At 43.8% G+C, this 144179-nt stretch overlaps 1 protein-coding gene across 5 annotated transcripts; it reads right to left on the bottom strand.

Moving 5' to 3' along the window:
* PDGFRA (platelet derived growth factor receptor alpha) lies at positions 55838–104243 on the bottom strand. Of its 5 annotated transcripts, none has more exons than XM_013964633.2 (24): positions 104070–104243; positions 102901–103107; positions 94699–94759; positions 92918–93235; positions 89070–89330; positions 87605–87735; positions 84294–84465; positions 84012–84201; positions 81409–81524; positions 80343–80469; positions 78915–79108; positions 78122–78216; positions 77760–77892; positions 75465–75569; positions 74973–75083; positions 74565–74718; positions 73376–73542; positions 70401–70516; positions 69927–70049; positions 68882–68993; positions 67142–67241; positions 66926–67031; positions 65418–65659; positions 55838–58909 (listed from the first exon to the last, which is right to left on the bottom strand). In XM_013964633.2, exons 3-24 carry the CDS (start codon positions 94745–94747, stop codon positions 58762–58764), a joined length of 3270 nt encoding a protein of 1089 aa, XP_013820087.1. In that variant the 5' UTR covers positions 94748–94759; positions 102901–103107; positions 104070–104243; the 3' UTR covers positions 55838–58761. The 5 variants fall into 5 exon arrangements, with proteins under 5 accessions (XP_013820087.1, XP_017904949.1, XP_005681684.1 ...); XM_018049460.1 differs by having other exon boundaries at positions 102901–103072; XM_005681627.3 differs by lacking the exon at positions 102901–103107.

Raw genomic sequence — 144179 nt, 5'->3', positions numbered from 1 at the left:
ACTGAAACTGTGGGAGTAAGGATGTGCTGAAGCCTAGATAAGTGGAGGGCACTTGGAGGGCAGGGAGGGACACAGGCTGCAGGTTTTTGAGTGGGATGAGGGCCCCTTCTGGCCCTTATCCAGAACACACAGCTAACTGTCCAGCTGTCCTGTGCCAATAGGGGATAAAGGAGCTCCCAACTTACCACACTCCTGGTCTTAGCAGATCAGGACAGAGGTGGATACAGAATCCTCAGCTCTTCATGATAGTGGTGTAAGCACAGTCACAGTTATTTTCTTGGGGTAATATGATCAATTAATTATTGTCCACAAAGCCCCTTTTTAAACTGAAATACCAATAGCAGTAGTAAAACTAATAAGTAGAAGTTCTGACCTTTCTTATAATCTTCCCATCATGATGAGCCTGTCTCAAAGAAGCAGACTGACCCCAGGAGCAGGTGTTTTTAAATGGGAAACAAAGATTTCATGGTCTCTTCATCTCTCAATCCAGAGGCTGGGTATAGTGGATCCTACTGCTGGCCCACAGCCACTGCCTCCCAATTTCTGCCTGCTGACCGTTCCCCACCTCTCTGGTGCTCCATCTGAATGAGGGCTTTCTATACCACAGAGCTTGTTCTGATGCCAGGAACAACTGGGGTTCTATTTGTTCTGGACCCTGGCAATAAAAAGGTAAATAAACCCAGGTCCCCGCTCTTGAGAGGAAAAAGAGGCAGCCAGTAAACAGAAATACCAAGTTAAAGTTAAAGTTAAAATGCTGAGTCTCCCAGATGGTATAGATGTATTTACATTCGTTGTCGTTTAGTTGTTAAGTCATGTCTGACTCTTTTGCAACCCATAGACTTTAGCCCGCCAGGCTCCTTCTGTCCATGGGATTTCCCAGGCAAGAATACTCAAGTGGGTTTCCATTTCCTTCTCCAGGGGATCGTCCCAACCCAGAGATCGAACCTGTGTCTCCTGCATTGGCAGGCAGATTCTTTACCACTGAGCCACCAGCAAGCCCCTATATACATTATATATGTGCTAAGTCACTTCAGTTGTATCTGACTCTTTGCAACTCTACCACCAGTGCCAACTGGGAAGCTATGTGTATATGTATAGTATTCTTGCCTGGAAAATGCCATGGGCAGAGGGGCCTGGTGGGCTACAGTCCATGGGGTTGCAAAGAGTTGGACACAGCCAAGTGATTGAGCACACACACATACACACACATATGTAATATCAAGACAGACAGAAAGAGAAAGAATGATTTATTATGAGGAATTGGCCTACACAGTTATGGAGGCTGAGAAATCCCACAGTCTGCCATCTGCAAGCTGGAGACCCAGGAAAGCTGGTGGTGTAATTCAGTCTGAGCCAGAAGGCCTGAAACCATGGGAGCCAATGGTGCAAGTCCCAGTTCAAAAGCAGGAGAAGGCCAATCTGGCTTCTGAATGAATTTTCCCCAATGGGAAACAGGAGAGGCTGGAGGACAGGATGAGAGAGAGGCTGGGGTGCCTATTTACCTCTTCCCCTTGCCTACCCAGTCTGGCAGCTTCTGTTTTCTCTCTAAATAAAGCCAAAGCTCTGGCCAGACAGCACACTCTGGAACCACCTCTCTCTCCCCTTGCCCCTTTGGGACTGGGGTCATAGTGGCATCCTTCTGGTACTAGTCCCAGAATGCCCCTTAACTGGTCCATGTTGTTCTTTAGTTAGACCCTCTGAGACTGCCCCTGGCTCCTGTGAGTCCCTGACTGATATAGGAGGTGATGGTTTTGTCCAAACAAGGGCTGATGAAGACTGACACAAAGCAAAGGCAGTAGGAATAACAAAAAGCCAAGAAATTTAAGAGCTCTGATAGAAAGAAGCAAAAGAACTCAGTGTCATGAAGTGGATTAGTTATCAATTGCTGTGTAACAAACTACTACCAAGGTAGTAGCTTTAAAACAACACACACTTATTATCTTGTATTTTCTATCAGTCAGGAATCCAGGCATGGCTCAGTAGAAATCTCTGCTTCTAGACGTTTCATTAGGCTGCAGTCAGCTTATTAGCCAGGGTTGAGATCTAATCTGAAGGCTCAACTAGAGAAGGATCCAATTTCAAGTTCACATGGTTAATGGCAGAATTCAGTTGGGTTGAGGCCCTAAATTCCTTCCTAGCTATTGGTTGGAGTCTGCCCTCAGCTCCTTGCCATGTGGCTCTCCCTGATGTGACAGTTGGCTTTATCAGAGTCTGTGGGAGAAAGACTTCTAGCTAGACAGAAGTCATACTCTGATGTATCCTGACCACAACAAGGACACCCCATCACCTTTGCCATATTCTGCTTCTTAGGAGCAAATCACAGATCCTGCTCACATGCAAGGGAGGGGATTATACCAGAGTGTGAAAATCAGGAGGTGGGGATCCCTGGGAGCATTTTATAATCTGCCTGCCACAGGAGGAAGGGGAGGTGTCTCCTGGGGTTTTTACTTATAAATAATGCCATTTGTCAAGAGAGAAAATGGAAGAACAAGAGGATCAGATCTGAGGGGGAAAGTGGGTAGTGAATCTCAGGGTCAATGGGAATTGGAAATGGAGGTCTGATCAGAGGATCAAATTTACTTCAGCTCAACTGTGCAAAAGGGCTTCCCAGGTAGAGCAGTGGTAAAGAATCTGCCTGCCAATGCAGGAGATACAGGAGATATTTGTTCAATCACCGAGTCAGGAAGATCCCCTGGAGGAGGGAGTGGCAACCCACTCCAGTATTCTTGCCTGGAGAATCCCATGGACAGAGGAGCCTGGTGGGCAACAGTCCATGGGGTCACAAAGAGTTGGACATGACTGAGCGACTGAGCACGCATACACAACTGTGCAAAGAGAAAAAGGCTTGGATTTGAGGGACAAAGGACAAGGTCAGGCCTTGAGGACTCTAAAGGCAGTTTGTCTTGTTCTGTTCATTCTTCAGTAAAATCAAGTGATAAAATAGACCTATGACTAAATTCTTTGTAGCAAGAATATAGGAGAAGAAAGCCCACTTGTATTTTCAAGAGCAAGAACTGCATTTTTTTTTTAAAGGATACATTTCCACGTTTACTGAAAGGGAGCAAGAACCAGACCAATTGTCTCGAGTTCTGAATTTATTTCCTGAAGAAAAGACTGAGGCTTCTTCAGAGAGAAAAATTATACTTAGATGACCCTCTGAAGTGCCTGTAAGTGAGTGTTTTGGATTCAGAGAGAAGGTAGCTAACGGGCTGAGCAGTGCAAGAAACACAGGGATCAGAAACCCAGAAATTACTGTCCTAGAGCTATTTCTTAGCTCTGGAACATGCAGCCTGTCCCTCAGTAGCTCCACCCCATTCCTCGAGCTCAGTCTCCAGGCTTCTTCAACCGGGAGAGCATCCTGCTCACCCTTCTGAGCTGTCCTGACAACTAATGACAGCACTTATTCCATGGACATTCAGAAGGTGACCACAGAGGGAAATAAGATTCAGGCCCCATCCTTGGTGAGTTACAGGCCTGTTGATATGTGTGAGCCTGCTTTATCAACTACAGAGTGGCCAACAAATGTGACAGATGACCCACAGCACATTTATCTGCAGCACCAGTGCCGTTCCTAACCTAATGTACAAATTAGGAACAGGCAGAAAGTTCAGTCAACTACCCGCAAGAGTTTTCTATTACGACAGAGCCCAAAGTTTTCTGACATGACCACACTTATTACCAATGTTTACCCATTCATCCAACAAACATGTCCTGATTTAATATTTTAAGTCAATCTTACTTAATACTATGGGTATTACCACCTACCATCTACTCCTAATCTCTTTGCATTTCAGCTTATTTATCTGTAAAGTAGGAAGAAGAGCAATAACAAAATAATAATCTACCTCAAATGAGAGGACCAAGAGAGTGAATGGCTATAAAATGGTTCTTTCAGCTCCGTGATGATAGTACAAATGTGAACTAATTTTACTATCTGCTGTGTCTATTTCAGCTCAGACTGCAAGCCTGGAGGTAAATCTATCACCATGCAGCTGAAGTTGACAGTGGCAGGGATTCTATCCCCCAGATTCTGTGGCATGCTACTTCTTCTGGCCCCTAGTAATGGAAATAGAAACAGAAATATGGATGCTGGGGTAAGTGAAGTTGTAAGTGCTGTATCCTACCTGAGATGATGTGCCTGTGACCACAGACACCATCAAAGGAGCACATGGGCCACACCAGCTTTCCGTATCTGCACTGACCCTAAAGATCGTCAAGGGTCACAAAACCCTCATGAGCTGAGATAAAACCCTGGTTCTGAGTTTCAAAAACTTCAGATGAATTCTAAAGCAATGTGGACTGATCAGAATGGTATGAAACCCTTACAGGTACAGTATGGACATGCAGTGGTTTACCTTCAGTTGAACGACATTTTTTAATGGGAGGGGGAAAATTGTGTACTCACTGTTTACCTAAGACACACTGTCTGAAGGTTAAAAGGAGGTTCCAGCATCTGTAAGCAGTTGCCTTTTTCCAGTGGTCATGGCTTTGCTCGAACCTAGACAGCCACATTCTTACCTGGTTCCCTTCACAGCAGGAATGTTGAGACTGCTGCTGCTGCTGCTGCTAAGTCAGTTCAGTCGTGTCCAACTCTGTGTACCTTCTCAAAATTCATTCTTCTTTTATTCCTGTTAATAACAGATACCTAGTTAGCAAGTTTTAGCAGAATCCATAGCCATGGAGGTAGAAGTAAAATTTCCCAAGCACTCTTGCAGCTAGGTTTGGCCACATGACTGCATTTGTGCTAAACGAACTGGAGTGCAGTTTTCCTAAAAGAAGTGGACTCGCTGTGGACTTCCTCTCCCTCCTCCTTCTTTCTTACCAGAATGTGAATAGAGTGGTGTTGCTCTAGCTAGGAGAAGGAAATGGCAAACCACTCCAGTACTCTTGCCTGGAGAATCCCAGGGACGGGCGAGCCTGGTGGGCTGCCGTCTATGGGGTCGCACAGAGTCGGACACGACTGAGGTGACTTTGCAGCAGCAGCTCTAGCTTTGATCATGTGAACAAAAGCACCATGACAGAAACTCAGGGCAAAAAGAGAGAAGGGGCCTGGATGCCCTCCTAGCTCAGTGCCTCTAACCTAGACTCTCCATCTATTTCTAGATTATTACATAAGAAAGACACAAGCTCCTATTCTATTGAAAGCTACGGTATTTGCAGGTATTTTTGTTATAGCAGCTGAGCCCGACTGACACACCTATACTTTTGTGAAAAGATTGACCAGAACGTAATGTGATTCCAACAGCAACAACAGCAGAAAGCATTAATTTATCACCTCTTACAGATATTAGACCTGTGACCAGGACATTGAACATCCAAGGGCAAAATGAATAATGAATAATTCAAAGATTATGTACTGCATTTTCAAGTCCTCACAGCTTACAAGCAATATTGGACCACTAAGTATATGGAAAAGACCTTTCAGGGTGGGGGATGTGGAAGAAGGCTGAGGAAGGAAGGGCTGAATATAAATAATTTCAGTTCAGTTTAGTCGCTCAGTCATGTCCAACCCCATGAATTGCAGCACACCAGGCCTCCCTGTCCATCACCAACTCCCAGAGTTCACCCAAACTCATGTCCATCAAAGTCAGTGATGCCATCCAGCCATCTTATCCTATGTCGTCCCCTTTTCCTCCTGCCCCCAATCCCTCCCATCATCAAGGTCCTTTCCAACTCTTCGCATGAGGTGGCCAAAGTACTGGAGTTTCAGCTTTAGCATCAGTCCTTCCAAAGAACACTGAGGGCTGCTCTTTAGAATGGACTGGTTGGATCTCCTTGCAGTCCAAGGGACTCTCAAGAGTCTTCTCCAACACCACAGTTCAAAAGCATCAGTTCTTCAGTGCCCAGCTTTCTTCACAGTCCAACTCTCACATCCATACATGACCACTGGAAAACCCATAGCCTTGACTAGACGGACCTTTGTTGGCAAAGTAATGTCTCTGCTTTTGAATATGCAATCTCAAAAATGACAGAATGATCTCTGTTCATTTCCAAGGCAAACCATTCAATATCACAGTAATCCAAGTCTATGCCCCAACCAGTAACGCTGAAGAAGCTGAAGTTGAATGGTTCGATGAAGACCTACAAGACCTTTTAGAACTAACACCCTAAAAAGATGTCCTTTTCATTATAGGGGACTGGAATGCAAAAGTAGGAAGTCAAGAAACACCTGGAGTAAAGGGCAAATTTGGCCTTGGAGTACAGAATGAAGCAGGGCAAAGGCTAATAGTGTTTTGCCAAGAGAACGCACTGGTCATAGCAAACACCCTCTTCCAACAACAAGAGAAGACTCTACGCATGGACATCACCAGATGGTCAACACCGAAATCAGATTGATTATATTCTTTGCAGCCAAAGATGGAGAAGCTATATACAGACAGCAAAAACAAGACCAGGAGCTGACTGTGGCTCAGATCATGAACTCCTTATTGCCAAATTCAGACTTAAATTGAAGAAAGTAGGGAAAACCACTAGACCATTCAGGTATGACCTAAATCAAATCCCTTATGGTTATACAGTGGAAGTGAGAAATAGATTTAAGGGACTAGATCTGATAGAGTCCCTGATGAACTATGGATGGAGGTTCGTGACATTGTACAGGAGACAGGGATCAAGACCATCCCCATGGAAAGAAATGCAAAAAATAATCATTAACTATGTACCAAAGACCACACCCCACACTTTTCATCTGCCAACAGCAGGAGGTAGATATTATCCCTCATCCCTGCTCCCTCTCCCCAGCCCATCTTAGATGAGGAAACAGGCCCAGAAAGGCTTAATTTGCCCAATATCAGCAAATGCCAGAGCCAGAATTTGACCCCCAGTCTACAAGCATCAAAGCTGCTTCTCAAGAATGAACAGTCAGTAAAAACAAAAATAAACTGCCACCTCAAAAAATGATGACCCTTTAAATTATGAGCACTTCATGCTCCTCTTAAAGCTCTGCCAAGATCAAGGGAGGGGCCGAAATCTGGAACCAGACTCACTTACTGAGACAAGGACTAGGAGGCTAAACCACACACAGGTGCTGGGGTTCTAGACAAAGTCCTGACTGCCCCTGAGCTGTTATTCTAGCAGGGAGAGACTGATAACAAACATCCATTAATGTACTGAAAACATTCAGGCAAGTAAGAGTGTTGGGGGACAGGAGGCGCTCTGTCCCATCGGGAGGTGAGGAAAGGCTTCTCTGAAGAGGAGGGCCTTTGAGACTCATCTGAGAGAAATAGGAAGTGAGTCACACGGAGGGGGAGGAGTGACTGAGGATGAGGAATTCCAAGTTCAAGGGCATCTGAGGTAAAAATGTGCCATTTGAGAATCATCCGGAAGCCCAGCATAGCAGAAGGGTTAAAAAATTAGTTGCTAGACTCCCTGCTCCTGGCTGTCCTCCTCAGGTGCCCATAGTCCCTGTGGGGACTGAACTGGCTGTGCCTTCCAGCACAGACTGGAATTCAGGCTCCATTCCCTGACCTGAGAGAGACCAGGTCCCTGGACTGGTCACCAGGACAGGCATGAGGCCATGATACCAACACCAGCTGTGAGTGCAGGGCAGGGATGGGTCTCAGAAACCAGGCATCATCAGCTGATAGAAATGGGACAAACAGCTGAGGTCTGGGTGCCGAATCCTGAGGAAGGAGGGGGAAAGCGCTCCTGTCCACTGCACCCTCAGCCCCGCACAGGCTGCAGCTTACTCCTCCATCTTTGTTTCTTCCCTCCCTCTTGTTTACTCCATTCCAGGCACACCTCCCACCTGGCCCAGCATACACCTGCTTCCAATGCTTTGAACTGTTCCTTCCATCCTTCTGGAATTTCCTTCCCTGATACCCTCGGGACTCATTCCCTCATTAACTTCAAGCTTAGCACAAGTGTCACCTTCCAGTGAGGCCCACCGTGCCTACCCGTCTGCAAGTTGCAAACCAAGGCCAAGGACAGAAACCAAACATCACAGCCCTTTAGGTGTCAGTCTAGCTGCTATGGGTTCTAGATGTCAGCTGATCCTGGCTCCCAGTACTCTCTTCTTGGTGCCTTGAGAGATTTGGGGGCTCAAAATTAAAACTCTGGCACTTATGGATACACTGCTAATCCTTGGGTCTGCGTGCATGAATTTTTAAAAAGAAAAAAGAGTGTTTGGGAGGAGAATATAGGCAATAAATTTACAAGATTCAAAATTCAAAACATACAAAAGGGTATCGAGTGAAAAACTTTCCTGCTGCTCTTGCCATTCAACTCCCTGCTCCTTCCTCTGAAAGCCACAGATGTGATCAGTGTCTGGTCTCTTTCCAGAGATATTTTGTAGATATCTTATCAAGTATGTTGCTTCCCTGGTGGCTGAGCAGCAGAGAATATTCCTACCAATGCAGGAGACACAGGAGATGCAAGTTCAATCCCTGGGTCAGGAGATCCCTCGGAGTAGGAAATGGCAACCCACTCCAGTATTCTTTCCTGGAATATCCCATGGACAGAAGAGCCTGGTGGGCTACAGTCCATAATGGTCACAAAGAGTTGGCCACAACTAAGCGACTGAGCATGCACACTAAGTGTGTTTATAGACCCCGCCTTTTACCCAAATGGTAACCTACTATACATAAGCTCTTTGACTTTTTTTCAGTTAAATGTCTTAAAGATGTTTTCACTTTAGTTTCTTCAATTTACAGCTGCTTAATACTCTCTTTGGGTGCACTATCATGTTCCATTGAAGCAGTCCCGTTTGATGAACGTGGGGCTATTTCTAACAATTTGTTGTTGAAAACAGTACTGCAGAGAATACCCTTGTGCCCGGGTCACCTCACTACGGGCAAGTTCTAGTTGGGCTTGCAGTACTCAGGGTACAAGCATTCTCAGGTGTGATAGACAGTCCTGCCTGGGGGGGACCCTCTATCAGCACATGTATATCAGTTCATCTTAGCCCTCTCAGGCAGAGAAGGTAAGACTGCTAACATATGACTTCTTCATCACAAAATCCACTGCTCCAGTACTCAGGGCCTGTTACATAGTTGGAACTCAAAAAATGATTGTTAGGACTGTCCTGGTGGTCCAGTGGTAAAGAATCTGCCTGTCAATGGGAAGAGTTCACATGCTACAGGGCAGCTAAGCCCATGCACAACTACTGAAGCCCATGCTCTAGAGTCAATGCTCTGCAATGAGAGTAGCCACTGAAAAGAGAAGTCGATGCACCACAACTAGAGAGTAGCTCCCATTTTTCTGCAACCAGAGAAAGCCTGTGCACAGCAACAAAGACCCAGTACAGCCAAAACTTAACTAATTAATTTTAAAATGACTGTTTGAAGCCTACAGCAAACATTATTCTCAGTGGTAAAAAACTGAAGGCATTCCCCCTAAGATCAGGAACAGGATAAGGGTGTCCACTATCATCACTCTTATTCAACAGAGTTCTGAAAGTCCTAGCTACAGCAATCAGAGAAGAAAAAGAAATAAAAGGAATCCAGATTGGAAAAGAAGAAGTAAAGCTCTTCCTGTTTGGAGATGACATGATACTGTACATAGAAAACTCTGAAGATAGTATCAGAAAATTACTAGAGCTAATCAGTGAATTTAGCAAGGTTGCAGGATACAAAAGCAATACACAGAAATCACTTGCATTTCTATATACTAACTGAAAAATCAGAAAGAGAAATTAAGGAATCAATCCCATTCACCATTGCAATGAAAAGAATTAAATATCTAGAAATAAACTTACCTAAGGAGACAAAGTGTGTATGATTACTGGAGTGGGTAGCCTTTCCCTTCTCCAGGGGATCTTCCCAACCCAGGGATTGAATCCAGGTCTCCCACACTGCAGGCAGATTCTTTACCAGCTGAGCCACAAGAGAAGCCCAAAATGCAAGTGTGTGTATGAATACTGGAGTGGGAAGTGTTGGAGAAGACTCTTGAGAGTCCCTTGGAATGCAAGGAGATCCAACCAGTCCATCTTAAATGAAATTAGTCCTGAATATTCCCTGGAAGGACGGATGCTGAAGCTGAAATCCAATACTTTGGCCATGTGATGCGAAGAACCAACTCATTTGAGAAGACCCTGATCTGGGAAAGATTGAAGGCGGAGGAGAAGGGGACGACAGAGGATGAGATGATTGGATGGCATCACCAACACGACGGACATGAGTTTGAGTAGGCTCCAGGAGTTGGTAATGGACAGGGAAGCCTGGCATGCTGAAGTTCATGGGGTCGCAAACAGTCAAACATGACTGAACTGAACTGAAGGAGACAAAAGAACTGTACACAGAAAATTATAAGACACTGATGAAAGAAATCAAAGATGACATAAACAGATGGAGAGATCGTTCATGTTCCTGGGCAGGGAGATCAATATTGTGAAAATGACTATACTACCAAATGCAATCTACAGACTCAATGTGATCCCTATCAAATTGCCAAAGGCATTTTTTCACAGAACGAGAACAAAAAATTTCACAATTCATATGGAAACACACAAGACCCTGAATAGCCAAAGCAGTCTTGAGGAAGAAGAATGAAACTGGAGGAATCAACCTCCCTGATGTCAGATTATACTACAAAGCTACAGTCGTCAAAACAGTATGGTGATGGTGCAAAAACAGAACTATAGACCAATGGAACAAGATTGAAAGCCCAGGAATAAACCCATGCACCTATGGCTGCCTTATTTTTGACAAAGGAGGCAAGAATATACAATGGGGAAAAGACAGCCTCTTCAATAAATGGTGCTGGGAGAACTGAACAGCTACGTGTAAAAGAATGACATTAGAACACTTCTGAACACCATACACAAAGATAAACTCACAATGGATTAAAGACCTAAATGTAAGACCAGAAACTATAAAACTCTTAGAGGAAAACATAGGCAGAACACTTGATGAGATAAATCAGAGCAAGATCCTCTATGACCCACCTCCTAGAGTAATGGAAATAAAAACAGAAGTAAACAAGTGGGACCTGATTAAACTTGAAAGCTTTTGTGCCGCAAAGGAAAGTATAAGCAAGGTGAAAAGACAGCCCTCAGAATGGGAGAAAATAGTGGCAAATGAAACAACTGACAAAGGATTAGTTTCCAAAATATACAAGCAGCTCATACAACTCAATGCTAGAAAAACAAACCCAATCAAAAAGTGAGAAAAAGACCTAAACAGACATTTCTCCAAGACATACAGATGGCTAACAAACACATGAAAAGATGCTCAACATCACTCATGATTAGAGAAATACAAATCAAAACCACAATGAGATATCACCTCACACCTGTCAGAGTGGCCATCATCAACAAGTCTACAAACAATAAATGCTGGAGAGGGTGTGGAGCAAAGGGAACGCTCTTGAGCTGTAAATTGATGGAATGTAAATTGATACAGCCACCATGGAAGGCGGTGTGGAGATTCCTTAAAAACTAGGAATAAAACCACCATATGACCCAGCAATCCCACTCCTAGTCATATACCCTGAGGAAACCAAAACTGAAAAAGACACACGTGTACCATTGCTCATTGCAGCACTATTTACAACAGCTAGAACATAGACGCAACCTAGATGCCTATCGAGAGATGAATGGGTAAAGAAGGTGTGGTACATACACACAGTGGAGCATTATTCAGCCATAGAAAGGAATGCATTTGAGTCAGTTCTGATGGGGTAGATGAACCTAGAACCTATTATACAGAGTGACGTGAGTTAGAAAGAGAAAGATAAATATTGTATTCTAATGCACATATACGGAATATAGAAAAATGGTACTGAAGAATTTATTTACAGGGCAGCAATGGAGAAACAGATGTAGAGAATAGACTTATGCACATGGGGAGAAGGGAAGATAGGGTGAGATGTATGGAAAGAGTAACACGGAAACTTACATTCAGTTCAGTTCAGTTCAGTTCAGTCGCTCAGTCGTGTTCGACTCTTTGCGACCCCATGAATAGCAGCATGCCAGGCCTCCCTGTCCATCACCAACTCCCGGAGTTCACTCAAACTCGTGTCCATTGAGTTGGTGATGCCATCCAGCCATCTCATCCTCTGTCATCCCCTTCTCCTCCTGCTCCCAATCCCTCCCAGCATCAGGGTCTTTTCCAATGAGTCAACTCTTCGTATGAGGTGGCCATTACCATATGTAGAATAAATAGCCAATGGGAATTTGCTGTGTGGCTCAGGAAACTCAAACAGGGGCCCTGTATCAATGCAGAGGGGTGGGATGGGGTGGGAGATGGGAGAGAGCTTCAAAAGGGAGGGGATATATGTATACCTATGGCTGATTCATGTTGAGGTTTGGTAGAAAACAACAAAATTCTATAAAGCAATTATCCTTCAATTAAAAAATAAATTGAAAAAATGATTGTTCAATAAGTGTATGGGAGGATGGAGAGATGGGTATTTAAACAAACCAATGACGAAATTCAGGACAGATCTAGTACAGCCTCCTTCCAGAAATTCTCTTTGAAAACTCAAGTCTATACGTACTCCTCTCCCTTTTGCTGCCAGGACCAGAGTTTAAGATTTCATTATTCTTTGCTTCATAGGTGTTCCTTTTGAGTTCTCAAATAAAGGGTTAATTCCTAACAGGCTGAGAACACAAAGAATGGCAGAAAAGATCACGGCATAAAGTGAAAGGGAAAGTCACTCAGTCATGTCTGACTCTTTGTGACCCCATGGACTCTATAGTCCATGGAATTCTCCAGGCCAGAATACTGGAGTGCGTAGCCATTCCCTTCTCCAGGGGATCTTTCCAACCCAGGGATTGAACCCAGGTCTCCCACATTGCAGGTGGATTCTTTACCAGCTGAGCCAACAGGCAGCCCCAAGAATACTGGAGTGGGTAGCCTATCCCTTCTTCAGGGGATCTTCCCAACCCAGGAATGGGGTCTTCTGCATTGCAGGCGGATTCTTTACCAGCTGAGCTACCAGGGAATCCAAAAGAGCATAGCAGAAGGAATCCCAGCTCCACGTTTAACAGCCTAGGACTCTGGGCAAGTTACTAAATTGACCTGGTACCAGTTGCCTTGTACATCAAATGGAGATGATCACACTTGTACCTTACCCACCTACCTCGAAGGCAGTATTTAGAGAACTGAACATGCTAATGCTAGTAATGAACTTATAACATGCCTGGCCAATAGCAAATCTTCAGTAATGAACTTACAGCATGCCTGGCCAATCACAATCATCCTTACAACTGCACTTTTGTTGTATCGCCTCCATTGCCTTGAATAAGGGTGGGCACACAAGGAGCATTCCACTAATATATCACCACTGATTCCATATACTTTAAAAATAGAAGTTACCATTCCTATTGAACATGCTAGACTTTATCTGCCTGGCTCAGGTCAAGTAACCTTTGAGCAAGTCTACATTAACTTATTCCATGAATATTTAATTTTCATGTGCTATGAGCCCAGATTACAGCAGTGAACAGGACAGCAAATCCTTGCCTTCATAAAGGGTTTATTTTAGCTCACAGAGCTAAGTAAACGAGGCAGCCACTCTGGGGAGTTCATTGTATAACATCCCTCTGATTTGGAAGGTGCAGAGGCAAAATTATGCAAATTGCCAACACCTCCCCAACTTACCTGGCTATTTGTTCATTTATTTTAGCCATGAAGGTGTACCTAAATGCTCTGAATTTCTTCTTTCTTGAATATCCCTTTAATGAGATCCCTTCTTCTGCTCACCTCCTTGATCCTGCTTCTCAAATAGAGTTGCTAATGATGTGTGCATGTGCCAGACTTGCACAAATGTTGAACTGCAAAACTGCTCTGTGTCTGTTAATTTCATCCTCCACTTGGGCAGGGATCCTTGAGTTAGAGCAGATGCTGCTTCCCCGGGGCTTTCGCGCCCATCGATCAGCTTTGTTGATGAAGGAGGGAAGGAAAGTTTCCTCCATGACTGCCGTTTGAATATAATTTACTGTGTTCTGAAAGAAAAGAGGCAAAAAGAAAAGGTCCTCATAGGCGACAGCACAAATGAATGGTGATGGATGACACTCAGATTTCTGTTGCAGAGGAACATGCTTGAAAGCCTAGAAATGATTGCAATGGCGAGGTGAAATTCCCCACAGCTCTGCTAGACGGGCTTCTTCTAAATGGCTAAGGTGCCTGTGGGAGTCCCATGGGGAATCCAGACTGATAAATAAAGAAAACGATAAAATTATCACATATCATTTAAGAGCAAGGACACTATAAACAGATGGCATGGATTTGAAACCCAGCTCCACCCTTGAGGCAAGTTACTTAACATTTCCTCCTGTGTAAACAAGAATAATAGCAATTCCTTACTCAAGGGTTGGGAAGAGAACTAAATGAGTTACCGTATAGAAAGTCATTAAAATAATGCCTGGCACTTAGGAAGCTCCAAATCGATGTCTGCTCTGCTTGCTGTCATTTACGGTGAATTTTGCTTTCTGCCAGGTCCCAACCTAAGCTTGCCTGTCCACAGCTTCACTCTTGTTCTCACCACCACCACCCTCAGACACCATGATTGCCCTCAGTCTTTAGAGGAGGGAATGGCCACATACTTGCCTTCCAAATCCACTAGAATTTCTGACCTTGCTCCTCCCACTATTTAGGTTTCATATGAGTGTCTCCTGATTGTTCATTCATTCGCATTTCCAATTATGTCTAGAAAAATATGTATAAGACTGGAAATAAATTCTCCAAAAGGATTATAAGGGTCTACTTTTCTTCCTTCTATTTTTCAGCATTTTACAACTTAAAAAAAAATAAACAACCAAGGTCCTACTGTATAGCACAGGGAATTATATTCAATGTCCTATGATAAACCATAATGGAAAAGTAATCAATATGAAAAAGAATATATATATATGTATGTATGTGTATAACTGAATAAATTTGCTATACAGCAGAAATTAACACAACATTGTGAGTCAACTATGTGTAAATAATTAAAAACAATTTTTTTAGAATAATTGTGCTGCTCCTGCTGCACCTGCTGTGACCAACATGGAGGTTTTGTACCAAGTCCAGATCTTAGTGTTCAAGTGGCCCAACCTGAAGCTGAAGAAGCACAACCCTGTTTATACAAGCCATTGACCATGATGGTGTGCGTTCTGGTGATGGTGTCTCACTTCCTCACCTCTAGAGAAGCAGTTTATGATGTAACTGTCAAAGTTCAAGTGTTGGCTTTGTGGCTGATGAGCATGGGCAGCAGGCCCACAGCTTTCTTGGCCTATGAAATAAATGGACAATATATTGGAAGGACACACGTCCAGCTTCCTGTTTACAGTGGGAGGCTGGGGTTTCATAATCTTCGACTTATCCAAAGCACCAAACACTCCAAACTCAATTGGCTTTTTCTTGTATTCACTGGATTCGTCTGTGTCCTATGGAGTGTTTTCATGGCTAGAGTATTCATGAGAATAAAACTGCTGGACTAGCTGATGGGTGAGAGTGCCTTTTGAGAAGAAATCAGTGGATACTGCATTTGCTCCTATTAATAAATTTTTAAAGGCCGTACGAACCCTCTGATTTGGAATATGGAAAAGGATGGATGAAAAGCAGCAGAAAAGAAGCTCTAGTAACAAATATAGGAAGCATATTAAAAGTCTGGGCTAGATTTCTTGGTGTCAAGGTGACAAACTCACAACAGTATCTTTTCTGCTGCCATAAACACCATGTACCAATAATGTTACATGGCATTTTCTTCTTAGTTTTTCACTATGTAAAGAAAATGTACTCTGTTTCTACAGCTATCATATTGAATGAAGTAAGTATTTTTTACAACCCACATATAGCATTTTTCTGGAGATGATATTTTTGACTTTCAGAAATTAATGTAAAATCAGGAAGGGAGATCCCATGAGATGAGAGCCCCCTGGGCAGCTAAGCAGCTTTCCCTGTGGTGCTTTGCCTTTAAACAGAGTGTGTGATGGTACATTGTCTCGGATATGTATGTAAGACTGTTTCCTGAACAGTATGATGTGTGAAAGGAGCAGAAATAATTTTTCTGATTAACAATAAAGATAAAAATTGAATGCTCTGTTTTTACAATGAAACATAGACGATGAATGTTTAAAAAAACAGAGGAACAACAGCTTTAGTCCATTCACCCTTTTCCTCAAATAGGGTAAATCCTCCTCATCAGAGCAAATTAATAAGAAATCAGGAACTCAGTGCTGTACGGAGGACAAGACTGGTGGATGCTCTTCTTGCTGTTTGCTGAGGGGTGGTTACTGTCCGGGAACTTGCTGGACCTGTGAGATACCTGAGCCCACTGATGATATAATTCCACAGTAGGAATCTGTGCTGAGAAATACTGCATCTGAATCAAGGTACATCTATACCCTAAACCATTTAAAATCAGAATGAAAATAACAGCAGCAGCAGCACCTCCCCAACAAAAGGATGAATTGCTTAAATTTTAGGTGGTTTTGTTAGTTTCTTGTGAATTGGGCACTTCTATTTGCAGGGTCCTACCCTGATGCTAAGGTTAAGTAGATGGTACTTGGAGCTGTAGAGACCATTTCTCCTTTAACAATACCATTCCAACTTTCATGTATCTTTTCCTGTTTCCTGTTCACTTGAAAATCTGTAGAGAAGAGATTATAGGCTTGATAGATTTGATTAAAAAAAAGGAAAAAATTAAATAAAGGCAGTATTACCTCACATTCACCCCACTGAAGAAAGAAGCATGAAAACTCTAAGGTAGATTTTCCAAGTGCAAGCACTCAATGGGGCTTTGAAGTACTTCTCAGTCAGTCTGTAGTCTCCACCAATCCTTGGCCTCCATGAAAGATGAGTGATAGTAATGGAAGCAAAGCATATGTCATTTCCATACCCTCCCATACCGGTATTATTGTGGCAATAGAAACTCAGGAGGAAGAATTAGAATAGCGCAAAGTGTCAAAATGTGATAGAAATTTGTATCAGTTATATATCACCAAAATAATGCTGTGCAATAAATCACCCTACAGCTAGTGGCTTAAAATAGCAGTTGTGGTGTAGGGAAAGAGCAACTGGCCAGGATGGCAGTGGCCAGGCTCTCTCACCCCATGTACTCTCGCTCTCACCCTACATTTTTTTTGTAAATAATGATGTTTCAGCTGAGATCATTTATAGCACTGTGCATGCACCACCTGAAAAGCTCTTGCAATTGCCTTGCATTGTATTGCTTTGCATTGCAGCAACCATGAGAGAATAAAGCATGTCTGCCTTGCTGCTGCGAATGAAAAATGTCTGCAGTTCCTATGGCTCTTCGCATCTTCTTCCAGCTTCTTATCTGCTTCCTAGCTCATGCCTTTTCTACCCTGGGTTCAGCGATCAGCCAGACATATAGGGAATTCCTTGGTGGTCCAGTGGTTATTACTCCATGCTTCTACTTCAGGGATTACAGATTCGATCCCTGGTTCAGAAACTAAGATCCTGCATGCCTTGTGGCCGAATAAAGTAATAGTAATAATAAATGAAGTCTCAACTAATAAAAATAAATAAATAAAAACCTTAAATAACAATCATGTATGGGTTCTCAGCTGAGCAGTCCTGTTCACCTGGGCCTGCTCGGTTCATCTTGACTGGGCTCAGCTCTGCATCTGCGCTCATCTGGAGGCTGGCTGGGGGCTGGGCCTTTGCTGGGCTGACTTGGCCCTAATCCACACAGTCTCCCTCTCATCCTCGAGTAGGCTAGCACAGGCTATAGTAGATGTGCACACAATCTGAGCCCTAAGCTTGGTACTGACATACCCTCACATCTGCTTCATCCCATTAGCCAAAGCATAACACAAATCCTGCCCAGATTCCGGGGCTGGGGAAAGAGATCCTATCTCTTAATGGGAATGGCTTCAAAGTTCCACTGCAAAGGTTGTAGATACAGGGAGGGATAAAAAAATTGGGGTGACATTTGCTGTCAACCTACAAGCTTAAAATATGGTGGGGTGTGAAATAAGCAACAGCAATTGCGAAACACATTTCACTGTTGAAATTGTTTTGAGACAGTATAAATCACAGGATTTTCATCATAAGAAACAAAAATGTTCAAACTTTTAATCAAGGACCACCTGAGAAGACATCTACCACCACCACATCAGATCTTGCCTCTGAACACCCCCCAAATCCAGAGGATTTTCCTCCCCACAAGGTTTCCTGATCTCAGGGCTTTTCTAACACAATCAAGTTTTGACATAACTTGGGCAATTATTCTTTTAAATACAACTCAAAAAATTCATGTTTAAAATTGCACACATATTCTGGTTGCTGTCATGGAAAGCTGTGTATGTGAAAGGATAAAAATGGACCAAGAATACAAAAAAGGGAAAATGATTATATTCAGATGAGGAGATGGTTATATTTTTCTCATTTTTCAAAATAGTCTTTAATGCTGGGGTCACACTATCAACAATAAAAAAGGAAGAGATGTAAATAAGTTGAAAGCAAAGATGAACGAGTATGTATTTTCGACAGTCTACACATTGTACAGCAGCAAAAACTCAGTATTGTCTTTTCATTTTATCATCCTTGGGGCCGACAATGAAATATTCAAATGCCAAGAAACACAAAAGCAGTTAAGAATTATACTTGAGGAAGAGTTATGTGACTCTACTATCATTACTTAATTCATACAAAGTGCCTTAAATAAGTGGTTTTATCTTCATCTTCTGATTTTTTTTTTTTTTAGTAGACTTCTATGTTGGTGTCTAATGATGACAAGCCAGCAGGGCCCACATGCTGAAGCATATCTAACAGTGCAATCACAGTAATTTGAAAAAAAAAATAACAAAAGAATAATCATGGTTATATATTCTCTTGGTGGTTTTGAATACAAATGCAAAAATGTGAGTAAATGTCACAGTTAATGTATCTGAAGCCAAAAAGAAAGACCTGGCTCAGTAGGAAACATTTTAACTCAGAGCATCAAATAATCAAGTTAACTTAATATACTAGCAAAGGAAACATGTTCCATATTTTGTTTTCCAGAGTTTAGCATAAAGCTTTTAATCAGAAACTTGATAAAACAATGCAACATTATCTGAATCAGAAAAGTAGTTTTTGCTCTTAAAATTAATTTTGTAGCTTGTGAGAGGTGAATTAATGATTCCATCCTAGTCTTAGATCCCACCCTTGCCTAATACTTCCCTACCAAGACCAGAAATAACCACAAGAAAAACATTTTATATCCATGCCAGTGGATTAACTAGCACAGAAATTAACATCCCCATTTTACTAATGAAGACACCAAGACTCAAAGAAATGTAAATAACTCGTTCAAGGACATATAATGGGTAAGAGGCAGGACTGGTTAGGATCGCCTTTATGAGCAGCAGGAAAGGAGGGCACTGGGAGATGATGTCTACTACTAAGAAAAATATATAATACTGCACGCTTGTTAGAAATCAAAACTTCAAAAGCAAAAAGAAGATCTTTCAAAATGCCTGTAATTCCATGGAAGAGTGAAAAGGCTGGCTTAAAACTCAGTATTCAAAAAACTAAAATCATGGTATCCAGTCCCATCACTTCATGGCAAATAGATGGGGGAAAAATGGAAACAGTGACAGACTTTACTTTCCTGGGATCCAAAATCACTGTAGACACTGACTGCAGCCATGGAATAAAAAGACACTTGCTCCTTGGAAGGAAAACTATGACAATGGTATATGTGTGTCTTTTTCAGTTTTGGTTTCCTCAAGGTATATGCCTAGGAGTGGGATTACTGGGTCATATGGTGGTTTTATTCCTAGTTTTTTAAGGAATCTCCACACCGCCTTCCATGGTGGCTGTATCAATTTACATTCCTACCAACAGCTCAAGAGCGTTCCCCTTGCTCCACACCCTCTCCAACATTTATTGTTTGTAGACTTGTTGATGATGGCCACTCTGACGGGTATGAGGTGATATCTCATTGCAGTTTTGATTTGTATTTCTCTAATCATGAGCGATGTTGAGCATCTTTTCATGTGTTTGTTAGCCATCTGTATGTCTTCTTTGGAGAAATGTCTGTTTAGGTCTTTTTCTCACTTTTTGATTGGGTTTGTTTTTCTAGCATTGAGTTGTATGAGCTGCTTGTATATTTTGGAAACTAATCCTTTGTCAGTTGTTTCATTTGCCACTATTTTCTCCCATTCTGAGGGCTGTCTTCACCTTGCTTATACTTTCCTTTGCGGCACAAAAGCTTTCAAGTTTAATCAGGTCCCACTTGTTTACTTCTGTTTTTATTTTCATTACTCTAGGAGGTGGGTCATAGGGGATCTTGCTTTGATTTATCTCATCAAGTGTTCTGCCTATGTTTTCCTCCAAGAGTTTTATAGTGTCTGGTCTTACATTTAGGTCTTTAATCCATTGTGAGTTTATCTTTGTGTATGGTGTTCAGAAGTGTTCTAATGTCATTCTTTTACACATAGCTGTTCAGTTCTCCCAGCACCATTTATTGAAGAGGCTGTCTTTTCCCCATTGTATATTCTTGCCTCCTTTGTCAAAAATAAGGCACCCGTAGGTGCATGGGTTTATTCCTGGGCTTTCAATCTTGTTCCATTGGTCTATAGTTCTGTTTTTGCACCAGCACCATACTGTTTTGATGACTGTAGCTTTGTAGTATAATCTGACGTCAGGGAGGTTGATTCCTCCAGTTTCATTCTTCTTCCTCAAGACTGCTTTGGCTATTCAGGGTCTTGTGTGTTTCCATACGAATTGTGAAATTTTTTGTTCTAGTTCTGTGAAAAATGCCTTTGGTAATTTGATAGGGATCACATTGAGTCTGTAGATTGCATTTGGTAATATAGTCATTTTCACAATATTGATCTCCCTACCCAGGAACATGGACGATCTCTCCATCTGTTTATGTCATCTTTGATTTCTTTCATCAGTGTCTTATAATTTTCTGTGTACAGTTCTTTTGTCTCCTTCAGTTCAGTTCAGTCATGTTTGACTGTTTGCGACCCCATGAACTTCAGCATGCCAGGCTTCCCTGTCCATTACCAACTCCTGGAGCCTACTCAAACTCATGTCCATAGTGTTGGTGATGCCATCCAATCATCTCATCCTCTGTCGTCCCCTTCTCCTCCTGCCTTCAATCTTTCCCAGATCAGGGTCTTCTCAAATGAGTTGGTTCTTCGCATCACATGGCCAAAGTATTGGAATTTCAGCTTCAGCATCCATCCTTCCAGGGAATATTCAGGACTGATTTCCTTCAAGATGGACTGGTTGGATCTCCTTGCATTCCAAGGGACTCTCAAGAGTCTTCTCCAACACTTCCCACTCCAGTATTCATACACACACTTGCGTTTTGGGCTTCTCTTGTGGCTCAGCTGGTAAAGAATCTGCCTGCAGTGTGGGAGACCTGGATTCAACCCCTGGGTTGGGAAGATCCCCTGGAGAAGGGAAAGGCTACCCACTCCAGTAATCATACACACTTTGTCTCCTTAGGTAAGTTTATTTCTAGATATTTAATTCTTTTCATTGCAATGGTGAATGGGATTGATTCCTTAATTTCTCTTTCTGATTTTTCAGTTAGCATAAAGAAATGCAAGTGATTTCTGTGTATTGCTTTTGTATCCTGCAACCTTGCTAAATTCACTGATTAGCTCTAGTAATTTTCTGATACTATCTTTAGGGTTTTCTATGTACAGTATCATGTCACCTGCAAACAGGGAGAGCTTACTTCTTCTTTTCCAATCTAGATTCCTTTTATTTCTTTTTCTTCTCTGATTGCTGTAGCTAGGACTTCCAGAACTCTGTTGAATAAGAGTGGTGAAAGTGGACACCCTTGTCCTGTTCCTGATCTTAGGGGAAATGCTTTCAGTTTTTCACCACTGAGAATAATGTTTGCTGTAGGCTTCAATCAATCATTTTAAAAGTAATCAGTTAATTTTTGGCTGTACTGGGTCTTTGTTGTTGTGCACAGGCTTTCTCTGGTTGCAGAGGATGAACTGTCTGTTCCTAACACAACTGCCTCCATTCTGCACTCCAGCCAACTTCCTTTCACCTGCTGGAAGATTCACTCTGCAGTTTACTTCTTATCTATTGTTCCCCCCGTGCCAGATCGTGTCTGTCAGTAAGCAAACTACTGTAATCTCCCCCATCTGGAAAAAAGAAGCAAATGAAGGACAAACTTGTGTTTCCCCTACATCCTTCTTCCATTCTGGCCCCATCTCTCTGCTCCCCTCTATAGCACACCATCTCTAAAGTGTTACTTAGACTCTGGCTCCTACTATCTCTTAAACACATTTTATTTAAATTCATACTCCTTTACAACTTTATTTTTATTGAGATTTCATTGTATAGACTATTATTTATTTAACCAACCCAGCATTGTCAATTATTTAGATTTCCATTTTTTTCCATGCTTATAACTTCTAGGCTAGGTTTATTTAAAGGTCTAAGTCTGGTTTCAATATGTAGCCACCAGCTACATGCAACTATTGGGCATTTAACATGTGGTTAGTTAGACTGAGATATTCTGTAAAAGTAAGATACACATCAGATTGCTGAGGCTTAGAACCCAGAAAATAAATGTAAATATCTTATTAATAATTCATTCTATGTTAAAATGATAATATTTGGGATATATTGGGTTAAATAACATGTTAAAATTCGTTTTACATGTCTATTTTTTCTACTAGCATATTTAAAATTACATATGTGGCTCATATTTGCATCTCATTATATTCCTGTTGGACAGCGCTAGTCTAGACTTTTTAAAAAATTTTTCATAGGCAGATAATTGCTCTACAATAGGGTGGACACTGAAATTCCATTAATTATTCATTCTTTGAGCTAACCAGGCCTTCTTTCAGAAACCAACACAATCCAAGGCTCCCATCCTTTCATTTACAGTTTTAATTTGTTTGATTTGATGCTTCTTTTCAAATAATTTGCTGCTGCTGCTGCTGCTAAGTCGCTTCAGTCGTGTCCGACTCTGTGCAACCCCATAGACGGCAGCCCAGGAATACAAATTTTTATGTTGTTATATATAAATTAACTTTTGCATTTTATGTGCTTGTTCTGATATTGCTTGTTCTCTTGGCACCTCCAATCCACAGTCTTGTGGTCCTTTCTGAAAGAGGTAGGTCCTGATGTATTGATTATGCAAGAAGTGGGTGGGTAGGTGAAACTTAGAATGTGTGCCCTAGGCAGGCAAATGGGGTAACCCTTACATTCCTCATTCGTGAAAACACTCTGTTATCAGAGACTTATATGTGCCTCCTGCCCATGACCAATGTTAAAGAAATAGGTTTCTCTTTAAAGGAGACAGAGCTGAGTGAGAATAAGTTAAAATTTACAGGCTTACCTACACAGCTCGTATTATGTATTTACCCACTTTCAGTTTCCATTTCCTTGTCTCCTTATAGTATTAAAATAAAGTTGTAAAGATAAAATGATAGCTATAAATATATTGATACATATTCAAATATATATTGATGTATTTCCAGATATATATCTGAAATAAATATATATAGTTATATATCTGGCATATATAAAATGGTATTTATATTTATCTATAGATATAGATAGATAAATTGATATCTATTTATTAGATACAGGTATCAATAAATATCTGTTCATATGTCTCACAGATATATAAAGTTCTCAGTCCACAGCAGACTCTTCACAAATGCAAGCCAATCACACACACACGCACAGACTCCAAATCACTGGCCTTTTTTCACACTTAAAATAAGAACCGGCTGATTTAAATTATAATCCTCCGCCAGTGCTCACGTGTGAAGAATTGGTACTTTCAGACCCTGGGAAGCCTCCTCAGCCGGCTGGGAGACAGACTCAGTAGTGTGAGGCTTTCCCAGGCACTTGGTTTGCATCAGGCAGATGCCCACAAACCTCTCATTCATAGAGCGCCCAAGCCTGGGCTGGGGCAGCAGAGCAGATGGGAGATAACCGGGTCTTTCATGCACTTAGACACTGAATAGAATTTCTGGGGGGTTTCCCTCTCTCTGGGCAGGCTGCTCTTGACTTTGCACCAATAAACAAATTTTGTAAATGTGGACATCAATTTAGAAAATATATGCATGGTACCCAGGTTTAATCAATGAATACCAAAACTGGCCTCACTAACTCTCTAGTTTAGAAATGATACTACTCATGAGGCATCCAGACACAGCAGCTAGGACAGCTGATTATCTCCGGCTGGCACCCCCATTTCATATACACTATCTCAGATCAGAGTACTGGCTGCCAGAGAGGACGTGGTGGGCGATGGAGTGGAGGGCCATCTGACTAAAGGGGATCAGTATATGGTAACACATGGAAACTAAATTTTTGGTGGTCAGCATGCAGGGCATACAGAAATAGAAATACAATGTTGTACACATGAAACTCATATAATGTTATAAACCAATGTTACCTCAATAAAAAATAAATGTAAACACACATACACACAAACACTTGGTCCTGTCAGATCCCCTATTTCAAATATGCTGTGAGGCTGTGTGTGTGTCAGGCTGTGTCCTGGTTTGGGTCTTTGAAAATACGGTCACCAGTTAGAGACAGAGGAAAAAGTAGGACATCCTTTTCTTCTCAAACTTAAAAGAAAATTATTTATTACAAAACCAACATCCTAGCCAGCAACATGACCAGAAATTTTACTGAAAGAAAAACTCACCCCTAAACAAAACATAGCAAGAAATCAAAATGTTTTCTTTTCTGGATGTACCCTTTGCCATCCCTAATTTGTGAAATATTTGTGATCAAGCATTAAAAAAAAAAAACCACCAGGCAATGCCAAGGCTATGTGAGCTCTCAGGCCTGCCCTCTCCCACCCTCTCGGCTGGCTCTCCTACAGACACATAGATGCAAGCCACGGGACGCCATCCCCTCCTCCCCAGCCCACCTGCAGATGGCCCAAGTGAACACCCCTAACTCCCTATCAATCAATGTTTCAAAACATCACCTACTGCGTGTTCAGTGCTCTTCTAGATACAAAGGGGTAGGGGAGGAGGGCTGCAGGAAAGAAACAGAGGGCCTGGTCCTAACTCTCCAGGGGCATTTCCATGGCAACAGGAAGGGGGGTGGTGGAGGGGGTGGAAAAGGGCACAGCTTGAGTGAGAGGCCAGGGCCCAACTGGGGTTCGTGCCCTGTTTCGTGTGTTCAGGATGCAGCTGCCTTCTTTGTCCTTTGTGAATGAAGCCACCGATTGTAGTTTCTGGGGCAGTTTCCCAAAAGTGTGTCATGAGAAAGAGGCAAGATGTTAATGTGCTGAGCAGAAAAAAACAATTCCATAGCCAGATGAGTTGGGACATGAGGGTTAAGGAAAAACAAACAGGTCTCTTTCTGCAAGAGATCTTAAAGCATTTTTCTCTCCTGAGGAGCAGCATGCATCTCAACCAGGGCACTGAAGCTTGCTGCATTTCTCAAATGTGTATGGGCCCAGAGGAGAACATCTCCAGAAAGCAGCTTCAATAATTCACTTTGGGAAATGCAGCTGCAGAATATTCACTCGCATACCTGCTGAAAACCGTATACTAGATTCTCCCAGGTATTTCCAGCCAAGAGGAAGCCATTCTCTTGCCTTCTTTCCCATGCCTGGGAAATAGAGGAATTGGAGGGAAATTAGATGTTAGGCCAGAAGACACCTATGTAGAGAGGTGTCCCAGAGAGGACTGAGAAGGGAAAGGATCCAATAAAAGATACCATTTACAAAGCGCTTTCTCTTAGGAGTTACTTAGCACTTTTTCAAAGGACTTGCTGGGTCCCAGCTACTGCTATAACCAAAATTAACTGTAGTCCCCAAACAGAAGTTTCCATGGCTACCTTTCTGAGGTGCCATAGATACCTCAGCCTTTCCCCCCATTGCCTTCTCTTTCTGAATATCCTCTTCACAGTTTCAATGGGGACCTGCGGAATGAGGTCATGGAAGACTCTGTGGCTCACCCTTCTCAGATGACTTAGGCTGTTCCAGGTCCCTTCCCTTCCTTCCAAGTTTCCTCCTATGTCTCCTGAGGTCACTCCGTTCTTCTCTCTAGTCCAGTGGTTCCCAACCTTAGCTGCACATTAGAAATAGCTGAAGTTTTTAAAAGGTCCCAGTGGCCAAGTCTCAGCCCAGACAAATGAAGTCAGAATCTCTGGGGGGTGAAACTCAGGCATCAGTAATTTTAACAGCTCCTCGGGTGATTCCAATTTGCAACCAATGTTAAGAATTGCTGACAAAGTCCAAGAACAGAATTTTTAAGCAAGCCTATTTCTCAGGAAGCAGATTTGTTTTCGTCTGGAAGCCAGCCATCCTTTATTTGGAGCCCCAGATATTCTCTCCTGGGTACCCAAATCCTTATCTATTGGTATCTCTTAGTTATGACTGACGAATTTTCTGGAACCATCATGTTCTCTGCTCTGGGGCTCCAACTTCGCTTCTGTTCCTCTGACATCTCTATAGTTCAATCTGTATGTTAGGGGGCATCATTAGGCAGTCAGAGTGCAGTGTCTGCTTCTAAGAGCTTTGCTGCTTAATGATTCTTGCCAATTCCCAAGTTCTATTACTAACTCCAATTTCACCATCTTGATGCCATTAAGCCACTTTCTTGCTAGGAGTGACACCCCCAGACACTCATCTCCACCATTTCTCTTCTCAGAGAAGCCTAAGTGCAGAACATCAGCTCCCCTGTAAGATTTTAGTCTGTGATTAGAAGGGTGCAGTAGACTATGCCCTGAAATTGGGGGAAATGAATAGAAAATGTCACCTGACCTAAAATGGGAAGGAATGGAATCAATATAAAACAGATAGAGCAACCTTGCTGATCTCATCTAAATAACCTACTTTAAAAGATGGATTTATAAGGTCAGTACAAATGAGAATCAACTAGAATAAAAAATCATATGATTGAAGTGTAACGTGAGGTCTGGGGTGGATTTAATGCAAAAACAAAAAATTCTAAAACAGTACTCTTTAAATGGAGAAGTGAAGTGAAGTGAAAGTCACTCAGTCGTGTCCGACTCTTTGTGACCCCTTAGACTATACAGTCCATGGAATTCTCTAGGCCAGAATACTGGAGTGGGTAGTCTATCCCTTCTCCAGTGGATCTTCCCGCTAGGGAAGAACCAGGGATCGAACCAGGGTCTCCCACATTGCAGGCAGATTCTTTATCAACTGAGCTATCAAGGAAGCCCTTAAATGGAGAAGACAAGACAATATGGCTTATGCATGCATGCCCAGTCACTTCAGTCATTTCTGACTCTTTGAGGCCCCCCAGACTATAGCTTGCTAGGCTCCTCTATCCGTAGGGACCCTCCAGGCAAGAATACTGGAGTGAGTTACCATTTCCTTCTCCAGGGGACCTTCCCAACCTAGAGATCAAAACATGTCTCTTACGTCTCTTGCATTGGCAGGCAGATTCTTTACCACTAGTGCCACCTAGGAAAAAATTAATATTTCAATTTAGATTAAATTTAATTTAAGGTGGCTCAGAGGTTAAAGCATCTGCCTCCAACGCAGGAGACCCGGGTTCGATCCCTGGGTTGGGAAGATCCCCTGGAGAAGGAAATGGCAATCCACTCCAGTATTCTTGCCTGGAGAATCCCATGGACGGAGAAGCCTAGTAGGTTACAGTCCACGGGGTCGCAAAGAGTTGGACACGATTGATAGTAGTACATGTATATGTTTTATAAATAAATATATATAGGGTTTGCATTCAAAATGTTTTAATCATAGGGGTGCACAATAAAAAAATGTTTGGATATTACTGTTCTAAATAATTACATTACAAAATCTTAATATACATAGAAAGCCAGTGGTCAGCTTGGAATGAGAAGAAGATAGTGAAAATAGCAAAAGGTGGTCAGTATTTATCACACTGTTGAGAAACCATGCCCTGAATCAGACAGTTATCAAAGTTGCCCCGCTAGTATGGTTTACGCGTCAGTTCTTTAGAGCTATCCAGTCTCCTGTGATACTCACAAGGCAACCTTCTGGCAGCAATCTGACTTCTCATGTAGATTTTCCTACAGGAAGATCATGTATAAACCAGCCAACTTCTGATTCCAGCTCTGTTTGGAGACATTGTAAATTTATAAAATAGCTTCTTGACTTGTCAAGTGGTTTGGTGGTTTGAGTCAGGGTTTCTAGCAAGTTGGATAAGTGCAAGTCAAATCTCCTGAGCCTGATCACTTCTGATGGAACAAGAGGCCCTGGGCATTTCTGAAGTTCTGTCCTGAGCACCACCTTAACACACTGCTTAACATCTATGGAGCTTGATTTGTCTCAATCCCACACATACCAGGTTTTACTAGTCCACCTATGTTTTCAGGAAAGGGAAATAGGTCTTGTTGCTAGTAGTGGAAGCCCAGACACTCTAGGACACACGAACAGTACAGGTGGAAACAGTCCAAATGCCCATCATTCGACAAGTGGGTAAATTAGAAATGGCACATCAGCACAAGGGGTTATACACCACTACACACAGAATAGGCTTCCCTGGTGGCCCCGTGGCAAAGAACCTGCCCGCCAGTACAGGAGACTCAGGTTCGATCCCTGGATTGGGAAGATCCCCTGAAGAAGGAAAGAGCAACCCATTCTAGTGGTCCTACCCGGGAAATCTCATGGACAGAGGAGCCTGGCGGTCTACACTCCATGGGGTCACAAAAGAGTCAGACACAACTTAGCAACTAAAACACCACCACCACATATAAAATTGATAAACAGTAAAGATTTACTGTATAGCCTAGAGAACTTATTCAATATCTTGTAATTACCTATAATGAAAAAGAATCAGAAATATATATATGTATATATATAACTGAATCACTTTGTTGTACACCTGAAACTGATACAATATTGTAAATCAACTATACGCTGTGTGGTTAGTCGCTCAGTCGTGTCTGACTCTTTGCAACCCCTGGACTATAGCCCACCAGGCTCCTCTGTCCATGGGGATTCTCCAAGCAAGAATACTGGAGTGGGATCCTCCAGGGGACCTTCCCAACCCAGAGATTGAGTCCAGGTCTCCCGCATTGCAGGGGGGTTCTTCAACATACAACTGGGGAAGCCCAAATCAACTCTACTTCAGTTGAAAAATACAACATATTATTTGGTCATCAAAGGGAATAAAGTTCTGATATATGCTATAACATGGATTAACCTTAAAAACATCATACATGAAAGAAGCCAGTCACCAAAAAAAAAATATATATATATATATATAATTTACACAGTATATATCCAGAATGGAAACCTACAGAGATAGAAACAGCATCAGTGGTTGCCAGGACTGAGAGAGGAAGACTCTGGTGAGAAAGGGGGATGATAGCTAAGGCATATGGGTCTTTGTGTTGAGGTGACAAAAATGTTCTAAAATTGACTGTGGTGGTGGCTGCACATATTTATAAATATACTGACAGACATTGAGTTGTACACTTTAAATGGGTGAATGTGTATGGTACCTACACTGTACCTCAACTCTTTTAAAAAAAGAAGAACATGTTGATCAACAGTTCTTTTCTAGGTACTAGAAAGAAAACCCAAAGGAAGAGGTTCACAGATCTGACAACTCACAACTTAGTTCATGATGGAAAAAGGAGTTGTGAGCAGAGAAATTCTGATCCCTACCTCATACCTCTCTGCAGTTCCCATACCCCTGAGTGAGTGAAAGTCACTCAGTCGTGTCTGACTCTTTGCAACCCCATGGACTATACGGTCCATGGAATTCTCTAGGCCAGAATACTGAGTGGGTAGCCTTTCCCTTCTCCAGGGGATCTTCCCAACCCAGGGATCAAACCCAGGTGTCCTGCATTACAGGCAGATTCTTTACCAGCTGAGCCACAAGGAAGCCCATAACCCTAATGACAGATAATTCCCAATCAGAAGAGACTAAGAAAATTCCAGCAAAGCTGATAATCTGGATTTTTGGAATATCCACCCAGTGTACATAAAAAGATTTAGAATCATAGAATTTCAGACCTGGAAGTTCTCATAGAATTCAAGGTTTAATTCAACCCTTTCATCGTACAGGCAATTTGATAAACTCCCTCCCCACAGGATATGGAGTAGAAACTTCCTCTGTCTTCTCACCCCTAAAGCTGCCCACAGAATGTCTGTTGTCCACCTTCTCCCAGAGCCCTTTGCTTTGTCTTACCTCTTCTCTCCTCTCCCACTAAATGCCTCCTCCTAGTTTGTAACGTCTGAAATTGCCTTCCTATGTGGCAGGAAATTGAATTTGTCATAGCCTACATTCTCCTAGTTCTGTAGTTTATAGGAAAAAAAAAAAAACCTCTCGGTCCTCCAAGCTCTGGTACTGAATATTTAAAGAAAGGCCTTTGGAATTTGGGAAAATATGTTATTTTTTCTCTCAAGGGCCTGGCTCTTGCAATTCAGTGCCTCCTTGCCCAAGTACAATTGTTGCAACAAGCATTAAGAGTCTATTTTGGCCATCAAGTCCTCAACTTTGTCTCCTTATTTCTCTGTGCTTTCCAACTATAAAATCCTGACCCTCCCTAAGGGAATGTGCCTCTGATTGAATATCCGGAAATGTACCAGAGGTACCCAAAAAAAGTACCTAAAAATGTACCCCCCAAAGAAAGCATAGTATCATTTATACATCTAAAAACAACCCACAGAATATATATATATGTATGTATAAGTGAATCACTTTGCTATATAGCAGAAATTAACACAACACTGTAAATCAACTATACATTGTAAAAGACTCTGATGCTGGGAGGGATTGGGGGCAGAAGGAAAAGGGGACGACAGAGGATGAGATGGCTGGATGGCATCACCGACTCGATGGACATGAGTTTGAGTGAACTCCGGGAGTTGGTGATGGACAGGGAGGCCTGGCGTGCTGCGATTCATGGGGTCGCAAATAGTCGGACATGACTGAGCAACTGAACTGAATGGAACTGAACTGATACTTGAATAAGGTAAATATTTAAAAACAAATTAAAAGTAGCTCATAATTAATTTTTTGACTCAAACATTTTATGAGTCTCTGACTTTAACCCAGGCCTTGGTCTTCAGTGATCCTTCCATGGCAGCAGACTGACCTCACTACCATCAGTTTCTCAGTCTTCCCATAAATTCCTGGGTGGCACCTCCTCCTCCTCCCTCCCTCTCCTTTCTTTTTCTCCATATGGAAGGGTGATGGTCTTCTAAAACCATCTCTCATTGGGTTGTCAGAGGATGGTCACGTGGCCCCAGAGCCCCACATCATAGTCTAAAACAAGTCTATTTGAAAGTCGTTCAGTTATGTCTGACTCTTTGTGACCCCATGGCTAGTCCATGGAATTCTCCAGGCTAGAATAGTGGAATGGGTAGCCTTTCCCTTCTCCAGGGGATCTTCCCAACCCAGGGATCCAACCCAGGACTCCTGCACTGCTGGTAGATTCTTTACCAGCTGAGCCAACAGGGAAGCCCATACCCAAAAACAAGTCTATAAATGCTTTGAAATCACTTGTTTTTTGTCTTGAAGATTCATGCATATACTCCATTCTCCTCCAAAACTGATTACTACTTATTTTCATTATTACAAATAAATTTTAAATGACATATCAAAACACTTATCTTATCCTCTTAATCTTCAAATGACATTGACCCCCCAGTATAAAGCACTGCTTTGATTCTGTAACTTTCTGATCAACTCTAATACATTGCTGAGGGCCCCCAGTGATGGACACAAATTTTGAAAATGGGGAGATGATTTGTCAATACTAAATCTGTGGCGCCACCCTGTATTTCAAGCCACAGTAGCAACGAGTTTATCAGGGAGTTGAAACAACATCTGTGAAATGAATTAATTTAGAAGAGAAAATAAAGAACCAGCCACTCTGAGCAGGGCTGAACACCTATTCAGAAAATGGCAAGGAATAAAAATTGTTTTGCTGGTTGTTCGGGATCAACACTAGCTTTTCAGCATTGACTGCAGGCATATATAATATCTGCATCTTTGTAGCATATAATGGGACAATATTTGGGGGTTAGAATGGCAACCCACTCCAGTACTCTTGCCTGGAGAATCCCAAGGGCGGAAGAGCCTGGTAGGCTGCAGTCCATGGGGTCACGAAGAGTCAGACCCGACTGAGTGACTTCACTTTCTCTTTTCACATCCATACATTGGAAAAGGAAATGGCAACCCACTCCAGTGCTCTTGCCTGGAGAATTCCAGGGACGGCGAAGCCTGGTGGGCTGCCGTCTATGGAGTCGCACAGAGTCAGACATGACTGAAGCGACTTAGCAGCAGCAGCAAACCACCCTATTGGGCTTCCCAGGTGGCGCTAGTGCTATAGAAACTGCCTGCCAATGCAGGAGACTTAAAAGACATGGGTTCAATCCCTGGGTCAGGAAGATCCCCTGGAGGAGGGCATGGCAACCCATTACAGTATTCATGCCCAGAGAATCCCCATGGATGGAGCATCCTGGTATGCTACAATCCCTAGGGTTGCAAAGAGTTGCTGCTGCTAAGTCGCTTCAGTCATGTCCGACTCTGTGTGACCCCATAGATGGCAGCCCACCAGGCTCCCCCGTCCCTGGGATTCTCCAGGCAAGAACACTGGAGTGGGTTGCCATTTCCTTCTCCAATGCATGAAAGTGAAAAGTGAAAGGGAAGTCGCTCAGTCGTGTCCGACTCTTAGCGAGTTGGACAAGACTAATAAGCACACAGACACAAAGCGCCATATTAAACTTTGATTGTCTTCAGTTCCACATCATTCTAGAAGATCCAGAGCAGAAGTCATTCACATCTAGAGTTTTCAGATCATAGGGTTCCTTGGAATGGTACAGAAGAAAGTCCTTCCCGTGCGGTAGTAGGGCCACAGGGCTGGCTGTTCTTGGAGAGATACAGCCTATCCCTTCCTATTGGAAGAACTTTAGGGAGAAAAGGGGAGAGAGGGGTTGAGAAGGAAGACAAAAGGACGCTTCCACTCCCCATCTCCGAGCCCTCTCCCTAAGAGGGGAATTGTGTTTGTTTTCTGAGCTGGGTAACAAATTCCCACACACATAGTGGCATAAAACAACACAACTGATCATCTTAGTTTCCATGAGTCAGGAGTCCAGCATGTTTTAGCCTTATCCTCAGCACAGTGTCTCACAGGGCAGAAGTCAGGTGTTGGCTGGCTGTACTTCTACCTGGAAAATCAACTAGGGAACGATCTGCCTCAAAGCTCATTCTAGTGATTAACAGGATTCATTTCCTTGCAGTTGTAGAACTGAGGTCCTGTTGTCTTGCTAGCTGTCACCCAGGGATGATTCTCAGCAACTAAAGGCTGACCTTGGCTCCCTGCCACATATATCACGTTTCCAATCTCTCTGAGTCCTCCGTCTCTGACCACCAGAGCTGGTTAAAGGACTCATGTAGTTAAAGGATCTGGTTCACTTGGGTAATCTCCCTCTCTTAAGATCAACAGATCTGCAAAATCCCTCCTCAGCAGCACCTAGATTAGTGTTTTATTGAATACTAGCTGCAGATGTGACTACATCAGGGGTTGGGAACCGTGGGGTGATCTTAGAGTTCTGCCTACCCCAGGCAGTCATAAAGACCCAGATAGGAACTAGGAAAGAAAGATGAGCACCAAAGAATTGAGGCTTTGAACTGTGGTGTTGGAGAAGACTCTTGAGAGTCCCTTGGACTGTAAGGAGATCAAACCAGTCAATCCTAAAGGAAATCAGTCCTGAATATTCATTGGAAGGACTGATGCTGAAGATGAAACTCCAATACTTTGGCCACCTGATGCGAAGAACTGACTCATTAAAAAAGACCCTGATGCTGGGAAAGATTGAAGGCAGGAGGAGAAGGGGATGACAGAGGATGAGATGGTTGGATGGCATCACCAACTCGATGGACATGAGTTTGAGCAAGCTCTGGGAGGTGGTGAGGACAGGGAAGCCTGGCATGCTGCAGTCCATGGGGTCACAAAGAGTCGGACATGACTGAGCGACTGAACTGATTGAAGAATGAGGAACAGGAAGACTGAAAACATCAGGGCTGCTGAGCGAGTCCTCTGGCACTCTGTCACTTCTAATGTGATAAAGACAGTGAAGGACATTGTGGCAGAGGGCAATAATCAAATGAACCTGAGGCAGCACTTCTGGTTCTCCAAGTCCTTCCCCACAGCGAGAAGGAGACCGGAAGTACCCAAGTCTAGAGTGATGCCTGCTGGGTTATGGAGAGCTGGGGACCTGGCCTGAGGACAAAGCTTGGGGGAAGGAGTAGATGAAAAACTGAGGACCGAAGGGCCCAAAGAGAGCCATGGTGGGAACACAGTCTCTGAAGCTGCCCAGTCCGTCAAAACAGGATCCAGAGAATTCCACAGGGATCCAAAGACCCAGGCTTCTCTTAGCTGCTCTGAGTCAGGTGAACCGCTTCCCCATCATGCCAGAGCCTTCCTGGAGAAGAGAGGGGAGCAGGGAGATTGGAAAGCCTGAGCAGCAGTCCCAAAGAGGCTGAGTTCTGCTTTTCCTGAGACTGACGGGGAATCCCACGCAGAGGACTTTGAGTTTTAAAACTGGCAAAATCCTGGTGAACCAGAATGATTGGCACCCAAGTCTGAAGATGGTCTCAAAGATTAAATTGAGCTAAAGATTTCAATTTTGTTGCACTAACTTGTCACACACACACAAACACAAGTACTACTCACCTCATCAGTAGAAATAACCAGCTGCATTTTCTTTGCTTACCTAAAGTAAGCAAAGTAGTGCTAGCAGATTTCCAATCCTGCTTTACCATTTTTCTAAGTACTTTCACCCATGCTTTCTTGCTCCATCCTCATGTCAGCCCCATAATACAGACAGAAAGACGGACCGTATGAAAGATGAGATTGAGAGACGCGCCTGAAAGCACATGACCAGTGAGAGTACTAGGGGACCAGATTGTCTGATTGTTTTCAGCACATGATGAATCTTGGGAACCTATGAATTTGCCACCTATATTTATCTTTTTCAGTGATTTGCTTAATTTCATTAATAAATTAAATCCTGCATATTCACAGATGTGAATTGAATGTCCATTCACTGTATGGCCAAGATAAGACTCCAGGCGGGCATAGTCATGGCTCAACAGCAGCCACCTGCAGTGGTCCTCACCTGCCTTCCTTTTGTGGATGACAATAAGAAAGCCAGAACAAAGAGCAGGTCCAGCCTGAGTGCTAGCTCTATGTGATGCTTCCCCCTTGTGGCCAAGTCGTTGCTTTGGACAGGAGATAAAGAATTCTCCAAAGGTCTTCCATACCTGGGGATTGCTTACCACTCAGGTAAGAAGCCTGGGCTCTTTCTGAAGGTAAGTACCATGGGCTCCCTTGGACCCATGCCCAAAGATTTCACATGAAATTCTTACCCTGTGAATAAGGGAGGTGGAGTCTTGCACACGAGAAATATGGATGTCCAAAGATTAACATGCACAGAGTGAAGTCTCTGACCTTCAAACTGACCTACAAATTCCATCCAGAAATTTTATCCTTGTTCCTGAGCTGACTTCTAAGACACAGCAGCACTTGGCTGCCAACAAAGACACATCACATCTCAAGGATGCAGTAGATTATAAACAACAGCTGATGTCAAAGGATGGCTTGTGTAGAGAATTATTGTTCACTCGCTAAGTTGTGTCCAACTCTTTATGACCCCATGAATGGCAGCAGGCCAGGCTTCCCTGTCCTTGACTATCTCCTGGAGTTTACTCAAACTCATGTCCATTGAATCAGCGATGCCATCCAACCATCTCATCCTCTGCCACCCCCTTCTCCTCTTGCCCTCAATCTTTCCCAGCTTCAGGGTCATTTCCAATGAGTCAGTTCTTCGCATCATGTGGTCAAAGTATTGGAGCTTCAGCTTCAACATCAGTTTTTCCAATGAATACTCAAGATTGGTTTCCTTTAGGATTAACTGGTTTGATCTCCTTGCTCACCAAGGGACTCTCAAGAGTCTTCTCCAGTGTCATAATTCAAAGGCATCAATTCTCTGGCACTCAGTCTTCCTTATGGTCCAACTCTCACATCTGTACATGACTACTGGAAAAATCACAGCTTTGACTATATGGACCTTTAGGTAAACAATCTGCCTGCAAAGCAGAGGACCCAGGTTCAATCCCTGAGTCAGGAAGATCCCCTGGAGAAGGAAATGGCAATCTACTCCAGTGTTCTTGCTTAGAAAATTCATGGACCAAAGACTCTGGTGGGCTATAATCCATGGGGTTACAAAGAATCAGACACAACTGAGCGACTACACTTTTACTTTCATAAGGACCTTTTTGGCAAAGTGATGTCTCTGCTTTTTAGCATGCTGTCTAGGTTTATCATAGCTTTTCTTCCAAGGAGCAAGTGTCTTTTAATTTCGTGGCTGCAGTCACCGTCTGCAGTGATTTTGGAGCCCAAAAAAGAAAATCTGTCACTGTTTTCACTTTTTCTCCATCTATTTGCCATGAATTGATGGGACCAGATACCATGATCTTTGTTTTTTGAATGTTGTTTTAAGCCAGCTTTTTCACTTTCCTCTTTCACCCTCATCAAGAGGCTCTTTAGATCCTCTCTGCTTTTTGCATTAGAGTAGTATTATGCGCATATCTGAGATTGTTGATATTTCTCCCGGCAATCTTGATTCCAGCTTATGAGTCATCCAGCCTGGCATTTTGCATAATGTACTCTGAATATAAGTTAAATAAGCAAAGTGACAATATATAGCCTTAAGGAGAACTAGTTGGCAATTAACTATTCTATAACCTTCATCAGAGATGCCCTCAAACCCTCCTTGATATTCTTATTCTTTCATTATGTATATATTCCTCCAATTTTATATAAACTTCAATAAAAGTATCTTAGGAGACTCCTATTTTTATTTCTATAAAGACAGCTCTAAGGGCAGTTCCTTAGGACCCCCTGCCATCTCCCTTGCCATTTTTAAGACCCTCTTGTTCATCACCGATTCAATGGACATGAGGTAAGGTAAGGTGAAGTCGCTCAGTCATGTCCGACTCTTTGTGACCCCAGGGACTGTAACCTACTAGGCTTCTCCATCCATGGGATTCTCCAGGCAAGAATACTGGAGTGGATTGCCATTTCCTTCTCCAGGGGATCTCCCTTCGACCCAGGGATCGAACCCGGGTCTCCTGCATTGGAGGCAGACGCTTTAACTTCTGAGCCACCAGGGAGACCCTCAATGGACGTGAGTTTGAGTAAACTCTGGGAGTTGGTGATGGACAGGGAGGCCTGGCATGCTGCAGTCCATGGGGTTGCAAAGAGTCGGACATGACTGAGCGACTGAACTGAGGGACTGTTCATTATCTGGGGGCCACGATAGACTGAAAACTCTTAAGGGCCACCACAATCTCACTTATCCATGGTGACCTAGTCCAGGATCCTAGGGGATGATGAATACAGGGGCATGTTTAGCTTGGTATATAGAGCCTATCTCTACACAGTTTCCAACAAGAGTAGAGCTAGCCTAAGATGGCAGAGAGAGTCTGAGCATAGAAACATGGGCGGGAACATGGTGGAGGTAGAGGCAGAGAGACTAGCATCAAATTCCTGTGTTGTTTTTCTGAAATCAGAAGCTTTGAGAAGATAGCATTATGGTAACTGATGGGTTAAAAAAGTTTCAACTGAACTTGTCTCACTCTGGGTTTTCTTCCGTTGGTCCGATGTAAACCTAGGGATAAGAATGCAGAGGAGAGTTAAAGGTGAGACGGCAAAAACATTCCCATTAATGTGCTAGACAGAAAATTCACTTTTCCTTCTTCTCCTTGTCCCTCTAAGACGAGAGGCCCCTTTTATGTACCTTCATAATGCCCTATCTTTCTACTTACAGCGCTGATCAAAACTCTTATGAAGTAACTATTTGACTACTTATTTTACTAAGTGTTTCCCCACCACCAAAAACTGTAAATGAGGACAGGAAAGAACATTCCAGGCAGTGAGAACTTGTATGCCAAGGCCTGAGACAGGGACCTACAAGGCTGGGCCAGAGTGAAAGGAGGAAGACTTATGCAAAGCGTGATCACTCAGGGCCTTTTAGTCCTTGTTATTGACCTAGAGTTCTCCCTAAGGGCAACAAGAAGTCATTGATTTGCAGGAAGCTAAGGAGTGACATAATTAGGCTTGTGGGTTTTTTTTTAAAATAATAATTTATCTGGCTGAGTGGACTGAATGGAGGAAGTGCGGATTGAATGGAGGAAGAGTGGACAAAGCTAGACTAGTCAAGAGGCTGTGGAGGCTATGCAGGTGACAGGTGATGCAGGCTTGACCTTGGAGATGGAGATGGAGTAGGCAGAGGATTCACGAGTCACTTAGGAGGAGAACTAGGAGATTCAGAAGGAGTCCAGGTGACGTTCAGGTCTGGGGCTTGAGCAGTCAGTACTTGGAGGAGGAGCAGGGCTCCAGGCTCATTTGGGGACTTGAACTTGGAGGTCCTGTCTCCCAGGGTAATTTTCTATGAGCATCTGGAGCCCAGAAGAGATGGCAGCACTGGAAATAGAGAATAAACTGATGGCAAGGGAAGCTACACAAGTTCAAGGTAAGAAAGGTGGAGGGACTGACTCCATCCAGCAGCCACTGAGTAGAGGGACATTTGGCGGCAACTTTCCATTGTGTGGCTTCCTGGTAGCTCAGATGGTTAAAAAAAAAAAAAAATCTGCCTGCAATGCAGGAGACCCAAGTTCGAACCCTGGGTCAGGAAGATCCCCTGGAGTTGGGAATGGCTACCCATCCTAGTATTTTTGCCTGGAGAATTCCATGGACAGAGGAGCCTGGTGGGCTACAGTTTGGGATCACAAAGAGTCAGACATGACTGAACTACTAACACTTTCACTCTGGGGCTTCCCTGGTGGCTCAGAGGGTAAAGAATCAGCCCGCAATGCAGGAGACCTGGGTTCAATCCCTGGGTAGGGAAGATCCCCTAGAGAAGGAAATGGCTACCCACTCCAGTATTCTTGCCTAGAAAATTCCATGGACAGAGGACCCTGGTGGGCTACAATCCATGGAATCTCAAGAGTCAAGACACTTTAGTGGCTAACACTCCTTTGTGTAACTCTGCTTGCATCTTGCTTTCCAATCTCTGTATTCTCCTGGGCAACAGACAATTGAATTCTCATACATGGTAGAGGCTGCCTACCCTGTACCCATTTTCTCTATATAACAGACTCCTATTATTGTCAAGAATCTCAGTGTGCCCAGCTAGAAAACTACATTTCCCAGCATCCTTTGCAGACAGGAATGACATTGTTGTTGCTGTTGTTCAGTTGCTAAGTGCTGTCTGTCTCTTTGAGACCCCATGGACTACAGCACACCAGGCTTCCCTGTCCTTCACTATCTCCTGGAGCTTGCTTCAGTTCATGTCTGTTGTATTGGTGATGTTAATCTAACCATCCCATCCTCTGTCACCCACTTCTCCTGCCTTCAATCTTTCCCAGCATCAGGGTCTTTTCCAATGAGTTGGCTCTTTGCATCAGGTGGCCAAATACTGGAGCTTCAGCCGCAGGATCAGTCCCTCCAATGAATAGTTGAGGTTGATTTCATTTAAGATTGACTTATTTGATCTCCTTGCAGCAATGACTGCTGCTGCTGCTGCTAAGTTGCTTCAGTTGTGTCCAACTCTGTGCGACCCCATAGGTGGCAGCCCACTGGGCTCCCCCATCCCTGGGATTCTCTAGGCAAGAATACTGGAGTGGGTTGCCACTTCCTTCTCCAGTGCGTGAAATGACTAATGTGTTACAAATGAAAGTTGTGGAATAAGACTCCTAAGAGGGCTGGCTCAACAAAGAGGCTTATAACTTTTGCTCTTCTAACTTCTTTTATTTTCTCCCTGGAACTTGGGCCTGATGGTGAGGCTCCAGGGGCCGTCTTAGACCATGAGGTAACTTTAAAGATAAAAGCCACACACAAAAGGTGAAAGAATGGACAGAAAAATTGTTTCTGGGTCTCTGATGACTGTGAAGCTACTACACCAACCTGGGTGACTTCCAGGTTGCTCTGAACTGAAATTAAAAATGAACCCCCGATGCTGGGAAAGACTGAGGGCAGGAGGAGAAGGGGACGACAAAGGTTGAGATGGTTGGATGGCATCACCAACTCAATGGACGAGAGTTTGTACAAACTCCATGAGACAGTGAAGGACAGGGAAGCCTGGTGTTCTGCAGTCTATGAGGTCACAAAGAGTCAGACACAACTGAACGACTGAAAAACAAAAATGAATCTCCATACTGTATAAACTACTGGTATTTGGATTTTGTGATTTATGCAGTCAAGTGTAATTTAACTGATAGATCGTTCTTGTGATAATCAGACAAGAGAGTGAATTCAAGAAGGAGGCTGTGTAGGAAAGCACAGGAAAGAATAAATCAGGTTAGGCTGGTGCATGAAGGAATAAAATGCTCTTTCATATATCATCAGAGAAAATTTCCATGTTTCCTACAATGTCTTGAACTGGCAGCGAAACAGCCAAAGTAGCTCATCCTAAATTTCTCCCCTTGGGACTTTATTAGTTATTGAGCAACTTTGAATCATAAGGGAATGTTAATTCCATGTATGGGAAAGAAATACAGAAATAGTGTTCATCGTGATTAAGACCTAACTGAATAATTGCAATGTTTAGAATATTTCAGACAATTTGGCAAGTGCAGGGGGTGTATATTTATTCTGCACAAAATTTTTAAAAATACCTATATAAACCTTATGTTATTCTTGGTTCCCTCTGGTCCACTAACTCTTCTAGACTTCTGTTTCTAGTTGCCTGGCCAAAGGAGTCAGTGAGGGTTGAAATTCAGCCTGAACTTAACTCTCAAAATTCTATCATGGCATCATGCCTGGCCACCCTAGAAGCAGTCACGCTCTTCATAATTTGTTCATCCAGAGGAGGTATCTTTTAGCAATTGATACAAAGATGTTTGTTGCGCTAGTTGGTTCCCTGGTAGTTGCATGAGCCAACCTCATTCCTTTCCTTTCTTCTGAAAACCAGGTTGATTTAGATTGCATTCAAGAAGTTGAGGACTAGGAAAGCATATTAGGAGTCTCTCCACACAGCAGAGAAGACAAAAAATTCTTTTGAGGGATTGGTACAAAGAAACTCATTACATGCAGAAAAATATGGGTAATCCACAGAAGAGCTGTATCCACTGAATAAATGTAACCCCAAACAGAAGAAAATAGCTTAATTCCTACCAAGACAAAAGAAATGAGGATGTGACCAAAAGGAGAAATTTTGAATAAGTTTCTTTAGAACTTCTGTTGCTCTCTAGCAACCCCTTGTGGTACTCGAAACAATCTGCAGCCCACTGCCTCTATTCCACCTCTGGTTGTTAGCTGCAAGATATTTGAACTGTAAGAAACTGAGAGCTTGCACGCATTATACTCCTATCCTAGGCACAGGATCTTAAAGACCTCGTGAGAAAAAGTTAACAGTAACCAAAATAAAGTTAGCGATAAGTCCTTTCCTGTCGTTGTGCTGTTATTTAGTCACTAAATCCTGTCTGACTCTTTCATGACCCCATGGACTGTAGCCCACCAGGCTCCTCTGGGATTTCCTCATGGGATTTCCAAGGCAAGCATGCTGGAGTGGGTTGCCATTTCTTTCTCCAGGAAATCTTCCTGAACCAGGGATCGAACCTGCGTCTTTTGAATTGGCATACGGATTCTTAACCACTGAGCCACCTGTGAAGCCCGAGTCCATTTCTGTACACTAATCAAACTCAATTCTTTAAGAAAACCAATTTGGTTAAGAATTTCAACCTCTCTCTTTCTCTGTCTCCCTGTCTCTGTCATCTATCTATCTTCATTCTTCAAACATTTAAGATGGTCCCATTATACATCAGCCCTAGGATTGTGGCTCAGGTCAGTAGATGGACACAATATCATACTTTTGTAGGACAGATAAGTAGCAGATGAGTAAATCGTCGCTCTTTGTATTCTGCTGAGAAATTTGAAGGAGATAGGAATATATGTAGAATGTAAGCAAGGAAGAGATGCAATCAAATGTGTCATCTGCAAAAGGTCATTCTGGAAACAGGATGAAAGCTGAGTTGGGTGTGGGCATAGGATGATGAGACTGAGAGGTCAAGGCAGACTGACCCAAAAGGCAGAAAGAAAGAAGAGGACAAACTGAAGAGATATTGGGGAGTAGAACTGAAGGGTGTAGCAGAGGGGTTAGGTTTCTAACTAAAGCAACCAAGTGGCTGATGAACTAATATTGCAGACTGGGAGGTTTGAAGTGGAGCCTGATGCTGGGAAAAATTGAAGGCAGGAGAAGGAGACAATAGAGGATGAGATGGTTGGATGGCATCACCGACTCAATGGATATGAGTTCGAGCAAATTTCAGGAGATGGTGAAGGACAGGGAAGCCTGGAGAGCTGCAGTCCAGGGGGTTGCCAAGAGTCAGTCATGACTGAGCAACTGAACACCAACGAGAGATGCAGAGACTAGAAGGGGGAGAGTCTGATGAGTTTAGGTGGCTTTATGGGAAGAACTTTACGTCTGGAGTCAAGCTCCTGCTTTAATGCGTTTTGTTCTAATTGTATTTTCTTGGACTGTATTTGTCATTCATTCATCACAGGGCCAAACTAATGACCAAATTTGTTTACAACTCCCCTGCAATCCAGCTTTCTCAGATGCACCAAAATTACATTACAAACTCTCCAACAAATCTCAAGCCCAGACTCCAACCACCTCCTTTATCTCATTCACAGACATCAAGTCAGTACTTCCCCTGTCATAAATCAACCCAGGGTCAGACATCTCGAGACAGCCCCTAAGCCCCGCAACTTGCTGGAATTATTTAAACTAGCCAATCCCAGGGCTTCCCTGACGGCTCAGTGGTGAAGAATCTGCCTGCCAATGCAGGAGATCAGGTTTGATTCCTGGTCTGGGAAGATCCCACATGCCGCGGAGCAACTAAGCGTGTGGGTCACAACTACTGAGCCTGTGCTCTAGGGCCCAGGAGCTGCAACTGCTGAGTCCTGAGCCTGTGTGCTCTGCAACAAGCGAAGCCATCACAGTGAGAAGCCTGCGCACCACCCTAGGGAGTCACTTCCACCCATTGCAACTAGAGAAAAAGCTGTGCAGCAACGAAGACCCAGCACAACCAAACATTAAATATATAAACTAGCCAGTCCCAAAGTACTTACCCTGCTTGTCTTGTTCCAGCAGAAACCTCAATAAGACTGTACCTATGCATTTCCCTTTTCCTCCTGCCTATTGATCAACTCTGGTACTTCCCCATACGGTCCTACATGGCATGGTGTTTCTCTCCTCTCAGGAAAGGTAAGTAATAAAAATCTCTTTTCAATGGCATTAACTTCTCTGTCCCTTTTATAAAGTAAGGTGGTGGTTTAGTCGCAAAGTCATGTCCGACTCTTCGTGACCCCGTGGACTGCAGCCCACCAGGCTCCTCTGTCTCTGAGATTTTTCCAGGCAAGAATACTGGAGTGGATTGCCATTTCCTTCTCCAGGGGATCTTCCCCGTCCAGGGACTAAACCTGGGTCTCACCTGGCCACCTCTTCCTTTGTTATTCCAGACGTTACTACATTTTTAAAATTTTCTTTTACTCAACTAAAATAATATTGACCCTGGAACAACATGGGTTTGAACTTCAGGTGTCCACTTATGCGCAGACATTTCCCAATAGTAAATACCACAACACAACACAATCCAAAGTTGACTGAATCTGTGGATGTGGAACTGTGAATTTAGAGGAACCTCAGGTATAGATGATCAACTCGTGTCCAACTCTTTGAGACTCCATGGATTGTAGCCTGCCAGGCTCCTCTGTCCATGGAATTCTCCAGGCAAGAATACTAGAATGGGTTGCCATTTCCTTCTCCAGGGACCTTCCTTCTCCAGGGATCAAACCCGGGTCTCCAGCATTGTAGGCAGATTTTCTACTATCTGAGCCACCAGGGAAACCTCTCTCTCTCTCTCTCTCTCTCTCTCTATATATATATATATATATATATATACACACACACACACACACATATAAGTTATGTGCAGATTTTCAGCTGGGTGAAGGGTCCACACCCCAACCCTTGAATTGTTCGAAGGTCCAACTATATGAGAATAATACTAATGAGTTAGTTCATGGGATTGTAGTGAAGCTTATTTAAGATATGGGATAGCAGCCTTTCCACATTACATGCAAATAACTTATCATTAGCCTTCAAGACTCTGATCTGCTAGCAACTTTCCCCAGCAAAACTAACTTCTGAGTTTTTTCTGACAATAGAGTAGATCAATGAATCGTATTTGAAGAGCATCATCCCTGTGCAGATACAGAGTTTCTTATCATAACCTGAGTAATTTCATGTGATCTGACCAAAGCAACAGATATAGAGCTTCATGGGGCTGAATTGATTGGTCTTTCTTAATGCCATATCATATCAGAAGTCTGCATTTAAAAAGACAAAATCAGTAAATGACTCCCTTAATGTATATATTTTAAAAAACTGGATTTATCATCATTCTAGTTAGAACTTTTTCAGGAGTCCATCTTAACATAACTTGACCCTTAAGCCTTTGTCTAAACCCAATTGCTAGTTCATTTAAAAAAAAAAAACAAAAAAACAACTTTCCACCAGATTCTTATTTAGTGTTGTTGTAAACACAATTATTTGGCAACAGAAATGGAATAAATGATGTTTTGGGGGGATAGGAAAGACAATCTGTTTGAGGGGAAAAGAAGGGAAATAGGAGGAAAATGCCCTTTTCTAGCAGAAAATAGTATTACTATTATTCCAAGAAACAGCAGTTTCCACAGAGAGCTCTCCACAGTTTCAAGAAGCTAACAAGGAAACTCTTGTCTCAGATCAGAGACAATCAGAATCGAGAATGGTAAAACTATTTAAAGGAAATTTCCTCAGCTTGAGGAAATTCTAGATTTCCTAGAGCATTTGATTCTAATTTCAATAGCTTTGGAATAAGAATTGATTACAGTAGGATTCTGATGACAAGGGCAAGCAAATGAGATGCTTAGGGTGTACACTTTAAGGAGGCACTTGGAATTCTCGGCTCTGGGAGAGCCCCCTGGCCCTCACCCTTCAGGAAAAAGCATTTCCATTGTAGCATCATTCACTTAGAGGAGCTCAGTCCAGCAGCTAGCCCTCATAGCATAGTCATCATGTAGGCTATTGTGCGTCATACTCCACGCTGAAGCCTGCCTCTATGGATGGTCTGGGTTCTTTGCCAAGTAGCCCCCACTGAAACCTAATCAGAGTCCTGAACTTGAAGAGGAATTGAGAGCAAACAATGTTTGCTTGTTCATACCAGAAGTGGAACAAATTCTCAATCCTCGTGAGGTAAAAGTCAGTGTTTCTGAGAAACTCAACTCAAGTTCTACAAATACATGAGTGTATTTCTTATGAAAATAGCCACCACCCAAGACCTCCCACATACTTAATTCCTATAGAGCTTGGGATCAGAAATTCTTCTGTCTCTGGCTCTTCTTGCTTTTGCTTCACTCCAGGCTTGAACAGACTGTCAGCAAAACTCTGGGTTTTATTTAAAACACGAGTGTAATGCTTCCCCTTAGTGTAAATAGGACTACCATGGTGATAAATGGCTATCAATGGAGGGTTTACGTTTTCCAGAGTCAAGAGAAGCTCTATTGAAACACTTTTCCATGACCTTTCAGATACGTCCCTGCTAAAAAGCTCCCATACTTTCACTATCATGTTTGTTGTCCCTTTTTCACTAGAGAAGAACACAGTCCTTATGTCACAGGCATTTTGGAATGATGCACATAGGCAGGTCAGCAAAAGGCCATAACAAGGGTATATCACTGTTGTGTTCTTGAAACAACAATGAGGCCTGTGAGGTTGGAAGGGAGTAAGCAAATGAGAGAATGGGAGAACTTGGAGGGACAGCAGAGGCTAGATCTTAAAAGGCTTTGACAATTATTTTAAACGCTATGATTCTTCCAATAGTCATGTATGAATGTGAGAGTTGGACTATAAAGAAAGCTGAGCGCCAAAGAACTGATGCTTTTGAGCCGTGGTGTTGGAGAAGACTCTTGAGAGTCCCTTGGACAGCAAGGAGATCCTACCAGTCCATCTTAAAGGAAATCAGTCCTGACCATTCATTAGAAGGATTGATGCTGAAGCTGAAACTCCAATAGTTTGGCCACCTGATGTGAAGAACTGACTCACTGGAAAAGACCCGGATGCTGGGAAAGATTGATGGAGATGACAGAGGATAAGAAGTTTGGATGGCATCACCGACTCGATGGACATGAGTTTGAGTAAGCTTCAGGAGTTGGTGATGGACAGGGAAGCCTGGCGTGCTGCAGTCCATGCGGCCTTAAAGAGTCAGACATGACTGAGTGACTGAACTGAACTGAACTTAAATACTTTATGTTTTACTTCAAGTAAAACAGGAAGTCACTGCAGGATTTTGAGCAAAGCGGTGACCATGATCCTACTTCATTTCAAAGGTTCACTCTGGATGCTGTATTGAACAGTCTTGGACTTTCCAGTGGTTAAGAATCTGCCTGCCAGTCTGGTTGGTAGGGGAGTATGGGGGAGAAAGGGTACATGTATATGTATGGCTGAATCTCTTTGCTGTCCACCTGAAATTATCACAGCACTATTAATCAGCTATAAAGTGAAAAGTGAAGTTGCTCAGTTGTGTCCGAATCTTTGCGACCCCATGGGCTGTAGCCTTCCAGGCTCCTCCATCCATGGGATTTTCCAGGCAAGAATACTGGAGTGGATTGCCATTTCCTTCTCCAGGGGATCTTCCCAACCCAGGGATTGAACCCAGGTCTCCTGCACTGCAGGCAGACTCTTTACTGTCTGAGCTATCAGGGAAGCCCCATTAATCAGCTATACTCTAATATAAAATAAAAAGTTAAAAAAAAAGAAAATAAAAGAATCCTCCTGTCAATTCAAGGGGACATAGGTTCAATCCCTGGTCCAGGAAGATTCCATATGCCCTGGAGTAACTAAGCCTGTACAACAGAACTACTAAGCCCAGAAAGAGCCCGTGCTCCACAAGAAGAGAAACCACCACAATGAGAAGCCTGAACACCACAAATACAGCCACCCCTGCCACCCCCCACCTCCTACTCACCCCAACTAGAGAAAGCCCACACACAGCCACAAAGACCCAGAACAGCCAAAAATAAATAAGCAATTTTTTAGAAGACTTAAAAAAAAAAAAAAAAACTTAAAAAAAATGTCTGTGAGAGGAGAGAGCAAAGCAAGGTACACATTTTAGGAAGTTACTGCAGTAGTCTGGGTGAAAAGTGATGGTGGCTTGGTCCAGGGTGGTAGCCATGAAGGTAGTAAAAAGTGGTCAGATCCTAAATATATCTTGAATATTCTTAAGGTAGAACCAAAGTCTTGACAGATTAGAGGCAGAGTGTGAGAAAGAAAAAGAATTGTCAAGGATGACTCTGAGATTTAAGGGTATAAGCCACTGGGAGATTATCAAGTTGCCATCAGTGGAAATGAGGGAGCTTGCAGGTGGATCAGCTAGAGGGAAGAAGTAGGAGTCAAGCTCTGAAGTTCAGAGGTCAACTCTGATATACAAGATGTTGAGCAGGTAATTGGACATATGAATCCGTAGTTCAGAAGAGAGGACTCGATTGGAAACATACATTTAGGAGTTGCTAGCATATAGATCGGAGAAGGCAATGGCACCCCACTCCAGTACTCTTGCCTGAAAAATCCCATGGACGGAGGAGCCTGGTGGGCTGCTGTCCATGGGGTCGCTAAGAGTCGGACACGACTGAGCGAATTCACTTTCACTTTTCACTTTCATGCATTGGAGAAGGAAATGGCAAGCCACTCCAGTGTACTTGCCTGGAGAATCCCAGGGACGGCAAAGCCTGGTGGGCTGCCGTCTACGGGGTCGCACAGAGTTGAACATGACTGAAGCGATTTAGCAGCAGTAGGAGCAGCATATAGATCCTATTTGAAGCCATGAGGATAGATGGCAAAAAAAATGAACTCAAGGATTTAGCCTTAGGCCACTCCAACAGACTTAGGCCACTCCAACATAAACAGAGGCCAGGAGAAGAGAAGAGTCAGCAAAGAGACTGACAAAAAGCCACCAGTAGTACAGCAGGAAAACCAAGAGACACTGATGTCTTAGAAGCTCAGTGAAGAAAGTATATCAAAGATTGGAATTACAAACATGTCTATACAATATTTTCATTTCTTGCAAAAAGATTGCATGACTTAAGAAAGCGTTTGTTGCAAGTGATGGAAAACATGAAATTGGTCATTTAAAGATGTGTTTTTCTCATGCACAAAAGGAATCTGGAAATAAGTAGGTCAGAGTTAATGTACCCGAACAAGAATGTTATCGAGGAGCCTGGCTTTGTCTCCTGGACTGCCATTTTTTACTGTGTGGCTTTTAATTTCACGGTCCCAAAAATGGCTGCTGCAACTCCAGTCAGTGTCCTCAAGTTCCAGGCAGGAAGATATGGGAAGGACTAAATGAGAAAGATGAAAGGTTTCTTTTCTGAAGTCTTTCCTTTTTTAATGCAATATGGAAGACCTCCTCAGAAATGACACCTACATCTTATGGACCAGAATCATGTCACATGGCCAAATATTAGCTGCAAAAAGAATTTGAGTATTTTTGCTTTCCAATTTTGTAGTAGAAAAAAGTAACAAAAACAATGTATAGAAAAAAGATTGAGTGAACCAGTTTATACCTGCTGCACAGGGTAAGAAATTGTACAGAGATAAAGATCTCATAGCTGTAGAAGTTGGAGCTTCCAAAATAATGTCTCTCTGATAAATAAATGCATCTTAATGACTCTGTATTCATATCTAAAGTGTTACAAAGAGACCGCTCTATTGCTTCCCTTTGTATCTCTTTTTACCTTTATTCTCAGCACTGCCCAAGAATTTCACACATGACAGCCCTTTTCTTGACCTGTATTGGACCAATACCATTCTCATTTAAAATGGTATCAACTAAGATGACTGCAAGAGCCAAACATTCAGTCCCTTGATCACTTTTGGTTTATGGAAATGCCAGGATCTGTCCCTCCCTCAAAGACATGTTTTATTTGTAGGCTACAGTTATTAAATATTCATGAGCACACTTTATAAAGGAAAGGTCAGGACTTCCCTGGCAGTCCAGTGGTTAAGACTCCATGCTTCCAATGTAGGGGGCATAGACTTAACCCCTAATCAGGAAACTAAGATCCCTCATGCCAGTGAGGCCAAAAAAACAAAAAAAGGAAAGATCAATTCATGAATCCTGGTGGACTGTTATTTTGGCTTAGAATGCTCCTACCTTCCCTGCCTGGTGAAAAAAAAAAAAAATCTAGCTCAAATGCTTTCCTCTGCAGCATTCCCTAGTTTGATTAAAGGCTCTTTTCTCTGTACTCTGATAATACTTTGAATTATCATATTGCATTATATCAAAATCTGCAGACTGCATCTAAAATAATGATTACAGGGAAATATATAGCATTAAATTTCTTACATTAGTAAATACTAAGATCTCAAATAAATTCTACCTTAAGAAATGAGAAAAGAACAAATTCAACCTAAAGTTAGCAGAAGGAAAAAGCAATAAAGATGAGTGAAAATAAAATCAATGAAACAGAAATGTAGAAATAGGACAAACAGTAGAGAATAAACAAACAATGAAAACAAAAGTGAATTCTTTGAAAAAGTATATTACTCACTCAGTCATGTCCGACTCTTGTGACCCCCTGGACTGTAGCTCGCCAGACTCCTCTGTCCATGGAATTCTCCAGGCAAGAGTGCTAGAGTGGGTAGCCATTCCCTTCTTCAGGGAACCTTCCTGACCCAGAGATTAAACCCATGTCTCCTGCATTGTAGGCAGAGTCTTTGCAACCGTAACCACCAGGGAAGCTTTGAAACTATCACTAAAATGGATAGACCCCTAGTCAACATCATCAGTAAAAAGAGAACACACAGATCATCAGAATCATGAACGAATGAGGAGACTTTTAACCCAGAGATGCAACATTGTTGGGCTTTTGGTAATCAGTCAATACAACTCATGATATCAACAAATGTAAAAAGGATGATAATAAAAATATGATAATCTCAACAAATGCAGAAAAATGATCAGCTCTCACTATTTCCATTCAACTTCATACTAAGTCTCTTAATTATGAATAGTTATTAGTTATCCAAACCAGAAAGGAAGAGGTAAAATCATCTTGACTTACAGATAGCATCATTGTCTATGTTAAAAAAAAAAGTCCTTAGGACTCTACCGGGTTGCATAATATGAAGTCAATTATATTTCTACATAATAGCTATAGATAGCAATAGAAAAACTTCCATTTATCATAGCATCAAAAATGAAATATAGAAATAACTTAATAAAATATATATAGGTACACAAAACTACAAAATATAACTGAGATAAAATAAAGAAAGCCTAAGTAAATGCAGAGATAGAGCATGATAACAGATTGGAAGACTAATAGTGTTGAGATATCAAGAGCAAAGTCCCTCGACACAAGCAAACTTCAGGTATCTACTGTATGATGTCTGTTAACATCCTGTTAGTCTAAGAGGGTCTCAAGGCCAACATCAATGAAGTGAGAATATCTACTCCTATGAGGATGATGGGGAGGAATATGGTGCCAAAGTATAATTTGATTTACCACAGTGTTCACTGAACATTAGTGATATTAGTATCCCTAGGACTTTACATGGAAAATGGCTTTTGAATGATCACTAAATAATGTCCTTTTAGAAAAAGTATGCCAAAATGTTGCTTTATGTTTCAACTTGAAAGGCTCTGCTTTTCCAGAGTCATAAGTAGAGAGTCATAACCTCAGCAGACAGGGATGACACTACTTCATCCTCATCTCTTAAACATCACTATAGTCTCATGCTGGTTCCAAAAGGAGCTACTGGAGGAGCTGAGCGACAGCACTAGAATACGACTATTCTTGCTAGGAGTGGGAAATTGCCATTAGTTTCTTTCTGTTTTCTATAGAGTTGAGGTATGACGGTTGGGTTGAACATGTATAAGAATAGAAAATAAGCCTTATTTATTCATGTCCCATAACTCCCCCTAAATACCTATTCTGTAGAGTCCTTTCTTTCTGTCCCTTTAGATTTAGTCAACTCACTGATACTCCTTGTCATGTTTAGATAATAAAATATTCTCTACTTCCACCAGCACAGTAACCATAAACTCTGACCTTCATGTGCAGCTCTAATTTCTACCTCGCCAACTTCAACCTCCTGAAGAAGTAAAGGCTGTGATAGTAAAGCGATGAATATGATCACTTTCTTCTCTGTTTTCCTCAACTAAAGCTTTTATATTCCTCCTCTGCTCACTTTATTGCCTCTGGACTCTCCAGGGTTGGACGAAGGGTATTATCTGGGGAAGAAATAAAGAAGACGAGAGAAATCTTAACATGACTGGTACTATGTTGAGTTGGTGTCAAGACTATAAAGGGTCTGACAGTTTATCCTATTTGCAAGCTAACAAGTCAGCCCCTCCCAGTTTCATGGATGCTGCTGAAGACACAAGACTCTTGTGTCAGAAACAAAGGACCTTGTGGGAGTTTCCTGGTGGCCCAGTGGTTAGGATCCTGGGCTTTTATTTCCATGGCCTGAGTTTAATCCCTGGACAGGGAACTGAGATCCTGCAAGCTTCATGGTGCAGCCAAAAAAAAAAAAAAAGGCTTTCCTAGTCATAATACAGTAAAAAGCATGAACCTTATATTTATGTCAGCTCTCCCTGTCCCCCAAGCCCTATGGAGGCAATGCAAAGTGGCCTGGATGGGTGGTACATGGGCAACAGGTTTGTGTCACAGCTGAAGAAACCCAAGTTTAGGTAATACCAGTCTCTTATAATGGACTGCAAGCAAATCTGACCAACTGTTGTCTCAGAAAGAAACATAGTACTGGCCATCCAAAAATCTGCCCTCTTCTCTAGTGGAGTTATGGGATATTAATAAATTAGAGTTGTTTTCTATTCTTATACATGTTCAACCCAACGATTGCACCTTAACTGTACAGAAAACAGTAAGAAAATAATGGCAATTTCCTACTCCTAGCAAGAATGATTGTATTTTTACTAACACAACATTGTAAATCAACTATACTCTGTCTTCCATGATACAGAGATCTCATCACTTGTATCCATTTTTGGATCTCAGGGCTTAAAACAGAGTCTAGCTCAACAGCATCAAAGAATAGAAGGATGGAGTTTGGCAGGATGTGGAAGGTGGCCATGGTGTCTGGAATCAGGCAAAGACAAGAATTGCAGGAAGCAAGGCCCCCCGGGTCTGGCTAACCCTGCCCCAGCTCGCATTTTTAAATGTTCCAAAACATCTGTGTCCTCTGGTTGCAGAAAAGCTTTTGTTTTGTCAGAAGGCTCCATCCATATCCTACTCCTCCGGCTTTTGTTACTCCCAGGTAAGGACTGTGGCCTCCACCTACTAGTTTTCTTCTCTGTGCTTCTCTACCATCCCACAATGTCCCCCTTGGGTAAATTAGCTGGTTGGAATCAAGTCTGCCAGCTGCCTCATTTAGGTGTAAGCATTCTAGAGATCTCTTGGACAGCAAGAAGATCAAACCAGTCAATCCTAAAGGAGATTAGTCCTGAATATTCATTGGAAGGATTGATGCTGAAGCTGAAGCTCCAATACTTTGGCCACCTGATGAGAAGAACTGATTCATTGGAAAAGACTGATGCTGGGAAAGATTAAAGGCAGGAGGAGAAGGGGATAACAGAAGATGAGATGGTTGGATGGCATTACCAACTCAATGGACATGAGTTTGAGCAAGCTCTGGGAGTTGGTGATGGACAGGGAAGCCTGGTGTTCTATACTCCATGGGGTCACAAATAGTCAGACACAACTGAGTGAATGAAATAAACTGAACTGAACTGATTCTAGAGATCAACAAAACACAGAAAAGCCTGTCTTCTAATATATATTTGTTGAAGGAATTAATTTAAAAAATTACTTTCTGGAACCAGATCATTTGCATCATGTTCTCATGCATTTTCTCCACCTAGGAAACCAAACCCCAACCTTTCTGCAGAGAAAGGATGTCTAATTATCTCAGGCTAAATGAAAGACGCATCCACTCTGGCACTGTCTTCATGTACACCAGATATCACACACCATCCAGTAGGAGAGCAAGCTCAGCAAAAGAAGAAATGTAATGCAACATTCAGGACAGAGAAGGAAAAGGTTTTGCTTTATTTCAAAGAGTTATTTAATTCCTAATCAAATCTAAAACTTTGACCATCCGAACAATTGGCAGCTTAAGCGCCACACAGAAAATACTGGATCTGATTCTGTTTGGAGCAGTCAGCATGAAATGTAATGAAATTCAAAATAGACAGGATACACATGCTCCAGAGGGAAGTCATTAATACCCATGAATAATGATAAAGCAAAATACCATCTGCCAGGATAATGTGGCAAATCTTTTTAAAATTCCAATTAGCCTATAAACCAGAAACAGGGTACAAATATGCTCCCCTGGCCATGTGAGATCATGTGTCCTTGACGTCTCCATCGCTTTATATGTAGACAAGAATGTGAGTGATGGAAACATTACCCATATATGAATACATTTTGAAAGATATGTGCATTATTCTTTAGGGCGCGGATGCTATTTATGTAACTGGGTGGAACAGAATGTTGTAATCTGCTAATTAAAGCCACATACATATTTTCACATATATTTTAATGATGAGGGCAAAAAATTGTTATAAACACAGTACATTAATTTTGCTGTAACGGTGGTTGGACTTAATCCTTATATGTATTTGGAGTCAGAGATAATGAAGCATTTCTATTGCCTTGTTATCCCAGGGAAAATTGCCTAGTTTATGATGGCTTCAGATATTCTAAGCCATTTTCCTGAGCTGTATTTTATGAAGCACATAGCTATTAAAATCATAATGTCCATTATTATAACTGTAGTACAGCCTGAAAGAAACTTTTATATAAATGCACAGAAGAGTTTTATAGGCCAGCTTAGTTTACCACTTGTCTTTTGAAACATTTCAAGAAGCAAAGCAACCTACTTCTGAATACTGACATTTCTTGGTAACTGTTTCTTTTCCACGGTTCATTGCAAACAACACTGGAATTAGTATATTTGGAATTCTTAATCCCAGTGTTCTCATTACTGAGTTGTATGATTTTTAGAAATCACGTGGTTTCCTCGGCTACAAGCCTTTCCTGCCTCAAAGCACTACTGTAAGATTCAACATAAGTAGAGGTAACAAGGATCTCTGAAAAGTTTTAAAACTTTCCGACAGTAAAAGTCATTTTTATTATCATGACTGTATGAAGTAGACAGAACTGCCTGCATTAAATTGAGAGGTAGAATTATACATTGAAAAGGAGAACAAAAAGCTCTCTGGGCAGGCTTGGAGCACTGATTTGATGCTAGATTAGTCAGCTATTGTTTAATCAGCCGAATTATTGTTCCCGAAGATCTGTTTCCCTCCTGGGGCTGAAACCAGAGGCTGAGCCAACACCTAACCTGCAGCCAAGCTCCGTTCAGCTTTAACTCCAAGGAGGTGGGCTTTAGTCTGCAGGCTACCTGAATGTGGGCAATAAGGACTTATTTTGGAATAAGAAGTATATTACAATTATTAACAATATAATCAATTTCCATTATCCACGAGTTGAAAATACGGTGTGTTGTATCTTTTTTTAATCCCTGAAGTCTTTTGTTTCCATGTGGTTCAGAATACAAAACCCACATCTTCCCACACGTATCACATCACAGCGAGCCATGTGAGGCAGAGGAAACCCAAGCAAACTGCAGGTAACCAGTAAAGCAGGTGATTCACATGCAGACATTCAAGAATTTATTGTGACAATCATATGAAGCCTTGGGCTCAACATCAATTTATTTCTGCACTCTTTAGCACAGCCATTTGTTTTCAGGAATCTATTCTACAAAACATTACTACATGTCCACAAGGATGTATGTGCAAGGATGTCTGTGAAGTCATTTAAATAGCGAAGGATTAGAAACTATAAATCTATCTACAGAAAATGATTGCATAAATTGTGGTATATGTACGCCATGGGATACTATGCAGTTGATAAAGAATGAGGGAGGCCTATCTATATATACTTCTGATAGAGCTCTCTAAAAGATGGCACTTAAAGAAAAAACACTGGGACTTCCCTGGTGGTCCAGTGGGTAAGACTCTGAGCTCCCAATGGAGGGGGCCCCGGGTTTGATCCCTGGTCAAGGAACTAGATCCCATACTTGCAACTAAGAAGTTCACATGCCACAGCTAAGATCCAGTGTAGCCAAAATAAATAAATATTTTAAAAACGAATAAACACTATGGACTCTGGTGATAAAGATGAGTTAGTGTAGGTTCATCAATCGTAACAAAGGTGCCACTCTGTGGGGGAGGATAACGGTGGGGGAAGCTAAGTTAAGCATGTGTAGGGGGAGAGGGTATGAAGGAAATCTGTACTTCTGCTCAATTTTGCTGTGAATTTTAAAATACTGTTTTTAAAAATGAAATATATTAAAAAAAAGAAGAAAGAAAAAGAATAAAGAACATTACAAAGCATTATGTAAAGTACAAGCCCATTTAGGTAAAATATAAAGCAGATGGGCACATGTGTATGTATATAAGCAGATGCACAAAAAGGGAACTGAAAGGATAAAAGAAGACACACAAAAATATAATTCTGCCTCTGAGAAATGGGGAAGGGACAGGGAAGTAGATGTAGTCAAAAAAGACTTTAATCTTTTATTTTATGCACATCTACAGTGTTTGAATGGTGTCCAGGGTCAATGCAGTCCTGTATCCCATGTACAGGCAAAAATGCACAAAATGCTACTATAACAAACAAAAGACAAGGTCAAAGATGAGCCAGTGCCAGTCAACTTTAAGTTAAACACTGGGTCTGAGAGCTAACTCAAATAATGTTTACACTTTTCCACTAATTTCACTAAAACCATAATACAGAGTCCTACTGGGACGTCACTGAGAAAGTAAATTAAACAGGATTGCTTTCATTTATACTGTTAAACTAAAGACAAAAATGCTAAAACCTTAGCATAACTTTAAATTATATCATCTCATTTATTGAAATATAAAGATCTTCATTTACATGTTTTAAAACAAAAACAATGAACAGGGGCATCTGTAATACAATTGTATTGGTAGACCCTTCCTACCGAGTTAGTTCTTGAACATTCACCACACCACTGTTTTGGGAACGTTTAGGTATTTTTCTCTTTATTATTTCTAAAATATAAATTTTGGACATTCAAAAGTGCAACAGTTAATGTGCCTGTGGGGAATATCACAGTTAAAAAAATATAAACAAAGGCAGTGATACAGCTTGTCATAAATGTTTTGGCAGTATTCTCCAAGTCTATATAGAAATACATATATACATATTGATGTATAACATCACTTTATCTCACGTCCCTCTTCACAAAAATAGGACCATTTTGTACAGATTGGCAGACCACATTTTAAGGACATCATCAATCATTTTTTTAAAAAATCACAAATTGTGTTTCTCAGTCCAACTTTGATTGTCTTCATAAAAATAGAAAGCACAAAGGGTTGACAACTTTTCATCTGGGGTCTTTGCAGGAGGCCAAAAAGGAAACAAATCTGTGATACACTGAAAACATTACTTAAGAAAAAAAAATGCTGCCATATAAAAACTAAGGTGAGAGCATTCATTAGGACTAGAACCTGCTGGTCTGAGAATTTTCATCCAGCCCCATGGTATCATGCAAGATTCAAAGGACATCAAAATGCAAAGCACCAATAAAAGGAGGCTGTATGAGGAAGAGGGAAAGCGAGTGATCAGCAGAGTGCTTGAGCTGTGATTCTAGAAACACAAATGTATTTCAAGTCTAAGTGGCTCTACAGAACCTCATCAGGTTTTCTTTTAATCGGCCAATCTGGCTCAGTCTTCACGCTTACCATGAAAAAGGTGGGGCTTGCGTTGAGATTACACCAGTAGGTAGTCAAGTACCTTGTTATTGCTTCTACATCTCCCAAAGCATCACCTGCCAGGAGCACACACAGTGATTGCGGTAATCACAGTCCATGTTTCATTCATAGGGTGTCAGCAATTAAGTGGTATTGCAAAGAATGCCGATGAACCCACGATGACCAGTTTGACAGTTTGGATGGATGTGACAATTTGTCCTCCCATCTAACCCCGATATATCAGTAAAACTTAAAAAAAAAACAATTTTCACTAAAATATTGACTTGATCATACAGAGACTTGGTACACTGAATCGCATCATTTTTGTATATGCCTTTTGAGGGGAAGCTGGTGGGGAGAGAGCTCAGTTCCCCCTAAGCAGGGAGAAGATCTGCCAAACCAAGATTTGGCTTGCTCAGTCTCAGCAAGGATTGGAAAGTAAAATTAAGGGTAGCAATTACTAGATATAAGGCATTAAATGTCGCTGACCCAAAGCCACAGATTTAAATAGTAGGCTTCTTCTATGGTTGATCTCTAGCCCAGTTCCTAATTTCAAATTATTTCTTCCCATGGCAACTTCCTGTCATCTATGCTGGTGTTCCCCAGATCTGGCTGATCAGAACAGCCAGGATGTTTATAAAAACACAGGTCTCTGCTCCCCTAGAACTGATAATTCAGAATCTCTGGGATGGGGATGTAGAATCTGGTAATTCTGGTTGCCAGTTACATATGGTGACCAAGGGTCCGGGCTAAGGCACACAGCACCTTCACTGAACAATGCCTTTACTGTCTCAGACTTTCAAACTATTTCTCCTGAGGGTAAGAGACAAAGGAAGGGAGCTCCAGTTCAGGGCATCCTTCTGAATTTTTCCTGAAAAATTCACAAAATTAAAAATATATACATGTGTTGAGATGCACCAGAATTATCACAAGGCATGAACAAACCTCTGCAAATTCAGTCTTTTTGCTGATAAATACCTTTTCCACTGGGCAATAACATGAGAAGTCATGTTAGGCAAAGACTCCTGCCTTAATATTGAGGACCTTTAGGATCTAGGGGTTTTATTTATTTCAAATCTCATTACTTTAAAGGGCAGTTAATTGTTTTTAGTACAATGGATTAGGGAACCTACTCAGTACAGTTAAAAACTCTGACTTCCTGGAAGACACTACTTTTGTTTTCTATGTTCAACTAAATTTCATCCACTAAAGCTATAACCATATTTTACAGAGAAAACGTTATTTAATAGAATGTCAAAAACTGTCAGACTTGTCACCTATTTAGTAAGGATTTTTTAAAAATTGTGCTTTTTCTGTAGGGAAAACATGTTACATATCACACATTTAGAATTACTGATAACAGTAGTATTATTATAAACGTAGATTACAATATGAGTTGTTGGGCTTATAAATGACCCAAATCTAATAAACAAAGTCGGTTAATTATCCTTTATCTCCTCAACACTAAAAAAAAAAAAAAAAGCAAAATGCTATAGTACCAGTACCTTTTAAGGTTCAAAAGTGGTTTTGCATGTACTTCACAAGAAAGTTCAACAGCAGCTGATACCAGGTTTCAAGCAGGAAGTACATGGATGGACTGAGTGGTCTCTCCAGAAGTCCAGAGAAGTTAATACAAATCAAAACACATCCTTGGTTAGAGTTATTTACATAATTACAATGCTGGAGTTTTGTTGCAGTAAAAGTTGTGTCCGTTGGAATCTCACCAATGCCCTTGAAACACAAAGTCCATCTTCCCTGGCCCGTGATTTCCTTGTCCATCTACCTATAAAACTTCACACACCAATGAGATGCTACTGAAACACTGCCAGAGGCAACGCCAAAAAAGTTCATTCCAAAATATCCCAATCATTCATCTTTAGAAGGCTCCCAGAGGCCACTGGCTGGGAACTTCTCTTTATACACCATCCAAGTCCTTCTCTCAAACTTTGCATGGCAATAAAGTGGTTTTCTTAAAAGGATCCAAGGTGGGTCCAGGAGTGGAAGTCCTGCCCCCTCCCCGAATCTGCCAGTTACAGGAAGCTGTCCTCCACCAGATCCGAGGAGTCTATGCCAATGTCGTCCATCATGTCGATGTCCTCGATGGTCTCATCCTCTCTCTTGATGAAGGTAGAACTGCTGGAACCTGTCTCAATGGCACTCTCTTCAGAGGTCTGTGAGCTAGAAGAGGGAAAGAATAGGAAAAATCACGATCAGACCAACTAGAATACAGTGGTGTTTCCAAGGTGGCCTCCCAAAGGCAAAGGAGCTCTTCCTGTGACATCCTTTGGCTTTCAAATCCAGGCTGCTCAGCCAGGCATGATTCTTCCACCAAGCCAGAAGCAGCCCCCACCACTGCAGTGGGCCACATGGTCATTTCAACTTCCCTTCTCTTCTGCCAAATCTTCCAGAGTTGCTAACAAGCTGTGACCATTTCTACTCTCCCTACTCAGCTCCAGTGGAAGAGAAAACAAGCAGTGCCTGATCAAAAGGCCTGGGGAAGAAAAAGCAGAGGGATGAAATCTGGGGCAAAGTTCAGCTGAGTCAGTCACTTACTAGCCCTGCAACCTCCAGAATGTCCAAACTGTGATCTCAGGATCTCACCCCATGACCCAGGAATGTCCTCCTTATACATCCAATCCCCTTGAGTCTTGGAAGTCCAGGTGAAGGCTCTTTACTTACTAGAGGAGCATCTGAGAGGGGAGTTTTGGAGTCAGAAAGCATGAGTCGGACACGACTTAGCAACTGAATGCACACACACACACACATATGCAACCCAACGGACTGCAGCCCACCAGGCTCCTCTGTCCATGGGATCTCCCAGTCAAGAACACTGGAGCAGATTGCCATTTCTTTCTCCAGGAGATCTTCCCTGAACTCAAGAAACTGAACCTGGGGGCTTCCCTGGTGGTCCAGTGGTTGAGAAACTACCTTGCAAGGCAGGAGACACTGGTTTGATCCCTGGTCCAGGAGGATCCCATATGCCGTGGGGCAGCTGAGCCCGTGTACCTCAACTACCAAAGCCCGAGAACCCTAGAGCCTGTGCTCCACCACAAGGAGAGGCCACTGCAGTGAGAAGCCTGTGCACCGCAACTAGAGAGTGGCCCCCGCTCCCTGCAACTGGAGAAAGCCTGCACGCAGCAGTGAAGACTCAGCACAGCCGTAAAAAAATATTGAAAAACTGAACCCGCATTTTTTATGTCTCCTGCATTGCAGGTGGATTCTTTACCATTGAGCCACTGAGGAAGCCCACATATATGTATACATATCATATATATGTAAGGCAAATGTGATAAAATGTTAACAACAGCTAAATCTAAGTGATAGATGTAATCTTTCGATTTTTCTGGATATTTAAAATTTTTCACAAACACTTTTAGAAAATATTCTTTAGGGCCTCCAGATTGTCACTGTCACCTGGCGCCTTGCCTTCTCTGAACTCTTACTATCTTATCGGTATCCTGCCTTGTATTGCTAAATTTTTCTGTATCTCCTTTAGCTTCAAGTGGGCTTTCCTGGTGGCTCAGGAGGTAAAGAATCTGCCTGCAACTCAGGAGACCTGGGTTCAATCCCTGGGTCAGGAAGATAACTTAGAGAAAGGAATGGCAAGTCACTCCAGTATTCTTGCCTGGAAAATCCCATGAACAGAGGAACCTGGCAGGCTGCAGTCCATGGGGTCACAAAGAGTCGGACACAACTGAGCAACTAACACGTTCACTTAGCTCTAGCAGATTTTCATCTGCTAACAGGCAGGACTGCGGCTTCCCCTCCCCATGGTGGGGCTATACAGCACCGCACTCCACACATTACAAAAGCCCTACCACTGGCTGGGCAGCCACACCACAGGATGGAGTCTCCCACACGCACACCAAACTGGGGCGCTCGACCCTTTCCACTGTTTCCTGGCCGACAGGCCAGGCTGGACCCTCATTCTCTCTCCCCTCCTTTTCATATCAGTTTCCAACCTGAGGACTAAGACTGGCCACTAGAAGCCCACAGGAAATGGCCTGCTGCCCTCTACCCCCGGGCCCCTGTGGCCCAGAGAGTTCTTAGAACCGACAGCGCCACTGGACTGAGGATCCCTTCACAAACCCCCACACGGGCCCTTCCTCAAGACTGAGCTCTTTCTCAGTTCCCTGTCTGTACTTCATCCTCCCCACCCCCACTCCCACCTTGGTTCTAGAACCTCACTGTGAACCCCAGTCCACTTGGCTGGTCTTAATAACTATCCAGCCCTGGCAGGAATCCAGACCCAGTTCCTGGGACCTCAGCCAGTGGCTGGAGTGTGGGCACAGTCTTCTACTGAGACTGAGCACCACACCATCCTTGCTGCTCACCGGGCTTCAGGGTGGTCCTGATGCTGATGACTGCCTTTATTTCTGATTCCTGAGTCGCAGTATCCACCTTGTAGGGCCTGGCTCCTGATAGGCTCTGACCTAGCACCCCCAAGATCTCTGAAGCAAGGCCCTGTCTTCCTCAGGCTCACTCACCATCCATGGCCAAGCCTCCTGTGCCTGGGGAAGGACTTCCACAAGACCACCATGCTCACTCCTGCCTGCTTACACAGAGAGCATCTCAGCTTTTACGGGTTGAATTGTATCCTGCCAAATTCCTATGCTGAAGTCCCAATCCTCAAACGTGACCATATGTGGAGACAAAGCTTTTATGGAGATTCTTAAGTGAAGTCATAAGGATGGGACCCTAGCTCAGTAGGATTGGTGTCTTAAGAAGAGGAAGAAACGCCCGAGATGCACACACAGGAACAGCTCGTGTGAAGACAGTGATAAGGTGGCCATGTGCAAGCCGAGGAGAGAGGCTTCAGGAGAAACCAAACTTGCCAACACCTTCATTTTGAAATTCTAGCCTCCAAGAGTGGGAGAAATAAATTCCTGTTGTTCAAGCCCCTTCGTCTGTGGCACTGTGTTATGGCAGCCCAAGCTAAGACATTCCCCATCTCAGCCCACTTGTCAGGACTGGTCTCACTGACCTAGTACAGTCATTCGGGACATTGTGTGATTCAAAGACGACCAATAGGAATAGGTGCTAAATTCTGAAGTCCAGCTTTGTGCAACCCCCCAGGACAGTTCCTGGCATCTTTCTAATGTTATTTATTCCAACGCAATTTTCTAACTTTGTTTAGAAGCAGAACCCTTCTTTATAGTCCAACTATTCAGATTCCTCAAACTCAGTGTAACCAAACAGATGACAGAGCTGGGGTAAAGTGCTCCAAGACCCTCCTTTCTATCCCCATGAAATTCTACAAAAACTACCCAAAGTTTGGAGAAGCACTGCTTGCTAAAGGAATACAAACACATTTAAAAATTGTTCTACGCAGAGGATAAACAGAAAGGTAAGTCTGACAGGCGACTTTCCCCCCATCTCCAAATCTCATGTGTGAAAACAAAAATAATTTTATACTTTTAAAATTACCTGGTACATACAAATAAACAAGGTTGTCTATATCTTACATCTAAATTGGTTAAGAAACCACAATTATAAGCTTCCAAAATAATAATGCTATGTGCTTCTGCCTAAGTATTTATATGTAGTCAACTGAATGTGGAAGAGACACAAATATCCTGAATGAAGAAGGGAATAGAGAGAAAAAGAGATACTCATAAGCAACTTGGACCTTGATCCAAGGGCCACTATCACCACCTTCTCCTGCCTCTGTCCAAGGGTTATGGAAGGAGAGAAAGGAATCAGAGCGTGGCCCCTCCATGTGGACCATGTGAACCGATGGCTCTGGTTGTGGCTGTGTATTAGTATCACTTTGGTAATGAATTAATAGGTCTAGGTACAATCACCAATGGCTGCTATTGTCACAAAAGAGAGACAACCATACAGTATGTACCTCCTGTACACAGCATCACCTTTGCAGGAACTTGGCAAAAATCTACTCAGTCAGATCAAGCCTCTAGACTACTACCAAATTATAACAAATATAGGAGACAAAAGCATATGATAAACACACAGTAAAGCAAGCAGAAAAATTCTGAATGTGGGAGTGGGAACTCTACAGGCAAATGCTCTGGTTTTTACACAAACAATATTCCAGGGGGCAAAAAGAAGCAGGATGAATGTATAGCTCTATCAATCAATGGCAATGTGTTGTGCAACTCTTATCTGGGTCTTGAATAGGACAAACCAAATGTAAAACAGTATTTGTGAGAATCAAGGGAATTTGAACACAGACTGAATATCTGATGCTCTTCACTATTTACTGTCAATTGGGGGGCGGGGGTGAAATTATGGTACTGGAGCTATTTCTAATAACTATGCTACTGCTACTGCTAAGTCACTTCCGTCGTGTCCAACTCTGTGCGACCCCATAGACGGCAGCCCACCAGGCTCCCCCGTCCCTGGGATTCTCCAGGCAAGAACACTGGAGTGGGTTGCCATTTCCTTCTCCAATGCATGAGAGTGAAAAGTGAAAGGGAAGTCGCTCAGTCGTGTCTGACTCTTAGTGACCCCATGGACTGCAGCCTACCAGGCTCCTCCATCCATGGGATTTTTCAGGCAAGAGTACTGGAGTAGGGTGCCATTGCCTTCTCCATCTAATAACTATAGTTATTTTAAAAAACAGAGCCCTTAATTTTTTGAGATATATTCTGAAATATTACAGATGGAATGATATGATGTTTAGGATCTGCTTTAAAACAATCTAGAGGGAAGTGATGGAGTAGTTACGGCTATACAAGTTATACAAGCAGACTGGTCATGAGTTCAAAAATGTTGAAGTTGAGTGATGGGCACCTGACAGTTCACGATTTTACTTGAATCATGCATGTTAGAAATCTTCCATAATACAAAGTTAAACAGGAAAAAACACAAATCAGCCAGAGAGTACTTGGGCCTCACTGAGATTACAATATGTTGGTCCAGGTGAGGATTGTATAGCAGTACTTTTCAAATCTCCCCAGGTGGTCCCAGTATGCAACTAGGATTAAGAACCACCGACATAGCATCAGATAGCCCAGTACAACCAGTCTCTCAACTTGTTCCTCAGTTCCAGTGACTAAGAAACCAGCAAGAGAGGCTTATATTACTTCAATAATCACAGCTGCTGTGTCAATTTGATCAAATTAGAAGCATGTTCCTCCCTGTCCTACACCTCCACCAGCTTAAGGGGGCAAATATAAGCAGACATTGGTCTTAACAATATTTTTTTGGATCTGTCTCCTCAGCCAAGAGCAAGAAAAACGAAAATTAAAAAATGGGACTTGATCAAACTAAAAACCTTTTGCATAGCAAAGGAAACCATCAATAAAATAAAAAGGCAACCTACTGAGTGAAAGAAGATATTTGCAAAAAATATGTCTGATGAGGGATTAACAACCAAAATAAATAAAGAACTCATACAATTCAACATCAAAAACACAGTACAATTAAAAAATAGACACAGGACCTGAATAGGGATCTTTTCAAAGGCATACCCAACAAGCACATGAAAAGATGGTCCATGTCACTAATCATCAGAGAAACGCACATCCAAACCACGAGCTCTCGCCTCATGCCTCTCAGAATGGCTATCAGCAAAAAGACAAAAATTAATAAGTGTGGCAAGGATATGGGAAAAAGAGAACCCTAGTACATTGTTGGTAGGAACGTAAATTAATGCAGCCACTATGGAAAACATCATGGAGGTTCCTCAAAAAATTAAAAACAGAACTATCATGTGTGTGCTAAGTCACTCCAGTCATGTCTGACTCTGCAACCCTATGGACTGTAGCCCCCCAGGCTCCTCTGTCCATGGGACTCTCCAGGCAAGAATACTGGAGTGGGTTGCCAGGCCTTCAGGGAGTCTTCCTGACCCAGGGATGGAACCCATGTCTCTTATGTCTCCTGCATTGGCAGGTGGACTCTTTACCACTAGCGCCACCAGGGAAGCCCCCCATAACTACCATATAGTCCAGCAATTCCACTTCTGGGTATTTATCCAAAGAAAATGAAAACACTAATTCAGAAAGACATGCACATCAATGTTCCTAAGAGCTTTACTTATGACAGTCATGATATGAAAGTAAGCTAAGTGCCCATCAACAGATGAACGGATGAAGAAGATACAGTACATTTATATACACACAATGAAACATGACTCAGCCATAAGAGTGAAATCTTGCCATATGCAGAAAAACAAATAGACCTGGAAGGTACTTTGCTTAGTGAAATAAATCAGACAGAGACAAATACCATGTATTTTCACTTGTATACAGAATCTGAAAAACAGAACAAATTTAACAGAAGTAGACTCACCGATACAGGGAACAAACTGGAGGTTACCAGAGGGGAGAGGGGTGGAGGGAGGGACAAAGCAGGTGAAAAGGATTAGGAGGTACGAACTACCAGTTATAAAATAAATAAGTCACAGGGAAAAAATGTACAGCACAGGGAATATAGTCAATATTTATAGTAACTGCATATAGCATATAATCTATAAAAATATTGAATCACTATGTTGTATACCTGGCGTGAATAAATACTGTAAGTCAACTACACTTGAGTAAATTTAAAAGAACAAAAACTTTTTCAAGAATCATCTGGGAAGCATTTTCAAAACTCACAGACTCCTTGGGGTTCTGCCCCTGGCTTCCCCAAAACAGACTGACCGGACCACTGGGAGGGCCTCACAGGGGCAACGGCTCCTTCCCTTCGGGTGTCGGTGGAAGCCGGCATTGGGAGCTCCTACCTGTGTCTGTTCCTCTTGCCCAGGTCCTCCTCCTCAGGAACAGGGTCGATGTCGGGCAGAGGGATGATGTAGCCACTATCTGCACTCAGCCTCTGCTCGTCGAGGCCACCCTCCCAGTCCTTCAGCTTGTCTTCTTCATTTTTGTAGGTGACGCCAATGTAGGCGTTGTCGGAGTCCACGCGCATGCGTGCCACAGCGGGGTGGTCACTCTTCAGAAAGTCCAGGTGGATCTTTTCATAGCTCTGCAAACATTGATTGCACACAGTTACTCGAAGGTTATTGACAGAACTGCAAAAAAGAATGCAGACGCTCAGAACTTACTATTGTTTAACTGTCTGTGTTTCCAAACAACCTCACAGATGTGGGGTTTGGACCACTGAAGGAGAATCAGATGTCAACTGTCTCCAGAGATGTGGAACGTGAAGAAAGGGCCACCATCGGCAGAGATCTCCTGCGGGTAGGTCTTGAGATACCAAGAACCCATTCTGCAAGTCAGTAGCTACTACTGTGTCCCCATACACATTCCCTTCTCTGGAATTAGCATCGAGCCTTCTGGTCCCCATCAGATAGTCTCTCTGGGGCTTTGATGGATTCCTATAAGAGGTGACTAGGGCTTCCCCTGGGAGCAACATACCTGAAACTTTCTTGATCCCTATACACTGGAGAAATCTAATTAAAAACCTAGGGACCATTGGTCTAAAAAGGCTCCATAAACAAGAGCTCCAGTCTGTTCCCATCAACGCATCTTCACCAACCAGAGTGTCTTTGACTTTCCTATGGTTAATCTCCTTCCTTCCTTCTGTCTTCCTGCTGCCTCACTTATGGCAACTGTAATGGGCAGTGAGATAATCAATAAACAAAAGTATTTAACTTCCCATTCAGTTAACACTGCTCTTCCTTGAGAAGAAGGAAGAGAAGCAGTAAGTATGGAAAGTCTACATGGCAACTAATCTGAATCTAAGAAATTGTGCCTGGGTTTCCTTCTGAGCATCTCAGCAGAAAGTTGCTTCATTCATTACCATATCCTGCTTGGTTCCATGAAATTTCATTTGTTCCTTTGAACAATGCTTCCTATTCCACAAAAAACCAGCTGGAACCACAGATAACAGCTGAGATTGTTCCTTCCAGTCAGCTGGCAAAAGCCAATTTTGCATGGATTTAAGTGCATTCCAATTAGCGATTTAATGGCTGTGGATGCCCTGAGACTTCTAACTGCACAGTAGCTTCAGATACTCAAACATCTGGAGAATAAAGTGCTTACAGGTGTTGCACACTTAGGATGAATGGGAGCTGGGCAGGAAGGGGAGGGTTTTCATTCATCACTGCTACCAAGGGCCTGGGGAGCACTGCATGAGGCCCCAGCCACTGCATCACACAATCTTTTTCCTCCTTTGAAAGTGTTCCATTAGAATAGCGTTGAACAGTACTGCTCGCTCACATAACCAGCTGCTGTCTCCTCCCCTTACCCATCCCTTGCCACCCACCCATCTTAAGAGGCCCAGACAAACCTTTTTATATTGTCCAGGCAGCAGATTCTCCACAATCTCACTCAGGTGGTAAAAGGACGGTCTCTTCTCCGGCTCACTGTTCCAGCACTTCACCATGATCTCGTAGCTGAAGAAGTACAGGACGCAGAGTGGGCACGGAGAGGATGATCAGGGCACCCCCACCCCCACAGACCCATCAGGCATGAACACAGGCCCACAGGATGGGGAGGGGCTCACACTTCACTGGTGGCATGGTCAGGCTTGGCCATCCGGTATCCACTCTTGATCTTATTGTAGAATGTAGAATCCACCATCATGCCAGGGTAGGGTGTGCCACCTGAGAGGCCAAGAAGAAAACAACCAGGGTTGACAAGTATGCGGTACACTGTTGAAACACCTGGGGTGATACAGCACCTTTAGAAAACGTTTGGGGATCCCCACTTTGAAGTATCGGTTCTTCCAAGGAAATCAAGTGTTACCATCTGCTTGATTTCACAGCCCTACCCAAATCTTAAATTTAACCAAAAGGGAAAGTCCAAACAAACACAGAGCGACACACCAAAGCCTTGCTTGCATCACACCACTTAATAGTCCACCCTCCAAAACAAACCACAGGGTTGAGCTACTTTAAGGAAACGTTGTAAGCAATTCAGGTCTATCTAGTGGAGCCAAAATGAACTGCTGTGACTCAAAGGAATTCTATGCAAAATGTTTTTAAAAGTTAGCAGGAACTGAAAGAGAAGGCCTACTTTCATCTTTGCTGTGATTAGAGATAAGCATTCATGTATTCATGGATTCATTTAACAACTCTTTTAAGTTACTGCTTATGTATTTCATTTATAACCCTATTTCTAAATTAAATGTAACCTATAATTCATTAAAAAAAATCTAACCAAGACTTCTAGGTTGATCAAGTCCAGAACCCTAGCAAAAATTCTACACATCTAGAAAAAGCACAGAAGTGTTCTTCACTGTTTCTGAGTACTGGATCTATGAATACAAAGCAAAATAGAAAATCCAGAGAAATTCTGAATCACTGAGGGCAAAAAAGTCATTTTCATTAGAAATGTCCAAATAATTAAGGCAGAAGTCTTGGAATATTTAGCTAATTCTCTGCTTTTAACAGAATATGAGACTCTCCATTAAGCCACACACTGGGATGATCCACAGTGACATCCATGGAAGGATGAACCAAAAGAGAAAAAGGCAACAAGCAGGAAAAGTCCTTTCCTATCACCATCAGGACAACAGTGGGTTCATGAAACAATTTCACACTTCACCGGCCAAGACCAGGTCAGGTTTAATCTCCTTCTAAAACTACTCCAGGACTCCTTTCTCTTTTCCCTGGGCTTCTATTTCAACTTAAAATCAGGACCACATAGATTATCACTAAATGTGTAAGTTTTATCTCCCCAGCTGAACTGTCCAAGGTCAGGGTCAGCAGTCATCCCCTTAGAAGGCCCTTAACTGGTAGCATGGGACACCTGTGTTGTTCAGTACCTGGTGCCTGACTGACTGGGAGGTTTCTCCCCTCCAGAATGATGGCCAGGAAGGGAGTCCCCATCCCCTTTCCTTCACTGCACTACTTTTCTGCATACCCATCACCAAGAGTGATGGGAGTCAGGGAGAGGACTCTCCCCTGGTGAACCCACTTAACCCACAGTCCAAGGTGAAGAAGCGGCTGGTGAGTGGACGTCATCAGGTGCCTCTCCAGTAGGAGAAAGTGCCTCTGATGTAGCCCAAAGGAGAGAGGGAGGCAAAGGCCAGGGGCGGGGGCTCAGCCTCCCAAGACCCCTTCTCAGACCACTTGGACACACACTAGCCATCGTAAGTGCACAACGTGTTAATCAGCTACCTTCCACTTGACTAACACCAGGTATTTTAACATTATTTACAACCCAAAGCTTGAAAAACACAGCATCTTCCTTCTAGTGTTGTTCCAGAACAACCCAAACAAGCGAGCTATTAGGCCCATACCAAGGGAAAAGATCTCCCAGAGCAGGATGCCATAGGACCAGACGTCACTCAGCGTGGTGTAGAGGTTGTCAAAGATGCTCTCAGGAGCCATCCACTTCACGGGGAGAAAGGTCTGCAGGGAAGGGGAGGGGCGTTAAACCCAGCATGTGCAGCAATGATCTACAGCGGCAAAATAGAAAGGGCTTCTCATGGAGCGAATAATAACCTGCACCAGGAACTTCACTCTGCATGAGCATCTGTACTCCCAGCACTGGAAGAGTGCCTGGCACCCTCTAGAGCACTGGGTGCTCTATGTACATATCTTATGAATGATGGGTGCTCACTCTTGTCTCTGTGCCCACCCAAGGAGTAACATCCAAAGATATTTAATCCTGAATTTTCATCCCAAAGGTATGAGCCTTAAGTGGACCTGTCCCCTATTTTCAGGTGTTCATAGGAACAAAATTAAGAACAGACCCAGTGAACTGAGAGCCAATACATTTTTGAACTGTAAGAAACAATGGGAAGAAGGTTCAAATGTGGAACAGAAGGACTATCTTTAAGGAAATTGTGCCTCTAAGACGTATTAACTCAAATGGCTTTAACATTTCAGGGTCACAGACACTATCAGAAAATCTGATAATCTCCAAAGGTGCGCTCCTTGGAAATGAATGCACAATTTACATATTAATAGCTAATACTTAGCTGCTTTGTAAGTGCCAGGCACTGTCCTCAGCCTTTTACACAAATCCACTGATCTAATGCCCCACGGCAACTCAGAAGATAGGTACTGATAACACTTCCCCAATACAGTTAGGGAAACCAAGGTACAGAATGGCCAAGTCACTTGCCCCAAGTCCCTACACTAGTAGGTGCTAAGCCAGTGCTCACACCAAGGCAGTCTGTCTGTAGAGCTTGTGGTTTGCCTACTGACCCCTGGAGCCCATTCATGAATGTCATGGACTCCATGTTAAAAGTCCGGGCTGTGAATGGCTAGAAGCAACATCTGCTTTCAGAGATTCAAGAAAGGGAGGGCAAGCATGCCAAATGAGGTAGGGGCACGTACACTGCCTTTGGACACGTAGTTCGAGTCATGCATGATGTCTCGGGCCAGGCCAAAGTCACAGATCTTCACGATTTTCCCTTGAGCCAGGAGGACGTTGCGAGCCGCCAGGTCCCGATGGACACACTGCACAGAAAGGGAAGAAGGGATGGGGGTCAATCCATCTGCCACTGGATAGCACGCCCCCTGCAAGACTGGCCACTTAACGGGGACACTTGGAGGTGCCTGGACACCTCAGGAAGACTGTCCTGGCCCACAGAGCTCACCTCGCCCAGGCTTTCAACCCAGTGCCTCCCAAGAGGGAGAAAGCTCTGGAGAAAAGTGGACACCTGATCCTGCCGGAGGGCCCACTCACCTTCCGGGAAGGGGTATCGAGAAACAAAGTAGCAACTGGCTCCTCCACAACTCTCCTTCCAAGCTCACCTCCCCCAGAACAAGGCCTGGGTCTAAAGAGGTCTCTGATGTATGAACACTTACATTTTTTGAAGCCAAAAACTCCATTCCTCGGGCAACTTGATAGGTAAAGCTCAACAAATCCAACAAAGTCAGGCCTTCTGAGTTATCATCTGAAAGGAGGTTTTTGACTTCTGAGTCTGCAGGAAAAAAATGAAATGTGTTGGTGCTAGTGGACAGCATGAAACATCAGCCACCGTGACACTCTCTCAAGGCTGGGCCACTCATTAGGCTGCAGAGGCTTGTTCAGAGAACATTACCTATGATCATGTTCTCATAGTGTCTAGACCTCACAGGTGAGTGTAAACTATGCAGAAATGTCCTCTTTAAAAAGAAATACGGACTTCCCTGGTGGCTCAGTGGTAAAGAATCCACCTGCCAACGCAGGAGACACAGGTTCCATCTCTGGTCCAGAAAGATTCCACGTGCCAGGGAACAACTAAGCCCGTGAGCCCCAGGTACTGAATTCTTGCTCTAGAGCCCTAGATCCACAACCACTGAAGCTCCTGTGCTCTACAGCCCCTGCTCCACAGCAAGAGAGAAGCCACCGCAGTGAGAAGCCCGAGCACCACGAAGAAGAGCAGCCCCACTCGCTGCAAGCTGAGAAAGCCAGTGCAGCCACAGATAAACAATTTAATTTCAAAAGAAAATGAATAAAAAGAAATACATCCATAAATACATACACTTGGTTTAAATATATATCTCCATAATGACTAGTCTAATAGGTTCTCACACATATTTTTGTTCTTGTTTGGCTCCCAAATTTTCCTTTAGCCAATCACCTCAGCCACCTTTAAAACCCACACCCACCATACCCACACCCACCCACACCCACAATCACACCCACACATCTTCTATGATGAATGTACATGAAGCCTCTAGGAAAAAGCAGCTTCTAGGAATTGCTTTTTTTTTTTCTTTTTAAAGCCATCTTCATAGTACTTGGCTTACTTTATGAATGAAATTAGCCACCAATCAGGCTAGAGTAGCAATCTTAAAGCTCAGTGCCAAAGACTTTGCGTGTAGTTCCTTTCTCTGTCACTTGCCCACTTTCCCCAGTTGGTCCCGCCTGGAAGGGTCCCAGGGTTTTCGAGGAAGGAGGCAATCTAGGCCAGCAGCTCTCAGCAGTTTTTGAAAAAGCTCAGGCAAGTACAGAGTAGCTGCAGCCATTCACATTTTTCCAGCCAGAAAGCAATGGTCTGCCTGCCAACCGGGCTTGGGCTGAGCATGAATCAGGTTCTCCTGACATCTGGAGCCAGGTCCGGCCTGGGAAGCAATGGAAACTATTTTTAACAATACAGGAGGGGAGCGGAAGTGTTGGTTCCGACAAGTCTTGTTGGCCAACCTTTTAAAAGGGCTTGGAAGTTTACCCAGTTGGCACTGAAAGGTGAATGGAACTTGGAGCTGCAGCAGTGGAAAATATTATTATGTACTACACTTTGCAAAACAAGCACATTCTTTTTTTTTTTTTAATGATTGTACCTTTCATTCAAGAACCCTGAAAGCATCCAGAGTGCATCAGTGATTTTCAAAACAATTTCCATGGCAGCATAACACCTTTTAGGCGGGACCTAGGGGAGGTCTCAGACCCAGTAATACAAAATTATGCAACAAAGCATGGTCAGATCTCTCCCGAAGCCTCCTCCCAGCTCCAAGCCTGTGATTAGACTAGAACCCTGCAGGGGCCTCCCCCCACCAGATGTGGGGTGGTCCATCTGGTATGGGCATCAGCTAGGCTCCCTGGAGTTTATAAATCAATCAACCCTGCCACATGCTCATCTGCTTTGAAAACAAACGGATCTTCCTTCAAACAACATTCAGTAGAAACACCCAACACCCTTGTCAGATAATATAACCTCAAACTGTCCACTTCACAGTTTCTATCACAAATTGGGCATTAGCAAAGCTAACAGCTAGGGCTATTAAACACAGATATCAGAGATTTATATAATAGAATTTTAAAAAATAATACTAGGAATCAATAAAAGATTGCCAGATTTTAATGTTATCAAGTAAGGGCACTGAGAAAAAATAATTACCACCATACCTTCATTTAAAGCAAAAAAGGTATGTTAAACCAAAAAATGAATACTATTATGTCAGAATAAATAATTCTTCAAAATGATTACGTTTTAAAATGTACAATTCAAGGACGCAACGTACATTATTAATATAATAAATCCTGCTACATTTTATATATGAAATTTAAGAGGCTAAATCCTAAAAGTTCTCATCACAAGGGAAAAAATTTTTCTTTTTTTTTTTATTTTGTATCTGTGTGAAAAAATGGATGTTCACTAAATTTATTGTGGTAATCATTCACGATGTTTGTAAGTCGAATCACTCCACTGTACACCTCAAATGTATACAGCCCTATATGTCAATCATATCTCAATAGCTCAATAAAGTCAGACAAAATAAAATTAATAAAATAAAATCACACTTAAAATCTGAAAAATTCATTATATAAGTTCTGTCTTTACGCTTTTCCTTTTTTCAATTCACATGCCAGGACTTCCCCGGTATTACAGTGATTAAGAATCTGCCTGCAAATGCAGAGGACATAGATCTGGGAAAATTCCACATGCCTCAGAGCAACTAAGCCCAGGTGCTGCAACTACAGAACCCTGTGCATCTAGAGACTGCACTCTGTAACAAGAGAAGCCACCACAATGAGAAACCCACACACCACAGCAGAGTAGCCCTTGGTCGCCATAACTAGAGAAAGCCCACACACAGCAACGAAGACCCAGCACAGCCAGACACAGATAAATAAATAAATAAAAAGAGGTTAAATAGTATGCGTTCTAGTTAAAAAAATTACAGGCCAGACCTGCAAAAACGTGTCACAGACCCAGTTGTGCAGATCTGCAGTTAGGGACCATGTGGCCTGACAGTCCTGCTCACCAGGCCTGCTCACCACCTTCTGAGTATTCTAAGTATCATATTAAACCACTGGGAGATCTCAGCACCCCAAGCACAAGCAAAGACACCTTTACCTAACATGGATTTCTTCTTATACGAGGCTGGGCGATCATACAGTGCTCTCTGGATGTCCGAGTATTTAGAAACCTCTTTTCTCTCCAGCATGGGGACATACTGTGTAGTGTCAGCTTGCTTCATGTCCATGTAGTCACCATTGTTTTCAAAAGATAAGATAACATAACTGTAAAAACAGAAAAAGAAACCTTATCCAGGGTGTCCCTCTGGAGTGATCACCCATAGCTCAGTAGATGAGGACCAGGTACCCACCATGTGCGAGACAGTGGTGGGCACAGGGGTGGCAGGGGAAGGTCATGATGGAGGTCATGTCCACCAGGGCATCCTTCACGTGGGTGGTCTAGTCAGGCAGATGAGCATTAATCAAGGATCACACAAACACACAGACCACCTCAGTTCAACTCTGTCTTTATTCTCTTTTTCAGTTCACAGGCCAGAAAGCTTCACCACGTGGCCAAGTGGCTCGGACAGACGATGCCTTCTACTCAATAAATTTAACACAAATTTGGTATCTATCAAGTAATTTAATATGAAGTGAATTCACATACATTCTGATCTTGCAGAACGTCATATCTTCAGCGATCTCTTCAGTCACTTTAGATATAGTGGCAATCATCACTTCATTGGCCTGACTGGTATGCCCGGGTTCAGCAAGGACCAGTGTCTCAAACTTGTAAATCCTTAGACAGTTTCTCACAAGATATGAGCACTGAGGCTTCCCTGGCCAGAGATACATCTGGAAGTCTGAAGTGGACCACACATAAAGAGCAACTGGCTCCCAGGATGATTTCGACTCTTCCTCTCATTCAAACCTATCAGCAAGGCTTTCCCCAACATGACATCCTGTCTGAAACACCTACAGACATGGGGTATCTCTCAGCACCATGTCATGGAGTGACAGAGCAGGGTAGTTGACTTCAAGTCTTGCTACCTCCTGGCCCTGACTCTGCAGACATGACCTCCATCAGGACATGGGTTGTCTCCATTGGTGAGGCTCATAAGACATTTCCTCCCTGGAGGAGGAAATGGCAACCCACTCCAGTATCTTTGCCTGGAAAACCCCATGAACAGAGGAGCCTGGTGGACTACAGTCCATGGGGTCCACAAGAGTCAGACACAGTTGAAGCGACTGAGCATGCCCACATGCCTAAGACAGTGACTCACAGCAGCATCTGTCTCTGCACGTACCTTCTTGTGCTTTCGTCAGCCGGGTTCAATCCAAAAATGTCCAGCTCTTTCTTTGGCTTCTCTGGATGGTGGCTCAGGAAGCTGTCTCTATTCTTATGCAAATAGTTGACCAAATCCCCATAGAAGCAGTACTCAGTGATGATGTAAATGGGGCCTGTGGGGTCCAAAACCAGTTGGAGATGAGCATGAAGAACAGAGAAGCTATGAACTTACTGTATCTAGAGTGGTCAAAGACACTGCTCAAGAACAGGGTGCTTCCCTCGGTGGAACTCAGTCCACAACCCCACTCAACAGACTGACATTTGCTGGCATGTCTGGAGGTACAGCGTGGGGGATTAAAAAGCCTGGACAGTCTTCGCAATGGTAGGTATTCTAGGAAAGTCCTCACTCTCAAGTGAGCAAGCCTACCTGACTTGGTGCAGGCACCCAGCAAGTTCACGATGTTTAAATGCGGCCCCAGGTGGGTCATTATCTTCAGTTCAGACATGAGAGCTTGTTTTTCACTGGATCTGGCTGTGGCTGTTGAGGAAATAAATCATACATCAGTTCAACTGAATTATTTATTTCCCAGAAAAAGCCAAAAGCACGGCTAACCCTACAACTAGCTATCATTTTATTTACCAACAGTCTCAAAGGGAAATGCTAGTAACTCAGTCTACACATTAATAACTTATCCCAAGTCTGCAGGGTAAAAAGAAGCTACTAAAAATAACTCTTGATTTTCCAACATATAAGTGACAAGAATGCTCTAAATAAACCTCACTGACAAGAGTCTAAATACGCAAAAAACCTCAAGTTGAAAGAACTAAGATCTAGTCCTAAATCTGACATTTACTGGCTGTGTGATTTTTGAGTTTAATATCTCCACGTTCAAGAAATCTCCAGAAAAGGAGCACTCACGTTTTAGCATCTTCACTGCTACTTTCATGACAGGTTGAGACCGACTTAATCCATAGGCAGTTCCTTCAACCACTTTCCCAAACGCACCAGACCCCAGGATCCGACCTGTGGGCAACCAGAACCATCAACACACACAGAATCAGGCATCTCATCCGATTCATATACCACGGCCAGCGATCATGGGTGCACAGCTGGGTGGTGTTTTTCTCATATGGAGAAAGCATATTAACTCCTCCAAGTCATCATGTCAAAACCAGAATTGAGCCCACAGGGAAGGAAATTAGTATAATTGCTTTTGTCACATAACATTTGCAAAGGAAAGGAAAAACACAGACCGGAAGAAAGGAGGTGCAGCCCTCCCTAGTGTGAGCACTCATCTAGAAAGGAGGTGCAGCCCTCCCTAGTGTGAGCACTCACCTACCGGCCAGAGAGCTGAGCCAAAGCCTGGGCTCGATGGCACGTGTTCTCTGTGGCTCTGGCCCAAGCCTCCTGGCTCTCTACCCTTCTGTTTTCCCCATGTAAACAGGGGCATCTTTTGCATCAAAAAGCCTTTCTCCACTGGAAGTGAAAGTGAAAGTGAACGTGAAGTTGCTCAGTCTTGTCTGACCCTTTGTGGCCCCATGGACTACAGCCTACCAGGCTCCTCTGTCCATGGGATTTTCCAGGCAAGGGTACTGGAGTGGGTTGCCATTTCCTTCTCCAAGGGATTTTCCCGACCCAGGAATCGAACCCAGGTCTCCCACATTGCAGGCAGATGCTTTACCATCTGAGCCACCAAGGAAGCTTCTCCACTGGAAATACTTCCCTATTCAGGACATTATTGATTCCAAGCAGTGACAAAGCAAACTTCAGGCTGGCCCTCTTGTTGTCTGTCTGTTAGGAAGACCAGGAAGGGAGAAGGCTAAACATGCCCAGGAGCACAACACGTTGCCACGTGTTGGGAGATACAAAAGAAAATGGAGGCTCTCGTGCCCACTATTTTTTTTTTAACTTTTTATTTTGTATTGGGGTATAGCCAATTAACAATGTTGTGAAAGTTTCAGGAGAACAGAGAAGGGACTGACTGGGGCATACCTATACACGTATCCGTTTTCCCGCAAACTCTCCTCCCACCCAGGCTGCCACATAACACTGAGCAGGGCTCCCTGTGCCCTACAGTAGGTCCTGTCAGTTATCCATTTTAAAATATTAGTGTGCACATGTCCATCCCAAACTCCCTAAGTATTCCTTCCCGTGCTGTGCCCACTCTTAAAGAGTCTGCAGTCTAAAACAGACGTTTCCGTCAAACCAGGGGAAGACCTGGCTCCTAACGGGCACTGAGAGCCCATAGTGCCGCTGACTGCACGTCTGCCTGACTGGAACTTATTCCTGCAGAGGTACCACTTCCCCAGCAGCTCGACAATACACAGAAGCAGAGAGACACAGGAACTCCTCTTAGCAACGAATGTTGCCCCTTTTTCTCCGTATTTTATTACTTTTTAACTTCCCTAAGCTCCTCACCTTTTGTAAAACAAGGGAGAAAATATAATAAAGCAAGCTTAGTTCTCAGACATAGGTATTTGAATGAGAGAAGCTAGGGTGTCTTGTTTGATCTCAGTTTAAGTAACTTTCTAGGAAGACCTAATTTGGCTGCTTTCTGGAATGAGACAAGTAGATAATTTAAAAATGCCTTCGGCGTCCTCCAAAGTGCTGTTAGAATATTCATGATGACACAACCTCAGGCTCTCACCTTCATTTGTCTTTGTCCTGTTTTCATTCATTTAGAATGTAATTTTTTAAAAAAATCTCTTCACTAAAGTTTCCTGTACTTGGTCTCAACCCAAGACTGAAATATTTGAGAAGTTTTGCTTTAAAATGTAAAAACTTGTACTTTCGCATTCTATTTTTAAAGAAGTATCTACTACATCCTCAGAAGGTACTGGGTCAAAACATATTTTTGGATTGTCTTCATCTATTTTTCATCTGTTCCTTTTTCATCACAGAAATTCATCTCATTTCCAATGGGTATCATTTCCAAAACAATGGGTGTCTCCCTATAGTCGCTTCTTCCTTTGTAAAATTTTCTTAACCTGTAATTTGCTATGGAAGGAGGTTTAAAAAAAAAAAATCATCACAGTGATCCGATTGACTCACTTTCAAAGGCAGAAAAATATTTCCAAAAAAGCCAATTTCTAACGCCTCACTCTTACTAAGCACAGGTTCAGATCCTTTCTTCCTCCACAGGCCTGTAAAGAGTAAAGTTGTGGACGAAGCAAAAGGAATCCTGGGAGACCACCCAGCAGGGCAGGAGCTTACCAAGCACGAGTCCATCTCTTGGAAACTCCCATCTCGAGTCATAAGGCAGCTGCATCGGGTCCACATAAATGTATTCATGTCCATCAGGGCTGATTGATTCAATGACCCTCCAACGGATTTCATACCTTGGTTTCTATAAATGACGAGGACAGGTCACTGGTGAATTACCAATGTCCGAAGATACCAAAGCTTAACCACAGCAGCAAAGTGACTGACAATATTCACAACATTCAACATTCAACATTCAACAACATTCACTCATCATCTAGTTACTGAGCTCCTTCTCTGTGCCAAGCACTGAGCTAGGTTGCTCTTCTGGTTCGTATCAGTAAGGATTTTTAGTTCTTTAAAAAAATATCTACCTGTTTCCAAATGACGACCAGGACAATGAGCGAGATGATTACAATCACCAACAACACCAGGACTGCAGCTGCCACAGTGAGCTCAGAGCGCAGAGCTAAAGGACAAGAGATGGGGCACGGTGGAGAATTCGCACAAATTCACAGGAGGGCAGGAAGGCAGGGTGGCCATTTCTGGGCTGGAAATCTCTCTCTCCTGGTGGAGAAGCGTAAGGGCTGCCTGGCTCATTTGGGGAATGGACAAGGTCATCTCTCAATTATCTACATGCATGAAACTACTCCAACTCTTCCCTTGGATGGGCAAGGGACAAAATTTGGTTGGGCACACAATTCTTTCTCCAAAGGTGTGAACTGGAATATAAAGACTGATAAATGAGGCTGAGCGATGCCATTAGTTCAGAAGCAAGCGCAGTGTATTTTGAAAGGTTACTGTATACTTATATTGCTTTTGGCTTCACTAATTTTTTTTCTTTTTTAAGAAGTCAACCTGTCTCAACGGTTACAAGGAGCAACAAGGCAGAAAATCCTCCTTTCCCATCCTCCAACACCACGCCAGACCAAAGAGACTAGCTCTAGCTATACGCTTATAGACAAACAAAATACCAAGGGGCCTCAGAAAGATGCAGTTTGAGATTTGAAACCAAAAGACAAGGCTCCTACACAGATGCCCAGAGAAGGCCCTTTAAGAGCATCTGGACCTTCAGTCCTATAGGATCCCATCTGGGATTCAAAGTCCCACCAAAGGAAGGAAGGGCTCAGCTGAAGACTTAGTTGTCCTGACCCATGAGCTACTCACTGGGAGCCACCAGCTTCAGCTCTCGGCTTTCCACCCCGAGGAGGTTCTTGGCCAGACACCGGACTGCAATGGTCTCCTCCACTTTGGCAAACGTCACCTGGCCTTCCACTGTGCTCCTGTCTCGGGGGTGGACCTCTGTGATGATGTTTGAAACGTTGTTGGCCAAAACCGTCCATGAAGTTTCGTTGTTACATCTGGAGAGAGTAAAAGGCATAGATATAGAGCCCATCGTCGGGAGTCATGGGGGTGGAGCAGTGAGAATCATTTAAGAAGGCAAGCAGGGCCGCCCTGTGTGCATTGGCAAGGCTACAGATTGATATTTTAGGTGCAGATTAACCTTAGAACTTGTTCTCCTTGAAAGAATAACCTACATGTGGGTAATTAAAAGTTAACTGTTGGGACTTGCTTGCGGGTCCAGTGGCTAAGACTCTGAGTTCCCAATGCAGGAGGCCTGGGTTTGATCCCTGGTTAGGGAACTAGATCCCACATGCCCCAGCTAAGAGTTGGCATCTAAAGATCCTGCATGCCGCATGCACATGACCCAGCACAGCCAAATAAATTTTAAAGAAGTATTTTAAGTTAACTGTTTATGAAGGCAAGGCAGAGATAAACAAGTTCAATCCAACAGAACTACCTGTCACAAGCCTTGAACCCCTGAGCAAACTGGACTTCAAGAATGTTTTAAGTATCCCAAAGTCCCACCCCTCCAAAAGAGGCCTGGTGCCCTCGCTTTTCTCCACCCACGCTGTGGGGACTCCCTCAAGTGTAACTAGGATTGGACCTAGAATCCAGCCTCAGTCTAGATCCAAGTCCAGTGCCTTCTGGCCTGGGGTGCTGGGGGGGAGGAGTCTCAGCCTCCAAGAAAAGCTCAGAGGCTTCGGAGCACAGCAGGCACCCCGGGAAGGAGTGCAAGCACACTGCACTCTGGAGATCCCCACTGGAGAAGGTCGAGGAATGAGTAGTGAAGGAGGAACTGGCGAGTTACCTCCCACCCCACAGCAGGTAGAGAGAAGCCCCCGGGGCAGTATCTTCATGCACGTTCACATTCCAGTCTAGCCACCAAATAAAGTTCATCAAAGACAAAACGTGAGATGAAAATGTGGGCCAGGGTGGGAAAGATCCTCTTAGAGCAGGTCTTTAAATTCATGCTCTTTTCAGATTAGAGACCCTTTGAGAATATGCTGAAGGCTGTAGACCTTCTTCTTACAGCTATTCATGAACACAAAAGCACATGCATATACCTACACACGCACACACACATACAAGGTCCACGTTTAGAACCCTATCTTGTAGTTTATGAGACCTAGGCCAAATAAGAATCCCAAATTCCAGAAACAGAGCCAGCCAAAGAAATAAAATGCATTTGAGGGTCTTTGTGCTAAGGCAGAAACATCCTGACCACAAAAGAGAAAAGAATGTGTTCCATACTTCTTAATATCCTTGCAAACCATCCACTCGATATCAGGAAGAGGGGTCCCTTCGGCTGTGCATCTCACAGTCTGGCCCCCGTTAGAGCCATGGTGGTCGTCAACCAAGTCCAGTATGGAGGACGGAACTGCAGGAGGTGAAAAGAAATCAGAACTGCATGGCTGGCATACCAGAACTTTGGGGAACTACCAAGTGGAATACGAGTTCAAAACTTGTCCACATAACATTTGAACCTATAAATCAACCAACCGCCCAGCAGGGAGCTGAGACCAGTCATGTGCATAATAACACTCCAGTTTGCACAGATCCAACTGGTTAAGAGCATGCTTAAGGCATTTGTGCCCTGTGGTGTTTTAAATCTGGTGTAAAGAAAGCAAAAAGCCCCTGTGTTGATTTGACTTGAAAGACAAAAAGGCTCTTAGAATTATATTATAGCTTAGAAATCAGCTTATAGATTCATCTAAATGGTAGGGCTTAAAGCAGCATTTACCAAAGTGCCATATTATTACATTTTAAAGATTCTTTTTTGTAACCAGTGATCAAATGTTAGAAATATGCTAATACTTGTATCACAGATTGACTGTGAGGGTCAAATGAGCCTACCTAGGACAGTACATGGCCCATGGTAGGTACTCAGTGAATAGGCGCTTAACTGGACTATAAACAGACTTGGGCACTCCGTTCTGGGAGGGGTGTCTATAGAGGTCTATAAAGAAAGCTAGGCACAAAAAGCCAAAACAATCTGGAACAACCTAATGTCATCTGGGCCAAAATATATCATTTCACTCTTTCCAGAACTGGAGGTACCTAACTGAGAAACAGGTGGTAAGGAAGCGACTGAAGCCTAGGAATTCCAAGTCAGACAGTTTCAGACTGGCCTGGAACCTTCCAGAATTATGTAAATTCATAAGTCCAACAGAGCTACACCTGACACCCACACCCCCTGCTTCTCCCTGAAAGGGTTGCTTTTCCCTCCATGACCTATGGGGACAGGGTTAGGCTCTCCTCAGGAGACTCAGTCACCCACCCACCAAGCTGGAGTTATCTTTATCTGGCTCTTACAAACCTTGAGTCAAGAGTTCAAAAGTATAGCTCTTCACATCATCTTCATTTTGAACTACAACAGTATAATGGCCACTGTCTTCTTCCTTTGCTCGGATCAGCTTTAATTTGCTTCGATAACTTAAAAGAAAAGGACTGTGTTTCAGCAAGGAGTAGTCCAATAAATTCCAATCGTTAAGCAATTACCATTTTCAATTCAAGTGTTGTTAAAAAATATCTTGTCCATATGATCACTTTCCTGGGATTTTCCTTATACTGTCTATGCACTGAAGGTCTGAGTTGTAGACATTTCAAACAGAAGACCAGAGATGAGCAATGGCTTATGTGACTACAAGAGCAGTCAGCTCTGCTAAGGCCTGACTTCTAAATGGGAAAGAACAAATCCTACCAGCTTTCCTTTCATTTGAATCCTGGATTTTTATGTTTAAGAAAAAAATACTTGCCAACACTGTTAAACAACTATACTCCAATACAAAATAAAAATAAATACTTGATTCCTCTTAACATCCATCTAATACTGAAACAACCTTGGAAGAAATAATAAAGACACTGTCTCCGTATTAATACAGAGAGGTCACTGGGGTATAAAACTCCTGCTTGCTTATATTTGCTTAAAAAACACTGGAAGGTTTCATAAGAAACCTTCCTAACAAAACTAATAAAAGTACTCCTTGTGGGTGGGGAAGCAGGGGTACCAATGCATACCAGGACAGGAGAGGAGTGAGGCTTCTTACAATGCACTGTCTTTAGGTGTGAATGTTTTTAAAGTGCAAGATGCATCTTAAAAAAAAAAAAAAGAGAAACATATGCTCTCATACCTCATTAAAGAGAAGTTTCTCCAAAAGATTGCTTACATGTATAATAAATGACATTTCGTCGTGTGCATGTGTGTGTGTGTGCATCAATAAAGTATTTGCCCATCTGACTGTCCTTTACAACAGTGTGGAAGAGCAAGCGGAGTGAGAGGAAGAGCGCTGTCATGGAAGGAGACCTGGGGCATTACTGAAACTCTCCAAGCCTCAGGTCCCTTATGCGTACACCATGGGATAACTGTATGCAAGGCGTAGTGTCATTTTGAGAATTAATTACATGACATAATCTATATGAAAGCACTTCAGAGGCTCCAAAATAGCCTGCAAACGTCGAGTCTTCTAGCCAAGACGCCAGACGCTGGGAGATGTGATGAGCACACTGAGCTGGCCTTCCCTCTGCCGCACCAAACCGCACACCTCTGGAATGGATTTCTTTAGAGCCCCCTGAGCACCCCTGGCTGCCAGTGACCAGACAGTCTGCCGTCATTCACTTTTTGCACTTGTCCAGCCAAGGAAGCTGTGAATCCACGAGTCTTAGGGAAACCAGACCCCCCTCTACTGTGTGCATCCTTACATTCCCTGGCTTGTCATGGGGACCAGAAGAAGATGTGCTGGAGGAAATCAAAAAACACCTTAAGAGACAGCTCTCCTGGACTGCTCCGCAGACAACCACCATCGCTACTGATGGTAGCTTGCAGACAACCCTGGGTGTCTCAAGTGTTGGCTACGCTGGGATCACCCTATTTCTCTCTGGCCTCACAACCTAGTAGAAAGTCAGACACTGTCCACTTTGTGTTCCTACATTTCGTGTCTTTAGAAAGCCTTCCAGATTCAGTATCCCACTTCTATCTCTATCACTATTCCACAGAGGTAGTCACATTCCATTTTCCCAGATGTTGCTTCTCAGTTACACACGGAATTCAGTTCAGAAAGAAGGAAGCAAATCCTGAAATTAAGTGAACTAATGGCAGAGGTTCTATCTTCTCCTCTTTCCTGAAGGCTTGAAATAGAGGATTTTGTCTCCTGCAGAAGGTTTCTAACAAAGATGCAGGGCTGGATTAGCTGGGCCCTTCAAGAGGGATCTTCTGCTCTTGGATTCTAATCAGGTCTTAAAGCTGCAAGAGACCTCAAAATATCATCCAGTTCCTCATCTTGAAGGACATACAGTATTATTAACCCTGCATTATAGATGAAGAAACTGAGGCTGAATGGTGACTTACACAAAACTCCACCACTAGTTAAGAGATGACAACAGTCTACAGCTCCTCAGAGAGCAAGGATCCAAACTATCCATTGTACGTTCTCTCCTAACCAAATGTACTCAGATGCTACTCTTATTTCCCATCAAAGCCTCACTGGGGCAAATGTGTTTCAAATTAAGCCAATGATGTTGTGTTTCATGTAGGCATATGTGATAACTGCCCTGGAAATGGAATCACCATACATGTCTACTTGCAATATGGGTGATGGATATCAAGGAATATATATGAAACCCACGTGGGTCCAATTTTACTTTCTTTCCTCCACCCCTTTCTGAATCCAGGAACATGTCTCTCACTGGGAGCAGAGATTTTTCAGTTCTTTCTTCTCATTTCATTGTTACATACTTACCAATATACTATTATTGCATTGCAACATTATCATGAAATGTACCTAATTTCCAGTATCTCTTATTTCTCATTGCTAAATTTTCTATATTGACTCTTATTTGGGGTCATAAGACACACACAAACCTCAGTCTATCTAAGAATATACAATACAAAGAAAGGCAAACTTGAGAAGGGTGTTTCTTTACCTTATTTCCTGAATCTTCTCTATGTCAGTGGTGATCTCCGTGAGATTCTCAATCAGAGTCAGGTTGTCCTTTAGCCAGGTTATCTTGGGAGGGGGATAGGCCTGCACATCCACCACAAAATGCTTGACTTCATGCAGGTTGACAGCTTCCAACAGGTTAAAGTTGGGTTTGATTTCAATAAATCCTTTCTCTGTACAGGGAAGAGTTTCCATTAAACAATGATCACCTCATGGTGGATCCCGAGCAGCATGGCCAATGGGCATTTTAGGAAGCAGAGTGTACCGTGAACAGAAATGGTGACGTTCCTCATCTTTTTGACCTCCTTGGTGGCCTGGTGGGCAGCACATTGGTAATCTCCACTGTCTTTCACTGTGGCCTCAGGAACCCTCAGAGTGTACACCAACTTGATGGACGGGAACTTGGTTTCCTCCAGCCTCGTGATGCCTTTGCCCTTCTACAGCAGAAGGGGAGGAAAACTGACTTTAACAAGCTGTTTCCTAAGAGGGAACCCCTGCATAAGTTATGGACCCAGTGATAAGGATGCACCAATGTGGGTTCCTGGATTGTAACAAGTGTACCGCATTGTGGGGATATAGATGGGGGAGGCTGCTCCTGTGTTGAGCCCAAGGGGCAATACAGGAAATCTTTGTACTTTTTACTCAGTTTTGCTATGAATTTAAAGCTGCTCTAAAGGGACTTCCCGGGGGTCCAGTGGCTAAGACTCCATGCTTCCAATGTAGGGGCCTGGGTTCAATCCTTGGTCAGGGAACTAGATCCCACATGCTGCAACTTAAAATTCCACATGCCGCAACAAAGATCAAAAATCCCATGTGCCACAACTAAGACCCAGCGCAGCCAAATGAATATTTTTTTAAACTGGTCTAAAAAATAAAGTCTAGTAAAAAATATTTTTAGACGTGTTCCTTTGAAAATCTGGTTTTGAAAGGATACTTAATAACATAGTAAGGTGTTTGTGCTATACTGCCACAAGAAAAAATATATATGAAAGCACTATTTAAAGTATATCTATTAATTATTACATTTATTAAGTATTTAAAGGACTTATCTCCTTTAAATTATAATGGGGATGGTTCTGGAAGTGGCTTTTCATCTGTTTTTCTAAATTTTAAAGTTATAATAAGCCTGCATTTTTTTAAAAAAATATCAAACAAAAACTATGATTTATAAACCAATACGTTGATTATATATTTGGGGGCCAAACAGCACATAGTTTGGTTTTGAGGGGAAAAATTATCTCCAATAAATGAAAGGAAGCATTTATGTTTTATGGATTAAAGGCATCAGATATGGGCTTCCTTGGTGGCCCAGCGGTTAGGAATCCACCTGCCAGACTTGCCTGGTGATACAGTTGATGAGAGTCCACCTGGCAATTCAGGGGACACAGGTTTGGTCCAGGGCCCAGGGTCCCAGGGTCCAGGAAGATTCCACGTGCCATGGAGCAACTAAGCCCACGTGCCACACCACTGAGCCCAGGCTCTACAGCCCAGGCGCTGCAGCTACTGAAGCCCTCGAGCCTTAGAGCCTGTGCTCGGAAACAAAAGCCACCACAATGAAAGGCCCGTACACTGCAACAAAGAGTAGCCCCTACTTGCAGCAACTAGAGAAAGCCTGCGCAAAGTAATGAGGATCCAGCATGGGCATAAATATAAACATAATTAGAAAAAAAAAAAAAAGAATCCACCTGCAATGCAGGGGACATAGGTTTGATCCCTGGTCTGGGAAGATCCCACATGCCATAGGGCAACTAAGACCACAAGCTGCAACTACTGCAGCCCTTGAGCCTGGAGCCCATGCTCTGACACAGGAGAAGCCACTGCAATGAGAAGCTCTCACAATGCAACTAAGAGAAGCCCCTGCTCTCCCCAATTAGAGAAAGCTGGAGTGCAGCAACTAAGAGTCAAAGCAGCCATAAACAAACAAATAAATGAAACTTTAAAAAAAAGTTTCTATAAAAAATAAAAATAAAGGCAATCAAGTATGAACAGAAATATCAGATAGATTTACATTTTGGGGAAGATGTATACCTATTGGTCTACAAATGTCTCTTCAGTACATGAGGTTATAGGGCAATATGTGAAAATGTTCAAGTTTCAGTCAGACGCCCCAGGGAGAAAGGAAAGGGGCAGCAAAGCACGGGGGAGAGAAATGGAAAAAAGGAGAGATACTATCAGATGCCAAAAAAAGAGCAAGGAGCAGACATTTGCAAACTAGGAGTGAAGGGGAAAAGACCATATATATATATACACATATATGTTTATACGTGTGTGTGTGTGTGTATATGTATTTATACACAGATGGTTTTTGCTCTCCATAAGGGCACTGCATTAAACACTGTTAAATGGTTTCTACGTGGGACCATCACAGCCTTTTACACACAGTTCATACACACTTACCATGATATGTTAGAATGAATGAGAACTGGACTTAACATACACACACCAATACATATAAAATAGGGAAACAAGAAGGACCTACTATATAGCACAGGCAACTATACTCAGTATTTTGTGATAATCTATAATAAAAAAGAATCTGAGAAAGAATATATATATTTATATAACTGAATTACTTTGCTGTACACCTGAAACTAACACAACTTTGTAAATTAAATATACATCAATAAAATTAAAAAAAAAGAATGAATGATACCCTATGTGAAAATTCCCAGGGACCAGAGATGACACGGTGGCTCCCCTTCCCCATCTCCACTCCTCCCTTCTTCTTTCTGTGGATGGGCCAGCTTCCACCAGAGTGCTTGGGATTCAGCCAACATCACTAAATCTTTACTGAATGATTCAAGTTATGCCTGTTCACTGAAGGAAAGTTATGCATAGAAAAACCAGGCAGGAATTCCCAGGCAGTCCAGTGGTTAGGAATCTGTGCTTCCTCTGCTAGGGGCCTGGGTTCGATCCTTAGTGCGGCTGCGAGGTACAGTCAAAATAAACAAACAAATGAAATTTTTATAGAGGAATTTCCCTGGTGGTCCAGTGGCTAAGACTCTGTGCTCCCGATGCAGGGGGCCCAGGCTGGATCCTGGTCAGGGAACTAGATCCCACATGCTGCAACTAAGAGTTTGCATGCCACAACTAAAAGATTAAGACCTGGCTCGTATTAAAACAAAGGCAAGACCAGGCAGGCAAGAAGCAGAGTATCGTGGGTGTCCCGAGGCAGGGAAGCAGGCAAACAACATTATCCAATACCTCAAAACTCAAAGGCATGGGAGCCAAGAAAAGGAGAATTCATGACTTTCATCAATCAGAAAGTTTTAAAATTCATTTGTGTTTTGTTTTGCTAATTTTTTGGTCATTATCTTGTAGCCATATAACCTGCCTATCTGATGAAAAAAGAGCACTCAGTGTGAAATTTCTATGCATTCTGAAGGACCTGGTTCAGCTATCATCATCTCAGACTCCCCCATTGCTCTAAGAGCCACAGCGTCCTCTTGTCAGAGTGTGTATCAGAGATGGAAAGCTAAGGTCAAGAGGAGGTCAGTGTCTTGCCCCATGAGCGATAGGTCTTTGAAGCCCTACTGTGATCCACTCCCTGCCACCAGGGGCCTTAAGGGTACTTACCATTTGTCCAGGGTAAGTCCATTGAAAGTCAACCACCTCGTTGTTAAAGACGGTGCAGGTGACCACAATCGATTCGCCTGCCTTATATACAGTCTTAGGAGATTCCATTTCCAGATCAAGTTTTGATGTTGCTATTTAAAAAAAGAACAAACACAAGAACCTAAATATCCAAAGTATAGTCAGGATCTTACAAGGTTTGAATTTTTAAAGAAGATTCTGAAAAATAATTTGCAAACAACTTTGATCAAGACAAAATTTTGAAAATCTCAGAAGCCTTGATCGGCATTAACATACATAATTTGTTATAAAGTACTCCATCCTGAAGGAGATCACTCCTGGCTGCTTATTGGAAGGACTGATGTTGAAGCTGAAACTCCAGTACTTTGGCCACCTCATGCGAAGAGTTGACTCACTGGAAAAGACCCTGATGCTGGGAAGGATTGGGGGCAGGAGGAGAAGGGGACGACAGAGGATGAGATGGCTGGATGGCATCACCAACTCGATGGATATGAGTTTGGGTAAACTCCAGGAGTTGGTGATAGACAGGGAGGCCTGGCGTGCTGCAGTTCATGGGGTGGCAAAGAGTCGGACAGGACTGAGCGAATGAACTGAACTGAAAACACATACACATATATACATATACACACATGCAAAACAATAACAATAGTAATAATAAATTCCATTCGCCAGAAGACCACATTCGCATCTTCAAGCATTTGGGTGCATTATGACTGCAATCACTTTTATTGACAGATCAAGGCTTTACTGACTTCCTTTTCCTAGCCACTAGCTCCTATCCCATCATTTATTTATTCTCCTCTTCTCTCCCATTCTGCTTCCCAGTTATTCTCAACATTTCTAGAACCTAGCATGGAGTCTGGCATAAAATAAGCCCTTCACAAGAGTTAAATGGCATACTCTCGCTAACACCATACCTGCATGTAAGTGCTCTACAAATGTGTTGGCCCAAGCGTGGTTTATACATTCCCATTTGCATTAACCACTCACATCACAGGGATGAAGTCGACAGCTACCAGCTTTTCTCAAAATCGCTTTTCTGAAGTTATTAAAATTAACCTAGGAGTCCAACCCCCCCAGGTGTGTGTTTGTAGTTACGGCCTTTGTAGTCAGGAATGTGACTAAAACAGTAAGAGGCTTATGCAAGAAAAAAAAAATTCCTTACAGTATACTGAAGTTAACTGATGAAACACGAGATCGTACATGGATAGGAAAGATTTTGCCTTGGGTAATGCCAAGCTTCATATTATCACAGCCACAGAGATCAGCTTAACATTGTAGGTTCAAGGTGGGGTTAACCTACCTTTAGGAGGCTAATGCCAAGTCCCCATATCAGAATTCGGGGGCTCCATCACTAGGGACTAGAATTTTAAAAGAAAATTCTACATGCATCTGATGACTTTGCCTGTACCTCTTATTTATAGAAGGTAAGAGAGGGCACAAGTACCTGTGTACGCATAAACATTGAATGGGATGGTCTGGAACTTCTTCCCTCTGACCGTGGCCTCACAGATATAGAGCCCGACACTGAAGGTTCCTTTAAAGCCTTGTCTGCTGTCATAGGAGGCATGCACTACCCCCTCACTGCTGAGTAAGGTCACCGGAGTCTCAGGATCCGTTGTGCGGCATGGGATGATGACTGAATCTTCGTCCTCCACGATGACCAAGGAATCTGTCATTCCTAGAGGTACGAAGGCTACATCTGGGTCTGACATTTGGGGGAAAAAAATGAAAAACACAGTAAGGATTAATTTCACCTTCACACATATGCAGAAAAATTACTTCTTTGGCGTCTGTCATATTAGGTATGAGTTCTACCTTTCCTCATAAATCCAGAAGCGTCACCCCACTGACATTTGTCATCCTAACAGCTAGAAGGTGACTTTTTAAAGTATGCACAATACCAAATTGCCCGTGCCTTCTCAAAAAATACTGAAAACAAATATAAATATTGTCAGAAATGGAGGTCAAAATTTAAACTACAAAACACAAAACAAAATGGATATTAAAATAATCAAGTCTGAAAACAATCATTAAGTCTGCTCAAAACATGAGAAAATACTCATAATTTTTGAATTATGAAATGCTTTTTACAACGCCTATGACTATAGCTGTATTACTTGAAAAGTAGTACAGAAGTCTACTAAAAAAATAACCTCTCAAATAATAAATAAAATGTATAATTCCATAGCCTGAGAATTTTCTTTTCAAAAGAAAACCAGCTATTTAAACTACTTGGTAATAAGTACTGAGAGTTTCCAACATCAGTTTCACAAAGGATACACAACTCTAGATAATTACAAACAAAATCTCTAGCAATGCAGAGCTTGGCCGGATGATGTTTGTGCTAGGGCAAGGGAAGAATAGGAAAAATCTCTGGACAGTCTTAGACAGATCAAGACTCAGTTTAACAAACCCGCCTTCCTACCACTGTCTTCAAAGCAGGGGGGCATTTATGTGAGCATGACAATGGGTGACATACTAAATATCTACCCCTTTTGAAGCAGCTTTTTTTCAAGTGTTAGGAAAGAAAGTTGATACAGACGAGAATGGCAGAATAGAAGTGAAGAGGGTTCGATCCATAGTTACAGAAGACAGAGAAAGGTGCCAACTTTAAACTTTTTTTTTTGGCTGTTCCATGCAGATAAGGGATGTAGTTCCCTGACCAAGGCTCAAACCCAGGCCCCCAGAAGTGGAAGCTCTCAGTATTAACCAATAGACCTCCAGGAAAGTCCCAAGGAGCCAATCTTAAAAACTTGAAAAAGCAGAAAGGTAGGAAGATATACTTCTGAAACTCCCTTACTCAATGTCTGCTAAAAGAACACAGATGGCAAGAGCTATAAATGGTTTATATGCTTGTTTATTGAAGCCAAGTACTCTAGTTTGGGGGCTTCCCATGTGACTCAGTGGTAAAGAATCCGCCTGCCAATGCAGGAGATGTGGGATCGATCCCTGGGTCGGGAAGATCCCCTAGAGAGGGACATGGCAATGCACTCCAGTATTCCAGCCTGGGAAATCCCATGGACAGAGCCTGGCGGGTTACCGTCCATAGGGCCACAAAAGAGACACAACTTGGCGATTAAATAAGACAAGACCAAAATTCTAATTGTATTCCCCTTTAATTCAACCATCTATATACTAAAATTGCCATGACTTGAATTTGTTTTTAGAGTTCCAAATTCCTGAACTCTATTAGCAAAGATTCCAAGAAACAAAGCCACAAAATAACTTCAGGTTAAAATATACAGTTTGATCTATAACACATCAGCCAGAGGTTCCTTTAAAGTTCAAGTCTTCCCTACCATCAAGTACTACTTATGCAATGCAAGATCCAGGTTCTGTCCCTGGGTTGGGAAGATCCTGTGGAGAAGGGAAGGGCAACCCACTCCAGTATTCTTGCCTGGAGAATTCCATGGACAGAGGAGCCTGGCGGGCTACAGTCCATGGGGTCACAAAGAGTCGGATACGACTGAGCGACTTTCACTTTTCACAGATATAGACACAGGTACAGAGATAAACATAGATCATTACAAAGGAATGTCCAGAGAATGCTAGGAGGGTGGTAAAGCAAATGAGATGCATGAGCTTGCATCTCAAGCTCATGGCTAAGCCTAGCTGCTTAGGATGGCTGCTGCCAGAAAGGACCACATACTCTGCCTGACTCTGAAATCCATCCCAACCTTAAGCCGTGCCCTCCAGAGATGTTTCCAGACAAAGACTGTGTGGAACTGGGTCTCCCGAGACTGGAGGACTCCCAGACCTTCTTTACACAGAGGTCTAGGACTCATCTACCCCACCTTCCTTCCCTCTCTCCTTCATTCAGGGTCACACTTGCACTTCAGGCAGACAACTCTCCCAGCCTCTGCAGGATCCCTCCACATTTTCTCTCATAACCAGTGAACCAGTGAAGTTGTTCAGTCGTGTCCAGCTCTTTGCAACCCCATGGACTGTAGCCTACCAGGCTCCTCCATCCATGGAATTTTCCAGGCCAGAGTATTAGAGTGGGTTGCCATTTCCTTCTCCAGGGGATCTTCCTGACTCAGGGATCAAACCTAGGTCTCCCACGCTTTACCATTTGAGCCACCAGGGAAGACTTTCTCTTATAAGCCTCCTCTTTAATATAACCCTTGCATATTTAACCCCACCTTACTCCTATGCTGGCATTTGCTTCTTGGAGGAAAAAACACAACATCGACCAAAATTTTTATTAGAAAGAAAAACATCCATTCCAACTCATCAAGGTTAAATACAGGCACACCTTGGTTTACCGCACTCTGCTATATTGGGCTTCACAGATACTTGATTTTTCACAAATTGAAATTTTGTGAACATTTCATCAAGAAAATCTATTGGTGCCATTTTCCCAACAGCATTTGCTCACTCTGTGTCAAATATGGGTAAATCTTTTAATACTGCAAATGTTTTCATTATCATTACATTTGCGTCAGTGATCTGTGATTGGTGATCTCTGATGCTACTACTGTAAAAAGATTACAACTCACTGAAGGCTCAGATGACAGTTAGTATTTTAAGCAATAAAATATTTTGAAATTAAGGTATGTACATTGCTTTTTAAGACATAATGCTATTGTACACTTAACAGGCTACAATGTGAGACTTCTCTGGTGGCCCAGTGGTAAAGTCTCTATGCTCCCAATCCAAGAGGCACAGGTTTGATCCCTTGGTCAGGGAACTAAGATCCTGCATGCCACATGACATGGCCAAAAAAAAAAAAAAAAACCCTACAGAAGTGTAAACATCCAATGCACTAGAAAACCAAAAATAAAAATTTGTATGACTCAATTTATTGCAATATTCACTTTATGTTGGGAGTCAGGAACCAAATCCACAATCTCTCCGAGGCATGCCTGTATACGTTTTCTTGAATTTGAAAAATATCATGGTTATTTGGAAGCCATTATAATGAACTATAAGCTACTCCAAGATAAGGCTTATCTAACTAATTTTTGTGTCCCCAACACTTAGCAGTGCCTGATATCCAGTACATACAAGTATTTGCTGAACTTGATCAAAATGAATAGAAATGAGTACATTTCAGATTTTCCTCACAATACCAATAAAAGATGCCACAATGAAATGGTTTTGAAAACTTTCTAAAATCTTAACAATGAATACTTCTGAATGATGACAGGACAAATGATCTTGATTTAAGCTTGTGTGTTTGTAGTTTTCAAATTTTCTCTGATAAATATTTACTATTTTTATACTTCTAAAAACTTTATGCAATTAACAGGCAAGACAGGACAAGCCTGTGGGGGGACCCAGGCAACTCACCTGGCACATAGATGTAAATATGTCTGCCCTCGATCTCGTTCTCGTCCATCTGCGTGTGGTTGTAATAGCAAGTGTACAGCCCAGTGTGGGCCGCCGAGGCGCTGACCACTTCCAGCACCGTCACAAAAAGGCCACTGTTGTTCTCCTCGTTTCTGATTTCCACGTCGGGGTACTCTTCTTCAGACATGGGGTACTGCCAGCTCACTTCACTCTCCCCAAAGCATCTCAGAGAAAAGGATGAATTCAGCTGCACAACCCTCTCATTTTCATTGGGCAGGATGGAGGGTAATGAAAGCTGGCAGAGGATTAGGCTCGGCCCTGTAAAAGGAAACACGCTCTGAACAGGATGCAGCCCGAAAGGACGGTCTCACCCAGAGCAGCTTCTGTGAACAATGACCATTTCTACGCAAAAATTCGTTAGCCTGGATGCCCATGAAAGGCCCCCCATTATGAACAGCACCGCATCTGCTGAGAGCAGCAAACGCTCCAAAGGCCTCAATAGCCCTGTCCAGCCCCTGCTGGGCTCACCCCTCCAAACACTCCAATGGACAGAGGACTTCTTACTCCAGTTCCATATCTTAGACTCGTATGTGTGACCACGAAATAGTGCAAGATGGCATAAGCTCAAGCTCATATGGGCTCTTTACTGTCTGCGTTCCCTATGGACAGAGAAACAGGCTGATCAAACCACAAGGCAGATTTGTGCTCAAGAAGCACACATCTTCCATTTCTCACAATACTCTGGCGTGCCTCCTCTCTAATGACTTCCAGAAACCAAAGTAGGAGGATGTGGATTTCAATTCAAAAAGAATAAGTCAAGCCCAAGAGTGAAAACTCTTAAGTTCATCTTAGAACCTAAATGTCAGTTCAGCTTCCCCTGTCTATAAACCTGGAAGAGATATTATGACTAAATTATGCACCCAAGATCATTAATCCCCTTCTAAGCCTGGTGTGGGAATTCACCCAACTTCAGTATGTGTCCACTCTGACTGTCAGCTTGTTAAGAGGGATGTGGAAAGTGCACCTGAGTCCCTACTGTCCTGCAGGTGAGGAATACAGAGTGGACTTCAGAACTCCTAAATCACTGATCATGCTCAGTGTTGCCATATCCACCCAGGTGAGACCTAAAGAGACTAATAGGCTTAAGTTAACTCCTCAGACTAGAAAAACACTGGTGTCATGGTGAACATCTGCAATTCATGATTATCTGGATGAAAACTAAGAAAGTCCAATAAATATTTCAACACATGGCCCCGCTGGCATCCTCCTGGTGGAAAAGTTAGAAAGCTTCCCCAAGCGTGAGATAGTCAGTAATTCAGTTTCAAGGCCAAAGGTGACTCATAGATTTTGCAGCAATTAAAGCATCTTCCATTTAAGACAGGTATAACTTAAGACAGGTATGATTTCCTGGGTGAAAATTTCCTCTATTTGTTTCCTTTGAGCATTCTTGAATTTATTTCTCTGACCCACCTCTCCTGGAAACCCATGACCCAGGAGATGGAAGAGAGTGGCAGGCAAGTTTAAACTATGATTCCTAACAGTGTGTCAGTGCCATGGTGGCAGACTAAAACTGCCACCAGAGAGCATCCTTTTTGGCATTAGCGCAGTACAGCAAGGAGAACTGAATGTGTGTAGTCAATTCGAGATAACATCTTGTTTCTCTTTACTCTCTTGGACTGTTTGCAGGAATATTTACAACCCCAGAGCACAGAACTAAGGGAAAAAAAAAAAAAACAGATTTCCCCTACAACAACAAACTCAGAGAGGCTTGAGATCCATACCTGTGAAGAGACAGCCTAAGACCAGGAGTGCCCAATGGGAAATCCCCATAGTTCTGGAAAACTGAAAAAGTCAAACAGAAACAATGTTAGTCAATAAAACAACTAGTCATGAGCCTAGTTCTCTTTGTGCTTTGAACTACGGAAAATGTTAACGACATCATTTCAGTCAACAACATCCTGGGTTAAGTAAGATTCACAGTTAAAACAGTAAAACGCCTAAGAAGCAGGAATTAGATAGCCTTGTGTGGCCCCAAGACCATGAGAGGAGCCAGCTGAAGTCGAAACCCTTTTTGATTGCCTGCAGCTTTCAAATTCTAAAACGTCTCACTTTATTGTCTTGGAATATGTCCAAAAGTACAGAAGAACGGTTCCTCGTAAACCATTTAAATTGATTGCGAAAAACAAATAAACATGTGCATTTACTCAACTTCCAAACTTGAGCTGTTTTCACTCAAAATGGGTTGTCATTTGCTTTGTGCTTTGCTAACAGAAAGTACGGGGTCACATCCTCAGCAACCTTTAGAAAAGATGCTTGGACTGCCAACGAATGTCTTAATACTTGAGAACCATTCTGTATGGAGGGTACCAGAAGCTGCCCTCACCCAGTGTCACTTAGAGGATATCATACACAGATCTGTAGGCTCAGGCCTGGGGCCCCAGTCCAAGCTCTCCCAGGACCTGCTACACTTGGAGTCAGGCTAAACGAGGCAGAGAAAGCCCAGGGCACAGGCGTGGAAGGCGAAACAGTAAAGGAAGTGAAGAAGTGAGAGGAAATGAGAGAGAAAATGTGGCTACATTCCTGTTTCAGGGATACAGTAAAGCACAGGATAAAATTCGATGGACAATTCATCTTCACACAGGTCCCTGTACCTTCAGAAAGCAAGTTCTCCACTCTGATCTCCTGCAGCGAATTCTGGGGAACAGAAGAACAGTGGAGAGAGAGATCGAAACCGGATGTCCCTAAGACACAAACAGGGAAAAGCAGTGGGCAAGAAAGAGAGGATAAGGAAAAGGAAGGGAGGGGAAAATGAAGAGGCACTCGTGCTGCCCTGAAGTAAAACCATGAAGAGCCTATTCTGGTCCACCTTCTGAAAAGGCCCCTTTATCCTTTTCTTTCCATGTACACCTCACACATTTTATCATCTCCCCCTTCACTTCCCACACAAAGTAACTCAGAAAATGATCTTCCTGAGGTCGACCCAAAGGAGCTTGCAGGGGCTGGGGCCATTGAGCACCCAAGTTTCAAATAAGGAAGCTCCACTGAGAGTCGTGGGCAGTGGCACAAGCTACAAGATGATCCTTAAAAAATCACCCAAGCCTGGGCTTGGGATACACTGGGTCCCTGAGTTGCTCAAAACCCCAGTTCACACAACGGAACCCCAGTTCACGGCACTTAATTTGTTCCATAACTGACTTTGGAAACTAAGATGTGTTTGCATGATTCCTGAGTAAACTGTATAAAAAACAGAAGAATACAGTCAATGTATGCCTGTGTTTAGCCCTTGTTTCCTCCTCCTTTTTTTTGGTTGCAGAGGATCCAGTAGATAATAGCCTAGTAGTTTTTGGTAGAGCCTGATCATTGATTTTCACTTGAAACTGGAAACTGGCCTACCTGCAGACATCAGATTTCTGCCTCATTAAAGTCTACCAGACAAATGCAGGAGGAAGAAAGATGGAATGCTGATAATGGGGAGGGAGGAGTTAGACAGGAAAAAAAATGATGATAATTCTGATTTCTCCAAAGCAGAACAAGAAACCAGTATTTGCTCAAAGTGGCCATGTGTATGCCATGCTTGTTAACAATAACCCTTTGAAATATCTGATGTTTTAAAGTGCCACTTGAGGCTCAGAGAGGCTTAGCAAATGACCCAATATCACACAGCTGGTAGTAAAGCCAGGATTCTAACACCAAGTCTGTGTAATGCAAAAACCACCCTCTCTCCAAGCCACCATATGGTCTCTCTCAAGGGAAGGTCTGTGTTTCAGCCTTGTAGGCTTCCCCCACCCTCAACTATTTCCTCATGCAAACTGGGGCCCTGCTTTCCTCCTCCACTCACTGCCACAGCGAGAGAAGCACAAGGCGCTCTGAACCCGAGAGCAATCTGCACAGTGCTGGCTGGATGACGGCCTCCAAGGATCCTGGCATGTGCCAGGGGTTCAGGGTTTCCTCACTGCTGCAATGATGGGCACAGGGTCCCCAGAGCCAGGCTGGCCAACCTGATTTACCACATGGCCTGTGTGTTTGTACATATAAATATCAGCCTCCCACTGATAATCCACTTAGCGAACTTCAAAGGAGCCCTCCACAGCCAGCTTGATGTCTTGGGTTTTATCACATTTATATCCTGCATTTCTCTAGTGGGGCTTGCCAATGATGCACTTTTAAAGCATTCCCAAGCTTGACAGAGGGGCTCACTGCTTTTACAGGGCAGGCTCTGAAGGGCATTTTGCCCTGGCCAGGCCCCACCAGACTTCCTTCTGTGCATCCAGATACGGGGGACCCAATGCCAGAGAGGATTACTTACTGACATACAAAGTGGGCAATGAAAACAGGACCTCCGAGCAAGCGATAATGGTGCAAATACTGAAAATCAACATGTGTTTGCTCACCATTTCAAACTCCCATCTCTGATAAGAGTGGTTCCCTGGCTAGAAACCCAGGCGTAGTTGTGAAGTTTCGTGTCATTACTCATCTGTGACTCAGACAATTTACTCGTGAATAATTGCAGACTGTTAGCCCTACAGGGAGGTGATGGAAAACAACTGGAAAGAACAGAGCTTTCCCTGCCTCTTGGCTCTGGAGTAAGAATCTCTAGGAGTGGTATTGCTATTTCCACTGTTTTTCTACTCTGGGAATAAATGCTCCTTCTGAATCAATAATCCCTATCCCAGCGCTCATCCAAAAGTCAGATGTGCAAATATAATTGAGGTTGCAGATTCAGAGAAACATGGCATGCTATGAGTCAGCAAGAATACATCACTTTGCAAGGTGGAATGATGGATTTCATCCAAAAAAATTTAATCATAATCATTTCTCTCATGCCAACTGTATGTTGAACTTCTGTCACAATCCTCTATAATCACAGCCCATTGCCACTGGTTAGAGAAACAATCGGAGAAAAAAAGACCTCTGCTGTGTTCACTCTCAGGCAAGTAAGTGTGGCCTCCCCTTCCACCGGTCATTCTCATTCGTTTCTTCTCTCAATAGACGCTGATATGATAGAAATGGCACTGGACTAGGCACTGATCCCACATCTGACACCCAGTCCACCTCTCTGAACCTCAGTCTCTCTCTGTACATCAGCACTAAGAATACCTGACTTGCTGGCTTGCTTTAATGCATTATTATAAAGACTAAATTCCACACAGTTTAATTAAAAGGGCTTCAGAAACTGCAGCTGTTGGTTTTCATGCTGCCTCTTTTTCTGTAGGCTCCAAAGATGTCTTAGCCAAGCGGGACATCAGAGTGGCTACTTCAACGTCTATTTACTGAGAGAGTCAGGCCCCAGAGGCCACTGGACTGGCCCTGCACCACCAGTGTTAGTGGAGAATTGGGTCTGAACTCTGATACGGGGAAGCCTGATGTAGCTCTCAAGACTGTTCCTAGCTGAACCAATATATATACAGTCATGTAAACAGAGAAAAAAATCTGTTTGCAGCCACTATTCTTTCTCTTTAACACACTGCCATGCCCATCCCTGCAAACAGAAGTGAAGAGCCACTAACTATGACTCTACAGTCAAAACCAGCATGCCAAGCCAGAGAGTAGAGAGACAGCAAGCAATGCAAGGGCACTATTTCCAGAAGACAGAGCATGGCATTCTTCTCACAAAGCCAGAGAGCTGGCTTCCGGATCACCAACTGCTCAACGCAGCCTGCTCCAGAGCCGCTGAATATTGAATTTCACCCCACCCTGGCATGATTAGAGGCCACTGAAGACTCTCTCACAGTCCCAAAAGCCACTGACGACTTCAAGATTCAGATTTCCGAGGTTCAGTTAATTTCAGCTCTCCTTACTTAATTCTAACTGTCAAAATTACATGTGCTGTTTTTCTTCCCTGTGACAAACAGTCCTGTGATTTCAGTCCAGGCGGTCCAAATGCTGGTTCACCCTGGTGGCAACTTGAGCGAGGGACTGTTTACTGGGCTCTGCACCTCACCAGAACCTGTTTTGTTGTTTTTATCTTCTTGAGTTCCATTAGACATTCCAGTGCTGGGTGGGAGCTGCAGTATTTTTACATGGGAACATTTTACGGGACAATCTGAGCTCATAAACTTTTCTGCTCCTCTGTACCAGATATTTAACCAGGGGAGACTAAAATGTCAACGTCCTGTTGACTGTCACCAAATTGGTGTGACACCCAATGGGGCAACCTTAGGTGCAGCAGCTTGTAGTCCACTTGAGGCTCACCAAATCCCCGACACTAGGGCTGCACTGTAAAAGGAAACGCAAAAACTGGCCTATCTTCTTCGCAGGTCTGCTATGATAACCCGATGTGGTGGGCCAACACTTGGCTCATTAGGTAAATACAAAGGATTAACCACTATGGCGAAAGACTGCCCCCAAAGTCCATAAAGTAAGAGTTGTCAGTCCAGTGATTCTTGTAGCTTCACAGAAAAAGAAAACTTGGTCCTACCGGACCGAAAAATGCGTCTTGCTGATGCCACGACTTGCTTAAAATCTCCGCGAAGCCGATGCCAGCAAAGGATCGTTGAGGTTCTCATATAAAACCAGCAGGTGGCAGTATTGGTCCAAGAGACAGGCAGTCCTCGGGTTTCGCGGGGACGTAGATGCTGCTAACAAGTTCTGTGTTAACATGTCTCAAATCTTCCAATCTCCTACTTTATTAGGTTGCACGTTTAGGTTTCGTGCTGCCCTCTGTTCAAAGCCCGTAGAATAGAAGCAGGGCAATTGCCGGTGAAAAGGCTTAACGTTCCGCTGGGCCCCAAGAGAATTCGCCAGACATCATCACCAGCACCGTCAGCATCATCCCTGCCCCGCGGGTCGGCTGGGGAGACTGAGCTTCGGGAGCCAGGAAAATGGCGCTGCCATTCCAGGTCTCAAAAGTTTGGAAGGTTCAGCAGGAAAAGCCACTCGGGAGTAGCTCGAGTGGTTCAGGGTTTTGTTTAGGCAATGTTCTCCCCATCTCGCAGTCTCCACCCGTTGAGGGGAGACAGACCACCTGGGCCGCGCTAGGTGGGGTCCCCGACGCCGCGGCTGGGCGCGAGCTGGGAATTGCGGGCTGATTGGAAACCCCGCAGGCGGGGGCCGCGACGGCCACGCAGCCTGGGAACTGCGGGCTGATTGGAAACGACTGTTCCCGTTGCACAATAACGCGGGGTCATAAAACAACAGCAACAGGCCGCCTGCGCGGCAGGACTTTCGAAGGGCCAGAAAACAAAAGTCGCCCCATCCCTCCAAAGGAGTGCCCAAGACCCTATATCCTCCTCTTCGCCCATATTTCACTATTATGACACCCCGACCCTTATCACCAAACCCAGGAACCTCCGCCCCTCTCGCACACCCAGAGTCTCCAGGGCAGACAAAGTGCCTGCAAGGCGTCACTTTGAGGCTCCAGCAGGGGGTAGGGTGACCGAGATTAGTCGAGTCCTGGGTCCCAGCGCTGCGCTCCGACCCCGCAGCGGCGCCGACCTCCCGAGGCTGGCGGGGAGCCGGACGGCGCGCCGGACACCCGCTAGAGGGCGCGGCAGCAGCGCGAATCTTACCCGGCTCGCTCCTCGCTCCCGCCGGTGCTCCGGCTCCGGGTCCGGGTCCCCGACAGCGTAGCGGAGACCGCGGCTCGCCCACCTTCGCAGGGGAGGATCTGCGCTGGCACGGTATGGCCCCGCCACGCCCCCACAAACCCGGAGCTGGCTGCGGTCCACGCCCTCGGCCGCTCAGTCACCCTGTGGTTGGGGACAACGACCGCCAGCTCCCGGGTTTAGCGTCCGCATCCGCCGCACTCCTAGCTTAGAGCTGCGGCGGCCGCTGCGCCCTAGACTCGATGCTCGGCGTTTGCATTGTTTTCGACTGAGACCTGAGACGGGGGCCGGACGGGGTGGAGGGAGAAGGATCGAGGGGTTTAGGGTTACAGTCGCACGCCAGCGCCTCCTGTGGGCCTGAAAGCGCCACGGCCGCGGACAGCTGCGCGGAGAAGGCTGCTTGGAGCTGAGGCTGCGCTCCCTCCGCTTTAGAGAACCCAGCCACCCCCACTGCGTCCCCCTCGCCCGACTCTCGCTTTGCCCGGGTTGCCCTGTACACACACGCTCCGTCTGCGCCTCTCGCTCCCCTTTCGCAGGGAAGGGGTAGACTGCAATAGGTGGGGAATTCCGAGGTCCTCTATCCCTTGCAATCTATATTTCCAACGGATCCCTGATTCACTGTTCAGCTGAAAACAAAAGGAAAATGCCATCGATCCATTTCAGCAAAATACAAGCACCAGCAGAGCCCTAGAGCACTGTGGGGAAAAGCAATCTGCCCCAGCTCTGCATCCCGCGCAGAAGGCAAGATCGCAAGACCTTTCCCCTCTCCCCTCGTACCCCGACGGCTGATGCTGCGCGCGCGGACCCCATTAGATTAGAGGCCAGAGAGATTGAGAGCCGCACCTTTCGGCCACTAAGCAGGCTTTCAGCTTTCCTCCTAGAACTGCCACTTCTCCACCAACAACATGTAACAGTCGCAGCTCCCTGGAGGCCAGAGGGAGTCCCACCCACCGGGGTCTGCAGGAAGGCGCCGGCCACCACGTCCCCAGGACGCGTCCCGGCACTGCGCGCCGCCCACGGCCGGTCCCCAGGAGGCACAAAACCGGCCCGCCTCGGCGCCAGACGCGTTTGCAGCTGGAAAGCCTGGCCCCGATGCCCCTCCCCCTACACCCCTCCCCAGTCCGCGCCCCGGGAGGAAAGCGGACCTGGGGCTGGCAGCCGGGGCTCTGCTTTGAGCCCCTCTCTGTCTAAAGACTGGCGCTTCCGGGTGCCTTCTCCCACCTCGTCTTTCTGTCTCCCACCCGCCACCACCCGTCGCTTTGGAGTCCAGCTACACTTGGGTCAAACCCAAAGCAAGGCTGTCCAAGAGCCCGCAGCAGGGACTCACAAGGGTGTCAGTGAGCCTGTTGGGGAGTGGAGTAAGGGCCCCCTTTACTGAGAGGATTGCGAAGAGGAGAAAACCAAGAGAGAAGGAAAAGAGGGAAGGAAAAAAAGACGAGAGAGAAGGAAAAGAGCAAAGCAGCAGCACCAGGGCCCGGGTGGGTCAGATGGAGGTGGGGCTTGAGGGTGGGAGGGAATGTTAGAACCAGAGCCAGCGCGTCACCGAATGAGATGTGCACGTCTGGGGAGCCCCTTCCTCCCCTCCAGGGGTCCCCAGGCTCGCCGGTCTCTGGGGTGTTAGTCCGGTGAGCTGGGCGTCTGATTGTCGCGCCCCGTTTGCCCCGGATGTCTCTCCCCGCTCTAAAAAGCTGCCTAGTTATGTTCGAGAGCGACAGTGCGGAGGCGAGTCGGTCCAAAACGTTGAGCAATTCGATTGAAGAGCCAAAAAGCCATTTCCCACACAGCGCAGTCCGGGGCTTTTCTAGGCGGCCGGGCCGGGCGCGGGGCAGTCCGGACCTGGTAAGGGTCATTCGCGCTCCCTCTCCAGCCTCCGTTTGTCTCTCACCCTTGGAGATGGAGTAAGTGGCAAGTTCTTCTAAGCACTCTTTCTGCACGTCCTGGGGTCCTAGCAGGGCTGGGGGGAACAAAGTGTGGAGAGGGCACTCTGGCTGCGGGAGAGACAAGGCTGAGACGCTTGGCCAGGCTACTTTACACCTGGCCAGGAGGCCGAGATACCTGGTCCCTTTAGGCAGCGGTCGAGCCACACTCCCTCTCGCTCTGAACTGACAGAGACCCTTTCCGAACTGAACCGCTGATCCCAGTTGTTTCCGAGCCAAGGGGAAGCTGCCCGCTCCCTTTGCGCTGTCTGGAGAAGTTAATCTCATGTATAAAAGCCTATTTCCATGGGGATAGACGATGGAAGAAGGTGGGGCGCAAGGAGACCGCTCCGGAGCGAACAGAGGCTGGCACAGGGAGTGAAATAGATACAGGGACACTGGAGAGGGTGAAGCAGCGCTGGGCCAGTGCAGGGGCGAGTGCCCCGCACCCCCGTGCGGAAAGGGGCACGGGTACCCCGAGGCAAGCAGTGAGGGCGGTTCGCCTCCCATATATCTGTCTTACCTGGGAACCAAGTTTCTCCGTTCCGAGTTGTCCCTAACTTCCCCCACAAGAAGTTCTCCACTTTTTTTTTTTTGGCGACCTTTCTTTCCTTCCTGCGGCTGGGACTGGGTAGCAGCAGAGCTCCGGGCTTGGCAAAAACGGTTCCACCGAGGAATGGGGTGCGCAGAGATTGCTGGGGGTGGAGACCACCGCGCACAATGAGGGCCCCTAGAAGCGCAGTTCGAAATTCCTCAAATCCCAGTTGCTGGAATGCGAGGCGACGACGACTTCTTCACTCGGGGCCAAATGTGTTTGTCATTACTCCACAGACCGCCTGCCTGCCCGCCAGCCCGCGCCGCCGTCGCCCCCGCGCTACAGCGCGCGACCCGAGCGCGCTGCGGGGCTGGCGCCCTCTCTCCCTCGCAGTTCACTGATTGCCGCAAACCACTGATCCCCAAACCCTCGCCCAAATCGGCGCCCCCTCCGCTCGTCTCGCAGCCGCCACGGTTGTACTGAGTCTGGCCCTTACCGGGCGCAGCACCCTCCAGTAACTATGCGCCCTGGGTCGGCGCCATGTGCACCCGGTGGGCACCCCAGGTCCGGCCCTCTCCAGCCGAGCCCTTCACGCCTCCCCTCCCCTCAACCCCTTCCGCTCCCCACTCGGCGTTCGTCTCTCCCCACCTCCCTCGGTCCACCAGTCGCGCTCCACACCGCCGGCTACAGCGCTGTCCCGCCAAACCGCGGGCGAGGAATGAAAATACTCATTAAAAACCTGTAGCCTTCCAGGACTCCATACCAAGAAGAGGGCAAACACCTCTGCCCCCACTCCCAGCACTGCTTGGTGCTCGTCCCAGGATACAGGAATATCACCCCCAACCCCCAAAAGAAACCTCAAAAATTTAAGCCTCAACAATTTCTTTGGGAGGCCATAGAGTTGTTAGAAAAATACTGCTTTTAAAAATAGGTCTGGAAAATGTGTTTTTTTAAACCCCTAGACTTTCGAACTCTATGGTTATCTTCCCTCCAAGTGAAGTTTATTCAGAATAAATTACTCTCTGGACATACAACTAGAATTCGACTCCAATTTTTTTTTTTTCATCGCCCAAAGTTTGAAGTTACTTCACTTCTAGCCCAAAGAGCCTGATTAGGGATTTCTTTTAGAAACAAAAATACTTTTTCTCCTCCCTTACCTTCTCCTCCAGTGTCAATTCGCAATGAAAATCCTACATGAGGAGGAAAAAGTGTGTCCACGGCCTGCAGCCCTCTCCTGCAGTCCCCTCCTCTGTTTCTCTCCCTCTAGCTCCAACTGTAATGGGCTCAAAAACCGCGTTTTGTAATTGATTCAATGTTATAGTCCATCCTTCTAAAACTAATCATTTGCTCTAAGTAAATAGCTGTCAGGAAATGAAGCCCCCCCCTCCCCTTGGCCTCTTCAAAATAAGAGTTTCCCTCGAACTCCGTGCGCTCTGAATCTTCCAGCCTCCAGATTGCGCCTTCGCTTTTCGCTCTTACGCAATCAGGGGGTCCAGCCTCAACCCCCAGACTTCGACAACAACTGGGGGGCGGAGAGAAGCCGACCAGATGGGGTGGGGGGGAGGGGGAGGTGTTGATGCTCTGCCGGGAAAGAGGTTCGTGAAAATACAAACTGCCCATCTTTTCCAAAATGAGTTTGCCTCTTGATTTCGGGGGACAATTTCCTACACTGCTACGTTGCTTTGTATTTTCTTTGAAAGGAAGAAAAGGAACACGTAAAATTGCAGTTAGTGCCCAGAGAGAATATAAATCTGGAGTCGAGAAGTGTCCCTTCTGTAAAAACCCCTAACCCACCCAGAATCCCGGCCGTCGGGAGAGGTCTCCGAGCCGTTGCGTCGACTTGAACCTGGGGTCTTTTAGGGAAAGTGCCGTATAGTTGCTAATCCTTTAATGGGATTAGGCAAGCTGTTGAGTCTAATATGAAGATGATGGGTGGTTTTTTTTCTTGGGCGGGCAGGGGGTTTGCTTTGGTTTGATTTTGTCCAAAGACAGATTTGAAGTAGGGTACAAAGAGTCGAGGGTCTGCCGTAGGTTTGGAACTTTCTCCGACAGAACGACCTTTACTCTCTTAAAGCACTTATCTTGTCTTGCCTTTGTTTTCATGGTTATCTGGGCGAGGTTGTCCTGGCTTCTATCACGCACACAAAAAGGCTCAGGCTTGATCGTCTGGGGAATCTTCTACAACCAGCCTGCTACCTCCGCGTTCAGGGGGAGGGCACAATTTGACCCTCCCCACACCCTCTCCCGCCGCGCGGATCGGGCCGTACGGGTACACTAGGGATAAGAAGGGAGCCCCCAACCCTAGCCCTGGGGCGCCAGGCAGGGGACTAAGCCGGGAGAGGGCGATCCTGCTCGCGAAGGAAAGGGGGCGCTGACGCTCCAGGAACCAGACCTGGGCAGAGTGGGGCTTCCCAGCGAGGGCGGGGGAGGGGAGCGTGTTTGCCTTCCCCACCTTCTCTAATTTCGAATTCTCTTGTTGGGTGGAGGGCTCAACCTTACCACCACCCCCGACTCTGCCCCCACCCCCACCCCCCACACACACACTTGACAGTGGCCAGGGCGGCCTGGTTTAGGCTGGCATGTGGGACAGCCATCACCTTCTCCCTTACTTAGAGAGTGGACACGGAGCAGCCTGCAGGGGATGTTCACAGAGAAGTACTCGAAGGGGTGCTGTATGGAACTGCGACCAGCTCCTGGGGTGTCAGGTTCGTGAAGACGCCTGAGGCTGGGCTAGGGGCCTCATTCCTCCAGTCCTTCGGCGCAACCGCCTCCCGTGCATCTTCAGTTCGGATGACTGCACTGCTCACTATTACTTCCACATGTTCCTTCAGGAAATCATTGAAGGCAAATATATGAACAGCCCCTTGTTCGGAATGCTAACAGGATACCGTAATGTTTGTAGATAACGAACGGGGACTAAAGAACCCCCCAAAATCGGAGTGCGGAATAATAGGGGGAAAGCGGGTGCTGGCTTTCATGCTAATAATAAAATCCAGCTGAGATGCAAATTTTTATACCAAGGACTCGAGAGGGTAGGAGGCGAGGCAGGGCGCAGGGCCTACCCAGTAAGGCCTGCTTTGCTGCTACGACATTGCCAGCCTGGTCAAGCCGGGATCTCCGGGACGCAGGCCTCTGCTCTCCCCGCCCACAAATGGTAACTTCACAGTTCCTTTCAGAGACGCTTAAAGGGACCCGAAAAGTGGACTGGGCGGGGGTGTCTTTGGGCCATAACTCCTCGCGAGTTTAAAACAGAGAAAACGGATGAGCAAGGAAGCACTCAGTCGTCCTTCTGGTAGTAATTACCTGCCTAATTTGAATGATGCCTTTGTTATGATCATTAACAAACATTTGCTAAAGGTTTCCATGTGTGACATTCCAGAAGGTTTAAAGGCCTGGGGAGCTGACTCCGGGGATGGAACACCGGTGGGGGGTGGCGCAAGGGAAGCAAATGGTTGGGAGATTTCCCCGAGCCTGGGCCGAGCAGATAGAGGGAGGTCAACATCTGCCTCCCCAGCAAAAGCAAAATAAACCCACTAGTCGGGAGCAACCTCGGGGCTGGAGGCCCACGAAAAGAGGCGGTTAGCTCCTTAAAATGAGTTCTGCCCACCCGCCCCTCCCACTGCTCATAGGCGGGTTTGAATCTTGCCGTCCGCCCTCCGCCGAGGTTCAGCGGATTGACTGCGCGCGTCTGTCAACAGGGGCGTCGCGGGGAGGTGGGGCGAGCCGAGTTTCCTTCTCCCAGTGTTGTTCTAAGATCCTTTCAGATTGCTCCCTCGATGCCCGGGGTCCTGGGTGGTCCACGAGCCGCAGCGGGCAAGAAATGCCTCCTGGCCGAGGCGAACTGAGAGGTCTCTTCTCTGTCTGCTTCTGCCCGGGGCGTTGCGGGGGACCCGCCACCCTGAGCTCCCGGAGGAGTGACCCTCGCCGGCTTGGGTACTTGAGCGAATGTCCCAGCCTCAACCCGGATTTTGATTTTCACCTCTTGTGTTTTTCCCTTGAGAGATCATCATGAAGTTAGGAATGAGGGTTTTTCCCTCAAACCCGCAGTCGGGGCGGCTGCGACCCTCTGGGAAGGAGGCCCAACTCGAGAGATGAGCCACGTGGGGAAGTTAGGGGAGAGTGTTGTTCTGGCGTGGCCTTGCGCATCTAGGCCCTCAAGCGACAATGAAATTGGAAGGAAGAGATGGAGCAGAGCCAGCCATCAAAAAGAGCCCCCCACCCGAAGTTTTTAAAACCAAATCCAAATGATCCCTGAAAACAAAACCAAAATCTCTCCCTGCTCTGCCTCCCCGGCTCGCCTACCCAACTCCCGGGCGACCGCGGCGGGCAGCAGCGCCGGGTCACACCTTTGAGTTTCGTGGGCGTTTCCCCGCTGAGTTGGCTTTCTGTTTCTCTTCTCCTCCTTCCCGGCTCCAGCTCCACCCCCCAGTTCTACTTTCCTCGGAGAATTCAGAAGGTACTTGGGCTTTGGAAGACCTCTGATTATAGCAGTTATCAAAGACGATAGTAGCGAAAATCACCTTTAAGCCAAGTCGCAGTTGGTCCTTTCAAATGAAGTTGGGGGTTTGTGGTGAGGGAGGGACGCACTTCTAGCTTTTTTTTTTTTTCCCTAGCTTTCTGAATTGAAAATAAAGGGCCATTTGGTGGCTGGGGGGCGGAGGGAGGCGCTAACTGTCCCATTTCCCACCCTCTTTCAATTCTTGTCTGAGCCTGCAAGAGACACCTCCCTGGGCCGGCAAGGGACCTTAGTGAGGAAGGCTCCAAGGAAGCTTGCGGATGGTGGGGTCCCCGCCCTTGCCTCGCGTCTGCCCCAGCTGAGGTTTGGAAGCTTGCTCTAGTCTCTGCAGCTCAGAATACAGAGGCCCAAGTCTTATTAAAAGAGGAGAAAGAGGGTCCAGACAGGCTCGTGTAACTTGGGGCGACAGTTCTCTCTGGGACTCCCTACACACCTCGTCTTCTTGCTGGTGGCTGACTAAGGGCGCAGCGTCTCTTCTGGGTTCTTAGAGGCTTTCTCTTCAAAGCTTTGTCTCCAAAGAGAAGTCCAAAGCCATTCCCCGTGGCTGGAGACCAGCCGCGCCTCTGCCAGGGCTAGGGTTCCAAACACTTCAGCCTGCTTGGTGACCCGAGGACCATAGACTGTGAGCTCCGTTTCCCACCCTGACGAGCCCAGGGAAGGACTAAGCTCCCCAGAGCTGAGAAAGACATGGTGGGACTAGACCCCCCCCCCCCATACCCTCTTCCTGGGGAGAGAGCACGGCTTTCTTAATATGGAGAGGGTTTTGTACCACCTACTCCCCTCTCCTTCTGTTAGACCTTTAGCTTTTAGTTACTTTTAATTTGAAAGCCATGTGAGGGGAGAGGGAGGGATCGAGGAGATTGGGAGGTCTGCTCTTTATTAGGGGCCTCAGCATCCAGCTTTCCAACTCACAGCTGTGGCTTGGGAGGGGCAGGAGGGCTGGCTCTGTTTAGGTCAGCTTGACTGAAGAAAGGGCCTTGTCCTCAGGAAGTCCCAGGAGTAAGGCAAGGGCTAATGATGTTTAAAAAAAAAAAGGTGAAAGGCTTCCAGCAGAAACTATGTGGTGCAAAGCCAGTGGAACCTGGGATCTGCAACTACATTAATTATAGTACAGAAGTTTGAGTGTGAGCCACATTATTTAATCAGGGTATTATTTTATTTAATCCCCCGAACAACCCTGTGGGTTGTGCATGATTACCCCCAATTAACAGATGAGCAAACAAAGTCAGAGGGGTTAAGCAGTTAGTGCACAGCAGTGCCAGTTTCTGCCTAACCATGTCCTGGGTTCCAGTTCCAGTGTGATCTAGTCAAGACGAGTCACATCTCTGAGCCTCAGTCTCCTCGTCTGTATGAATTGGCATGTCTGCACTTTGTCCCCAGATTGTTGAGAAGGTTAAACAATATGAGGCAGGAGAAGCCCAGGAAGGCACTGGATAAAGTTTCTCTTTCTCAGGCACAGTCACTGACATACTCCTCTCCAGGTCCCTGCTTCCCCTGGATTGGCCTCAAGAATTGGGTGAATGCCAGTCTAGTTTTCTAGTTCATGGTCTCAATTAAAGGTGGGGCAGGGGCATCTTGATTCCTAGCTATTACCCATCAATGTCTCAGGCCCTCTCAAAAACTGGGTCCTAGGCCAGAAGACAGCAGGGAGCCAGGAAGGATCAGAACAAGCAGTCAGAATGAGAAGACAGGCCTGACACCTCCAAGAGAGGATCTGTAAGAAAGTCAGGAAGAAGGGATGCTGAGGCCTCAGTTTCCGGGAACCTGTGGTGAGGATCCGTGGGGGAGCTTCTGGGGTGTCTTGTAAGCTTGTGCACCAGGCACCTGGACTTTGAGAGGATGCACTTGGTAGGTCAACGTGTGCCATGCCTGCATCTGACACACAGTCACCTTCCTCCACCAGACATCCTCCAACCTTGATTTTGGAAGTTTCTCTTCCAGTTTTTCATCTCATTAAAGCTTATGGCACATCTAAAACTAACACAACATTGTAAATAAACTATAATGTATATATTTTTAATTTAAGTTAAAAAAACGATGGCATGTGCCAGTCAGAGTTTGCTCTCCACTTTAGAGAATTGATTCATGGAATTCCCTGGTTTGTCTTCCTAGGTGGCACTAGTGGTAAGAACCCATCTGCCATTGCAGGAGACATAAGAGACATAGGTTTGATCCCTGGATCGGGACAATCCCCTGGAGGAGGGCAGGGGAACCACTCCAGTATTCTTGCCTGGAGAATCCCCATGGACAGATAAGCCTGGCTGGCTGCAGTCCATAGGGTCACAAAGAGTCAGAAACGACTGAGCAACTTGACAGGCGTGCTGGTGGTCCAGTGGTTAGGACTCAGCACTTCCACTTCTGTGGGACCAGTTTTAATTCTTGGTCAGGGAACTAAGATCCAAGCCATGTAAACGCCCCCTCCCCGACCGCCCCTGCAAAAAAAAAAAAAAAAAGTGAGAGAGAAACAGCTGATTCATTGATTGAAAAAACATTTAATGAGCATATGCTTTGTGTCTGGCTCTCTATTAGGCATTAGGGTTACAGTAGCAAACAGAATGGATATGGTCTTTGCCATGAAGGAATTTGCTACAGTACTCTTGTCTAGCTACCAGTGCTCCCCACCCCAACCGCTGCAGCCTCACTGCTGGGTATTGAGAGGGGCCCCATTAGAATAACACTCTTTATTTTCATGAGACTATTATGAAGAAGGTTAAAGAAGGCAGACCTCTTGAGTCGTGGGTCACAGAACCCCACCCCACCCCACCCCCGAACTCTCCAGAATGTGTACAACTGGGATCTCCAGCCTGGCCTGAGAGGAGCTTGTGTGTGTGTGATAGTCGCTTAGTTGTCATGTCCCACTCTTTGAGACCCCACGGACTGTAGCCCACCAGGCTCCTCTATCCATGGGATTCTCCAGGCAAGAATACTGGAGTGCGGTTGTTGTTTCTTTCTCCAGGGGATCTTCCTGACCCGGGGCTGGAACACAGGTCTCCTGCATTGCAGGCAGATTCTTTACCATTACACCTACCAGGGAAGAGAGGAACTTATCTTTATCCAATTCAAGACAATAAATATGTACTGAGCCAAAAATGCCCAAGACTCTATATCAAGGCTTGAGGATACAGCCCTGCCTACATAGAGTTTATAGAATAGTTGAACAAGCAATTAAACAAAGTTGGAATATAGTGCTGTCAGTGAATGTTAGGGTGCACAGTGATGTCAAAACACATAGGAGGAGCCTAATCCCAGCTCAGAGTTCAGAGAAGACTTCTTAGAGGGAAGAAATATCTCCTTTGTGAACCTAAGAATAATCTAGTTCTGGAAGACTCATGGACATGAGCTTAGAGATGAGAGACAGCATGAAGTCATCAGCAGTAAAAAAAAAGTTTGGAGTGACTAGAACTTGTATGGCTAGGAGCAAAAAGGAGCCAGATCCTGGAGGCCTTCCAGGCTGTGTTGTTGTTCAGTTGCTCAGTTGTGTCTGACTGTTTGTGACCCTGTGACCTGCAGCACGCCAGGCTTCCCTGTCCTTCACCAACTTCTGGAGCTTGTTCAAACTCATGTCCATTGAGTTGGTGATGCCATCCAACCATCTCATCCTCTGACATCCCCTTCTCCTGCCTTCAATCTTTCCCAGCATCAGGGTCTTTTCTAATGAGTAGGCTCTTCATATTAGGTGGCCAAAGTTTATCGGAGCTTCAGCTTCAGCATCAGTCCTTCCAATGAATATTCAGGACTGATTTCCTTTAGGATGAACTGGTTGGATCTCCTTGCAGTCCAAGGGACTCTCAAGGGTCTTCTCCAGCACCACAATTCAAAAACATCAATTCTTCAGTGCTCAGACTTCTTTATGGTCCAACTCTCACATTCATACATAGCTACTGGAAAAACCATAGCTTTGACTATACAGGCCTTTGTCAGCAAACTGATGTCTCTACTTTTTAATACACTGTCTATGTTTGTCATAGCTTTCCTTCCACGGAGCAAGTGTCTTTGGATTTCATGAAATAAATGAAATTAAAAGGCCATGTTTGAGTCTGAACTTAATGCTACAGCGGTTTTAGAATTGATTTAAGGACAAATGGGACAGGAATGTAGTTGAATTTTAAGCAAGATTAGTCTGCAGGATGCCTGGAGGCAGGGAGGCTACCAGGTAATCTAGCAAGTGCGGATGCTTCCTTGGCCTGAGGGCAAGGAGTTTGGGGAAGTGAATCAGAGAGAAAGGAAAGTGAAGTCGGTCAGTCATGTCCGACTCTTTGCGACCCCATGGACTGTGGCCCACCAGGCTCCTCTGTCCATGGGATTCTCCAGGCAAGAGTACTGGAGTGGGTGTCAGAATGTGAGCCGTGAGGGAGAGTGGAGTCCTTGGCTTGGGCTCTTGCTATTGATTCAGTTGGGGGACAAAAGGAACACAAATTTTGGAAGGAGAATTATGAGTTCACTCCTCAACATGACACATTTGAAAAAAAATCAGGCAGGGAAGTATTAAAATGAGGAGAAAATCCAGGATAGAACCTTGATAACTCTGATGTGCAGAGAAGATGCTGAGAAACCGTTAGGAATCTTAAAGAGCTATCTATGCTTACCATCTAAGTTCATCATTATAAATTGTGGTCATACATATCAGGTTATTTTATAGTTATGAGTGATTATAAGTATTCTCCTATTTCAAATCCTAAAAGATGATGCTGTGGAAGTGCGGCAGTCAATATGCCAGCAAATTTGGAAAACTCAGCTGTGGCCACAGAATTAGAAGAAGTCAGCTTTCATTCCAGTCCTAAAGAAGGGCAATGTCAAAGAATGTTTAAACTACCACACAATTGCACTCATTTCATGTGCTAGCAAAGCAATGCTCAAAATTCTCCAAATTAGGCTTTAGCAGTATAAGAACCTAGAACTTCCAGATGTACAAGCTGGATTTTAAAAAGGCAGAAAAACAAGAGATCAAATTGTGAACATCTGTTGGATCATAGAAAAAGCAAGAGGATTCCAGAAAAACATCTACTTCTGCTTTATTGAATACGCTAACGCCTTTCATTGTATAGATCACAACACACTGTGGGAAATTCTGAGAGAGATGGGAATACAAGATCGCCTTGTCTGCCTCCTGAGAAACCAAATGCAGGTCAGGAAGCAACAGTTAGAACCAGACATGGAACAACAGACTGGTTCCAAATGGGAAAGGAGTACATCAAAGCTGTATATTGTCACCCTGTTTATTTAACTTATATGCAGAATACATCATGCAAAATGCTGGGCTGGATGAAGCACATGAAATCAAGATTGCCGGGAGAAATATCAATAACCTCAGATGGGCAGATGACACCACCCTTATGGCGGAAAGTGAAGAAGAACTAAAGAGCCTCTTGATGAAAGTGAAAGAGAAGAGTGAAAAAGTTGGCTTAAAACTCAACAGTCAGAAAACTAAGATCATGGCATCTGGTCCCATCACTTCACGGCAAATAGATGGGGAAACAATGGAAACAGTGACAGACTTTATTTTCTTGGGCTCCAAAATCACTGCAGATGGTGATTGCAGTCATGAAATTAAAAGACACTTACTCCTTGGAAGAAAAGCTATGACAAACTTAGACAGTGTATTAAAAAACAGACATTGCTTTCCCAACAAAGGTCCATCTAGTCAAAGCTATGGTTTTTCCAGTGGTCATGTATGGATGTGAGAGTTGGACCATTAGGAAGGCTGAGCACTGAAGAACTGATGCTTTTGAACTGTGGTGTTGAAGAAGACCCTTGAGAGTCCCTTGGATTGCAAGGAGATCCAACCAGTCCATCCTAAAGGAAATCAGTCCTGAATATTCATTGGAAAGACTGATGGCTAAAGCTGAAGCTCCAATAAACTTTGGCCACCTAATATGAAGAGCCTACTCATTAGAAAAGACCCTGATGCTGGGAAAGATTGAAGGCGGGAAGAGAAGGGGATGACAGAGGATGAGATGGTTGGATGGCATCACTGACTCAATGGACATGAGTTTGAGCAAGCTCTGGGAGATGGCGAAGGACAGGGAAGCCTGGAGTGCTACAGTTCATGGAGTCACAAAGAGTTGGACACAACTGAGTGACTGAACAATGACAACATAAATATTCTCCAATACTTTGGCCACGTGATGCAAAGAGCCAACACGTTGGAAAAGACCCTGATTCTGAGAAAGACTGAGGGCAGGAGAAGGGAGCAACAGAGGGTGAGATAGTTGAATGACATCAGTGATTTAATTGATATAAATCTGAATCAACTCCAGAAGATAGGACAGGGAAGCCTGGCATGCTGCAGTCCATGGGGTCATAAAGAATCTGACACAACTTAGCAACTACACAACAATAACATAAAGATTCTGGGCTTCCAGGGTGGTGCAGAGGTAAAGAATCTGCCTGCCAGAGCAGAAGACTCCAGAGACACGGATTTGTTCTCTGTTGGGAAGATACCCTAAAGTAGGAAATGGCAACCCACTCCAGTATTCTTGCCTAGAAAATTCTATGGACAGAGGAGCCTGCAAAGAGTTGGACATAAATGAACAACTAAACACACACATACACATAAACATTCTATGAAAGCAGGAGAGCTTAATGCCAGATAAAATGTTCTCTCATTCATACTCTTAAATGTATATTTGTATGCAGATTTGGCTTTCAGATCACCCAAAGACCTGAGGAAGGTTGAAGCCAGATCCTTTTTCTAAGGATCTCCTCACCCCAACTTGTAGTCCTTGGCAGGCACTGGAGAAATTAAGGCAGGGTTCACTTTCAGAGACAAAAAAAATGTGTATGATTCCAATGTTCTTTAGTAACCATTCTTCCTTCCTACTCAGTAATTGAGCTTTGGGGTTGCTCTTGTTTTGTCTTTTGTTTTGTTTTACTTCCTGGAACAAAATCTTCTTTTCATAGCCTTTCTTGCAGTTACATGTGGTCATGAAGAAAAGTTCTGGCCAATAGGATGTAAGCAGAATTGTGGGTGCAACTGCCATGAAGTGTCTTTAATAATAAAGGGCATATCCTTCTTAATCTGATCTTTTTGCTGGATAGAAAGCAGGTGATGACTGGAGCTTCAGCAGCCATCTTAGACCATGAGGCAACTTGAAAATGCAATACACACTGTACTGCAATAAAACAGCACGTGCCTGACCCGTGAAGCTCCAAACAGCCCCTTATAAACTACCAAGTGTCTTCTGGAAAATGTCGGAGAAATAAAATTCTATCTTGTTGAGTCTCTTATTTTGAATTTTTCTGTGACTTGCAGCCAAACTTGCTTTTAGCTGATGAAGTCAGAAACAGTTTGCTCATTCTAACTACAAATACAACTACCCTCGCTCAAAAATGAAAGCTGTCTGGAACGAGACAGGCTGAAAACACATACACAGCTGTGGGACATCCCATTAAGCCTACCGAGACTGGATGTTTCCCTGCCGAACTGCTCACATTTACGATGTTCCTGTGAGATTCTAAGTGTGTGTCTTTTAAAACACTCATTCAGACATGCTTCTTGTTCAGCTTAAATTTGTCTTTGGATAGTTGGTGACATGAAAGGAAATGTGAAGAGACAAAAGGAGGTACACATTAGCCCTTTTTTCATCTCCTTTCTGCTGGTTTCATACTTCATTTTCACTATATCCTGCTTCTTACCCTGCATTATATTCTTACAGGTTGCACACTTCTGGCCTTCTCTTCTTACTGCTTTCAGATTCTCAACATATTCGCAACCTCATTTGATTTTTAGTGTTTTAAAAACACGCTTTTAGAAAGGTAAACTTCATGCCCACAATTTGGGGGTCATACAACAATCCTGTAGGTAAACAATCCACAGAGTTTAGGCCAACTTCGACGAGGCTCTTGGCAGAGCAATCCAGTCTCATCAGGCAAGGAAATGTTGAGCCTGATTGACTCAGGAATTGAATGAGACAATTGAATTTCTCCTCTCTCCATAATGTAGCTATACATCCGCCTCTGGGTGCTCACTCAAGCCTCCAACCCAATTATTACTGTCTTGAATCACATACTTTTTTGTTCATAATTTGAGTGAAGGGATCCTTCACCGACTTAAGAATCAAAATCAGCTTTCCTTTATGGCCTGTCTCCTCAGCATTTACCCCACTGGATGGTATCAGTCAGCTGATAAATGTTTATTCAGCCCTGCCTGTGCCAGGCATTGTGCTGGACTGTGGGGGGCCACAAGCAAGACCTCTGCATGGCAAGGCTTAGCTTCTGGTGGGGGGCAGACAGACCGAGTAGAAACCAGGCCCTGATTAAAGTGCTCTGAAGTCATCTGAGGCTGTGAGAGGTCATCCTAGTAAGCCTCCGCTGGGCAGCGCCTCAAAGTTCACTCCCTGAGAAGCTGCCATTTAAAGCTGCATGCAATGCTTTTTTTTTTTTTCCTTTTAAAGCTTTTTATTTTGCATTGGGTTTGGCAACCCACTCCAGTACCCTTGCCTGGAAAATCCCATGGACGGAGGAGTGTGGTAGACTACAGTCCATGGGGTCGCAAAGAGTTGGACACGACCGAGCGACTTCACTTACACTTCTCTATAGCTGATTAACAGCATTGTGATAATTTCAGGTGAACAGCAAAGGGACTCGGAAAGCTGCGTGCACTTCTAGGGAAAGTAGCTATATTCTGCTATTATTTTAAAGTCACTCAGAAAATCAGTTCCCACAAGAAGTATACGTTTTGGGCAGTTAAGAAGACAGCAAAGCACACTCTCTTGTTTCTAGAAATGACACTTTTTACTGCCCCCAAAGGAGCTGTAATTTTCTGAAACTGAATCACAGTACGATTGAACACACTCAACTAAAGAACTGTCCTTGTTCAAAAGAGACAATCTGGGGACTTCCCTAGCAGTCCAGTGGTTAGGGGTCCACGCTCCCACTACAGGGGCACAGGTTTCACTCATAGTCAGAAACTAAGATCCCACATTCTGTGTTCAGTTCAGTTCAGTTCACTCAGTCTTATCCGGCTCTTTGTAACCCTATGGACTGCAGCACGCCAGGCTTCCCTGTCCATCACCAACTCCTGGAGCTTACTCAAACTCATGTCCCTCAAGTTGGTGATGCCATCCAATCATCTCATCCTGTGCTGTCCCCTTCTCCTCCCATCTCAATCTTTCCCAGCATCAGCATCCAAAGAGTCAGTTCTTCGCAGCAGGTGGCCAAAGTATTGGCGTTTCAGCTTCAACATCAGTCCTTCCAATGAATATTCAGGACTGATTTCCTTTAAGATTGACTGGTTGGATATCCTTGCAGTCCAAGGGACTCTCAAGAGTCTTCTCCAACACCACAGTTCAAAAGCATCAATTCTTCGGTGCTCAGCTTTCTTTATAGTCCAACTCTCACATCCATACATGACTACTGGAAAAACCATAGCTTTGAATAGATGGACGTTTGTTGGCAAAGTAATGTCTCTACTTTTTTAACATGCTGTGTGGTGTGGCCATAAAAAGAGATAGAGGAAGACAATTTGGTCCCCTTGGAATTGGTTATCCTGGTTATCCAGACATTTGAATGTAATCGAAACCCTCATGACAGTCCCAAAGCTGGTTTTGCAGTCATCCTTTGGGTGGAGTTATCTTAGGGAGATAGAGACACATATACTGTCACCAACCCCCCTGAGCTAATGTTTCACAGACTGACAATGAAAGAACGATTGCCTTTGATTAAGGCACATTTTCGATTATCCATTGGGTACATACAGCCTGTTAGAGTTTGTGTTACAAAATAAAAAACCTAAGGCCCTTCAAGGATCCTACAGGAGGTTCCAAGTTCCGATTGTATGTGCATTTGGTTAATTATTTTATTGCTCCCTAAGTGTATTTATGAAAAGACTTCACTTGATTGGTAGATGTCTCCATGGTTAATGTTGATTACTCCTTGGAGAAAACCCAATCAAGCCGTTGAATTCTAGCTCTGCTCATGTATGATTTGAAACCACCAGAGGGCGCAAGAGGCCAGCTCAGAATCTCAGTCCATTCTGGGTAAATTCTTAATTAGTGCCTGAAACTAAGCCAAGTGTTCTCAAATGTTCTGGAAAGAAACCAGTCAGGACCTCTCTCTTCCCCAAGACTTCCCAGTCACCTCGAGAAAGTGGTTCAGTTTCAGTCCAGCCCTCAACGAGCTGAGGTTCCACTGGAAGATCTGGCCCTGTCTGGAGCCATCCTGGGAACACTAAGGTTTGTGTGTCAGTACAAGGGGAAGGGGTTGTTGTTAGTTGCTCAGTCCTGCCTGACTCTTTGTGACCCCGTGGACTGTAGCCTGCCAGGCCCCTCTGTCCATGGAATTCTCCGGGCAAGAATACTGAACTGGTGAGCCATTCCTTTCTCCAGGGATCTTTCCAACCCAGGAATCGAACCTGTCTCCCACATTGCCGGCAGACTCTTTACTGTCTAAGCCACCAGGGGAAGGAGGAGAGGAGGATGATACAATTAAAACTACAGCCAGTTTCCATCCCCAACCAGGTGTCAGGCTCCATGCTAGGTAGACAGGTAATTTCTATAAAAAGGTCATGATAACATAGAGGTACAAATATAAACCCATGAAAGCACAAAATTGGGGCACTTTATCAAACCTCAGAGGATGCAGAAGGCTTCCTGGGGTTGAGCTAAGACTTGCCGAGTGAGTAGAAATAGCCAGGGAAGAAAGGTGAGAGAAGTGTTTCTTGCAGAGGGAACGGCTGAAGCACAGGCAGAGAGGTGGGAGAGAGGGGAGGCCGTGCACCCCATCAGAGGCAAGGACTAGCACCTTCCTATGTGAGCAACTCTAGCAGACCTGAACTCCCACAGGCCCCAGAGACTTCAAAGAGCCAACTTAGGACCTGAACTTCAGTTCACCTCAAATGAAAATGTCCCTTTAACAAATGGGCTCCTTTAACAAATATCACAGCCTCAATAAGGTTGAGTCTGCAGGGACTGCCGGAGTTCTCAAACACTGAAACAAACCCTTAGCTGCTGGCAAGGAAAGTTGTAATAACTTCTGCATTTATCACCACAAAAACAGTATTTGGACAGAATTTTCTGCATCGTGGAGCTAGAAGATTTGACTTTGAGACTCCTCTAGAGATGTGACGTGAAGTGAAGTTGCTCAGTCGTGTCCGACCCTTTGCGACCCCATGGACTGTAGCCTACCAGGCTCCTCCATCCATGGGATTCTCCAGGCAAGAGTACTGGAGTGGGTTGCCATTGCCTTCTCGATAGTACTCTAAAATCAGCCAGCATCACAGGAAATGTTTATCAAATAAATTTCCCTGGCAGCCTGGTGAAAAACCTGATATTATTACTGTGGGTTAGCCGAATTTTGTAACTTGGGAGCATAAAGGTCAACTGAACCACAGTGATATATCCAGCTAAGAGACTCATATTTTTATGGTAAGTCATGTTACCAGAGACACAACACTTGACTAACACATGCACACATCTTTAGGAAGAATCCTAATGATTCAGATCCAATACCTATTTCCATTCTCAGTTCAGTTCAGTGCAGTCACTCAGTCGTGTCCGACTCTTTGTGACCCCATGAACCGCAGCACACCAGGCCTCCCTGTCCATCACCAACTCCCAGAGTCCACCCAAACCCATGTCCATTGTGTCAGTGATACCATCCAACCATCTCATCCTCTGTTGTCCCCTTCTCCTCCTGCCTTCAATCTTTCCCAGCATCAGTGTCTAATCAAATGAATCAGCCCTTCGCCTCAGGTGGTCAAAGTACTGGAGTTTCAGCTTCAACATCAGTCCTTCCAATGAACACCCAGGACTGATCTCCTTTAGGATGGACTGGTTGGATCTCCTTGCAGTCCAAGGGACTCTCAAGAGTCTTCTCCAACACCACAGTTCAAAAGCATCAATTCTTCAGTGTTCAGCTTTCTTCACAGTCCAACTCTCACATCCATACATGACCACTGGGAAAACCATAGCCTTGACTAGATGGACCTTTGTTGATAAAGTAATGTGTCTGCTTTTTAATATACTGTCTAGGTTGGTCATAACTTTCCTTCCAAGGAGTAAGCATCTTTTAATTTCATGGCTGCAGTCACCATCTGCAGTGATTTTGGAGCCCAGAAAAATAAAGTCAGCCACTGTTTCCACTGTTTCCCCATCTATTTGCCATGAAGTGGTGGGACCGGATGCCATGATCTTAGTTTTCTGAATGTTGAGCTTTAAGCCAACTTTTTCACTCTCCTCTTTCACTTTCATCAAGAGGCTATTTAGTTCCTCTTCACTTTCTGCCATAAGGGTGGTGTCATCTGCACATCTGAGGTTATTGATATTTCTCCCGGCAGTCTTGATTTCAGCTTGTGCTTCATCCAGCCCAGTGTTTCTCATGATGTACTCTGCATATAAGTTAAATAAGCAAGGTGACAATATACAGCCTTGACGTACTCCTTTTCCTATTTGGAACCAGTCTGTTGTTCCATGTCCAATTCTAACTGTTGCTTCCTGACCTGCATACAGGTTTCTCAAGAGGCAAGTCAGGTAGTCTGGTATTCCCATCTCTTTCAGAATTTTCCACAGTTTATTGTGACCCACACACTCAAAGGCTTTGGCATAGTCAATAAAGCAGAAATAGATGTTTTTCTGGAACTCTCTTGCTTTTTCCATGATCCAGCAGATGTTGGCAACTTGATCTCTGGTTCCTCTGCCTTTTCTAAAACCAGCTTGAACATCTGGAAGTTCACGGTTCACGTACTGCTGAAGCTTGGCTTGGAGAATTTTGAGCATTACTTTACTAGCATGTGAGATGAGTGCAATTGTGTGGTAGTTTGAGCATTCTTTGGCATTGCCTTTCTTTGGGATTGGAATGAAAACTGACCTTTTCCAGTCCTGTGGCCATGCTCAGTTTTCCAAATTTGCTTTCTGGTTGAATTCAAACATGATTGTGATGACTTCCAATCTTCAAATTTAATTCTCTACCACTAACCCATCTTCGGGCTTCCCTGATTGCTCAGATGGTAAAGAATCTGTCTGCAATGCAGGAGACCAGGGTTTGATTCCCTGGGTTGGAAAGATCCCCTGGAGAAGGACATGGCAACTCACTCCAGTATTCTTGCTTGGAGAATGTCATGGACTGAGGAGTCCATGGAGTCACAAAGAGTCAGGTATGACTGAGACACTAACACTTTACACTTTACTTAACCCATCTTCTACTAAATAAGAGTGCAATGGCATAATTTTATTTGTTAAAAACACACGAAAGTAAATTTAAGATATATTTCAACACTTCTTGAGACAGAGACATACCAGACTATCTCACACACCACACACACACAATAAGGAATGGCTAATATAAATTTCATCAAACTTTCTTGTAGGTCACCTAAATTTGCCAGTGACAGAATATGAATTAGATTTGACAGCTCTAGCATTTGTAACTCCTGTTTCTATAGGTCCAAACATGGTTGAACATCAGCAATTAATATGCTTTAGCCTAACACCTAGTTAGGCTAAACTAGTCTATTATTAGTCTATAAACTCTTGTTAGTCTATAGACTAAAGTAGTCTATTATTGCAGGTAGAAATGCACATCAAACATTTATTTACTCTGCACAAAATAAAGGTTGTCTATAACTAGGTGCTTGAGTATTAAAGTTTTCTCCTGGCCTTTAAATGAGATTTAAATGTATTTCCAAAGCTATTGTTTTTCCAGTAGTCATGTATGGATGTGAGAGTTGGACTGTAAAGAAAGCTCAGCGCTGAAGAATTGATGCTTTTGAACTGTGGTTTTGGAGAAGACTCTTAAGAGTCACTTGGACAGCAAGGAGATCCAACCAGTCCATCCTAAAGGAAATCAGTCCTGAATATTCATTGGAAGGACTGATACTGAAACTGAAACTCCAATACTTTGGCCACCTGATGCAAAGAACTGACTCACTTGAAAAGATCCTGATGCTGGGAAAGATTGAAGGCGGGAGGAGAAGGGGACGACAGAGGATGAGCTGGTTAGATGGCATCACTGACTCAATGGACATGAGTTTGAGTAAGCTCCGGGAGTTGGTGATGGACAGGGAGGCCTGGCATGCTACAGTCCATGGCGTCGCAGAGTTGGACCCGACTGAGTGGCTGAACTGAACTGAACTGAACTGAACTGAAATGTATTTCCAAATAAAAGACAATTTAAAACTATAGGCTTACACTTCACATAGTGGTTATCTTATCTGCCTGAGTGCTGTTTGCTTTCCCTTGAGCCACCAATAAAACTTGAGAAAGTAGAATTGGCCCCTACCCTACCTGGATGACAGAGAAAGAGCTTGTCTGAAGGTGCTGCTTAATCCTTGGTCTTTGAGCACAGTGGCCTGCCGGGATTGGTTAAAAAGCACAGCCCTTTCCATGCCCATTACAGGTTTCATTCTAAAGCTGTGTGCCAAGTAGCACAAACTCATAATCACACACACCATTCAGAGGGTGAATGCTCCAAGTCTACTTAATAGCTGAAGTTTGGAATAAAAATAGATTCAATTAGGGATTTCACTGGTGGTCCAGTCACTAAGAATCTGCCTACAAATGCAGGGGACACAGGTTCTATCTATGGCAGAATCTGTAATCTACGGGGAACTAAGATTCCACATGCCTCAGGGCAAATAAGCCCATGGGCCACCGCTACTGGGCCCTCATGCCACAACTAGTGAAGCCCAAGCCCCCTAAAGCCCTTGCTCTGCAACAAGCCGCAGCAAGAGAAAACCTTCACACCCAAGTTAGAGTGCAGCCCCCATTGGCCAAAACTACAGAAAACCCACTTGTAGCAAGGAAGGGCCCATCTGCTGCAACGAAGACCCAACACAGCCCAAAATAAATGATTTTTTTTAATAAATAAATTCAGTTATCCTGAGCTTTCAAAATCCTAACAAACTACTGGAAATATAGGTCACTTTTCTTTCATTTCAATTCTTCTACTCCATTTTAAATGATTCCATGTTCCCATGCCATGTTATACCTTCCAAATGTGTTTCTGAATACACTAGCTTGTCTGATGCCCTTCATAGTCATATAAAATGCAAATCTGACTGTGCCACTCAAAGCTCTTCAATAATCCTCTGATATTATAAGATCAAGTTCCAGTATCCTTGGCACTGCCTACAAAGCCCACCACAGAGTTCCTAATCAACTTCCCAGGATTGCCCTGGACACTCTGCTTGTGGCCAGCTGTGGTCAAACCTGGACAACTCAGAAAACACTCACTTTTTCTTCCCTCTTGTGTTCTCTGGTTGGTTATTGGGTTCCTTTCTTTTTTTTCCCAAGTAAAAGTTTTTCCTTTAATTGCAACCATCTACAACCTAAGGATATCTTCCCAGGTGGTACAGCGTAAAGAATCTACCTGCCAATGCAGAAAATGCAAAGGGACGCAAGTTTGATCCCTGGGTTGGGAAGATGCCCTGGAATGGGAAATGGCGACCCACTCCAGTATTCTTGCCTGGAAAATTCCATGGACAGAGGAGTCTGGTGAGATATAGTCCATGGGGTTGCAAAGAGTCAGACACGGCTGAGCAACTGAGCACACACATGACCTGAGGGGAAGAGATAAGAATTTTCTACTTTCTGACCAAGAGAAAATAATGTTAAGGATACCCTTGCTACCGTCCTGGTGGCGAGCGTTTGCTTGTTGATCCATTGCTATGGACGTGGGAAGAAACTGGAGAGACTGTGGCCTCCTAAGAACAGGGGATCTCGTTCTGAATGGGAATATTCCTCCTTTATTTTCCCTGAGAATTCAGGATTGGCAAAGCTTTAGGTGATCTGAGTTATTCGGACATTCTCCATTCAGGCAGGAGACAGCAAGAGTGAACATTAACATTTTAGGAATCAGTGAAGATGCTGAAGCTGAAGCTCTAGTATGTTGGCCATCTGATTCAAAGATTGATTGGAAAAGACCCCAATGCTGGGATAGATTGAAGGCAGTAGGAAAACCAGATGACAGAGAACGAGATGGCTGGATGGCATCATTGACTCGGTGGACATCAGTTTGGGCAAACTCTGGGAGACAGTAAAGGGCAGGGAAGCCTGGTGTGCTGTAGTCCATGTGGTCGCAAAGAATTGGACATGACTTAGTGACTGAACAACAATTTCCCTGAGGATCAGCCTTGCACCAGTGGAGACAGTGGGAGATCTTGATCCACAAACTGTGGATTTCTACCCAAACTTGATTCTCCCCTAGTCTTTCCCATCTCAGGTACTGATACCACCAGCCATTCAGTTGTCCAAATCTAAAATCTAGAACTCTACTTTGTTTTTTCTTCTCCCTTACCCTCCTTGTTCAGGCCATTAGCAGGTTTTACTGATTTTTTCCTTCCAAGAGTATCTCAAATTTGTTCATTTCTCTCTATCTCCACTGTATCCACCTGGCCCATTGAAATTCCTCTCACTAGGAATCACCTTCCAATTGCTTCTCTACACATATTCCTTTTTTTTTTTTTTTGGCCATGCCACGCAACTTGTGGGATCTTAGTTCCCCAACCAGGGATCAAACCCGTAGCCCCTTCAGTGGAAGTTTGGAGTCTTAACCTCTGGACCACCAGGAAAAGCCCTCTCTTAACCTACTCTTGCCTATTGTAAATTGATTCCCTACACACTAATCAGGCTGCTCCTTTTGAAATGTAAATGCTTTTTAAATGAAAAACATATTGTTGAAATATAACATACACACAGAAAGAACACAAACCATACTGTACAACTCAGTGATTTTACATAAAATGTATGACAGTGTTGTACATGAAACAAATATATTAATGATCGGTATCTCAGAAATTCCTCATGACCTTCCATACCACCCTCTTTCTAAATGTACCTGTCCTAACTGCCAACATCATAGGTTGGTTTTGCCTCTGCTTTAAAATTTTATATAAATAGAATCAAACAGTGTGTTCTCTTCTGGTTCCTTTCACTCAACATTTTGTTAATGAAATTCATCTATGCTGTGGCTTGTAGTTGTAGTTTGTTTATTCTCGTTTCTGGGAAGTATTCCATTTTATGAATTCACCACAATTTATTTACCCATTCTGCTGTTGATAGATACTTGAATAGTTTCCAGTTTTTAGCTATCAAGAGGAAAACTGCTGCAAACATTCTCATGCCTGACTCTTGGTGAGCCTGTGTAAGCATTTCTGTCTGGAATATACCTAGGAATGGAATTTTTGGTTAGTGGGGTGTACATACTTAAGTGGGTACTAACAATTTTCCAAGTAGTTGTACCAATTTATGCTCCCACTCGCAAGGTGTAAGCACTCTACTTGCCTTGTAGCGTTGCCAACTCTTAGCTGTTTATCTGTCTTTTTGATTTTAGCCATTGTCCTGGGCAGTGTGTTCTTTCATAAACCTGACTAGTGTCACTTCCTCCTTAATGGCCTTCAGTGACTTCTCATTGAATTTGCTTGTTTTATTGGGGGGGGCCGTGCCACAGGTCATGTGGGATCTTAGTTCGCTGACCATGGATGGAACCCATGTCCTCTGCAGTGGAAACTCAGAGTCCTGACCGCTGGAAGGCCAGGGTAGTCCCTGGCTTCTCACTGAATCTAAAACAAAACCCAGACTGCTAAATGTGGCTCAGTGTACAACTCCGATATCACTGCATACCACTCCCTTTCTCTTTTTTCTATATTATCCTTTTCCTTCTTAAAACCTATTAAAGCTTTTTCCCACTCGAGACCTGCACACTGCCCTCTCAGCCTGGAAAAACTCACTCCATCCTGCCCTCTTCACAAGCTTTCCTTCCCACCCTTATCTCAGATTTAAAGTCTGCCCTTAGGAGGTCCTCAACCCCTCCCTCCAGTTCTTCCCTTCATAGAACTAATCACATTGTGCTTAAAGCACTTTGTAGTTACATATTTATCTCTCCCTCACCCCTTTTTGTTGTTTCTCCCATTAGACTATTAAACCCTTAAAGACTGTAAGCCTGTCTGCTTCGTAAACCACTCTAGCCTCTGTGCCTGGCTGACCAGGCACTCACCAAATGTTTACTTAAAGAAAAAAAATGAGTGAATGACTACAGTCTATTTTAGACTATGAGTAAAATAATTGTGTGTTTTAAATATAATTGCTTTACAATGCTGTGTTAGTTTCTGCTGTACAATGAAGCGAATCAGCCATATGTAGACACATCTCTCCTCCCTTTTGGGCCTCCTTCCCACCCCAACTCCCCCATCCCACTACTAGAAAGTGACAGAGCACTGAGCTCGGATCTCTGTGCTTTATGACAGGTTCCCACTGGCTGTCTGTTTTACACATGACCCTGTTTGGTTCCTTTTAGTGGCTGAGCAGTATTCCACTGCATACGTGTACCACATCGTCTTTATCCATTCATCTGTCACTGGACATCAAGGTTATTTCTGTGTCCTGGCTGTTGTAAATAGTGCTGCAATGAACACTGGAGGTACTTATGTCCTTTTGAATTATGATTTTCTCAGTAGTGGGACTGCTGGGTCCGCGCAAGAATAGAGATGCTGACGTGGAGAATGGACATCTATCTGCATCTCTCTCCTTGCGCTGTAAATAGGTTCATCTGTACCATTTTGGAAACTGATACAGCCACTGTGAAGAGCAATATGGAGGTTCCTTAAAAAACTAAAAATGAAACTACCATATGACCTAGCAATCCTGGAGAAGGGAAAGGCTACCCAGTCCAGTATTCTGGCCTGGAGAATTCCATGGACTGTACAGTTGTTGCAAAGAGTCGGACACAACGTAGTGGGCTTTCTTTTTACTTCACTCTGAGGGAAGGTGTGGGTATTCCAGTAAATAGCCCTCTGTATCTCAAGGAAGCACCCTAATGTCTTCCAAGAGGGAATACCCTTTGCTTAAGGGCTTAGATTATTGCAGAGGAGTGGAGCAGGCATTAGGGATCAGCTGGCTAAGAGCCTAAAGCCAATAGCTTTATTGTAAGAAAGAATATGCTTCAAAGATTCAAACGTTCTTAAAACGTAACAATGGGGACAGAATTTGATAATGTGAAAAATAGTGGTGCTGGCAAGAATTTTGAAAACATATTAACTATTAGAATTGGGTAATTTTTGTGCATTTCTCAAGTGTGTTCAATGTCTCTTGTGCTAATGCAATTTCCCTCCGTTGTCTTTTCCATCAAATAGCACCCGTTTGACACCCACTGCTCTAGACTTCCTACTGGACGGGAGAAGCCAGACATGCTGTGGGTTGCGAGCAGAATAGAAAGTACAGAGGATTCAAATGAGAACAAGAGCAGGATTTATTGTCATTTTCACTTAAAATTAATTTGCCAGATAATTCGAAGGCATGCATCCTCCATAGTGTGTACATTTAAAAGGTTTACTTTGGCTCCAATAATCCTACTGATTTAGCCACAAAAGTATGTTTCAAATAATGAACTGTGTGTTCAGCATATCTTAGCACTATAGAAACATGCATTTCTGTAGGGCATATGGTATTTTAAATTAAATGTAGTCATTTTATTGTGTAAAATATCTAATTTCAGGGGGAAAAAAAATGTGGTTGGAGATCATATCAGTAAGTCCTTGAAGGTATCTAAGGTGCTCAGGATAAAAAGATGTCCAGAAAAGAGCTTATATTTAACAAGGGACAAAACAGCTAAACAGACAATTGCAATAAAAGGTATTAAGGGTTACAACAGTTTACTCCAGAATGGAAATCACCGTCAAATTCTCTAGGATGCTGTTCTTTCCTACTTAACATTCCTTTCCCCCAGTCATCCAAAATTCAGCTGAAATGCCAGTCCCCAGAGAAGGCGTCCCAATATCTTGGCTGGAATATTCCCACAGTAGGTTTTCTTAACCTTCCCTGAAGGTTGTACTTGTATTACTGCTATTTGCATGCTCTTAGAGGGGGCAGTTTAATGTTGGGAGTGGACGCTGGGGTCAGACAGCTTAGACGGGAATTGCCTGCTGCTTGCTATCTGTGACACCTTGCTTAACTTCCCTGTGCCTCGGTTTCCTCATCTGTGTGAAGACTGGGGCTGCATGTGCAGAGCATGAAGAACTGTTGCTGGCACACAGTAAGTGCTCAGCAAGGGTTCTATTACTGTTCTGTGAGTGTCATGTCCCTTTCGTGTATTTCAGCGTAAGTTCCTCAGAAGCCCATACTATGCTGTTCATCTTTGTGTTCTATCCATGGGCATCAACCATTCTCCACGTCAACCCGTGTCTAACATGGTCCTTCATGCATTTCAAGTGCAAAAAATAATGTTGCTGTAATTGATAAAAGTTCTCCCAGGTGCCACGTGGATGAAACTGGAGTTCTTTGTGGAGGTGATTTTTCAAAAATGCATACAGTCCAGTGGTCAGGACTCAACTTCCACTGCGAGGGGGCATGAGTTCGATCCCTGGTCAGAGAACTAAGATCCCTCATGCCACATGGTGAACATCCTACCAACCCCCCTGCAAAAAAAAAGCATACAGCTCATCATTTATATTGAATGCTTACTTACATATATGCTTTTGCCAAATGAATACCAAATACTTACTGAGCATTTAGTACATCCCAGACACTTGAAGCATCATACATAAATCATGTTACTTAAATCTGCAAGGCCCTTTCATACTCTTATAGGGACTTGAAAATCACCATTACTAATTTTTACTAACATCAAAAAAAAATTATCAATAAAATTAAACTTTATATTATCTAAATACAACACATTATATACTATTTCAAAGCCATTTCTTTCTGCAAACTTGGTATAATTACAGTGGTATTATACTTCTCTATGTTTTAATTCTAAAATTACCATGTGCATAGAGGGGAGATTCCTTTGTACTTTCATAATAGGAGATTTTTTTCCATCACTCTCAAGAGTGCACATACACAAATGCACAGTCAGCTACGTTGTTAGAATATATTGTACAGGTCAAACCATAATTAAAATAATTATTATTTACATAGCACCATAAATGTATCTACTACTTGAGTCATAATCACAGTAGTTAGAGACAGAAAACAGCAATTATATCATCCAGTCAACCCCTGCAAATGTATGTCAGCCAGGATCCCAGCAGACAAGATCTGAGAATTAATTTCAAGCAAAAATAACAGGCACGTGGAATCACATCCCATTCTCAGATTTCCATTCTCTTCACTTCACTGTGGTCTTCATTCATTCTTTCACTCACGCATTCATTCATTCACTCCCTCATTCAGTCTGTCATTTGCTCATTCGGCAAACATAGTTGCTCCATTGTTTACCATGTGCCATGCCCTTCACTAAGGAACAAATATCGACAAGAATAAGAAGGGGTTCCTGCCTTCAAGGAGTGCGTAGTTCCTAAGCAAAGACCAAGATGCTGCCCCCAGAGGACTTACAATCAAACGGGAGTGACTGGTGTATACGCACACCACTCTAATAGAAGTATCTTGTGAAACAATAAAAACCTGGCAATTATGGAACTCTTGTAGGTGTTAGTCACTATGCTATATGCTTTACACATGTTATTTTATTTAAGCCCCCCAACAGATTATTAGGTAGAAATTATGATTATTATTCATTTTTCACAAATAATGAAAATGAGGCTGGAAAGATGAAGTGACTTAGTCTCCAACAGCCCCCACTTTCTCCAACGCCTGCCCCTCACCACTAAAAATGTCTCCTGAGGCTGTGAATGTCCAGGGGTGCATCTGGGATGCCTTGAAGGAACTATCCAAAGGCTCAAAAATGGATGGCTGTGGGAGGAATTTCCTGGTCCAGTGGTAAGACTCCATGCTTCCAATGCAGGGGACCCGGGGTTCAATCCTTAGTCAGGGAACTAGATCCCAGATGCCACAACCAAGGATCCTGCATGCTCCAATGAAAACTGAAGATCCTACATGCAGCAACCAAACAAACAAACCAAAAACAAAACAAAAAAACAAACACCTGGTGCAGCCAAATAAATAAATAATAAAGAGCTTGGTGTCAGTGTGGTTCAGGCAATTGCAAGCTTAGAGAAACACATCCTTCCCCAAACATGTTTTCTTCTCACCTCCTACTCTCCCGCCTCCCATATCTCACTTTGAGTCCGCACCCTCAGATAATTACACTGTCTGCCAGACTGTCACCCAGGGGTCAACCCATCTCTCCCAAACTGCAAAGGGGTAGGTATTTTGAAGCCTCTTTCCTTACTCTAGGAACACGCACATATGCACCCCAACCCCAACCTGGGCTTTGCTCAGCAGTACTTCATGACAGCATATTTAAACATCAGAATAGCTCCTAAGTTTGAGGCTTCCTTTTCCTTGCTGGAGAGACAGAGGGAAGGGACTGGCCAAGTGTCTCTCAAACCTGGCTGTTCTCAGCAGCCTCTGTGCTGGTGGATCTTGTCTATGGCATTCTTCCAAGGCTGTTCTGCTTCCTATTCCCTGGGGATGGAAAAAAGGAATGATGATGGTTGATAAGTGGACGATCCCTCTGCCAATGCCTTCTTTCCTTTAGATAAGCGCCAAGCCATATCTGTGGGAGGTGATAGATGAGGAGATCCAAGGGGCCTCTATCTTTTCTATCATTCCCATACCTCCTAATTTATCCTGCATGTAGCTCTCAAAGCCTTCTCAAATCAGTGTTCTATGCTGATTTCTGGTTCCAAAGGTAAGGGCAGTCAGGATGCCGTCCTAGAGAATCTTTAAAGTGCTGTAAGAATTGCTTTCAGACTCCTTGGAAAAAGCTTCTGGGAAACCTAACAATTGTTTCTGCCACCTACCCATGACTGTAAAGTGCTCTGATGGCTTCCATAAATATGAAATGGAATGTGAATGACTGATCAGCACTGGTTTGCCATTGGTCTTTACTTGGTCACTGACCAACTGGTAGTTTAGTCCTTGTTTAAATATTTTCCCCTAGTAGGAAACATCCTATTAAAATTATGACTATTAGTAGCAAACATACACTGGATTTCACTGGCAGTCCAGCGGTAAAAACTCCCAACTTCAAGTGGCAAGGGTTAGATCCCTGGTCAGGGAACTAAGATCCCGCACACCATGCCTCCAAAAAAAAAAAAAAGAAAGAAGCAGACATACACAGGGTTCTCACTGCAATGGTACAATTCCACAACATTGGGACAATGGTGCATATTTCAGTCCCATTAGAGGATAATTCATTAAGAGAGAGAAAAGGGTATTTACTTGGTATCCTTCAGCTTGACCCAGATGATTCAAACCCTCTTTGGGAAGTTCTTACATGAACACAAAAAGAACACGTTTTTTATGCTGCCCTGTTTCAAACAATAAGTCTCTGATGTAGACCATAATAAAATGAATTACAAATTATAAAATATTTCATCATTATCCTTTCCCACCACCTTCTCTCTTTCAAGTTATATAGAATCCTGCTCTTTCATTCACAAAAGCCTCGGTTGAAACAAACACCCTAGGAAGGAGGCAAGTAGGCAGTGTAGGTAGAATTAGCTTCATGCAGTGGATGGAAAACTGAGGCTCAGAGAAGTTCAGTGGTCTGCCCCACTCACACAGTCTGTGATAGTATCAGGCTAAGACACTCACGACTCCAGTTCCCCAAAGGTTGACTCCTTTCCCTAGGTCTGGTGATTTCTGACCCTTGACCTCTGAACTTGAAGATCCAAAGGTGAATTCCTTTCTATCTGTATGTTAATTGTTTACTCAAGCATTTGTACTCTAATGGGCTATCAAATATATGGCTCATATCACACACCATGACTATCACAGTTAATGAACAATAAATGAAGTAGAAATTTGCCACCAAAAGTCCTAAGAAACAAGCAAACACACACACAATAACTTTTGAACTCTCCCTCTCTTTTTTTTTTTTTTTGGCCGCAGCATGAGGTATGTGAAATCTTAGCTCCCAAACCAGGGGTCGAACCCATTCCACCTACAATGGAAGTGCAGATTCTTAACCACTGGCCCACCAAGGAAATCCCTTCAGTTTGATTTTTATTGAAACTTTGACTTAAAATGTCTTCCCTCATTGAGCGTTGTCCCAACACTTAATCAGAAAGAACTTATTAATCACCTCCTGCGCATGTGTCAGACTTTATTTTTTGAGGCTCCAAAATCACTGCAGATGGTGACTGCAGCCATGAAGTTAAAAGACGCTTACTCCTTGGAAGAAAAGTTATGACCAACCTAGATAGTATATTCAAAAGCAGAGATATTACTTTGCCAACAAAGGTCTGTCTAGTCAAGGCTATGGTTTTTCCAGTGGTCATGTATGGATGCGAGAGTTGGACAGTGAAGAAAGCTGAGCACTGAAGAATGGATGCTTTTGAACTGTGGTGTTGGAGAAGACTCTTGAGAGTCCCTTGGACTGCAAGGAGATCCAACCAGTCCATCCTAAAGGAGATCAGCCCTGGGTGTTCATTGGAAGGACTGATGCTGAAGCTGAAACTCCAATACCTTGGCCACCTCATGCAAAGAGTTGACTCATTGGAAAAGACTTTGATGCTGGGAGGGATTGGGGGCAGGAGGAGAAGCGGATGACAGAGGATGAGATGGCTGGATGGCATCACCAACTCGATGGACGTGAGTGTGAGTGAACTCCGGGAGATGGTGATGGACAGGGAGGCCTGGCATGCTGTTCAGACTAAGCGACTGAACTGAACTGAACTGAACTGTGCAGGTAGAGAGCCAAGTATAAGTTTATATAGGCTTCCCTTGTGGCTCAGCTGGTAAAGAATCCTCCTGCAATTCGGGAGACCGGAGTTGGGAAGATCCCTGGAGAAAGGAAAGGCTACCTACTCCGAAGTTATCCCTGAACTCAAGGAATTTGAGTCTAACTGAGGAGAGACAAGCACAGAGGAAACAATTACTAAATAATGTCAATAGCTCATCATTGTTGACTATGATGATATGTAATAAGAAAACTGAGCCCAGGACATGGATCAAGAAACCATCAGCTGATGTGCCAGTAGGGATGGGCCTGAGTGAGCATTCCAAAGGCAAAAGGTCAGTCCTCTGTTATTGTCTGCAGTCTTCATGCCTTGCTGTCCTAATGGGTTAAACTCTTAAGGGAGGAGACCATTTGCTGCTACATCTCTTTATTCCCCCAGCCTCTACTTTGAAAGTGAAAGTGAAGTCAGTCAGTCATGTCTGACTCTTTGCGACCCCATGGACTGGGGCCTACCAGGCTTCTCAGTCCATGGGATTTTCCAGGCAAGAGTACTGGAGTGGGTTGCCATTTCCTTCTCCGGGGGATCTTCCTGACCCAGGGATCGAACCCTCGGCTCCACACTGTAGGCAGACATTTTAATCTCTGAGCCACCAGGGAAACCCAGCTTCTACTTTAGCAGTTGTCAAAAGCATGCAGCCTCCAAAGCTACTCTCTGGGTTCAAATCCTTATTCTATCACTTATTGGTCCCGTGTGTGTGTGTGTGTGAAGTCACTCAGTCATGTCTGATTCTTTGCGACCCCAGAGACTGTAGCCCTCTAAGCGCACCTGTCCATGGAATTCTCCAGGCAAGAATGGAGTAGGTTGCCACTCCTTTCTCCAGGGGATTTTCCTGACCCAGGGATCGAACTCTGGTCTCCTGCATTGCAGGCAGATTCTTTACTGTCTGAGCCACCAGGGGAGCCCATTGTTCCCGTAATGCTGCAAATTATTTAAGTCTCTGTGGTTCAGTTTCCTCATCTGTAAAACAAGTACCTATTTCATAGGGTTGCTATGAGGAATAAATTAATTCTTACATGTTAAGGGTGTGGAAAAATGCCTGGCACACATGGAAATGGCAACCCACTCCATTGTTCTTGCCTAGAAAATTCCATGGACAGAGGAGCCTGGTGGGCTATAGTCCATGAGATCACAAAAAGTCAGACATGATTGAGCACACACACGCACAATTGTTAGTAAAGGCCATAGTTTATGTTACAATCCACTATCTGTGTTATACAGTTCTAGGGGTTTGGACAGATGCACCCTGTCATGTGTCACCATTACAGAATCATTCAGAATAATTTTGCCAGCCTAAAAATCCTCTCTGCCTCACCTATTCATTCCTCCCTTCCCCTGCCCCCAGTCTATGGCAACCCTTGATCTTTTTTATTGTCTTTATAGTTTTGTCTCTTCTAGAATATCATATAGTTGAAATCATACAGTAGCCTTTATAGACTGGCTACTTTCACTTAGAAATATACATTTAAGTTTCCTCCATGTCTTTTGAGGATTTGATCATTCATTTCTTTTTATCACTGAAAAAATTTTCACTGTGTAATATACCACAGTTTGTTTATTCATTCTCCTATCAAAGGATTTCCTTGGTTTTTTCTAAGCACTTATGAATAAAGCTGCTATAAACATTTGTGTGCAGGTTTTTGTGTGGACATAAGTTCTCATTTGAGTAAATAACTAGAAGCATGATTACTGGATCTTATGGTAAGACCATGTTTAGCTTTGTAACAGGCTGCCAAGCTGTCTTGTAAAGTGACTGTACCATTTTACATTCCCGCTAGCAAGAACGAAGATCATGGCATCCGGTCCCATCACTTCGTGGGATATAGATGGGGAGACAGTGGAAACAGTGTCAGACTTTATTTTGGGGGGCTCCAAAATCACTGCAGATGGTGACTGCAGCCATGACATTAAAAGACGCTTACTCCTTGGAACAAAAGTTATGAGCAACCTAGATAGTATATTCAAAAGCAGAGACATTACTTTGCCGACTAAGGTCCGTCTAGTCAAGGCTATGGTTTTTCCTGTGGTCATGTATGGATGTGAGAGCTGGACTGTGAAGAAGGCTGAGCACTGAAGAACTGATGCTTTTGAACTGTGGTGTTGGAGAAGACTCTTGAGAGTCCCTTGGATTACAAGGAGATCCAACCAATCCATTCTAAAGGAGATCAGCCCTGGGGTTTCTTTGGAAGGAATGATGCTAAAGCTGAAGCTCCAGTACTTTGGCCACCTCATGCAAAGAGTTGACTCATTGGAAAAGACTCTGATGCTGGGAGGGGCTGGGGGCAGGAGGAGAAGGGGATGACCGAGGATGAGATGGCTGGATGGCATCACGGACTCGATGGACGTGAGTCTGAGTGAACTCCGGGAGTTAGTGATAGATAGGGAGGCCTGGCGTGCTGCAATTCATGGGGTCGCAAAGAGTCAGACACGACTGAGCAACTGAACTGAACTGAAATAGCAAGAAATGAGAGTTCCTATTGCTCCACACCGTTGCTTGTATTTGCTGTGTCAATGTTTTGCATTTTCACCATTTTAAGAAGTATTTAGTGATATCTCATTGCAGTTTCAGTTTGCAGTTTCCAAAGCCTTTGAGTGTGTGGATCACAATAAACTGTGGAAAATTCTGAAAGAGATGGGAATACCAGACCACCTGACCTGCTTCTTGAGAAATCTGTATGCAGGTCAGGAAGCAACAGTTAGAACTGGACATGGAACAACAGACTGGTTCCAAATAGGAAAAGGAGTACGTCAAGGCTGTATATTGTCACCCAGCTTATTTAACTTATATGCAGAGTACATCATGAGAAACGCCGGACTGGAAGAAACACAAGCTGGAATCAAGATTGCTGGGAGAAATATCAATAACCTCAGATATGCAGATGACACCACTCTTATGGCAGAAAGTGAAGAGGAACTAAAAAGCCTCTTGATGAAAGTGAAAGAGGAGAATGAAAAAGTTGGCTTAAAGCTCAACATTCAGAAAACGAAGATCATGGCATCCGGTACCATCACTTCATGGGAAATAGATGGGGAAAGAGTGGAAACAGTGGAAACAGTGTCAGACTTTATTTTGTGGGGCTCCAAAATCACTGCAGATGGTGACTGCAGCCATGAAATGAAAAGACGCTTACTCCTTGGAACAAAAGTTATGATCAACCTAGATAGCATATTCAAAAGCAGAGACATTACTTTGCCGACTAAGGTCTGTCTAGTCAAGGCTGTGGTTTTTCCTGTGGTCATATATGCATGTGAGAGTTGGACTGTGAAGAAGGCTGAGCACTGAAGAACTGATGCTTTTGAAGTGTGGTGTTAGAGAAGACTCTTGAGAGTCCCTTGGACTACAAGGAGATCCAACCAGTCCATTCTGAAGGAGATCAGCCCTGGGATTTCTTTGGAAGCAATGATGCTAAAGCTAAAGCTCCAGTACTTTGGCCACCTCATGCAAAGAGTTGACTCATTGGAAAAGACTTAGATGCTGGGAGGGATTGGGGGCAGGAGGAGAAGGGGACGACAGAGGATGAGACGGCTGGATGGCATCACTGACTCTATGGATGCGAGTCTGAGTGAACTCCGGGAGATGGTGATGGACAGGGAGGCCTGGCGTGCTGCGATTCATGGGGTCGCAAAGAGTCGGGCATGACTGAGCGACTGAACTGAACTTAATGACATAGATGTTTAGCACCTTTTCATATGCTTATTCCACCTGCTTATCTTCTTTGGTGGGTATCCAGATCTTTTGCCAATTTTTTAGTTTTTGTTCTTTTTAATTGCTGAGTTTTAACATTTCTTTGTGTAGTTTGGATAGAAATCCTTTATCAAATATCTGTTTTGCAAAGTATTTCTCCCAATCTGCGGCTTGTCTTTTCACTCTCTTAGGAGTTATGTTATTATTTTTAAATTATCTATTCACTTTTATTTCTGGCTGCTCTGGGTCTTTGCTGCTGATAGGGTTTTCTCTAGTTGCAGTGTGTGGGCTTCTCACTGCGGTGGCTTTTCTTGCTGCGGAGCACTGGCTCCAGGTGCCCAGGCTTCCATGGTTGTGGCCCACGGGCTCAGTTGCTCCACAGCAAGTAGGCTCTTCTTGGACCAGGGCTCGACTCTGTGTCCCCTACATTGGCAGGTGGATTCTTAACCACTGGGCCACTAGGAAAGTTCAGGAGTCATATCATTTTGAATGCAGGTTAATAGTCCTTGATCTCCAAGGGTCAGTATTTCACTGTGGCATTATTTTAGTACCAGTGCTAGCTTCTTTCACAAAATAAATATAGAAGAGACAAAGACAGATGAAAATATCCTAAGGAACTCAGAGCAGTTTCAAAGTCCTCAGTTAGGGGTGTTCATAGCCGTGGTGGCTACAAATGCAGAAGGACATTAGACATTTTCTGTTGTAATTAGAAATTAACAAGAATAGGCTCAAACAGAATCAGAAAAGTTACATTTGAATGGAATTTTGTTAGGAAAAATCTTGCCCTGAATAAATGTATGGAAATAAAGACTAAGTTGCCCCTTCTCCCAAAAATCTAGTACCTTCCATGGGTACTTTTATACCCACCGAGTTCTTTGCTTTAGAATAAGCCTTTGAATATAATAAGTTCCATAGGGAACATGTCCACAAAGGGGTATTAAGTCTTTGAGGGGTTGTTATAAATCTTATTTCCTGGCCACATTAACAGAAACCCAGCCCAGGACAACCCCCACCCCCACCCCCTACCCCTACCTGAAGAACTTTACGATGTCAGCTAGGCATCCACGTTAATGACTTCATCCATTACCTGGCTGAAACACTGCAATCATTCTGAATCAGAAACAGCTCCACGCCACATCTTTGGAGGGGAGGGGTAGAGAAATTGCAGAGAAGGGATAGGCATGGACATGAACCAGCTGAAAGTTTTCCAGGAACATTTGAAACATTCTTTTTACACTTGTGATAAGTGACATGGGTTTTCTTAATGAACACATACAGCCAAAAAAATCCCAGTTCATGCACTGAAAAGAAAACAGTCTCTTATAACAAGCTGCAGTGCTCTGAGAAACCATTCCAGACCCACATGCTTAGAGTTGGCGACTGAACACCCTGTTCTCAGACCACCTGGGAGTGGTGTCCAGGCCTTACCCTGGCCTTTAGGAAAGTCTCAAGGCCACCACTGAGGGTGGCTTCTCAGCTACCAATGGCAAGCAGCACTATTAGCCTGAAGGAAAATGCAATCTAAAGCCTTCCAGCAGAGGAAATATAAAGAATATTTTCCACATGGCACTAAAAGTTTCATTAAAAAAAAAAAAAGAAACACAACTATTGTGGAAAAGTCAAAGTTAAATGTACTTTAAAAAAAATCTGGTAAATATTTTGCTGGGAAATTCATACTTTAAAGAAACTTTGGGGCTCCTGGACAGAGGGTGTTAACCTGACACAGTTTCAGATCAAAATTGAAAACATATACCTTCAGAGGAAACACCAAGGAGAACCTGGGTCCCTTGTACCTGGGACGCTCACTGTGCACGGATTGCCTGTGTGCCAGGAAGTCAAACGCCACAGAAAGCTGGCTTGAGCCCTGTTCTTATTGGCCAGTGCAGAGAACTGTTTGTTTTGTTTTTCAGCCTGCCCTGACCACATCTGTTCCTTATCTTTCCTCTTCCACTGTGATTTTATTTACCAGGGCTCCAGAAACAACAGGGATTGTGGAATCTCCACACAGATGACAGAAGACAAGACTCCCAGGGAGCTGGTGGGGTCTGCACCCTGAGGAGCCAAAGGTGGGGTTTCCAGAGCAGCTACCCATCCCCACCAGGCACTCAGGCTCAGGAACTGTGACCAGCACTGGAAGGGAGCCAGCCTGGTCTAAGGAAGCTCTAGAAACACAGTTTCTCTAATGGAAGCCAAGTGCTTGCACAGAAGTTCTCCTGTTCTGTGTTGGTTGCTCAGTTGTGTCCAACTCTTTGCGATCCAATGGGCTGTAGCCCACCAGTCTCCTCTGTCCATGGGATTCTCCAGGCAAGAATACTGGAGTGGGCTGCCATTCCCTTCTCCAGGGGATCTTCCTGATCCAGGGATCGAACCCGTGTCTCCTGCATTGCAGGGAAATTCTTTACTGTCTGAGCCACTAATAGCTCCATTGGCCACCATTCTGCCATTTCATTCTGGCCTTCTCTTTCATTTCTTCTTTTCTTCCCTAGATTTCAGGACCTCAAGGTCAGAGCCTTACCAGTCCCCGAACACCCTTATTTTTTGGCAGGATGTTTTGATCGTGGAATGAATACCTGCAAAAGGCAATCTGGAGCCCTCAGCTAGACACCCACAAGTTCAAGAGCACATCTGTGACTTCAAAGTAGAAGCCAGGCTCCCCAGCTTTATTATATTTTTAAAATTTTACTGTTCAATGTTTCATGTCAAGCATGAAAAGAGTCTGGTCTGAGGTGATACTCAAACTATGGGCGGTAATGCTGCAGAGAAGAACCAATTCTGACTTCATATTGGAACTGTTTCTTCAACTTGCTTTTAGTGGCTATTGTTCTTACAATCATACCTAATGGCCTGCTTCAGAAAACCCAGCCCCTCTTCCTGACTATTAAACTAAAGTGCCTTTGTTCAGCTCACAAAGAGGTAATCTGACCCTGCCCACCTGTGGAAGAAAGAAAGAAGAAAAGAAAAACAGAGATTAACACATCCACTCCCTGATGCTGGCCATTCCGGGAGCTGTTTTACAAGACTGATGGCCCTTTTTGCTTTACTGCCTCATTGGCCCTCCCTCTCTATCCTAGACGCTTCTATCTCTGGGTCTATAAAAGGACCTGGCATCCAAACCCCGATAAGATGGTTCTTCTGAGACATTACTCTGCCATCTTCTTGGTCTGCAGGCTTTCCAAATAAAGAAGTATGCCTTATCTCAACATCTTGTCTCTGATTTAGTCTCTGATTCATTGGCCTGTCGTGTAACCCACAGAGCGAGCTTGGACTTGATAACAATAACAACTGCTGGTTCACACAACTATTGTCTGGTCACCTGTAAGAAGCATGCAGAAATTGAGAGCATTGACTCAATGGACGTGAATCTGAGCAAACTCCAGGAGATAGTCTGGCATGCTGCAGTCCACGAGGTCACAAAGAGTCGGCCATGACTGAGCAATGGAACAATTTAGAAACTTTCGCAGCAGTTTCACAATCACTTTATGTCCATTAAATCTATTATTAAAAATTAGGGGGCCTACATTTTATATGTCTTTTTTGTTTAATTTTTATATATTAATTTTTATTATATTTACAAAGACATTGGGCTGTATTGGATTTCAAATTTAAAAAGAAAAAAAAACTTTGCCACATAAAGTTAACCACAGAGAATACCGTAGAAAATGCTCATGTATCAATTAGTTAACCAGGGTTTGTCAAATTTGAACATTTCACCACATTTGCCTTTGACTTTTCAAAGAGATAAGACATTGTATATCACTCTTCCTTTATCCTTCCCTTTCCTTGTTTCTTAGTTTCATTGAGTTAGACTCAAGGCTGGTTCCAAATAGGAAAAGGAGTACGACAAGGCTGTATATTGTCACCCTGCTTATTTAACTTATATGCAGAGAACATCATGAGAAACGCTGGACTGGAAGAAGCACAAGCTGGAATCAAGATTGCTGGGAGAAATATCAATAACCTCAGATATGCAGATGACACCACCCTTATGGCAGAAAGTGAAGAGGAACTCAAAAGCCTCTTGATGAAAGTGAAAGAGGAGAGTGAAAAAGTTGGCTTAAAGCTCAACATTCAGAAAACGAAGATCATGACATCCGGTCCCATCACTTCATGGGAAATAGATGGGGATGCAGTAGAAACAGTGTCAGACCTTATTTTTGGGGGCTCCAAAATCACTGCAGATGGTGACGGCAGCCATGAAATTGAAAGACGCTTGCTTCTTGGAAGAAAAGTTATGACCAACCTAGATAGTATATTCAAAAGCAGAGACATTACTTTGCCGACTAAGGTCCGTCTAGTCAAGGCTATGGTTTTTCCAGTAGTCATGTATGGATGTGAGAGTTGGACTGTGAAGAAGGCTGAGAGCTGAAGAATTGATGCTTTTGAACTGTGGTGTTGGAGAAGACTCTTGAGAGTGCCTTGGACTGCAAGGAGATCCAACCAGTCCATTCTGAAGGAGATCAGCCCTGGGATTTCTTTGGAAGGAATGATGCTAAAGCTGAAGCTCCAGTACTTTGGCCACCTCATGCAAAGAGTTGACTCATTGGAAAAGACTCTGATGCTGAGAGGGATTAGGGGCAGGAGGAGAAGGGGACGATCGAGGATGAGATGGCTGGATGGTATCACGAACTCAGTGGACGTGAGTCTGAGTGAACTCCGGGAGTTGGTGATGGACAGGGAGGCCTGGCGTGCTGCGATTCATGGGGTTGCAAAGAGTCGGACACGACTGAGTGACTGAACTGAACTGAACTGAACTTCCTTGTTTCTGGCCCTGCCCCTCTACCTTCCCTTCCCTCTTTATGTCTCTCTCTTCCCTCCCCCTCCCTTCCTCATCCTCCCCTCCCTCCCTTCTCCCTGCCTCCCTCTTCTCTCCTTTTCAGTTTACAGACCACAACTGGGAGAAAGGGAGCCACAGTGAGCTAGCATGGAGAAGCAAAGCCCAAGCACAATGCCCAGGATGCCCATACGATGGGAAAGGCATGGAATGTCAGGGCCCAGGAGGGGTGAGGAGGGTGTTCATGAAGAGGGCCAGCCTCTAGCATGGGAACTCAGAGCCCAAACAAGAGAGGAAGACTTCCACACGGCGGGAAGGGTGATGAAGGGATGGAAGACGAGCTATGTTTGAGGGAATATAATAAGCATAACAGGAGCCGGTTTCTGTGGAAAAGGGGAAAACTGGAATCAATTCTGTGGCTTTGGCCTGGAATTAGTTGTGTTGATGAGAGCATATGGTTTTCCATATGCATAGATCAACAACAACAAAAGTAAATATAGATGTAATTGTGTGTATATACATGTATCTATGTATATTCCTTAACTCTTTCCTCTGGGAGCAGTGACACCCCCATAACGATAAGCACATCTTATGCCCAGATCTTCTAAATACTGTTCTCCACTAAAAGGAATGGAGGCTCTTGGAGAACTACCTGATTTTAGAGTTAGGACTAAGCAAGAAAGTACAAGATGAGCCTGGAATACCTTCTGCCTGAAACTAAGAAAGCGTTTAAACAGGGATGAGACTGTGTTAAAGGACCAGGTGTGATCTTGAATGAGTTCCCAATGGTTAATGTGAACATGATTTTGAACATAAAATTAAATAATATATATTCATGTATCCATTAATTATATATACATATATATATAATTATATATATATGGCTTCTGAAGTAGCACTAGTGGTAAAGAACCTGCCTGCCAATGCAAGAGACATAAAAGATGTGGATTTGATCCCTGGGTCAGGAAGATCCCCTGAGGGAGGGCACTGCAACCCACTCCAGTGTTCTTGCCTGGAGAATCCATGGACAGAGGAGTCTGGTGGGCTATGGCCCATAAGGTCACAAACAGTTGGACATAGCTGAAGCAACTTAGCACACATGCACATATAATAAATTATAATCTATTTACTAAAAGCAGAATCGTGAGCCCATATAAATGTAAATAAATAAATAGATAACTTAAGGGTTTGAAGAGAAATGAGGTATTTATATAGTTATTAACTACAAAGAAGAGAGCACCCTTACGGTGGAGAAACCGTGGCAGTCCCTACTGTAACCACGCGATCATAATGGACATCATTAGTAATGGGACAAACTGAAATTGTCACCATCTGATATACAATGAAAAGAACACAGCACACTTTTGTGATATTCCTGCCAAAGGCATACAATCTAATCACAAGGAAATAACAGAGTTTTGTGGTGGTGTTTCATCATGCGGCGTGTGGGATCTTAGTTCCCTGACCAGAGGCTGAACTCTTGCTCCACGCAGTGGAAGCAGAGTCTTAACCACTAGACTGCAAAGGAAGTCCTGGAAATATCAGAAAATTTTAAAGGACATTTTATTACAATATAATTAATGCAATATAATTGATCTGAAATCTTCAAGAGCAACGCGGTAATTTATAAAAGTTAACAAAAGACTGAGAAATTAGGAGTAAAGAGGCTCAACAACTAAATGCAATGCTGGATTCTGAATCGAGTCCTTTTGATCCAAGTGGCAAAACCTGAAAGGGGTCTGAAGACGAGATAGTAGCAATGTCAATACCAATTTCTTCCTTTTAATGATGGTATTGTGGTTATGTGGGAAATGTTCTTGTTTATAGAAAGTACACTCTGCAATGTAGGAGTCTGATGTGTTATAAGTCATCAGCCACATATTTTTAAAGAAATTTTCAAATGAATTTTTATTAGTTTACCAAATCTTAAAGATTTTAGTAAATTTCAATTAGGGATAAATTTTTTTTCACTAATATGGAGATTTTATTAGTTCAAAAGCTAATAATCTAATAGTCCTAGTTCCAATGAAGTTTATTTATCTCTCTCCTTAATTTTTACACTTAATGTGATAACAATGTGATCTGAAACTCAGTACCCCATGAACTCTCTCTTTATGAAATTATTACAAAAACATGCATAGAAATCTAAACATATCAGTTACAGTTAAATGTTGGTAACATGCACATACACATATTTGTGTAATTTGTGTAAACTGAATGTTCAAAAATGTTCTTGAACATAAACCTACATGAAACACAGCCAGAAAAACAAGTTATTAAAAGTCTCTTAAACGAAAGTCAGCCTTAGAACTATGTTGGAAAGAGTCTTTTCGGCTACATAGATTTTAAACAATTTTCTTGAGGTATATAATATGCCTGCCACAAAAGTCATCCATATAAACGAACAGTCCAGTAATTTTTAGGAAATTTATACAGTTGTGCAACCACCACCACAACTGAGCCTTGGAACTTTTCCCTCACCCCACAATATTCCCCTGTGCCTATTTGCAGACAGCCCCTGCTCCCTCATTTGGGATCATAGAAAGTAGAGTCAAGATCAACCACTTATTTTTAAATGAGTCCAATTAAAAAATGCTTGTATTATGTTCCAATATTTTTCCGTAACATTCTGATTGTTTTGAAACAACTATAATTAACTACAGATTCCTCTTCTCTCCCATTTCTTTTAACTGCCCCCCCAACCCTGAGATTTAATATTTTAAATCATGCATGTGTATGTTTTTATCTACATATAGTTTGAATTTATATTCATAAACAAGGTGAACTGTTCTACAAACTGTAGAACTGTATTATCTGAAATCATGGGGTTTTTTTGGTTTTTAGTTTTGGTTTTTTACTCAAAACTGTGTTTTTGAAATCTATCCCTTTTGATGCAGGCAGCTCATAGTCATTCATTTTAACTGTTGAATGCTATTCCATGGTGTGAACATCTCACAGTGTATTTATTTATTTAATTTCCTATTAGTGGATATTTCACTTGTCTTTGTTTCTTCACAATCACAAACAGTACTGAAATAAAGATTGTTGGTCCTCTTGAGCCCACATGAAAAATTCCCTAGGGAGCGTACCTGGATGTAGAATCACTGGGTGGGAAGGCAGGAACATTTTGAGCTGTAACATATATTGCCAAATTTCTTTCCAAAATACTCATATTTATTTGCATTTTCCCAAGCCTTTCATGAGCTTCCCTGGTAGCTCAGCTGGTAAAGAATCCGCCTGCAATGTAGGAGACCCTGGTTTGATTCCTGGGTTGGGAAGTACCCCTGGAGAAGGAATAGGTTACCCACTCCAGTATTTGCCTGGAGAATCCCCATAGACAGAGAAGCCTGGTGGGCTACAGACCTGGGGTCAAAAAGAGTCAGACACGACTGAGCAACTAAGCAGAGCACAGCACAGCATTTCATAAGCAGTCCTACTGGTCCACAACCGGGCTAATATGTAGTATTGTCAGACTTGACTTTTGTTCATCTATGCATTAAATAATATTTTGTGATTGTATAATTTGCATTTCTCTTGTAATAAATTATGTTGAGAATCTCTTCATGTTTATTGACTATTTAGCTTTCTTTTTCTATACCTTTTTTATTTTTTTGGTGCATGTGGAGTCTTAGTCCTCTAACCAGGGGTCAAAACTGAGTTATGCCCTGCCCCCCTTGCAGTGGAAGCGCAGAGTCATAATCACTGGACTGCCAGGGAA

The sequence above is a fragment of the Capra hircus genome, chromosome 6 (assembly GCF_001704415.2).
Source record: "Capra hircus breed San Clemente chromosome 6, ASM170441v1, whole genome shotgun sequence".
NCBI lineage: Eukaryota > Metazoa > Chordata > Mammalia > Artiodactyla > Bovidae > Capra > Capra hircus.
This window is presented reverse-complemented; position numbering and strand designations above follow the sequence as displayed.

Coding starts and splice junctions, on each gene's coding strand:
- PDGFRA (XM_013964633.2), bottom strand. CDS start 94,747: ATGGGGATTTCCCATTGGGCACTCCTGGTCTTAGGCTGTCTCTTCACA. Junction 89,331..92,917: donor TATTTACATCTATGTGCCAG/GTGAGTTGCCTG, acceptor CCCAAATGTCAG/ACCCAGATGTAGCCTTCGTA. Junction 67,242..68,881: donor CTGGGAGATCTTTTCCCTTG/GTATGGGCCTAA, acceptor TTGGCCTCTCAG/GTGGCACACCCTACCCTGGC.